The 142,870-nt window shown below is 43.5% G+C and overlaps 2 protein-coding genes and 2 long non-coding RNA genes across 9 annotated transcripts in view; 2 read left to right on the forward strand and 2 right to left on the reverse strand.

Annotated features, from left to right (window-relative positions):
* The first annotated feature begins 9,452 nt into the window (after positions 1-9,452).
* On the forward strand, positions 9,453-95,441 carry APLP2 (amyloid beta precursor like protein 2). 5 transcript variants are annotated; one of them, XM_042957623.1, is made up of 18 exons: positions 9,453-9,655; positions 58,605-58,778; positions 59,648-59,771; positions 71,577-71,689; positions 73,130-73,326; positions 73,724-73,932; positions 75,311-75,478; positions 78,490-78,620; positions 79,991-80,065; positions 81,284-81,442; positions 82,514-82,642; positions 85,244-85,343; positions 86,873-87,025; positions 88,598-88,633; positions 91,690-91,775; positions 92,948-93,022; positions 93,398-93,553; positions 94,843-95,441. In XM_042957623.1, the coding sequence occupies exons 1-18, from the start codon at positions 9,551-9,553 to the stop codon at positions 94,942-94,944; spliced, it is 2,292 nt and encodes a 763-aa protein (XP_042813557.1). In that variant the 5' UTR covers positions 9,453-9,550; the 3' UTR covers positions 94,945-95,441. The 5 variants fall into 5 exon arrangements, with proteins under 5 accessions (XP_042813557.1, XP_042813558.1, XP_042813560.1 ...); XM_042957625.1 differs by lacking the exon at positions 9,453-9,655 and adding an exon at positions 57,161-57,257; XM_042957624.1 differs by lacking the exon at positions 88,598-88,633.
* LOC122230989 lies at positions 16,049-34,450 on the reverse strand. 2 transcript variants are annotated; one of them, XR_006208062.1, is made up of 4 exons: positions 33,830-34,450; positions 27,730-27,823; positions 16,622-16,731; positions 16,049-16,248 (listed from the first exon to the last, which is right to left on the reverse strand). It is a non-coding gene; the product is annotated as an uncharacterized LOC122230989 (long non-coding RNA). The 2 variants fall into 2 exon arrangements; XR_006208063.1 differs by lacking the exon at positions 16,622-16,731.
* An 11,080-nt stretch (positions 95,442-106,521) lies between the features above and the next one.
* LOC122231399 lies at positions 106,522-111,723 on the reverse strand. The gene is made up of 2 exons (XR_006208620.1): positions 111,635-111,723; positions 106,522-106,786 (listed from the first exon to the last, which is right to left on the reverse strand). It is a non-coding gene; the product is annotated as an uncharacterized LOC122231399 (long non-coding RNA).
* A 382-nt stretch (positions 111,724-112,105) lies between these two features.
* Positions 112,106-142,870, forward strand: part of ST14 (ST14 transmembrane serine protease matriptase) — a 41,267-nt gene continuing 10,502 nt past the window's right edge. The window contains exons 1-12 of the mRNA XM_042959361.1: positions 112,106-112,210; positions 134,575-134,734; positions 135,081-135,208; positions 135,415-135,485; positions 136,615-136,772; positions 136,990-137,025; positions 137,253-137,493; positions 139,568-139,707; positions 140,065-140,162; positions 141,165-141,274; positions 141,365-141,495; positions 142,732-142,836. Of these exons, the coding sequence (XP_042815295.1) occupies positions 112,130-112,210; positions 134,575-134,734; positions 135,081-135,208; positions 135,415-135,485; positions 136,615-136,772; positions 136,990-137,025; positions 137,253-137,493; positions 139,568-139,707; positions 140,065-140,162; positions 141,165-141,274; positions 141,365-141,495; positions 142,732-142,836 (1,459 nt within the window). The 5' untranslated portion in view covers positions 112,106-112,129. The remainder of the gene's footprint in view (positions 112,211-134,574; positions 134,735-135,080; positions 135,209-135,414; positions 135,486-136,614; positions 136,773-136,989; positions 137,026-137,252; positions 137,494-139,567; positions 139,708-140,064; positions 140,163-141,164; positions 141,275-141,364; positions 141,496-142,731; positions 142,837-142,870) is intronic.

Genomic DNA, 142,870 nt, shown 5'->3' on the forward strand with positions numbered 1-142,870 from the left:
ACATCTTCCTGGATTATTTCAGTAGTCTCCTGGCCTGGACAATCCCCAATCCATCCTGCTGACAGAGTGATCTTCCTAAAATGCAAGTCTGACCATCATTTAGTTTTTCCCAATAGCTATCAAGATAGAGTTCAAAATCTTTAGCTGAGCACTCTTCTTCATGATCTCTCTTTCCTCTGTTGTACCTGTATGATGTCCTGTCACTTCATGCTGCCCTGTCAATACATAGACCAATGCCTTGGCTTGGCTGACACCTGCCAGCCATAGACACCTTTGTTCAGATGACTCCTATCTTTTCAAACTCAGTTAAAGCATTTTCTACTTTGGGAAGTTTTTCCTTTATCATAACACTTTTTAACACTGGACAAATTGCCTTTATTGAGTAAGCAAATTGACAACAAGAAGCATATCATATTTCACTTTATATCCCAAGTAAAGTACTTGGCACACCATGGGAACTAAACAAATACCTGGTGAATGAATTATTATGTGACTTTGGTATTGATGTCTTATCAGCAAGTATTAGGTTTGGTTTTGTTTTGTTTTATTTTAGTGTTTATTTATTTTTGAGAGAGAGAGAGACAGAGTGTGAGCAGGGGAGGGGTAGAGAGAGACAGAGACACAGAACCTGAAACAGGCTCCAGGCTCTGAGCTGTCAGCATAGGACCTGACACGGGCTCGAACCCACAAGCCACGAGATCCTGACCTGAGCAGAAGTCGGACATTTAACCAGCTGAGCCACACAGGCACCCTGGGAAGTGTTAGACTGTATCAATAAAATACACACTGTCCAGGAAAAGGCCACTATACTCTGTATGGCATGTGAAGTACTGTGTTCAGTTTTGGAGACCACAGTTTTGGAGGCTGGTTGGCCAACTGGAATGTATATAGAGGTATGTAATACACAGTAACAAGGTCTGGAAACGTTCACAGGTATAATGGTTACAGAAATGAGTCTGTTTACACTAAAGAAAAGTCTTTGAGAATGGGGAGGGCAGAATGGGGTATGACAGTCATCTTCAATTATGTGATGAAGATTATCTCAATAAAAAGACAGAATTTCTAACCGTAGAGCTGTGAATTTCTCCATCTTTCCATTATGGATATCTTAGAAAGAACTTGTGCTCAGGGTGGAAAGATCACCCAAATAGCTTCAAACCCTTTGATTGGGGGCTTCTCAAGCTGTGTAATTTCACATCAGCTTTTCTGAAAAGCAAGTACCGTGTGGAAATCACCAACAATAAGAACTTTTAGTGTAAGCAGTTCCCAGCACTGAGGTTTTTATCATCATTTTATATTTTCCACACTGAAGGCAGAAGAAATCATTCAATGAAGCACCGAGCACGAGCCGTAAAAAAATGTGGCATCATTATAGGCAGCTGAGAAAATAACCAGAGCATAGAGGCAGAACATACCAAGTGCAAGAAATGAAGTGGCTTCTTTCAAATCAAAACTTGGGGAACACAACAAATGATGGATGGTAAACAAGGCAGGACCACATGATAACAATGCCTCCAAAAGTGATCTGCAACCAGAGGCAGCTTTTCTGCAGACCTAATACATAGTAAGCTTCAGGGACACCCTTTTGTCCGTCTCCTCCAAGGTCCTGGCAGGAACCCTAACTATCTTACATTGCCTTTACAAGGGTACCCAAGACTATTTAGGTTTTAGGCATTACAAACCTTGCTTGCTCAAGCCTGTAAACTAGTTTACCAGCAAAACAAAATTTAGTATATGCGTAATGTGTTTAAAATTGTTTTTCGGGCATTTTATTTCAGACACACCTACATACCGAGATTGTAATCAGTTAAGTCAATATTGTCTTTGAAAACAAAAAGATTTTTTACATGTATATTCTAGGGCCAGATTCCTTTCCATGTCTAGACCCTGCTTTGCCATTCTTGAATTTGGGTGCTCTGTACAGATTTTTTTTTAATAATTAAAAAATGTTTATTTATTTTGAGAGAGAAAGAGAGCACATGAGCCAGATAGGGGAAGAGTTAGAGAGGGAGACAGAGAATCCCAAGCAGGCTCCACACTGTCAGGGCAGAGCCAGGGGCAGGGTTTGATCCCACAAGCCGTGAGATCATGACCTGAGCCGAGATCAATAGCAAGTCACTTAATCAACTGAGCCACTCAGGCGCCCCACTCTGTATTGATTTTAAGTATTTGATCATTTTGTCTACTTGAGTTGTTTGCAAACCAGATTCTTCTTTTAGAATTCTTCTTTTATAGCAGGAGGTAGGAGAAACCCTTTACAAATTAAGATGTTTAAATCTTAATTACCTAGTTATGTGGTAAAGGTGTAAATCATATAAGGTTAAACTTGTTCTGCTTCAAGCCTAACATCCCTCTGAGAAGTGATTCCACCTGTTCAACATCAGTGGTAGAACACAGAAGCCTTCTAAGGAGAGAAATACGGTTCAGCTAGATAAACTTTCTAACTCTTCTTGAGTCACATTTTTATAGAGTGACTCCTGTGTTTATTGACACAAGTGTAGTTTTAGAGAATATCACAAAATTACATTAAAATACAAGCAAAAATAATGGCCAGCCATTGATGTATTTTTAATATATCTATTAGGAGATTTATTAAACTAATATTTTCTGATATCTTGTAGAGAGTTGGTGTTAGTATGATGTGAGCAGAAGACCTGAAGTGTTTTTTTTGTTTTGTTTTTGTTTTTTTTTTAGTAATCTCTGTGCCCAACATAAAACATGGGACTCAAACTTACAACCCCAAGATGAAGAGTCCCATGGTCTACTGACTGAGCAAACCAGGTGCCCCAGACCCTAAGTCTTTGAATCACCTAAACCAAGGTTTAATTTCCTTCTCTGCTACTTACTGGGTTTTGGCTGTGGGCAAATTATTTTGCTTTTTTTTTTTTAATTGTATTTATTTATTTTGAAAGAGAGAGAGAGAGCTGGTGAGCAGGGAGGGGCAGAGAGAGAGGGAGAGAGAGAGAGAATCCCAAGCAGGGATTCTGTGCTGTCAACATAGAGCTGGATGAAGGGCTCGATCTGAAAAACGCTGAGATCATGACCTGAGCTGAAATCAGGAGTTGAATGCCCATCCGACTAAGCCACCCAGGTTCCCCCAGTTACTTCACCCTTTTGAGCTTCAGTTTCCTCATCTGTAATGTACGCATAATGCTCATCTTACAAATCTCAGTGGTCTCTCTTGAGTTTCAGTTTCTCCCCTTCCCACAGTACCTTCAATCAGTGACAAACAGCCATGACAACACAACTCTTCACCCAGCCCAAAGGGAGTTTCTCTACTAGTTCAGTCTTTCGACAGGTAACATCTTGGCAGAGTTGATTGTACTCGTTAGTTTGCCTTCAGGAGCCACTTAAACCTTTACTTCCTACAAGTGACTTTTATCCTTCCTACAAGTGACTTTTATCCTTAAATGATCAATGACCATGTTCAATGTCTCCCAGTGTAGTGGTCCTTTCTTAGTCCTCATCCTACTTGGCCTTTTCTAGTATGAGACTCTATACTGTGATGATAAACACTAGTTAAATAGAAAAATAATATATCCTTCTGGGTTTCTTTCTGCCTTTCCTTCTCTGTCTCCCTGCCCACTGGGCTATCTCGTGGATGTAACTAATGCATTTCTGGGTGGGTAATTTCCCAATGCTAATTCTAGTTCCAGCTCATCTCTATGCTTACTTTCTAATGCATTTCCAGCATACATTGAATGCTGGAGATTTTGCTGGCATCTATCATCTCCAGCCTCCTCCCATCCCCATAATCTTCTCATGTTTTCCTTTTTTTGCCAATGGCATTGTCATCATCATATTCTCCCAGGCACCATGTTTGGCCACCTGAGGTTCTTTTTATTCCTCCTCTCTTTCTCTTCTGCTGACTTTTGCACCTGTCTCCTTTCCAATCCTGCTGCATTTCTTTTGGCTGTGCCCATACTTACAGTTCACAATAGGCTCCTACTTGGCCTCCTTGCCTCTAAGCTCTAGCTTATTCCTTGCATGGTCATCATACTCAATTTGCCTAAGAGCCAACTCTGCTTATCCATCTACTTATCTACTCTACTTGGTCCAGAGGTTTCCATGAGTTCTCAGTATCTTTTAGGTAAACGCATCCTACCATTGCCATTTATTACAAACTCTGCTCTCCAACTAAGTGAAATACTCACATATTCCTTACATGCCTCAAGCTTTTCCAGTGCCACACCTTCACGCACATTGCTCCTTCTGTGCTTCTTGTTCTCTCCTGACCCTCTATATGCACATCCTGTGTGTATTTCCAAGAAATCTCAGTGATCCTTGTCTCCTCTGTGATCCTTGTCTGATGTCCTTAGTAAGATATAACCAACTTCCTCCTCCTCTTCATTCTATATAAAAGACAGGCTGTTCTCCTCTTAGGTCATTTATGAGTTTCTACCTAGTACTCTACTTACACGTGCATATTCTATCCTCTGTCAGATTTTAAAGCTCATTTAGTTATGTGTTCATTCAGCAAATGTTTTTTGAATGTCTATTAATAGAGGGTCAAGCCCCAAGTTAAATTGTGGAGGTACAGAAATGAGGAAAACATGATTCCTCCCCTCTAAGGATTCATGATGTAATGAAGATGACAGTAAAGAAAACAAATGGTTAATATTTGGTTTACAAGCAGTGTGTCAGAGGTGCATCCAGAATGTTCTGGGGAGCACAAAGGAGGTGCACAAACAGCCTTGGAGAAGAAGGGAAAGAGCAGAAAACTTCCACAAGCAGATGATATTTGAGCCAAGTCTTAAATACTGAGTCAGTCATGGATGGGGTGGGGAGGGAATGTATTCCGGGTGTGGCATACTTAAAGGGTACCAGTTACAGGCCAAGGACAAGGCACATTACTGGTTCATATTTACTTCCAATACTGTAATGTCCCAACCTATGTTAGGGAAGGGAAGGGAAGGACTGTTCCATTATAAAATGTTCACCATTCGGATTTGTAATGATAAAAACAAAGGCAATGTAGTGAGTTGTCAAAAGTTATATAAAGTATCTAAGTTTAAAATTTTAAAATCATGACCATTCTTATTTTTCTGATGTTAAATGTTCTTTTTAAAAAAAGTTTTTTTATTTTGAGAGACTGAGAGAGAGAGAGAGATCATGAGTGGGAGAGGGGGAGAGAGGGAGGGAAAGAGACAGAATCCAAAGCAGGTGCCATGCTCCAGGCTGAGCCCGATTTGGGACTTGAACTTATGACCATGAGATCATAACCTGAGTTGACATCAAGAGTCTGACACTTAATGGATTGAGCCACCCAGGCGCCCCTAAATGTTATTTTCTTAAGGAAACAGTGTTGATAATACACAATTGTATCTGTTTTTTTAATTTTTCAAAAATTTTTATTATTTTTTTAAGATTTTATTTTTTTAAGTCATCTCTATACCCAATGTGCGGCTTGAACTCACAACCCTGAGATCAAAAGTCATCCAACTGAGCAAGCCAGGTGCCCATATCTGTGGGTTTTTTTAAATTTGTTTTTTTTTAATTCCAGTATAATTAACACACAGTGTTATATTAGATTCAGGTGTACAATATAGTGATTTAACAATTCTATACATTACTCAGTGCTCATCATGGTAAGTGTGCTCTTTACCCCCTTTACCTATTTGACCCACCTCCCTACCCATTTCCTCTCTGGTAACCACCAATATGTTCTCTAAACTTAAGAGTCTGTTTGATTGTTTGTTTGTTTGTTTGTTTTGTCTCTTTTTTCTTGGTTTGTTTTGTTTCTTCAATCCCACATATGCGTGAAGTCATAAGGTATTTTTCTTTCTGTGACTTGTCTCACTTAGCATAATATCTTCTAGATCCATCCATGTTGTTGCAACTGGAAAAATTTCATTATTTTTTATGACTGATTAATCCATTGTGTGTGTGTGTACATACACACATATACCATATCTTTATCCATTTATCTATTGATAGACACTTGGGTTGCTTCCATATTTTGCCTATTGTAAATAACGCTGCAATAAACATAGGGGTACATATATCTTTTTGAATTAGTGTTTATAGATAATACACAGTTATATCTTAATTTAATGTTTTATTTGGAAAACTAAAACACTGTAATTTTATTTTTTATTTATTTTAAAGACTTTATTTCTGTGTAACCTATACACCCAATGTGGGGCATGAACCCATAGCCCCGAGATCAAGAGTCACACACTCTACCAACTGAGCCAGCCAGCCACCCCAACACTAGCAATTTTATTTTTGTTTATTTATTTATTTAATTTTAGAGAGAGAGATTGAGAGAGCAAGCAGGGGAGAGGGGTGGAGGGGCAGAGGGAAAGAGAGAGAGAATCTTAACCAGTCTCCATGTTCAGTGTGGAACCCAACTCGCTCCCACAACCTTGTGATCATGACCTGAGCCGAAATCAAAAGTCAGAAAATCAACCATCTGAGCCCCGCAGAAGCCCCAACACTGGTAATTTTAAATGAGCTGCTGTAATTTTTGTTTTCTTTTTTACTAGTCCCAAACACATTCAAGAGTTGAGCTCTCAAAGGTATTAGTGGATTAGAATTTCCTGGAGAGCTTCAAGAAAAAAAAGAAAAGAAAAAGGACTGATTCCCTTATGCCACTTTGCCTTACTAATTCAGAATTTCTGAAGAAGGAGTTTAGGAGTTTGCCTTTTTATAAATCTTCTTAGATGATTTTGAAAGCATCTTGCTTAAGACCATGTATTCTAGCCTGGCTTCCCTCCCCCTGAGCAGGAGTTGGATGAATAAGTGTCAAATGAATGTGGGTCTATACACTTAGGGTGTATATACTTTACTTTTCCCCCCCAAAAATGAAATGCACATATCTTAAGTGTACATGGAAGATCCCTCTTTCAGGAGAAAGCCTGACACTTAGGAAGAGAGACAAGATAGGAGGTGATTTTAGGGCCTTTTACTTTTGTGCACTAAGGGTAATAAAAGGAAAATATAAAACTCTTCAAAGGACTTGGTCACTGACATGGGCAGATGTAGGATGAAAAATTATTGTTTGGGAATTGCAAGATTAGTTATTCTCCTTTCAAGTGTCATTTAATAAAAAGAGGGTAACATTTTAAAGTCAAGAATATTGATGAATGGGGCAATAAACTCTTATTAATGATATTTCAGTGACCTGAAAAGGCAAATAAACTTCTTCCAGGACCTGACTAATTTTGGATTGAAAACCCCCTAAATCATTTTTCTATATTTCCTTGTCCCATCACATGGTATTAGAGCCCAGCCTTGAATATACATTCCCAAGTGCATGAATATCAAGCCACTGCTCTGAACTCAGGTAATTTCACTTGCTTTTCTCTCAACACTCAAATTCACAGAAATTTAAAGATCCCTGAGTTCAAGTCCCTGATTTTGTGGGCAAGGAAACAGGCCCCAAAAGGACTAAACGGCTCACCTTTGTCTCCCCAACAGTTTTGGAACTTACACAGTCACTTGATACTATTTCCATACATACTTTCACAGACACTTGCATTTGGTAACATGTTCAAGCTCCTGTTACTCTGTAGAGTTAAGTCTCTTCCTGCTTTTCACTTCTGTACATTCTCTTTCCACCGAATCACACAAATTGGTGAGTGAGTCAGGTTTATAACATTCACTCATGACTGAGAAGAAAAGGGAGACACTGGGTGGCTTAAACAACAGAATTTTTTTTTTTTTTTTTTTTTTTTTTTTTTTTTTGAGGCTGTTAAGTCCAAGATCATGGTGCCTGCTGATTTGGTTCCCTGAGAAGGGCTCTCTCCTGGCCTCCTACTGTGTCCTCACATGGGTAGCTCTCCCATCTCTTCTTATAAGGGCACTAATCCCATCATGAGGTCCCCACCTTCATGACCACATCTAACCCTATATAACTCCCAAAGTCCCCACCTCCTAATAGCATCACACTGGGGGTTAGGGCTTCAACATGTATGAACGTGGGGAAGGACACAAATCAGTCATAGCAGCTGTTCCAGAACTAAGACCAGAACCCAGCATAATTGGTTTCAGTGTGGCTGCATGAAAATGTGCTGAGGTCTCCACTGTGAGAGGCCCATACCCCAAGTCTTATCAGTGGCAATAACAGAAGTATAGAAATAACCAAGGGAGCAAGTGCCATAATGGGAAACAGCATTCGAAGGGGATGACATTACATCCAGGGGACAGAGGAAGAATGAAAATATTTTCAAAAGGTAGGGATTGGAGAGAAGACATTATAGGCATGGAAAGGGCTCTATTATGGAAAGGAGTGAGTTGTGTTTGGGAAATAGGGCAGAGCTTGTTTAACCACCAAGAACTAGGCACATCACGCAATAAGGCTGGAAAATCCAGAGTTCTTCTCATGACCCTACTGTTTACTCTGTGGACACTGTTTTTTTTACCGTCTGTTTCCTAGGGAAGAGACCTTGTTCTCTATTTATTAGGTTGATTCTGCAGCGACTAGCAAAGACTCTACAAAGGGTGGTGTATAAATCACACGGCTATTGAAAAAAAGCCAGCAGAGCACTCGCTGCGGCGCGACCGTGCCAGTGGTGAAATGGGGCAGGAGAACGTTTTCCCAGTTGAAGTGGAAATGCAGTGGAGCAAGAAAGCAGAGAAGCTGGTTTCTTGGCAGTGATCTTAAACTGAAGAAGGAAGAAAAAAACGATCTTTTCCTAAAACACACACGGGGACCTGGGCTTTAAGGTCAACGTAGTCTTTGCACCACTGGTTTCCAGTGGGAGGCAGGTATCCCTGGCTCGAGCGGCCGCTGGGAAGGAGGATTAAGGATGAGGCCTGAGGAACGGAGGTCAAAAGCGTGGAAACACCGCCCAGCATAGTCACGGGGAAAGGGCAAACCCTGCTCTGGGCAAGCAGCTCGCTGGAGACCGGCACGCCTAGCGCAGGGGTAGGCAGAAGGGGGAAGCTCCCTGGTTTTAGGCCGTCCCCAGCGTCGGGGGGAGGGCCTTCAGTAAACCTGGGCGGGAACAATTCTGGTGTTTAACAAAAATTTTTAAAAATTTTGTTTTTAATAAAACGTTTTTCAGAACCTCAAAGAGGGCGGTAGCCAAAGGAATCTGAAAAATACCCCGCAAGGCTAGGGGAGCGGGGCGTGCCCCGAATCAGGAGGTTGCAGGCGGTCGCACAAGCGCTGCGCGGCCAGATAACCTTTCACGGTGCAGGAGGCCAGAGCAATCCCCCACCCGCAGCGGAGCCGCGACCTCCAACGCACCCCGCGCACACCCCCTAGCTACGCGGCCGCAGGGTCCCAAGCGGGGGCGGGGCCGTCACAGGCAGGAGGCGGGGCCTGCCGGGCTCGCGCCTGGGGCGGGAGGGAGGTGCGGGATCTTTTGTTCCCTGATTGGGTCTGGGCCGAACAGGGGGCGGTGCCTTGGGGCGGCTCTACGGGCCGGCATTGGGCGTCGGAGAAGGAGGGCGTGGTTTTGTGAAGTCAGTTCCGGTTGGTGTAAAACCCCCGGGGCGGCGGCGAACGGGCTTCAGATGCTTCTGGGTCGCGGTGGGGAAAGCTCTCAAGTTCTTGTGTGTGAGCTGCATTAGTCGAGCGCTTAGAGCGACCCGGCGAGGGATGGCGGCCACCGGGACCGCGGTCGCCACGGCCACCGGCAAGCTCCTGGTCCTGCTGCTGCTCGGGCTCACGGCGCCTGCCGCGGCACTGGCTGGCTACATCGAGGTGGGGACCGGGCGAGCGCCCGAGCGCAGTCTCCTTCGGCCGCCGTGGGAGCGCGGCCTGCCAGCGGACCGGCGGGCCGCGGGGTCCGGGCCGGGCTGGGGGCGCGGCGTGGAGAGCGGGGAGTGGGGGTGGTCCGGCGCTGCGGCGGGTCTGGCGGCGCCTCCCCCGCCCGCCCCTGCTTGGCGCAGTGCTTAGCGCTGGAGGTCGAGCTGCCTCCGCCGCCGCAGAGGCCAAATGAAAGGCATCGGGGCTGCGGGGGGCGGCGGGCCGCCTCGACCGCCCCAGCCCCCATACCGCCCGCGGCGCCGCCACATCCCCTGGGGACCCTGCGCGGTTCAGACGCTCAACCCGTTCTCCCCCGGGATTCCGCGAGCCTCTGCGCCCCGAGGCCGCGGCCGGCGGTCCTCCGCTCCGGACCTCGGTGCGGCGCGGCTCCCTCCGGGGGCGGCTCCGCACAGACCCCAGCTCCCGGGCTGCGGCGGGCAGCGCGCTCCCCGCGTCCGATGGTGGGGCATCCCCCCTGGAAGCAGGAGATGCAGCCTTTGTTGGCAGCGTGGGCTTTGCCTGTGGGGATGCAGGCTTCCTGGGCTGGCCCTTGGAAAGTGTCGAGGTGCTGGGGCGAGCGCCGCTTTGGCTGCACCGGGAGAATGCTCCTGCACCAAGCAGCGGGTGTGCCTTCGGCTTCCTGTGTGCCTTCCTCTCAAAAGATCCACTGCTCTGGCATCAGGCCTTTGGGGAGGAATCGTTAAATATAGCTGTTTGTCTAAGTCTAGTAAACAACGGGAAACCCCTCTTTGGTGTTTGCGCTGCTCCCCTTTTCAGTGGGTTCCAGCGAGGAGGAAAGGTACCGATGAAGACGGTGCAGAAACTTGTTTAATCCTACTTTTTTTTGGCGTCAGAATTTAAGTAGCTGTTCTGCATCTGACGACCCCATCAACATCTTTGTGCGGCGAGGTGGTTAAGTAGCCTGGGTTCTCGGGTGATTCGCTGGAGTTCAGGCCGCGGGAATGGGCAGGGTTGCTGGGGTCGGTGAGGGTTCGAACAGCGTGGTCTGGCCCTTGCCGTTCGTGAAAACCTTTCTGTTCCTGAGGGAGACGTGGGACTTTATTTTTACTTGCCTTCTGGATATAGTGTTTGAACTGTCGGATTGGAATGTGCTTCGGGTGTAGTTTATGTCTTTTCCCTCTTCACTGTTTTTAAAATTACAATAGATTTCTGCGTATTTAGCTAATTTCAGAGAGAAGTGAGACTGGATTGGATTACATAGGCATTGACTGCGAAGTTTCTAGCAAAACCCTCAAGTTAGAATGTGGTCTTCTACAGAATGTTTAAACATTTCCAGGGTCAAGTAAATCTAATCAAGAACACCCCTCCCATGGAACGGCTTAAAATATTTGTGTTCATCCTGCTTAACGCTTTATGATTCTTTGGAGGAAGGTGGGGGAAGGAAGTTATGTTTTAAGTAGGAATAGTTAATGTTTCTACATCCGTGCTTTCAGATGAGGATTATTTTAGTTTCCACACAGTGGTAAGATTTGTATCTGTGATCCCGATGTTGGGAGAGGTAGATCAGTGGATGGCAGAGGAAGGGGAAAAAAAGAATTTTGCGTGGAACATAGAACTTTTAGGTCAGGGTGTCAAAAACGGTTTTGCACCCTCTTTTACCTCACTTGCCAGGGGAATGTGTAATTTTAGGCACTCGTAGATTCATCATAAAGGAGTCATTGGTTTTAAGGAACATCTTCTTTTAAGTTTAAGCAGAATATTAACACCTGTATGGATGCCTGCAGAGAAAGAAAAACTAGCAGTGTCAGAATTAGTTGTCGTGGATTAAATTCACTTGTTACCCACAACATTGTTCAATTGAAAAGTCTGGCTAGACACAAGGTATTAATTAGACATTTCCCTAAAATGGTTTTTAAATGCTGTTTTATGCTAATTTCCGTCTTTGAAACTATATTTTTGCCCACACTAAATTATCTTTCAGGTCGTTTTTCCTTTTGTCAAGCAGGCAAAATTTTATTCATATATATATATATATATATATATATATATATATAATTTCATTGCATTTAATTTATTTGCTTTCAGGCAAAGGACTGCCTAAACCTTGATTTAGATGAGAATGGCCTAAATCAGGATGTCTTTGGGAAGGTCTTTATTGAGATTAGCCAAAGGGATTCTAGCCAAATCCCTGATCAAGTTGCTTGGCGCAGAATTATTGATTGGCAAATCATTAGGGTTGCTTGCTGTTGACGGAATTAATCTCTTACACCTGTTTAAAAAGAAAAACCCACCTCGGTACTCAGGTCATTGGTTTTAAATCCAGGATATGTTCTGTTGTGTGCATGCTCCCTCCCATTTGGGATTCTCAGACCGTATTTATGCTGAAACTCTGCACTCTTTAACAATGGACATGGACGCTTCTGAGAGCCAGAACTCTGGTTCATTCTGCTAACATTTAAAAGAGGGGCATTTATTTGATAGGCAGTTTTCAGGAAGCTCAAATACAAGGTATGACAATTGATTTAGAAGATAAAGAAGGCTTTGTGTTGGTATTTCTGAGTGGTGGTTTAGGGAATGTCTGATTGTGACTTGGGGAGATGTTAAGGCTTCTGGCAGGATTATCAGTCATTTTATGATAACTGCTAAAAATCTTTTGGTGAATATGATAAACTAAGGCTTAGCAATCAGGTCCTTCTTTCATAGAGGGTATTGGTTTCATCATCTAAATCTGGGCTCTTTTACAGTGTAGCCACATGTGGCTCCTGAGCATGCAGTGTGGCTAGTATGATTAAGAAATGAGTTTTCCACTTTATTTAATTTTAATTAACTTAAGTGGGCATTTAAAGCTGAAAGTTCAGTGACTGGAAAACTTTTAACTGTATTTTAAACAACTTGGTTATGTGGGTCTACTTTTTCACCTGTATACTGAATGAAATCTGAACGCATCAGGAATTTCCTATGAAAATTTAGCATCTGAATTGAGATGTACTCTAAAATGCACACCAGATTTTGAAGACTTAATGTGAAAAAAATTGTAAAATATCTCACTAATAATTTTTATATTGATTACATTGAAATGATACTTTAATCATTGGCTAATATGTTAAAATTAGTTTCACCTGTTTCTTTTAATTTTAATGTGACCACCTGAAAATACAACCCATAGAGCTTATATTTCTTCTGGAGGGTGCTAATTTAATGTCTTGCTTGCAGTCGGTCCGGCATGATCTTGTTTTTTTATGGCAATTTTAAATGTTACCTTTTGGTTACTTTTTTTCAATTAAAAATGTTATTTAGAGATAATTTAAGCTTACAAAAATAGCGAAAATTGTACAAATGGCTCTCATATCCAGATTCACCAGTTGTTAATGCTTTCCCTATTCAGCATTTGCTTTATCTTTCATTCTATTATTATGCATTTTTTGCTGAATAGTTTGTGAGTTGCATAGTCGTGCCCCTTAACCCCTTCATTGTGTATTTCCTAAGAACCAAGGACATTGTTGTAACATGTAACTCTTAAAACATACCTTAGTACAGTTATCAATTTAAGGAAATTTAACATTGATAAAATACTTTGATCAAGTCTCCTGTTTTCCAGTTTGTCAGTTGATCCAATAATGTTTTTTATAGCATTCGAAAGCATAGTTATTTTTAAAGCTAAAGAGCTTTAAAAGTCTTGGCAGAAACATGTGAAGGGCTATTAATGTTTTCCAAATATAAAAAGCAGATTTTTAACTTCTCTGATGTTGCTTTGACTTTGGAAGACCAAAACTTAAACACTGTTCAAGATTCTTGAATTATGTCGTTCACCCTTAATGAAATCTTGGGCTTATGCACTTTTTTTTTTTTTTTTTTTTTAGAGATTTTATTTTTAAGTAATCTGTACACCGAACGTGTGGGGCTCATATGTATAACCCTGAGATCAAGAGTAGCATGCTCTACTGACTGAGCCAGCCAGGCACCCTATTCTGCATTTTCTTTTTAAAATAACAGAAGAGGGGCGCCTGGGTGGCTTGGTCAGTTAAGCCTCCGACTTCGGCTCAGGTCGTGATCTCGCGGTCCGTGAGCTCGAGCCCCACGCCGGGCTCTGTGCTGACAGCTCAGAGCCTGGATCCTGTTTCAGATTCTGTGTCTCCCTCTCTCTCTGCCCCTCCCCTGTTCATGCTCTGTCTCTCTCTGTCTCAAAAATAAATAAACGTTAAAAAAAAAAATTAAAAAAAAATAAAATAACAGAAGAAAGGTTATATAGGTTGTGCACATTCATTGTAAAAACTAAAAAACTACAGATAAATAAAAAGCTGAAAAAATAATCTCATATTTTCCAGGAAAACGTCACTGTAAACATTTTGGGGATATATATTTTTGCAGATATATCAAGTACATATATCTCATAAAACTGGTATAGTGCATATTGGAGCTGGTACCTAACACTTCCTATTTTGAATTGTCCTAAAACAAACTACTGAAAGAAAATCAAGTTTTCTGTGTGACAAAAGGTAGGGATAAACCTTTGTCCAGTAATCATAGCTTCTATGGAGGGGGCCATTAGGGAGAGAATTTGAAATTGTCTATAATTCAGTTTTCATGAGTTGTGTTTTAGTGAGATAAAATAGATTACCTTGATGCTTAATTAAATTTAGTGTCGTGTACCTTGATCTATAGCCTAAGATGGAAAGTGAACCATGTAGGCCCATTCAAATAGAAATGGATTCCCATCCTTTGTATCAACTACAATTCATTACTTTTGCTAAGAGAATTTTTCTTACATAATCATCTTGAAGGTTTTTTTAAATGAAATTTCTTGAAACATAACTAAAATATGCTTTTAAAATAAGACTTTTCGTTTATTATGTATCCTGCTAGTGTTTATTGAATCACTGTTGTGAGGTTCTGTGTTAGATGCTAAATGCTACATAGTAAAAACAAATACACATAGCGCTTTTTTACTCTACAAAGTACACATGCATGTGATTTGTAGGCCCCATCCTCAGAGGTTCTCATTGAGTGCATCTGGGATTCTCAGTTTTAAATGCTCCCCAGGTGATTCTTGAGTGCAAGCCGAGAAAAACAAAACTCCAGGAAACAAAAAAACCCTAACAGAACTCATTTGGGTACCTTATCTGCTGTCTCCAAACAGTCTGCTGAAGTGTAGGTATTGTTATCCGCACCTAAAAAGGGAGTCGGTAGAGGCCGAAGGTTTAAGGCCATGCAGCAGGGCCATGGTTATCAATCTATCCATCGTCTTCTAAGTCTGTTGCACTTTTCTCTGTGTCATGGTGTTTCATAATATTTCTCGTGTGTCGTTGTAGATTTCTTCTTCTCTTTTCCCCACTACCTAAATATTTGCTTTAAGAGAAACTAATTTAGGGGCGCCTGGGTGGCTCAGTCAGGTAAGCGTTCCTACTTCGGCTCAGGTCATGATCTCACTGCTTGTGAGTTTGAGCCCCTCATCGGGCTCTGGCTGACAGCTCAGAGCCTAGAGCCTGCTTCAGATTCTGTCTCCGGCACTCTCTGCCCCTCCCCCACTCGCTTTCTCTCTGTCTCAAAAATAAACATTAAAAAAAACCCTGATTTCCCAGAAGTTCCAATATATCATGAATCAATATATACTGAAGTATAATAGTGGTTATCTTTGAAGGATGTAATTACAGGGGACTTTGCCTTTTCACATTTTCCATGGATTTTTAAACACTTCTAATGCCTTTTAACATAATGTGCCAGTTCCCTCCCTCTCTCTTTAAATAGTAAGCATGTTTCATCTTTGTGTTCTGCAAAATTTAAGGAAAGGAAATTTAAAAGACCGCCTGTGGAGCGGGGGGAATCTTCTCAAAATCAGGGTATGGGATTATTTGGAAGAGAAAAGACTATCCCCACCAGATTTACCGTCACTAGCCTACTGGATAGACAAACCATAAGAAGAGGGTGACACTATAACCACAATGACTGGAATAAGACCGGTCCAGAGAAAAGTTAATCAGCATTTGAAGTGGGGCACCTGTGAGATTGGTTACTTGAGCAGCTCAGCCCAACCTGTCCACTGGCCCTTTCTCAGCCGAATGCCTCTTGTGGTTGCAGATTGGGTGTTGTAGTTCCAGAGGACGTGCTCTGGTATAAGGTCTAGGGGAGGAAGGGGCTGTCTCTTCTTGTGTATCTCCCCTTGGGGTGAAGAAGTCTTTCTCAAAGCCCACCAGCACAGTATCCGCAAGTCTTACCAGACAGAATTACATCAGATGCTTCTGGCCAAACCAGTTCCCAAACTGGCAGGAATGGTGCTGCCAGTTGGGTTCTGTTGGAAAAGAGGGCTGTGGATGTTGGGTAGATAACCTGATGTCTGCTACAAGGGCATGCTCCATTTGGGAGCTTATATAATAGCTGGGCTGGCTGGAGGGAAAAAGAACGAATTTATTCTTATCTAAATGATCTGTGAATTAAACATTTGCTGGCAAAAGGGAGAAATTGGAGGAACCTCACACAGTGCGTTGATTAGGATCTTGGCACTTCATTTTGAGGGATGTTGCCATCTAGGACGGAACGGCTGGAGTGGTGAAGACCTGGAACGGGGATGAACTGTAAGGGAGCTATTGAGCCTGGAGAAGAAGAAAATGTGGGTTAGTGGTGGTGGTGAAGAACGTTAAGTATTTTAGAATATTTTGTAGTTTGTCTCTGGAAGGCTAAACAGATGAGTTGCAAATACTGAAGCAGAGTTTTTACGTGGAGAAACGGGCTGAGAAGAGTGTAGGATATTCTTTTGTTTTACTCCCTTTAATTAGGACTATTTCCAACATAGTACAGCAAAAATACAAGATACTCCTAGATACACCACCCAGTTTTGTCAAATGTTAACACTTCCCATATTTGCTTTAGCCTTTTTCCCCCCAGTACTAAAACATTATCGATACAGAAAGAAAACATTACAATAGAAAGGCCTCCTTTGAACGTTTTCTAATCCCATTAACCTACCTTTCCAGAAGTAACTTTTATCTTGAGTTGGGAATTTAGCATTCCCCTTCATGTTTTCATGTTGACAGACACCCCTTTCTTTCTGGATTCCACAGAAGTTTGCTCAGCCTCTTAGAGTTGTAATAAATGTTTGTTATCAGTGTGGAAGTATTCATTGTTTGAACATACTATGATTTAAAAGCTGAGATACTTGGAAAGTAAAGCTAACCCCGTACTCAAAGGTGCCAAGCATGCGTGGCACCATTGCAACCCTCCCTCCGTCAAAAGCCCCTGAGTATTTTTGAGCTTTTAAAAATTTATAGCTCAGTGTGTGTTTTCATAAAACACGTACTTGTGTAACCACTGCCAAGGTCAAAAAATAGAACATTCCCACCCCAACCCCCTTTACCTCCCCAGGTATTATTATCCTGACCTTTAGGGTCATTACTTTTTATAGTTTTACCATCCAAGCTTTATCCTAAAGCACTGTAGTTTATCCTGTTTTCTAGATTTATATAAATGGAGCCCTTCCTTCTGTATGTATTCTTAAGTACCTGGGCTCTTTCAGAAGCCATGTTTTGTTTTGTTTTGTTTTGTTTTGAGTAATCTCTGCACCCAATACAAGGGCTCAGATTGACAACCCCGAGATCAAGAGCCACATGCTCTTCTGACTGAGCCAGCCAGGCACCCTTCTTTCACTAACCATGTGGTGTTTTATTTTGTTTTTGTTTTTGCTTCACGCCTAGTGCAGAGCCCAACACAGGGCTTGAACTCACAACCCTGAGGTCAGGATTCAGACACTCAACCGACTGAGCCATCAGGGTGCCCCTTACCAACCATGTTTTTGTCAGTTGTATTGTTGAGTGTAGCTGTATAGTTCTGCTGATGGATGTTTGGGATGTTTCCAGTTTGAGGTTGTTGGGATACTGCTGTTCTCTGTGGCTTATATTTTTATTTGTCTTAATGATGTCTTTGGGAGAAGTTCTTAATTTTGATGTATACTTTATCTGTTTATTATTATTATTATTATTATTATTATTATTATAGGTGCTTTTTGTGTACTATTTGAGAGGTCTTTTTGTACTGTGAGGGCAAAGTTATTCTCCTAGATTAGGAGCTTTTTATTTTGCCTGGCACAGTTAGAGCTACAATTTACCTGGAACTGATTTTTTTGTGTAATAAAAAGTATGGGTCTTTTTATTTTTATCTTTTCCATATGGGTATGTGGCCCATACCATATGGCTATCCAGCTTGCACCATTTATTGTCAAGGTCATCCTTTACCTTCTGTTCTCCCATGGTGCTTTCATTGCTAATTAATATCTCTGTATGGGCGAGTCTGTTTCTCGACTCCCTTAATCACTGATGTCCATGTGTATCCTTGCACCAAGCCTGTGTCTCTCAATACCTATACTTATATCTACCAGAGCATGCCCTTTTACCTTGGTTGTCTTTACTAGTGTTTTGACTATTTCACAATTCTTTTCTTTCCATATACATTTCATCAAAAACAAACACTGGGTAGAATTTTGATTGGGATTGCATGGAGTCTGTGGTTAATTGGGGAAAATTGACTTTTATAAATAATCTTACAATCTAGAAACATGGCATATACCTTTATTTAGGTCTTCTCATTACTCTCAGTCTTTTGTATAGGTTTCTGCATAGAAATGTTGTACCATCTTGTGTTGGATTTATTCATAGGTATTTGATTATTTTTAATGCTGTTGTAATTTTTTTTGTCCTTTTTGTTGTCCTGCATCGTGGAAATGCAGTTGATACTTCCAAATTGACCATGTATCCAGGAGACTTGCTAAACTAGTGTACTAATTCTAATAATTTGTGATTTTGAAAATTTCTGAATATATTCTGTGAATTATGACAGTTTTATTTCTTTCCTTCCTATTCGTACAGCTTTTCTTTAAAAAAATTTTTTTTAATGTTTGTTTATTTTTGAGAGACAGAGCATGAGTGGGGGAGGGGCAGAGAGAGAGACACACACACACACACACACACACACACACACACACACACACAGAATCTGAAGCAGGCTCCAGGCTCTGAGCTGTCATCACAGAGCCCGTCGAGGAGCTTGAACTCACAAGCTGTGAGATCATGACCTGAGCTGAAGTCGGACGCTTAACCGACTGAGCCACCCAGGTGCCCCATAGCTTTTCTTTCTTTTTCTTTATTGCACTGGCTAAGACTCTAGTAAAATGCTTAAGAGAAGTGGTGATAACTGATATCTCTGTCCCAACTCCTGATCTCAAGAGGGAAACTATTTCAACATTTATATAATATTTGTAGGTTTCTTTGTAGATACCATGCCCATTATTAGATTAAGGAAGAGCTCTTTCATTCTAAATTTGCTAAAGATTGCTGTCATGAATGAACATTGAATGTTTTTCACTTTTATTTTTTCAGTAAGATGGCCATATGATTTTTCTCTTTAGTTTTGATAGTATGAAGTATATTAATTGACATTTTAAAATATGTAAGCAACTTTTGCATTCCTGAAATGAGCCAAACGTATTTTCTGGATTTGGTTGGTAAAGTTTTGTTCAGGATTTTTGCCTTTGTGCTCAAAAGTGTGTTGGACCTGTAATTTTTCTCTTTTATAATGTATTTATCAGATTTCAATGTCAAAGTTTTATGGCTTCAAAATGACTTAGAGAGGCTATTTCCTCTTTTTCTATTCTCTGGAGTATTTTACTTAAGATTGACATTTTTTCTTTAAGCATTTGGAAAAAATTTACCAGTGAAGCCATCTGGACTTTTCTTTGTGGTAACATTTCCAATTATGGATCCAATTTATTTACTAATTGTAGGGTTAGTCATACCTTGTGTGAGTTTGGTTATGCTTCTCTAGTAATCTATTAACATTGGACCTTTAAATTGATATTATTTGATTGAAGTTGTTTATAATATATTCTTAATGGTCTTTGTAATATAAATAGAATCTGCAGTGATGTCCCCTTTTTTCATTCCTGAGTTTGGTTATTTTTGTCTTTTTTTTTTTTTTTTTTTTTTTTTTTTTAAGTCAGTCTTGCCTGGTGTTAATAAGTCTTTTTAAATAATCTACTTTGGTAGATTTTTGTTGATCCTCTCTGTTGTATGTTTATTTTGCTTTTCTTTCTTTCTCCCTTCCCTTCCCTTCCCTCCTTCCTAAGATTTTACTTTTAAGTAATCGCTATACCCAATGCGGGGCTTGAACACACAACCCTGAGATCAAGAGTTGCATGCTGTATTGACTGGCCAGCCTCCATTTGATTTATTTCTGCTCATTATTATTTTCTTCTTTTTACTTCCAGGGATTTAATTTATTCTTTTTCTAACAATTTGATGTGACTACTTAAAATTTTTTTCCAGGCTTTCTGCTTTTCTATTAATTTAAAGCTATAAATTTTCCTCTGGAAAGGGCTTTAGCTGCACCTCACAAGGGTTTGTTTTAGTTTTAGTTTTCTATTATACACACACACACACACACACACACACACAACACGTGTGTGTGTGTGTGTATATGTTTAAGTTTATTTAATTTGAGAGAGAGAGGGAGAGAGCACGAGTGAGCAGGGGAGGGGCAGAGAGAAAGGGAGAGAGAGAATTCCAATCAAGCTCCATGCTGTCAACCCAGAGCTTGATCTTATGAACTGTGAGGTGTCCCTATTTAATATATTTTTAAAAGTTGAGGTGTAATTATAAAGAAAGGAGAAAAATGTCATATTGATTTATCCATGTAATTAACATATAGATTGAGCATTCTTATTTGAGATTTAATGCTTTCTGGCATTTCTAATTCACTGTAAAGAAAATTTAATAAGTATAGATCTTCAGTTTTATAAACTATTGGGATAGATGGTGGTGCTGGTTGCACACAAAGTGAATCTATTTAAAAAATGTACATATCAGGGCACCTAGGTGGTTCAGTCAGGTAAGCGTCTACTTCTGCTCAGGTCATAATCTCAGTTTGTGGATTTATGGGTTCCTGGGTTCAAGCCCTGCATTGGGCTCCACACTGACAACACAGAGCTTGCCTGGGATCCTCTCTCTCCCTCTCTTTCTGCCCCTCCCCCAGTTGTTCTCTCTCTCTTTCCCAAAATAAATAAATAAACTTTAAAAAAAAAAAAAAAGTTGAGGTGTAATTGACCTATAATGTATAAGTTTGAGGTGTGCAGTGTGTTGGTTTATGTATTGCAGTATGATTACCACTATCATGTTAGCTAATACCACCATATTATATATAATTCACGTAATGTCTTTTTTGTAGTGAGAACAATTAAGATCTAGTCTGTTAGCAACATTGAAGTTTATAATACGGTATTTTTTTTTTAAGTTTACTTATTTTGAGAGAGAGAGAGTGGGGGAGGGGAAGAGAGCAGAGAGAGAGAATCCAATGTGGGGCTCGATCTCATGAACTGTGAGATCACGACCTAAGCCAAGAGTCACATACTTAACTGACTTGAGCCACCCAGGCACCCCTATAATACAGTATTATTGATGATAATCACTATGTTGTGTGTTGCAACTAGTAGATAAATAAGTTTTAGATGTAAGTTTGTACCCTTAAACAGCATATAAGTTTTGATAATAATATTTTCATTATCATTCAGTAAAAAAATTTGTTTTCCTTTGTAATTCAATTTTTTTCTATTTAGAAGTACATTTGTTAATTTCTAAATATATGGGGATTTTTCTGGTTGTCTTTTGTTATTTATTTCTAGCTTAACTGCACTGTGGTCAGAGAACCAGTCTGTATGATTTCAGTCCTTTGAAACTTGTTGAGATTTGTTTTGTGATTGGTTAATGGTAAAATTTTCATTGTGTGCGTGAAGAGACTATGTATTCTTCATTTGTTACTTCTGGTGTTTTATCGTATGTGCTGATCATGTTGTTTTCATGTTGTCCAGATTTTTATCCGTAATGATTTTTGTAATCTTTTTTTTCCCGTTAGTGAGAAAAGTATGTTAAAAATCTCCAACTGTGATTTTGAATAATTTTTTTTTCTCCTTATAGTTTTGACAATTTTTGCTCTGATTATTTTGTTCTCTATTATTTTGTTCTTAGGTGCATACAGGTTTAGGATTCTTATCCCTTCCTAAAGAGTCTCTCATAGTTATGGTTTGCCTTTTTATCTCCAGTAATGTTTTTTACCTGTACTAATACTTTGTCTAATATTTTTATGTGTTTTAGATGTGTTATGGTTGTTGTTGTTATTATCTGTTAACCTGGTACTTGCCTTTTACTGGAATATTTAGTATATATACATTTAATGGGGCTGCTGAAATGCTTGGGTTCTCATCTACCTTCTTATTTGGTGCTTTTTGTTTGTTCTGCCGGTTCAGTGTTTCTTTTTTTTCCTTCTTTGGAATTTGTTACTGTTTTACTTCTCCCTCTTATTACTTTGGAACATGCAGTCGTTTATTATTGCTTTAGTGATTACTTTAGAAATTTCATCTTTCACATATTAGTGCCTTACATTATTTGGTACTTTTATCCTCTTCCTGGACTATAGAAGGACCTTAGAATACTTCAACTCCATTTAACCCTTTCTTGTCTTTTTTGCCATTGTTGTTATGTATGTTAATTTATTTTATTTTTAATTTTATTTTAATGTTTATTTATATTTGAGAGAGAGAGACAGACAGACAGACCATGAGTGGGGTAAGGGCAGAGAGAGAGGGAGACACAGAATCCAAAGCGGGCTTCAGGCTCCATGCTGTCAGCACAGAGCCCGATGCGGGGCTCGAACTCACAAACTGTGAGATCGTGCCCTGAGCTAAAGTCGGACACTTAACTGACTGAGCTACCCAGGAGCCCCTATGTTAATTTGATTTTAAACCTGAGAAGAAGTTATACAAACCGTGTTCTATATAGCCAAATAAATTTAGGTCAGTAGTTATTGACTCTGGACGCACAGTGGTGCCTGGCTCCAATTCTGCCAAATTACATCAGGATCTCTTGACAGAGGGGGTCATGCGTTAATATTTTCGGGGCAGAAAGAGAGGGGGACCAAGGATCCGAAGTGGGTTCTGCGCTGACAGCGGAGAGCCCGATACGGGGCTGGAACTCACAAACCATGAGATCATGGCCTGAGCCACAAACGCTTAACCAACTGAGCCACGCAGACACCCCTTTCTTTGATATTTATTATGCCTCTTTCGTTTCTGACTTTTCCGGGATAATTTTTTGTCTTCCAAAACATTTTAGAATTTTCTTAAGGATAGGTTGGCTGGTGACATATTCTTTCACTGAATATCTTTTTCACTGTCTTTCTTGAAAGATAGTTTCATTGGGAATAGAATTTTTCTCATCATCTTAAAGCTCTTACTCCATTCCTGATATTTTATGTTACCAGTATCCTGATGTTGAATGTTATCAACAACTTACTGGAATTTGCTGTCAGCATAATTACCCTTCTTTGAAGGTAATATGTCCCTAAGTCTCTGTCTGCCTTTAAGCTTTTCCCTTTGAATCTGGTTTTCAGCAATTTTGCTATTACATACTTAGGTATAGGTTTCTTTTTTTGTTTTGTTTTGTTTTCATTTTTTTTTAAATGTGTTCTCCTTGCAGAGCTTCTTGAATCCGTGATTTGATGCCTTTCATCAGTTTTAGAAAATTCCCAGCCATTTTCTTTCTAAATATTTAAATGTTGCTTCTGCGTAATTCTCTCCTCTCCTGTGGGACTCCAAAAACAAACATCCTAGATGTTGTCACTGTATCCTGTGTCTCTCGCTGTGCCTCATTTGATAAATTTTCTTCTGGCCCATCTTTCTGTCTACTAACAGTTTTTTCAGCTATATCTGATCTGTGAAGTTCATCCATTGAGTTCTTAATTTCAGTTATTGCAGTTTCAGTTTTGTAGTTAAAATTTTTTAGAAATTGTTTCTCGATCATGTTGAAATTCTCAATTTTTGTCGTCTGTGCCTCTGAACGTGGTAAATATCATTTGTTTGTGTCTGATAATTCACCATGGAGGTCTTGCCCAGCCAGGGGCCAGTGTATACCTGCAAGAGCAGACTGTTCTCCTCATCACGTGTAGCTGTCCAGGTTGGGTGGGGACTTGGTAATCTGGTTCGGCCCAGTCTCCCCGTCCAAGAAGTAGCTCATCCCAGCCACAACCTGCTTGCCGGTGAGCAGCACGGGCAGTGTGTAGCCGTGGCACCTGTCGTTGCTGGCCTCGTCCTCCCTGAGGGTGAAGCTCGCTGTTGACGGAGTCCCACCGGGCACCCATTATTGGAGACTTGGTGTGTCTCCTGCTGGTCCTGGGGCTCCGGGCCAGGGCTGGAGAGCCCGGCAGGAGCAGCGTGGTGGACAGGGGCCTGGCCGTCGTGTGCTTGCAGGCAGGTGAAACCCAGGGGGGAGCGATCCAGGAGTCACCCTCCCTGCTTTTTAAAATGTGTAACATTTGCCCCCTCAGTTGCCTTTCCATAATCCTAACCCTGAATATGGAGTACTTAAGTTGATGCACAGACGTTTCCAGTTACCCCAGAAAAAGGCTGTTTACCAGCCAGGGGTTGGGTATTTGCAGCAGTATTGGAATTGTAATTTGAATATTTGGTTGCATTTTGCCCTTATTTTATAAGAATGAGGAAATGGGAAACAAAGTGTTTATTGTATTGATGTGTTGGTACTTGGTGCTTTCTGGAGAGTCTGTGAACTTAGGTGAATACTCAGTGTTCCTACAATTATGTAGGAAAAGAGAAGGAATGTTTTTATTTAGTTTATTATTACTCCTTTTTTATTTTAAGTAGGCTCCAGGCCCAACATGGCACTTGAACTCATGACCCTGAGATTGGGAGTCACATGCTCTACTGACTGAGCCAGAGAGGCCTTCCTATGAGGGAATGTTTTTTAGGTGCTGGAGTTAAGTTTCCAAGGGTATTTTTTCCCCCTGAAACACTGGGAGTAATTGACATTTGTATAAATACTTCCCGTAGCAGAACCCAAAAATAACATGCATGTCTTTGAACTTGCCCATTGGGGTGCCTGGGTGGCTCAGTTGGTTAAGCATCTGGCTTTGGCTCAGGTCATGATCTCCCAGTTCATGGGTTTGAGCCCAGTGTTGGGCTCTGCATTGACAGTTCAGAGCTCGGATGGAGCCTGCTTTGGATTCTCTGTTTCCTCTCTCTCTACCCCTCCCCTGCTTGCGCTCTGTCTCTCAAAAATAAATAAATAAACATTAAAAAAAAAGAGAATATATTAGATACAAAGCAAGGATATCTCTATTCTGTGTTGTATTTAATTCATTCCTTTATAATTGGATATTTATGTTTCTAATTTTTCTCTAAACAATATACAATAGATATTGCTCTTTTTTTTTTTAAACCACTTTAGCTGTATCTCAAATTAACATTTAAAAGAAGCTTTGGATATAACTTGTTCTTAAGTTGAAGACTTTTCATGGTAATTGGTTAATTTGAAGACCTTCATAGTTGTCATTATTAGCCCATATTTATTAAATTGCTATGTGCAGGGCACTGTGACAGTACAGAGAACACCACAGCTAAAGGCAGCATGTAGTTACTAAGATGACAGATGAAAGAAATCTTTATGTTGTTGGAGAAATGATAGTCAACATGTTTCCAGTATTTTAAAATAAAATAGATTATTTTAATAGAGTGTATATATATATATTTAAAAAAAACATATTTCTTGGGTTTACTTCCAGATATTTTACATATGTCAGCCTAAAGATATAAAATTTTCTCTAAATTGTACAAATGAAATCTGATAAATTTTTTTGGGGGGAAATATGTGTAACATAAAAATGGTTAAAATGGTCAATTTGAAGTTTATAGTTCAGCAGCATTAAGTACATTCAGAGTATTCTGAAACCACCAGCACTGTTTCCAGAACTTTTTATCATTCAAACAGAGACTCTGTACCCATTACACATAAACTCCCTGTCTCTGCCCCACCCCAAGCTCCTGGAAACCTCTCTTATGAATTTGTCTGTTATTGTAAATGTTCTAATAAAACATAATGTTTTCAAAGTAAATGTATCAGAATGTCATTCTTATTTGTTTATTTATTTATCTAAAGTTTATTTTGAGAGAGAGCACATGAGCAGGGGAGGGGCAGAGAGAGAGAATCCCAAGCAGGCTCTGCCCGTCAGCACAGAACCGGATGCGGGTTTTGACCTTACATCTATGAGATCCTGACTCAAAATCAAGATTCCAACACTTCCTGACTGAGCCACCCAGGCGCCCCCATATGGTAATTCTTCATGTAACTTTTTGGGAACTGCCAAACTCTTCTGCATAGTGGCTGTACCATTTTACATTCCCACCATTCCCACAAGGGTTCGAATTTCTCCACATCCTCCCCAACAGTTGTTTCTATTATTTTTTGATAAGAGCCATCCTAATGGGTGTGAAACGGTATCTCATTGTAGTTTTCATTTGATTTCCCTAATGATTAGTGACGTAGAGCATCTTTTCATGTTGGCCATGTATATACCTTTTTTGGAGAAATGTCTGTTCACGTCTTTTGCCCATTTTTGAATTGGGTTTTTGTTGTTGAGATGTAGGAGATCTTTATATATTCTAAATATTCATCTCTTACCAAATACGTGACTTGCAGATATTTTCTCCCATTCTTTGGGTTGTCTTCATTGTTTTGAGAGTGCCCTTTGTGCAGAAGTTTTTAATTTTGATAAAGTCCAATTTAGCTATTTTGTGTGTGTATCTTTACTTCTGGTATCATTATCTAAGGAATCATTGCCAAATAAAATGTGAAGATTTGCCCTTCTGTTTTCTTTTAAAAGTTTTATCTTTTTAGCTCTTGTGTTTAAGTCTTTGATCCATTTTGAGTTAATGTTTGTTTGTGGTTTAAGGTAAGTGGCCAACTTCATTCTTTTGCAGGTGACTGTCCAATTGTCCCAGCAATATTTGTTGAAAAACCTGTTCTTTCCCTATTGAATAGTCTTGGCACCCTTGTCAAAAATCATTTGATTATATATGCGAGAGTTTATTTTTGAGGTCTCTATTCTATATATCTGTCTTTATGCCAGTACCACATTGTTTTGATCACCATAGGTAGCTTTGTGGTAAGTTTTGAAGTCAGGAAGTGTAAGTCTTTGAACTTTGTTCTTTTTCAAGAGCATATTTCCATATAAATTTTTAAGATTTCTAAAGAAATTTATGCAGAAAACACTTGGGATTTTGATGGGGATTGCACTGAATTAGTAGATTGCTTTGAGTAATTGTTAATCTTAAATCTTTAGGTCTTCAACATAAATTTTTGTAATAAAATTTTTTTAAATTGACATAATATGATTGATTTTAGTTTATACTATGACTTCTGGGTGTTAGATGTTGATGAAATTTATGCTTTTTAAATTAACTGCCATCCCTACTAACTGATTCCTGGTGCATTACCTGAGAGTAGAGATGGGAAGCCTGCCACCTGCACACAGAATGTGGCCTGTTCTTCTCTTTTATTTGACTCTTCACCATGTTGGGCTTCATTGCAATTTCTCTTTCTCTCTTTTTTTAAATTTATCTATTTATTTTGAGAGAGAGAGCACCCCAAGCTGAGAGCATGGAGCCCGATGCAAAGGCTCAAACCCAGGAACTGTGTGTTTCATTACCTGAGCCAAAATCCAGAGTCAGATGCTTAACTGACTGAGCCACCCAGGCACCCCAGGCTTCATTGTATTTTTAAATTCAAATTAAACATCACCATTTCCAGAATGTTGGGCAGGCTCAGATGGAAGATTGTGCAGGTCTTGATCTCAGGGTTATGAGTTTGAGCCCCGTATTGGATGCAGAGATTGCTTAAAAATAAAATCTTAAATAAAGGGGCACCTGGCTGGCTCAGTCGATTGGGCATTCGACTCTTGATTTCAGCTCAGGTTATGATTCCCTCGTCATGGGATTGAGCCCTGCCTCAAGCTGTACGCTGAGCATGGAAACCTGCTTAAGTTTCTCCCCCACCCCCCTGCCCCCTCCCCCGCTTGCACTTTCTCTCTCTCTCAAAAAAATAAAATAAAAACAAGCATTGCCATTTCCAAATAATGTGGATATTTTATGTGAAAATTCCTTTCCAGTTTAAAAACAACTGGAAGTCCTGGCAGCAATGCTCAGGTAGCACTGGGCCCACTTTAGATGAGAGGGGGACTCTGATTACCATGAGGGAGTTGAATGTGGGTTGCCATTTTTGTCTTATACTCCTGTCTGCTTCTGTTACCTCTCTGTTATCCACAGGCAGAAAGTTTTCAACCCTGTTGAAAAGAGAGAAAGTTGGATTGAGTTATCTCTTGCAATAAATGTTTATTACTCATGGCATATTTCAAGGGAACTAAAAACCATCTTTCATAACAGAGTCTTCTTTGACTGGTTGGCCTCTGCCCTGCTCCCTCCCCCCTTTTTTTAATTGAAAAAAAATTTTTTTAATGTTTATTTATTTTTGAATGAGAGAGACAGAGTGTGAGCAGGAGAGGGGCAGAAGGAGAGGGAGACACAGAATGTGAAGCAAACTCCAGGCTCTGAGCTGTCAGCACAGGGCCCGATGTGGGACTTGAAGTCACAAACTGCCAGATTATAACCTGAACCCCACAAGATCATGACATGAGCCAAAGTCAGACACTTAAGGGACTGAGCCACCCAGGTGCCCCAACTTTTTTTTTTTTTTTTTTAAGTAATCTCTGCACACAACCTGGGGGTCAAAGTCACAACCCTGAAATCAAGAGTCACTCTACTAATGGAGCCAGCTAGGCACCCCTCCTTGTAGCAGCTCTTAAAAAAAAAATGAGGCTTGATTAGATTCCTCAGAATCTACATTAATAAAATATCCTGCTGGGCTGTATTATGAAAGATTAATCTTGCGAACTGATACAAGTCATTGAGACTGAAGATTGGTTAATGTTGTTTTTTAAACAATGGAAATAGTAATCAGGGGAGATTAAAATCAGATTAAAATGTTTTAAGTATTGATTTTAAAAGATTAAATGCAAAACCTGATAAGCTCCCAGCCAAGCTGAGCCATTATGTGTGGTTTTATGTGTGTATGTAGAGTGAGTGAAGAAGTTGAACTTGTCACAGAATAATGGAAGTGAAGGCATATTGTAGATCTGGTGCTAGTTTCCAGTGGATGAATAAATCTTCATTAAACTATCCCTATGGTGATCTGATATTATGATATTATATCTGTCTTCAAGAAGCTATAGGAAATAGAAGAGAACATAAACTTCAAGTCGGGTTGGAGGTAATGATAGTAGCTTGAGTACACATTAAGAAGAAAGTGTTATAAGTCTATTTTTAACACTCTTTTTACTTCATAATTTGTGAAGATACATTTCTTTTGGATATCCTGTTAGTGCCATATTGGTATTTGGGACATTTGGGGTTTTATGGGGCCAGTGGTTTAGAGGAAAGCAAAGAGACAAGTGATCAGGTCAAGAGTGTCCTATGTAAATACAGGTAAGGTTACATTATTTCATACGACCACAGGTAGAATTCATTGTTGGCCAAATAAAATACTATGTTAAGTATTACTGAGATTAACATAGGGCTTCTGTGATGTTCTGTAGGCAACTATTAGTCTTACATACTTCTGGAGGTGTTTGAAACCAGTTTTTTCATAAGGCTGAAGAAGCCACTTTAACATAATATGGACACTCATGTACAGGCCAGCATTAAGTATTAGAAATGAGTTGCAAAAATTTTTCCGTTGAGCTACTTACTAGTTGTTCCCAAGAGATGTGGAGGGTGAAGGAGAGTCATTCTAATACAGGCCAACCTGGATCGCTCAAATTTGGCTGAGGTACTAAGTTACCAGATAGTAAGTACTATGCCTAAGTAGCTATTTGACCTCCCAGTCTTTAAAGGATTTAAGGTGAACTAGCTCTGATGACTTTGTAAGATATTTAGAAGAAAAACAAGAGATTTCTATAGAAAAGCATGTTTGCTACACAAGTTCTCATATGTGCTGAAGATGACCTCTATGCCTAAATGCTGAGGAGCCTTTTTTTGGGGCAGGGGCAGGAAGGATACTGTGTAGGCAGAAATAATTTCTTGCAGTGTTTGGGTTGACATCATTTAGAAGCTAATGTAACTAACTACTACTAAGGACATATAAACACTGTTTGTAGTAGAGTTACTGTTTCATAAACTGGTGTGATTGTTGGTGCTCTCAAACCATACTCAGTTTTCATGGGGTGAATTTTTAAGAGTTGAATTTGTGTCTACATACATATATATGTGTGTGTGTATGTAAAACATGCATACATGTATGGTTGTGGGTTGTAGTGATATATTAAAGAATAAAGGCGTTTAACTGTCTGGGACTTTTTAACAATTTGGGAATATATAACATCAGGTCAGCAAGGTGGTTGTCAGTTTTTCATCCAAAATACAGTAGTTTGGAATTTGCTGATGGTTGCCAGGCTGTCGTCTGCCTTTTACTGATTTGCTTTTATGACGTGTTTGAATTCAAATTAAAATAGGGGGGCACCTGTGTGTCTTAGTTAAGCATCCGACTTCTGGCTCAGGTCATGATCTCGAGGTTTGTGAGTCTGAGCCCCATATCAGGCTCTCTGTTGATAGTGCAGAGCCTGATTCAGATCCTCTGTCTCCTCTCTCTGCCCCTCCCCTGCTCGTGTGTGTTGTCTCTCTTTCTCCTCAAAAATAAATAAACATTAAAAAAAAAGTGCTTTAAAAATGCCATGTGATTATCAAGAGTAAGTGATTCAACTTGGTCTGAGCATTGTCTGTAAATCTTCAAAGGAAGGAGGTTTTTCTTTTTTTTTTTTAATATGAAATTTATTGTCATATTGGTTTCCATACAACACCCAGTGCTCATCCCAACAAATACCCTCCTCAATGCCCATCACCTACTTTCCCCTGCCCCCCACCCCCCATCAACCCTCAATTTATTCTCAGTATTTAAGAGTCTCTTGTGGTTTGCCTCAAAGGAAGGAAGTTTTTAGCCCAAGGAAAGGATGGTTTGATTGCTCCAGGAAAAAAAAAAAAAATGATTAGGTGGATTTTTAGGAAACCAGCATTCAGGGGAAAGCTACAAATACTGGAATGGAAACACCACAGAGTTTTCCAGAAAAGTTAGCTGAATTTGGGAGTAAGAGATCACTATATATCTTTGGAAAAATGCCTGACTCCTTCCTTGATGTGATTGATGCATTCATGTATAATGAATTGGCAATGGACTCATCCAGGCATGTAAATTTGAAGGAGATAATAAGGGTCTTGGAGCCACAAAGGGTATTCACACTTGCTCCAGAGGAGTTTTCCAGGAAAAGATGATGTCATCTCCCTATACTTCATTAGATTTAAATATTTTAAGAAGGCTTAGCCACTATAGCTCGTGAAGGAAACAGTCTAAAAGAACTTTTATGGTGGAGATACTTAGGTTTATAACAACATTTATGTGTATTCTTTTTTCTCCTCATTTTCATATTCAGGAATAGAGTCCTAATTTTTATATTACACCCATAGAAACCAGGGGTACCATCACTGCACCTTTTATTTTGGCTTAGCTTTTAGCTATTGTTTAGGAACCAATCAGATAGAAGTTGGGCTGTCCTCTATGGCAGAGTTTAAGAATCTTTCCTTTTTTTTTTTTTTTTTTTTTTTTAATCTTCATTTATTTTTGAGAGAGAGAAAGAGTGCAAGCAGGAGAGGGGCAGAGAGAGAGGGAGACACAGAATCTGAAGCAGGCCCCAGGCTCTGAGCTGTCAGCACAGAGCCTGACTTGGGGTTTGAACCCATGAACCATGAGTCCATGACCTGAGCTGAAGTTGGACACTCAACCAACTGAGCCACCCGGGCTCCCTTAGAATCTTTCCTTCTTAATTAGGATTATTTTGTCTCTTCTACCAGGCCAAGCCTTCATGCACATGAGGACTTGTAACTCATTCATTTTGTTGTCTTTAGAGCCTACTCTTGTAAGGTCTTAAAATGTTTACTGACTTAAAAATAATTGAATCAACAATTTCTATGTGATTTGAACATCATATCATATATGCTCTATCTGTTCTGGTTATTTTTATTGTTTTTGGATGACCCTTGGATTTTGTTATGTGGTTGTCAGAAGCCTGGAAGAAGAGGGTTTTGTTTTTTTGTTTTGTTTTGTTTATGTCTCAGTGATGGTTCCTTTCATATATGTGGATCTGAGAAGTTTGAGGAATGGAGGGAGACTGTCCACCCCCCCCCGCCCCACCTCCCAGCAGTTGGATAAAATAAGAACTTTGGGTCTTGGCACTTAACCCACTTCCATAACCCATACTGAATCCTCTCCCCCCACCCCTTTTTAAATACTGAATCTCTCTTTTTTTAATGTGTGTTTGTTTTGAGAGAGAGTGTGTGCACCTGTGTGCGCTCAGGGGAGGAGCAGAGAGAGGAAGAGAGAATCCCAAGCAGGCTTCAAGCTGTCTCTGCAGAGCCTCACACAGGGCTTGATCCCATGAACTGTGAGATCATGACCTGAGCCAAAATCAAGTCAAAAGACTTAACTGACTGAGTCCCCAGGCACCTCAGTACTGAATCTCTTGTAAGAAGAAATGTCTCAAGGTCTTTTTTCCTGTCTAATTCCTGTTCATTATTTTACTTCACTTGTCTTTTTTGAACTAGCCTAGCCTCTTCACTGAAGTTTTATGGCTTTTAACCCATTTAACTCTTGGCAACTGGAAGATTTATCAAGGAACAATCTGAGTTCCTACCCCATTCTTCCAATCACTGGAAACTCCTGCTAGCCTTAGTCTAGGAACAATCTGAGTTCCTACCCCATTCTTCCAATCACTGGAAACTCCTGCTAGCCTTAGTCTAGGAACAATCTGAGTTCCTACCCCATTCTTCCAATCACTGGAAACTCCTGCTAGCCTTAGTCTTCATGATGAAAGAAGGGAAAATGCATATATATATATATATATATATATATATATATATATATATATATATATATGGAATATAAAGGTGAATGAAAAAAAAGGCATTCGGGTCATGCCTTCCTAGCACAGTATTGACTGAACATTGAACACAGCACTGTCCCACAGAAATAAATGCAAGCCACATACATGTAATTAAAATAGTTCTAGTTGACATTTTTTAAAAAAGCAAAAAATAGCTTTGGTTGGCTCGGTCCGTAGAGGATGTGAGTCTTGATCTTGGGGGTCATGAGTTCAAGCCCCATGTTGGATGTGGAGCCTGCTTGCAAAAAATAGGTGAAATTAGTTTGAACTTTATATTTTATTTAACCCAATATATTTGAGATATAATCATTTCAATATGTATAACCATGTTATGAAATCAGCATGTAGTAAAGTTGAGATATTTTGCATTTAAAAAATTTACATATTAGGGGCGCCTGGGTGGCTCAGTCGGTTAAGCGTCCGACTTCAGCTCAGGTCATGATCTCACGGTCCGTGGGTTTGAGCCCTGCGTCGGGCTCTGTGCTGACAGCCCAGAGCCTGGAGCCTGTTTCAGATTCTGTGTCTCCCTCTCTCTGTGACCCTCCCCCGTTCATGCTCTCTCTCTGTCTCAAAAATAAATAAACGTTAAAAAAAATTAAAAAAAAAATTTACATATTAAGTCTTTAAAGTTCTGCATATATTTTACATTTATAGCCACATCTCAACTTGGATGGTAATCTTCATTGGAAATATTTGATCTTTATTTAGATTGCATGAAGTTTACAGGTGGCAAAGTAGACTAACGTTCTCAAGCTCCAAACAAAACATTTTCTAATAATTGAATGAAATTAAAAAAAAAAATCATGTTCCTTTGATATTTGCATGCATGTTGACATAACTGGCTCATGTTTTTTAGAATCAGTTTCACCTTGAAACAAAAGTATGTACACTCAAAACTGTCATTTAAGTAAATCCATTAACTCTTGTATGAACTCAGTACTATTCATATCAATTCAAAGGAGCATCGCATAAATTGAAAGCACCCCGAAATTAATAATCAGTGTCAGCAGACATTCTTCAGATTTCTCTTGTAGTTTTTGTAACCAGTGCACATCACACTATGCTTTTAATTAAAATCTTCTGTATATTCATATTATAAAATGAGTAAATTATTTGTATAAAAAGTTTTAATTTCGACATAACAATTTTTTGTGGTTATATAGCAAAGGCACAAACTTTCCTTTCCTTTGAACATTGTATTCATATGCAGGGTGATAGTGATGCGACTGTATTAGGTTTGCTAGGGCTACTGTAACAAAATACCACAGACTGGGTGGCTTAAACAACAGAAATGTATTTTCTCACATTTCTAGAGGCTGGAAGTCCAAGATCAAGGTGCCAGCGGGGTTGGTTTCTGGTGGGTCCTCCCTCCTTGTCTGGTAGGTGGCTGCCTTCTTGGCTGCGTCCTCACCTGGGCTTTCCCCTTTGTGCAGGAGGGAGGGAGGGAGGGAGGGAGAGAGAGGGGGAGAGAGGGAGAGAGAGAGAGATGGATCTCTGATGTCTCTTCCTCTTATAAGAACAGCAGTCCTGTTGGATTAGGGCCCCTCCCTTATGACTTCATGTAACCTTGGTTACCTCCTGAAGGCCCTGTCTCCTAATACAGTCGCATTGGGGGTAGGGCTTCAACATAAGAAGGGGGTTGGCAGTCAGTGATGAGATGCTTCCTTATTCTTTTAAAACCCACACCTTAAATTTTGTGAAATAGCTATTTCAAGATCTCAATCTAAGTTCAGTGTACTTTGATTCTTAGTGTTAATGCCTTTTAAAGGTGAAACCTTACATAGATGCATACATCTAAAGAAGATCTAAGGTGGTAGCATTTTGCTGCAGTTATCACATTCATTTTTCAGTCTTACCATTAATTACGGAAATATGGTTGAAATTTCACTAGTAAACTTCCTCTTCCTTGTTACTAATCAGTATCCTTACAAGCCAGTTGAAAATGTTGCATTTTATACTAAAAAAAAAAATTAATGTTTATTTTTGAGAGTGAGAGCGAGAGAGAGTGAGAGTGGGGAAAGGGCAGAGAGAGAGACACAGAAACTGAAGTAGCCTCCAGGCTCTGAGCTGTCAGTGCAGAGCCCGACGTGGGGCTCAAACTCCAGAACAGTGAGATCATGACCTGAGCTGAAGTCAGACGTGTGACAGACTGAGCCACCCAGGTGCCCCTACAAAACAATTTTTTTAATGTTTATTTTTGAGAGAGAGAGAGTGAGAGAAAGCGCGCACATGTGCTCGGGGCAGGGGAGGGGGAGGAGGAGGGAGGGGCAGAAAGAGAGGGAAACAACAGAATCTGAAGCAGGTTCCCAGCTCTGAGCTGTCAGCACAGAGCCTGACATGGGGCTTGAACCCATGAAATGGTGAGACATGACCTTAGCCGAAGTTGGATGCTTAACTGACTGAGCTACCCGGTCGCCCCACTTTGATATTTTTAACAAATGGATACACAGCCACAACACAGTAAAATCTTCATTTTGGAAGATTTAAAATTAGTTTGGAAAATTGATTTCAGTTCAGGTGTACCTAGGTGGTAGGGCTATAGGTGACCCATTTACCATTTAGAGAGTAAAATAACAAGAGACAATTTTCCGTGAAAATACCAATTTTCAAAATGCTTTCTCCATAGCCATGAGTTAACTTTTAAAAAGCAATTCCTGAAAAACAAAAGAAGCAATCCCTTTATGACTTACTGTTTAGAATGTTGTAGGGGCGCCTGGGTGGCTCAGTCGGTTGAGCGTCCGACTTCAGTTCAGGTCACAATCTCACGGCCCATGAGTTCGAGCCCCGCGTCGGGCTCTGGGCTGATGGCTCGGAGCCTGGAGCCTGTTTCCGATTCTGTGTCTCCCTCTCTCTCTGCCCCTCCCCCGTTCATGCTCTGTCTCTCTCTGTCCCAAAAATAAATAAACGTGTAAAAAAAAAAAAAAAATTTAGAATGTTGTATTTACTTTGAAAACAGAAATTAAGATATTTTTCAAAATTGTCTGCTAGGTGTCTGGTACTGTTACACACTTGCCATCTCAAGTTTAGAACATTTATTAAGGAAAAATATTATTTTTCAATTGATGACTCTCATAAGTACTTCACCACAAGGTGACCAAGAGATGAACTTTTGGGTGGTACAGTACATTTCCATGGTTATCCCTCCTCCAACTTCCAGGTATTGTAAACTTTGTACCTTCTCGAGGTCTTACAGTGTGCAGTATGAGGTTGACACAGGTCGTAGTGTTTCTCTAGGGGGGTGACCTGGCACACCCACCTTGGAGATCCTGAGTCTGTACACATAGGCTGTTTGCTCACTTCTCATTTGTCATGGGGATTCATGTGACCTTGTTTCTAGCATTACCACCACATTGAAATGACTGGTGGTCTCATAACCACCCATTTCTCACGTGAACATTCGAATCTGCTGCTTCATCTCTTGAGATACGGCTTCGTTGACATTCTTTCCTGGTTCTTCCACCTCCGTCACAGACTTTCCTTCTGTGTGTGCCCATTAAATGTTGGTATTTCTTACGGTTCCGTCCTTTTCAAATGCAGTCTCTCTAGATGATCCTACCTATTCTCTGGGCTTAAAATTCTTTCTGCCTGTTGTTAAATAGCAAATTCACAATTCCAGCCCACGTTACCCTCTGGAGGTCCTGACCTGTATTTTTTGTCTGGCAAATACAGTTTTGCCGCGTGGGTGACTTTGGAGTATGTTGAAGATAGTGCATCCCAATTTGATGTTTGTCCATCTCTAGTCCCCTCCTTCCACCCCCTGCAGTTCCTTTGCTTATTAGCGCCATTGCTCCCCTAGTTGCCAGAATTAGAAGGTTGGAATTGTTCACACTTCTTTCGTATCTTTTGTGTAAATCCTATCCACACTTCTCCAGGCTGTCCCTTTCTGCTTAATGCTGCTCCAGTGTTTGTTCATCACCCTTTTTCCTGGATGAATGCAGTGGCTTCCTAACTGGCCTCCTTTCTCCATCTAATCTTCCCAAATCATACCCTTCCACCTTCTAAAGTATGCCTAGCAAGTCCTACTCGAGCTGGAAGAGAGCCCAAGCCCAGTTTTTCTGGAGGAGAGGTTCTGAAGACTTGCCCGCCCCTCCAGCTGTTCCTCTTCTGTGCTCAGCCCTGTGCCTGTCTCTGTTGTGGCTCTTCTCAGGTTACACTGCATTCACGTTTCCTCTTCCTCACCTCTCATTCATAATGTACGTGTTCTACTGTAGTTCTGGCTTTCTCTCTGCCTGGATCTGGTTGCTAAGACTGTTAGCTCCCCGAATACATACCCTGAGTCTTACGAGTTTATCTAGTGTGTTCATTTGCTAGGACTTCTCTAACAAAGTACCATGAACTGAGTGGCTTAAGGAAGAGAAATGTATTGTTGGACTGTTCTGGAGACTAGAAGTCCAAGACCCAGGTTGTCAGTAGGGTAGGGCTATGCTCCCTCTGAAAGTGCTATTAGCAGGATCTGTTCCAGACCTCTCTCCTAGTTTCTGGCAGGTCTTGGCTTTTGGCAGCTTAGGCTCCATGACATTCTCCGTGTGTGTGTGTGTGTGTGTGTGTGTGTGTGTGTGTGTGTGTGTGTGTCTTTCTTTACATTCCCCTTTTTATTTATTTTTTTAATGTTTATTTTTGAGCGAGAGAGGGAGAGCGTGAGCAGAGGAGGGGCAGAGAGAGAGGGAGACATAGAATCTGAATCGGGCTTTAGGCTCTGAGCTGTCTGCATAGAGCACGACATGGGGCTTGAACCCACGAACTGTGAGATCATGACCTGAGCTGAAGTCAGACACTTAACCAGCTGAGCCACCCAAGTGCCCCTGCATTCCCCTTTTTAAAAGTCTATTTATTTAGAGAGAGATTGGGGGGGGGGGCGGGGCAGAGAGAGAGAGAGTGGGAGACAAAGAATCCCAAGCAGGCTCTGTGCTGTCAACACTGAACCTGATGTGGGGCTGGATCCCACAAACCATAAGATCATGACCTGAGCCGGAATCAAGAGTTGGATGCTTAACTGACTGAGCCCCCCTGGCTGGAGCCTGTATATTTCCTTTCTTATAAAGGCATCAGGCATATTGGATTAGGGGCCCACCCTAATCCAGCATGACCTCATCTTAATTACATCTGCAGTGACCTTATTTCCAAGTAACATCACATTTGAAGGTAGTGGGGTTAAGACCGCACGTATTGAGTTTTGGGGGGGGATGTAGTTCAACCAATAGTATGTTGACTGTAACATACTTGTAAAGTGATCAAATGAAATAATGTGAGTAAAGAATTAGACTTTTATTTTCTTAATGGGCATTATGTTTAAGTTTTTTTCTTTTACATTTATCTATTTTTGAGAGACATAGCACAAGTTGGGGAGGGGCAGAGACAGAATGAAACACAGAATCCAAAGCAGGCTCCAGGCTCTGAGCTGTCAGCACAGAGCCCGACACGGGGATCGAACTAACAAACCATGAGATCAAGACCCGAGCTGAAGTTGGACACCCAACCAGCGGAGCTACTCAGGCACCCTATCAATGTGCATTATGTTTAAATAATCAAAAACAAAAGCTTATGATCTTGTTAATACTTTCCTATCTCTTCTTTTCAACTATATTTAGTAGCTTTTGAATTGTTGCATCTCAGAAGATTCAGGTGGATGATTCTAGCTATTCTGACTCTGACTCTGTCCTGATAAGAGAATGCAGCTAATCTTTTGATATATTTAATACATGAATAGGCCAACAGGGACAAAGGACTGGAGAGAAGGAGAGATGTCCACAGAATCTTGAAAATGGAAAGCAAATGGGCCTGAGTAGCTGAGTTATTACCAGGCCAGAGGAAACTGAAACCTAAATGCAAGGGGAGAGGCCAGCTAAAAGCAAACTGATTTGCAGAGCAGGATTTGACTGAGGAATGAGAACTGTACACCCCAGGAAAAGAGTTTTCCTGGTTTAGCTGGGGGCAGCAGGCCCAGCAATAGATGAGGGGCTAAGAGGTGGCAGTTTCCTTAACACAGCCAAGCTGGTGGGCCCCAGACAGGGGACTTGTGGCATTCCTCTCCAGAGAGGTCACTTATTGACTGGTTCTATCCACATGCAGAAAACTAACCATCTCTGTAGTACTCCCTTCTTCTTTTTCTATGATGATGATGATTATCAACTTAAATCCAAGTTAGTTAACATGTATGTACTGTAATAACAATTTTAGGAATAGGCTTTAGTGATTCCTCACTTACATATAATACCTAGTGCTCATCCCAACAAGTGTCCTCCTTAATTCCCCTTCCCCACTTAGCCTTTCCCCCCACCCAACATCCCACCATCAACCCTCAGTTTGTTTTCTGTATTTAAGAGTCTCTTATGGTTTGTCTCCCTCTCTGTTTTTATATTATTTTTGCTTCCCTTGCCTTATGTTTATCTGTTTTATGTCTTAAATTCCACATGTGAGTGAAATCATATATTTGTCTTTCTCTGGCTGACTTATTTCACTTAGCATAATACCCTCTAGTTCCATCCATATTATTGCAAATGGCAAGATTTCATTCTTTTTGATCACCGAGTAATACTCCAGTGTGTGTGTGTGTGTGTGTGTGTGTGTGTGTGTGTGTGTGTGTGTATACATATACATACATACATACATACATACATACACATCTTCTTTACCCATTCATCAGTCAGTGGACATTTGGGCTCTTTCCATACTTTGGCTATTATCGATAGTGCTGCTATAAACCTTGGGGTGCATGTGCCCCTTTGAATCAGCACTCCTGTATCCTTTGAATAAAATACCTAGTAGTGTAATTGCTGGGTTCTAGGTTGGTTCTATTTTTAATTTTTTGAAGAACCTCCATACTGTTGTCCAAGAGGCTGCACCAGCTTGCATTCCCACCAACAATGCAAAAGAGATCCTCTTTGTCCTCATCCTCACCAATATCTGTTGTTGCCTGAGTTGTTAATTTTAGCCATTCTGACAGGTGTGAGGTGGTATCTCATTGTGATTTTGATTTGCATTTCCCTGATGAGGAGTGATGTTGAGCATCTTTTCATGTGTCTGTTAGCCATCTGGACGTCTTCTTTAGAAAAGTGTCTATTCATGTCCTTTGCCCATTTCTTCACTGGATTGTTTCGTGGGCGTTGAGTTTGATAAGTTCTTTACAGCTTTTGGATACTAACACTTTATTAGATATGTCATTTGGAAATATCTTCTCCCATTCTGTTGGTTGCCTTTTAGTTTTGCTTATTGTTTCTTATGCTATGCAGAAGATTTTTATCTTAATGTGGTCCCAATAGTTCATTTTTGCTTTTGTTTCCCATGCCTCTGGAGACGTGTCAAGTAAGAAGATGCTGTGGCTGAGGTCAAAGAGGTTGTTGCCTGTTTTCTTCTATAGGATTTTGATGACTTCCTGTCTTGCTTTTAAGTCTTTCATCCATTTTGAGTTTATCTTTGTGTATGGTGTAAGAAAGTGGTCCAGGTTCATTCTGCATGTCGCTGTCCAGTTTTCCCAACACCATTTGCTGAAGAGACTTTTTTCCATTGGATATTCTTTCCTGCTTTGTCAAAGATAGTCGGCCATATTTTGTGCATCCATTTTTGGGTTCTCTATTCTGTTCCATTTATCAATGTGTCTGTTCTTGTGCCAGTACCATACTGTCTTGATGATTACAGCTTTGTAATGTATAACTTGAAGTCCAGAGTTGTGATGCTTCCAGCTTTGGTTTTCTTTTCAGTATTGCTTTGGCTATTCAGAGTCTTTTCTGGTTCCATACAAATTTTAGGATTGTTTGTTCTAGCTCTGTGAAGAATGCTGGTGTTATTTTGATAGGGATTTCATTGAATATGTAGATTGTTCTAGGTAGTATTGACATTTTAACAGTATTTGTTCTTCCAATCCATGAGCATGGAATGTTTTTCTTTTGTGTGTGTGTGTGTGTGTGTGTGTGTGTGTGTGTGTGTGTGTGTGTGTTTCAATTTTTTTCATAAACTTTCTGTAGATTTTCAGTGTATAGATTTTTCACCCCTTTGGTTAGTTTTATTCCTAGGTATTTTATGGTTTTTGATGCAGTTGTAAATGGGATCGATTCCTTGCTCTATCTTTCTGCTGCTTCGTTATTGGTGTGTAGAAATGCAACCAATTTCTCTACATTGATTTTTGTATCCTGTGACTTTGCTGAATTCATGGATCAGTTCTAGCAGCTTTTTTGGTGGAGTCTTTTGGGTTTTCCACAAAGAATATCATGTCTGCCAAGAGTGAAAGTTTGACTTCCTCTTTGCCAATTTGGATGCCTTTTATTTCTTTTTGCTGTCTCATTGCTAAGGCTAGGACTTCCAACACTATGTTGAATTTAACAGTTGTGAGAGTGGACATCCTTGTGTTCCTGACCTTAGGGAGAAAGCTCTCAGTTTTTCCCCATTGAGGATGATATTTGTGATGGGTCTTTTGTATATGGGATTTATGATCTTGAGGTATGATCCTTCTTTCCCTACTTTCTGGAGGGTTTTTAACAAGAAAGTATGCTGTATTTTGTCAGGTGCTTTTTCAACATCTATTGAGAGGATCCTGTGGTTCTTAAAGCCTTTCTTTTATTAATGTGATATATCACATTGATTTGCAGATATTGAACCAGCCCTGCATCCTAGGAATAAATCCCACTTGATCATGGTGAATAATTCTTTTTTTTTTTTTAATTTTTGTTAACGTTTATTTATTTTTGGGACAGAGACAGAGCATGAACGGGGGAGGGGCAGAGAGAGAGAGAGAGACAGAATCGGAAGCAGGCTCCAGGCTCCGAGCCATCAGCCCAGAGCCCGATGCGGGGCTTGAACTCACAGACCGCGAGATCGTGACCTGAGCCAAAGTCGGACACCTAACCGACTGAGCCACCCAGGCGCCCCGGTGAATAATTCTTTTAATGTGTTGTTGGATCTGGTTTGCTAGTATCTTGTTCAGAATTAAAAAAAAAATTTTTTTTAATGTTTATATTTGAGAGAAAGAGACTGAGCGCAAGCAAGGGAGGGGACAGAGAAAGAGGGAGACAGAATCTGAAACAGCCTCCAGGCTCTTGTGGGGCTCAAACTCACGAGCCATGAGATCATGACCTGAGCCAAAGTTGGACACTTAACCAACTGAGCCACCCAGGCACCCCAAGAGAATTTTTGCCACCATGTTCATCAGGGAAATTGGTCTGTAGTTCTCCTTTTTAGTGGGATCTTTGGTTTTGGAATCCAGGTAATGCTGACCTTGTAGAATGAGTTTGGGTTTTCCTCCATTTCTGTTTTTTGGAACAGCTTCAAAAGAATAGGTGTTAACTCTTCTTTAAATGTTTGGTAGAATTCCCCTGGAAAGCCATCAGGTCCCCTTGGAAAGCCAAATATTTGTTGGAAATTTTTGATTGCTGATTCAATTTCTTTACTGGTTATGGGTCTGTTCAAATTTTCTATTTCTTCCTGTTTCTGTTTTGGTAGTTTGTATGTTTCTAGGAATTTGTCCATTTCTTCCAGGTTGCCCAATTTATTGGCATATAATTGCTCCTAATATTCTCTTATTGTTGTTTGTATTTCTGTGGTGTTGGTTTTGATTTCTCCTCTTTCATTTGTGATTTTATTTATTTGGGACCTTTCATTTTTATTTTTGATCAATCTGGCTAGGGTTTTATTAGTTTTGTTAATTCTTTCAAAGAACCAGCTCGTGGTTTCATTGATCTGTTCTACTGTTTTTTTGATTTTGATATCATTGATTTCTGCTCTAATCTTTATTATTTCCCTTCTTCTGCTGGTTTTGGGCTTTATTTGCTGTTTTTTTTCCAGCTTTTTAAGGTGTAAGGTTAGGTTGTGTATTTGAGACCTTTCTTTCTTTTTTAGGAAGGCCTGGATTGCTATATATTTCCCTCTTATGACCACCTTTGCTGCATCCCAGAGGTTTTGGGATGTTGTGTTTTCTCATTGGTTTTCATGTACTTTTTATTTTTCTCTTTAATTTCTTGGTGAGCCCATTCATTCTTTAGTAGGATGTTTTTAAATCTCCAGGTATTCGTGGTTTTTCCAAATTTTTCCCTGTGGTTGATTTCGAGTTTCATAGTGTTGTGGTCTGAAAATATGTAAGGTACGATCTCAATCCTTTTGTACTTGTTGAGGGTTGATTTGTGAGCCAGTATGTGATCTATTCTGAAGAATGTTCCATGTGCACTCAAGAGGAACGTGTATTCTGCTGCTTTAGGATGAAATGTTCTGAATATATCTGTTAAGTCCATTCTTTCCAGTGTGTCATTCAGTCATTGTTTCCTGTTGATTTTCTGCTGAGATGATCTGTCCATTGTTGTAAGGGGTATTAAAGTCCCCTACTATTATGGTATTATTATCAATGAATTTCTTTATGTTTGTGATTAATTGATTTACATATTTAGGTTCTTCCATATTGGGGGTATAAATGTTACAATTGTTAGATCTCCTTGGTGGGTAGACCCCTTAATTATAATAGAATGCCTTTCTTCATTTCTTATTACAGTCTTTATTTTAAAATCTAGTATGTCTGATAAAGTATGGTTATTCCAGTTTTCTTTTGATGGCCATTAGCATGATAGATCATTCTCCATCCCCTTACTTTCAATCTGCAGGTGTCTTTAGGTCTAAAATGAGTCTTCTAAGCAACATATAGATGGGTCTTGTTTTCTTATCTGTTCTGATACCCTATGCCTTTTTTTAAAGAATATTTTTAATGTTTGTTTATTTTTGAGAGAGAGACAGATTATGACCAGGGGAGGGGCAGAGAGAGAGGGAGACACAGAATTTGAATCAGGCTCCAGGCTCTGAGCTGTCAGCACAGAGCCCGATGTGGGGCTGGAACCCATGGACTGTGAGATCATGATCTGAGCTGAAGTGGGACGCTTAACTGACTGAGTCACCCAGGTGCCCCTGATACCCTGTCTTTTGATTGGAGCGGTTAGTCCATTGACATTTAGAGTGATACTGAAAGATAAGAATTTAGCGCCATTGCATTGCCTTTTGAGTTGGTGTTTCTGGTTATGTTCTCTGGCGCTTTCTTGTCTTTGTTGTTTTGGATGTTTTTTGTCTTTTCATCACTCAAAGGTCTTCCTTAAAATTTCTTGCAGAGCTGCTTAGTGGTCATGAACTCCTTTGGTTTTTGGGAGACTCTTTTTATCTCTCCTATTTTGAATAACAGCTGTGCTGCATAAAGAATTCTTGGCTGCATATTTTTGTGATTCAGCACATTGAATATATCTTGCCACTCCTTTCTGGCCTGCCAAGTTTCTGTGGATAGGTCTGCTGTGAACCTGCTCTGTCTTTTCTTACAGGTTAAGGACTTTTTTCCCTTGCTGCTTTCATAATTCTTTCCTTGCCTGTGTAGTTTGCGAATTAGACTATGCTATGCCTTGGTGATGGTTGGTTTTTGTTGAATCTAATGGGAGTTCTCTGTGCTTCTTGGATTTTGATGTCTGTGTCCTTCCCTAGATTAGTTTTCTCCTATAATTTGCTCCCATAAACCTTCTGCCCCTTTTTCTCTCTCTTCATCTTGTGTGACTTCTATGTTTTGGATATTATTCTTTTTTAATAAGTAACTGAGTTCTCTAAGTCTTCAATCATGATATTTTGCCTTTGTTTCTCTCTTTTTTTTCTGCTTCTTTATTCTCCACATATTTACGTTCCAAATTGCTGATTTGCTGCTCTGCTTAATCCATCCTTGCTGCTGTGGCATCCATTTGACATTGGATCTCGATTATAGCACTTTTAATTCCGTCTTGACTAGATTTTACTTCTTTTATCTCCTCAGAAAGGAATTCTGTGCTTTTTTTTTTTTTTAACCCCATCTGATATTCTTATTATCTTGTTTCTAAATACTAGTTCAGACATCTTGCTTATATCTGTGTTGATTAAGCCCCTGACTGTTGTTTTTCCTTTTCTTTCTTTTGGGGTGAATTCCTTTGTTTTGTCATTTTGGAGGAAAAAAAAATACAGTAAGAAATTAAAAATTAAAAGCAAACCAAAAAATCAAATAAAGGAAGCTATATATTAGGTGTGTTTTGGTCTGCTTGTTGAAAGAAGCTTGATAGAATAGACAAAATAGGGAAAGAAGAGAAAAAAGGTAAGGAAAAATTTAAAAATTGAAAAAGATTTTATATAATAAAATAGAATAAAATGAAATAAAGTGAAATAGAATAAAAAAATTTTTAAGTAAAAATATATAAAAATAAAAATAAAATTTTCTCTTTCTGCCCAACTCTGTGACTCAGGTTATGCAGATTGTTGTGTTAATTCTCAGATCAATTTCCTAGGTGTTCAAAATGGTTTGGGTCTGATCTGACTGCATATCAGATAGAAGACAAGCTCAGGGTTTCTGTGCTCCTCTGCCATCTTAACTCCTTCCCTGTAGTGCCCCCTTCTCAAATACTGAATTAGATGGCTGAGAAACACCAAAGATTTCAGGAATGCCTTGAACATGATCAAGAACAAAAATAGATGAGGGAAAAGAACTTGAAGACATTGCAGGGAACAAATAACTTCAGATAGGTAAGTTCTTGATATTTACTTCAAAGAGGGGAGGGTATGGCATCTATGACATAATAGTTTTCAGTAAAATAAGGCAGAGAACAAGGAAGAGTTCTCGAAGATGAGAAATGTGATACCAGAAATCTAATCATGGTGTACCTGGGTGGCTGTGCAGTTGAGTGTCCAACTTCAGCTCAGGTCACAAGCTCACAGTTCATGGGTTTGAGCCCCACATCAGGCTTTGCGCTGACAGCTGAGCCTTCTTTGGATTTTCTGTCTTCTTCTCTTTCTGCCCCTCCCCTGCTCACACTGTTTCTCTCTCAAAAGTAAACACTAAAAAAAATTGAATAGGAATCTTTCAGAGGAAGAATAAGAAACTGGAAAGGAAACAATAGGGAAAGCAGGGGATTAATATAGAAGGTCAAAGATGCAAGTAATAAGAATTTCAGAAAGTGAATGAGGAGACACGTAGGACTCAGTGTGTCCAGGTTGACCTGGCCCATCAAAACCTCAGTTCAGGGACAGAAACCCACACCAAGGCACATTATGTTTAAATGTCACAATACCAAAAATTGGGAGGAGTCTTAGAACTTTCATATAGAAAGAAGCAGACCTGCACAAAAGATTAGGAATCAAATTTGTCTTATATTTATCAGCAGCAGTGCTGGAAGCTAGAAGACAGTAGCTCCACACCATAAATTCTAAGGAAAAATTGTGTCCAGCTTACATTTTAGGTCTCATCCAAATCAGTGATAACATGTGTACATACCCTTTCTTGGGAAGCTGTCTAAACTAAAGTAGGCAGTAGGTCAAGACAGAGGAAAGTACTGAGTCAGGGAATAGGAGGAAGGTGGAAGGAATTTGTGATCAAAGTCCCAGGAATGGCAGCTGTGTCTGCTGTGTCCAGGTCTAGAGAATAGTCCCTGTAGATGAAGCGGGAGAAATGGCAGGCCTGAGGGAGTCCTGTCTTCAAGAAAGAAGGAATTGAGGGGTGCCTGGGTGGCTCAGTTGAGAGTCCGATTTCCGCTCAGGTCATGATCTCATGACTCATGAGTTCAAGCCCTGTGCTGGGCTCTGTTGTGTATCCTGGAGCCTGCTTTGCATTCTGTGTCTCCCTCTCTCTCTGCCAATCTCCCACCCATGCTCTGTCTCTCTTCTCTGTCTCTCTCTCTCAAAATCAAACACTAAAAGAAAGAAAGAAAAGAAAGAATCGAGGGGAGCCTGGGTGGCTAGGTCCATCAAGTGACTTACTCACATGAGATTAAGTGAGTCATGATCTCATGGTTCGTTGGTTCAAGCCCTGCATCAGGGTCTGCACTGGTCATGCAGAGCATGCTTGGTTTTCTCTCTCCCTCTCACTCTCTGCCCCTCTCCTACTTGTGTGTGTGCAGGTTCACTCTCTCTCTCAAAAACAAATAAACTTTTAAAATTAAAAAAAAAAAAAAAGAAATCGAAACTATTGGATTACCTCGTGCATCAGGCTGTACTGAGGGAGCTTTGCAGACCTTTTTGACAATCTCAGAGAGTGAGGGGTCAGTACATGTGAAACCACACCAGTAAAAGGAAAGATGCAGTCCCTAACTCTAAGGGGGAAAATAGATGCTTAACAAAGAAGTTGTAATCAGAGTACATTTTAACAGTATAATAATGTAAATGGGAGTATTGATTTGACCAACAGGGCAAGGGGAAATGAGTGGATGAACATAGGGTATGGTGGTTTCTGAGTGAAACTTTTTTCCTAGGGAGTTACTAGATCATGTCTGGACTGAAAAGGATACAGAAATAAATAAACTATGCTGTTCAGCAGCGTGGAGGTAAATAGCAGAGAAAAGGCTAGAAGCTTTGCCTCTCAGCAGCCTGGGCTCGTCGGGGCGGAGGCACTGCTGTTCTAGTACAAGCCTGTGTTGTGTGGCTTGTTACACTGTGTACATGGACGCACTCGCACTTGGCAAACATTTTTTTAAAAACGGAAACTTGTTGGGGTGCCTGGCTGGCTTAGTCAGTAGAGCATAGGAATCCTGATCTCAGGGTTATAAATTCAAGCCCCACATTGCACATAGAACTTACTTTGGGGGGGAAAAAATGAAACTTGTTATACTGCGTAAGTTTCTTTTTTTTTTTTTTTCATTTAATTTGTCATTCGTTATAGATCTGCTTCATTGAAACTTTTTTTTTTTTAATTTTTTTTTAACGTTTATTTTTGAGACAGAGACAGAGCATGAACGGGGGAGGGGCAGAGAGAGAGGGAGACACAGAATCGGAAGCAGGCTCCAGGCTCCGAGCCATCAGCCCAGAGCCCAACGCGGGGCTGGAACTCACGGACCGCGAGATCGTGACCTGAGTCAAAGTCAGACGCTTAACCGACTGAGCCACCCAGGCACCCCTGTACAGTGTTTTTAAAAAAATGTTTCATTTCTCTTTTTGAGAGAGACATGTGAGCACGAGTGGGGGAGGGGCAGAGAGAGGTGGGGAGCAGAGGATCTGAAGTGGGCTCTGCGCTGACAGCGGTGAGCCCGATGTGGGGCTCGAACTCATGAACTGTGAAATCATGGCCTGAGCTGAAATCCTGATGTTCAGCTGACTGAGCCACCCAGGTGCCTTGAGACTTGTATAGTGTTAATCATTTAGGAATTGCTGAATGATATCTGCTAATTAATATTAGTTTAAATGTCTTAGAAAAAACCAAAAGTACAGACTTTAGAGTCAGACATTCACTCACTTGGCTGTAAATGACTACTTACTGCCTTCCAGGTCCTGCTTCCAGATCAGTGGTTAGAAAGCCATGTGAGAGGCCTCTCCTTTTGAGAAACTCCTGTTCTAACGGAGAGAGGTGGACCATGCAGGTGAACCAGCAAAGTAGCTTCAGATTGCTTGAGGGGGAAATAAAACCAGTTGGGGATTGTCCTCAGGAAGGACCCACAGAAGATGCACATGTGAGGGGGGTCTTGACCGTTGAGAATGCTCCTGCTCAGGGAAGAACGGGGAGGGAGTACTAGGTGGAGGACTGAGGCTGGAAAGACCCTGGCTTGTGTACAGACACACAGACAGGAAGGGTGGTGCTGAGCCTGAGGCTGGGCGATGGAGTGAGGTGGAGGTTGTATGGGAGAGTTGGAGTCTCCTGGAACAGAGGAGTGATTGGTGTGTTCTGACCTGAGATGATGCAGAATGCTGTGGGGAAAGCGGACCAGGGAGGGCAAGCATGGACACAGCTCCCCAGAGGCCCACCACAGCACAAAGTGACATCATACTTCCATTGTAGGGGTGCGTTCGTGCTCATGTGTGTTCACGTCCACATTTACATCCTTTTTATTCATTCTTTTTAGTTGTGTGTGGCATTTCCTTTCTCCTTTATGCATTTATTTAGTAGTTCTGTGGCTCGAACCCAGGAAGGCTAATTAATGGTTGAGGCAGCAAGCAGCAAACATACCGACTAACAGCTCATACTAGCTTTATTACTTTATTTTTTTCAAATTGCTGATAATTACAATAATGCACATGGGCACGGGTCCCAGACAGGAAGAATCATTGTCTGCAAGCAGATCTGGTGTGAGCTGATAATACAGTCTGTATTTACTTTTAAATTTAAATGCTACATAAATCATAGGAAAGATGTCTTTTTGACTTGCTTTGAACTTGGGGAGGGTGGAGATTTTCCATATTTTTGTTATTTTCAGAGTTGTTTTAATGAACATTAGAAATTAAAGTAATTTGCTAGATCATGATTGGTATCTGATTATTGCTTGCACCTAGCAAACGTAGTAAAATCTTTAGCAGAATAGCATATAGAAACTGCTGTTTGTATTTTGAAATGTGAATTTCCTCTCTCTCTGCCCTGTAAAAGTCATTATGGCATATTGTCTACTTTTCTAGTTATAAACAGGTATGAGTTATTCACCTAAGAATTTCTGCCTTTTCTTGACTTTGAACATCACAATCTCAGAAATAAAGAACCAAGCCTTTGGTTTTCATTGAAAAGTAAAAAAAAAAAAAAAAAAACTAAGACATTTTTAGATAAGGCCATCAATTCTTAATATTACAGAATGAATATTTAAAAAACCAGACTATAAATTTACTATTGGTATCATTTTATGAAAAACATTTTAAAGCAAAAGATAAAAAGATAATCTGAGAATTCAGAGCACTCTTTCCTCAAGAGAGCACAGTTAGCAATTCCATACCTTTATACATTTATGTGCACACACACCAGACCCGTCTTATTTTTCAGACCACTGAAAACCTGCATTAGACCTCATTAGCCTCCCCCAATGAGTGTTAGGGAACCCCTATTTTAAAAACGCTAGTAAAAACCATTCTGTGTATTAGAACATGAATGTTTTCAGCTGCATGGATTTATTTTCTTTTCCTGGGTATACGAAAGGAAAAGAGATGATGGAATCAGTTTCAGATCTCTGCATTAGCTATTCATGTTTGCAGTTGTAACATCTGAAAGTCAGTGTTTCAGCTAAAGCTGGCATGTGGATAGTTTCCCAACTTTACCTTGGTAAAATCATTAAGTTGTGTATATATTTTAGTGAAATAGAACCTATCTGAATAATACAATATTCAGTTTATTACATTCAGTTTATTACATTAAGGACATGAGACATTTGAAAAAATGTTGAAATAGTGCCTAATTTTTAATGATTATGACCTGATGCACTTGAAATAAACAAAATATTATAGAGCCAGAATATTATCTGATCAGCCAGAAGCAAGGAGCATGCTTATTGTTTCTGAGAAAATTGTCAGCTTTGTGCTTGGATACCCCACAGAATACTCCTTACTCCAATCATTTGTATTTTTTCTTTGTTTATTTTTGTATTATTTCTATCATCTGTGAAAGGGTAAGAGTGATTTAGTATGAACATATTATTGTTAATGTTTATTTTTGAGAGAGAGACAGAGAGAAGCAGGCTCCAGGCTCCAAGCTGTCAGCACAGAACCTGACGTGGGTCTCGAACCCACAAACCGCGAGATCATGACCTGACGACTGAAGTCAGCCACTTAACTAACTGAGCCACCCAGTCACCCCATATTATTATTATTTTTTTAATGTTTATTTTTTGAGAGAGACAGAGTGCGAGCTGGGGAGGGGCAGAGAGAGAGAGAAACACAGAATCCAAAGTAGGCTCCAGGCTCTGAGCTGTTAGCACACAGCCTGACGTAGGGCTGAAAGTCACAAACCGCAAGATCATGACCTGAGCTGAAGTTGGACGCTTAACCGACTGAGTCACCCAGGTTCTCCTTGCACATATTAATTATTAATATTTAATCAGCTTTACTTTGGGCATCTGTTACTTGAAATTATTTCATTCTTTAGGTTTAGGAAATACATTCCTATACATTCCCCCTAACCCTGCATCCACTATTTATGTAGCACACTCAATAAATAGCTAAGTAGTACTGGTCAGTGAGTTCAAAGGTTAAGCTCAAGTTCACACCATTTAGATCATCTTACATTAATACTCAAGCCTCCTGGCTTTCTGGCCTCTGCAGTTAGCATGCCTTCAGAGTATGACAGATTGCTGCCTGGCTTCCGAATCCTGCAGATTCCGATTCAGTGAGGAAGCAGTCTTTGTTTTGAAGCCTTGTTCCTTAGGCATCAGGAGTTGGCAGAAAGTAGAGTTCTGCCTGTTGTAGTGTGAACTGTAAACCAAAGTCCAAAGTTAATATTGTGGGTGTCGTTTATTAGAATACCTAAAATTTGGGTAGCACCATATTTATGTTGCACAAAAGTGAAAACTAATGTCAAGAGAGGTTATTCCATAAGGTTGCATAGCTAGTAAGTTGAGGGAATATCCTTCCCTCCAGAAAACACATCTAGAGAAATGACTTACATAGTGCTTTTGATCACTGCAGTAGTGACTGAGTAGTAACTGCAGATTCATCTTGACCTAGCTTCCGTGCCAGCCGGAAGCTGGCCTGGGGCCAGGAAGCCAGCAACTCCCGGTGATTTTCTTTTACATGGTAGGGCTGTATTAAATTGTTCATGTAAGCCTGTGGTGACTGAATTCCCACAAAAGAAAATGTGGAGTATTAACGCAGCCGACTTGAAGTATGTCCAGATATAATAGGTAAAGAAGGAACATGTGGTCTTTTAAGCCCATTTCCTGCCATCCTGGATTTGGGAGGATGACTAGTCCCATGGAGACTTCATGGGTTCTTCCCTGCGCACTCATAATTTAGGCCCTAGTTCTGTGATTGAAGCCAGAGAGAATGAATCTGCCAGTGACAGTGTTGCTAACATGTGAGTGCTGCTCTGTGGCAGGCGCTGTGCTTTGTGCTTCCGTGTGAATCCCCACAACAAGCCCCAGAGGCAGAGGTATGTTAGGAGCTCTGTTTTACAAAAAAAAAAATTTAAAGCCTGATAACAATGACCATCAGCATTTGAGGAACTCTTTTCTATAGAACAAGCCTATCTCAAAGCACTTTACACAGGTTAACTCCTTTAAACCTCAAGACAACACTATGGTAATGTAGTTACTATTATCATCATTTTATAGATGAGGAAACTGAGGTCCAGAGAGGCTAGTTGACTTGCCAAAGGCAGCATAGCTAGTCAGTGATGGGACTGGAACTCTGTCACGATCTGTTGTCTTAGAGTCCTTGCTTCTTGGCCACCATCTCACACTTCCTCTGAGGTCAGGAGTGGAATGAGCAGAGGACTAATGGTTGATCATGGCAGGTCTCCATACCTGCTAAAGTCAGTTTCTTGGAGTTGCTATTACGGGCAATTGAAAAGAAACACAGGAACCAGTAAAGAACCTGTCCACTTGAGAATTTTGGATCCAAAAACACTATTCCGCTTTTTTTTTTCATTTACATAAAATTATTATGTATTTATGTATTTTTCAATAACTTCCTTTATAGAAGACTCTTGGCTCTCATCTCGGAGACAAATAACAGATAGACCTCTCTTAAATCTTGGGACTTGGATCCTTACCAGTGTAATCCAGATGAACAAATTACTGTGTTCCTATAAAAAGCCTTGGAGACAGTCTAAACCATTTTTAATCTTGGAAACGATACTTCATTTTTACTTTAATATTTAGAGCTCTAATAAAGCAGAGATTATTTGTATAAATTACTGCCTGTGGAAATAATACCTAACAGTTGGCATATGACAGTGGAGGAATAATGGCTCTTTGCATTTGGCGTTTTCCCCCTAAACCTAATTCACCAGTTTCTAATCAGAATTAAGTTCAAATGTTTTAAAAAAAAAAAAAAAAAAAGGCCAAGGATTTTCAGTTGGTGTAATACAAACTGTCACTTTTAAGAACAGGTTTTCTCAGTTTGCTGCTAAAACTGGAAAATGCTTAACAAGAATCCTGCTATATTTTTTCCTGCTATTTTATTAAATAGTGGGTTGAAATGTTTGAAGCTTGGCGTTTTTAAAATTGAAACCTTCACTTTTTTACTGCTGATGAAGGTACCTTAATGGCTTCAAACTCCAGTCACCCTTTTGACAGTAACAAAAGTGGACTCTTTTACTTGTTAGGCTCTGGGCAGAATCGTAGTAGTCCTCCCATTGGAGAGAATTTAGTATCTGTACACATAGTGTTTTTCTACATTAGTGTTTTCTACATTTTCTACTTGTGTGTTCAGAATGGTTTGTTTTTCAGGTATTGGGCCTGCTCTGATTATACTTACTAGTAACCCTACCTAAAAATGTGTCTTCTCTTTGTGACCAATTGAAATCATACAATCACAATCAAAATTCAGGCTAGTGGTGAACAGGATTTTAAAAACCCAAACCCCTTAATGATTGATTGATTGGGAGAGAGTGCATGTGTATGTGCGAGCAGGGGAAGGGCAGAGGGAGAAGGAGAGAGACAGAGAGACAGAGAGAGAATCTTAAGCAGTGGGGCAGGGGCTCCATGTCATGACTGTGAGATCATGGCCTGAACCAAAATCAAGAGTCAGATGCTTAACCGACTGAGCCACCCAGGCTCAGTTTATTTTCAACCTACTTTAGTGGGTTTTTAAAAAGTTGTGGGGGTGCCTGGGTGGCTCAGTCGGCTAAGTGTCTGATTTAGGCTCATGTCATGCTCTTGCAGTTCGTGAGTTCGAGCCCTGTGTTGGGCTCGGTGCTGACAGCCTGGAGCCTGCTTCTGATTCTGTGTCTCCTCCTCTCTCTGCCCCTCCCCCACTCACACTCTGCCTCTCTCAAAAATTAAAAAAAAAATTTTTTTTTAATAAAATAAAAAGTTGCAAAAATACTACAGAGTTCCCCTATACTCTTTCTGGACTTCCTTTAATCTTAACATCTGACATAACCGTGGTGCAGTTGTCAAAACTGGGAGATTAACGTTGGTACACAATTATTAACTGACTCAGACCTTATTCAAATATTTGCTCCACTTTTCTCACTAATATTCTTTTCCTGCCCCAGGATTCTGTCTTGGCTCCCATGCTGCATTTACTTGTCATTTCTCCTTAGTCTTTTAAAATGTAAGAGTCCCTCAGCCTTACTTACCTTTCCTTGTGGCTTCTCTTACGTGGCTTACTGCTGGTGAGGGTAGTGTCAGTGTGTCCACTGTGCAGTAATTTGTCTTCCCTTTCATAGTTAATAACTACATTGGAGAGGTACCTTGAAACTATGGATTTTTTATACTTTGTTCAGTTAAGTAAATCTTAGGTGCAGATTTGTGGACATAGATTTGTCATTAAAAATTTTTTTTAATGTATATTTATTTTGAGAGAGAGGCAGAGACAGAGCATGAGCAGGGGAGGGGCAGAGAGAGAGGGAGACACAGAATCCGAAGCAGGCTCTGAGCTGTCAGCCAGAGCCCGACATGGGGCTCGAACCCATGAACCGTGAGATCATGACCTGAGCTGAAGTCGGAGGCTTAATTGATTGAGGCCACCCAGATGCCCCCAGATTTGTCATTTTAATTTATGAATCATGAAATGCCATGCAGACTTGGACAAGAATGAATATGTTATATAGGATCTTGGCATCCATGAAGAGATTGTCGTTTTACTGACTCTCTCTTTACAAATGGAATGTCTTTGATTATGAGTGATGTGCCTTTTGATGTCTGTAACATGCAGGTGGTAACTGGATGCTACGAAGGTGTGCTCTGTTGAGTATTGATGAGCACTAGGGTAGAACTGGGTTACCTTGCCTTCCCGAGGTGGGGCTGGAACGCTTGCCTGGCTGTAACGCAGCACCTTCCTATCCAGGGAAACATGATTCACTCAGTAAGAGGATAAAACTGTCATCTTTAGACGATGCTCCCTCCACAGCAGGCGCTTTCCCAAACCCTGGAGCCAAATTAGATTCTGGGGCAAGAGTTTCAGTGAGGAAGGAAATAATGGGTTTAGATTTCACTTTGGACTGGGTGCTGCATTGGTCCTGAGCCCCTTTGTTGAAGGGAGGTGGGGCTTAGGTGGGCCCAGGAGTTGTATCTTTGAGATGATGATTAAAGGCCCTCAGTGAAGTTAGGCTCAGATTTAGATGTACTTATATTATTGCTTTAAGCCATTTCAGATTTTCAACCAAGTTACTAGAAGCACTTTTTACCAAGTTGAATTTCTGTCCTTGGATAGTTAAACTCTTTTCCCTGAGCCAAATTAATAAAATGGAACTTCTTATTAAGAATGAATTATTAAGTAAAATGGAAGCACTGGGCTAGGGAAACATTTGATGCAATTTGTTTTCAAAGCCTTAAAAGTGCTGCAGTGTGCACCGATCACAAAGACCGGCTTAAGTGCCAGAGCGTGGGGCATTAATTTTCTTTCGTCAAAGATTCCAGGTTCACAGGATATCAGAAGTGCTGACTTGGCAGTGAAATCCCATTTGTAACATGTTAGATTAGGAAACAGATTGCTTTATACATTGATGTAATGGATCCAGGCACAGTGTGTGCTTAAGAAAATGGAAGTGCATTAAATAAGAGCATTTTCAAAGGAAAGAAGTAGAAACATCACAGAAAAAACCCCGATCCTATTATGCCCTAGGTAAGGTTGGGGTATGTTTGATTAGTTGATTCCTAGACATGGTCCACAGAGGCTTTTTATATTTCAGATGATACCTTCTTGAGAGTCTCTTATGACCACAAGGATTAATCTTTCTGAACTCAAAAGTGAATCACTGCAGCATATTAGTTGTCTGGAATGATTCCAGTTACTCTCCTTTTTCTTGGTGGTAACTGATGTGAGGGGCTGCTGCTGCTTAGGCCTCTTCCTGTTGCTTTAACCTCTGGTATTTTAGATTCTCTTTAGGGAAGGCAGTGCTGACCATCTCAGCACAAAGATCAAATGCACTCATCACTGATGTATTGACCTTAGTGGTTGACCCATAAACTGAACATTTATACAGTTGGAACTCTTGTGGTCTTTTAGCCAACAACCATAATGAGTAACATGTGGAACATAATCTTTGGTGCTGATAAATGGCTGCCTGCACAGTTTTGACCAATCCATGTCTGTGGCTTGGGTGAGTTCACGTAACTAATCGACACTTTCTTACCTGAATTCATGTGTGCAATTTAAGAGGTTAATGCCCCGCCCTCTGCCCCCAGTACTTCTATGGCACCCGAAATCCTGTTTGTTTAATAGCTGCTTTTAATGTTAAAATATACAAGGCCAGGGGCTCCTGGCGGGGTCAGTCAGTGGTGCGGGAGACTCTTGATCCTTGGGGTTGTGGGTTCGAGCCCCATGCTGGGTGCAGAGATTACTTAAAAATAAAATCTTAAAAAAAAAAATTACGCAAAGCCAAAGAGAATTTATGAATTCTTGCTCAACATTTTTTAGATTTAGCTGTGGTGGTTCAATTATAGCAGGTTTAGGAAACACTTTCCTTTTGACCTATTGATTTGTCTTTCTTGCTTATATATTTATCATTCTTCCTCAATTTTCTTTCTGTCTGGGCTTTGAAGTAGGAAGAAAAGAACTTAGGGAAACTCTGGTTTGGGGAGATAAAAGTGTCCCTGGGGTTTCTTTGCCTTTGTCTCTGTATTAACCCTTTTATATGTGTACATACCCATTTTCTTCCATATCGTGATCGAAAATTCTAGCCTTAATCCTTAGATATGGCTCTCAAAAGAAGAATGGCCCATAGAAGAGGCATTTTGGTACACATATTGAACTCACTGTGAGAAATAAACACATTGGTCTTATACGTCCTTACACCTTTTAGTGATTGGTTTGAATTAAAATACCATTGGAGTATTGCCTATAAATAAGTGTGTGTTCCTTTCCACAGCTATCCTGAAATATTCTTTCTTCTTCTTAGCCTGTAGTTTCATATGCAGTTATGTGGCAGGTATATATAGATCTGCCTTGTACTTTAATAAATGATTATTTGTCACAGTAGGGCTATAATCAATTCTGTTTAATAAAGTTGCTAATTGTTCTCTTCATTGGATTTGAGGTGTTTTTTTCAACTCTGATTGATGTTGGCAATATTTTCATCCCAAATTAGTGTTCTCCTAGCTATCCAACAAGTGTTTGTGTTTCATTCTCCTGTACTGGTAGAAAGTGGGCTTATTTTAATAAGCTTGTAAGCAAAATATATGGAGGATGGTAAACTTTTCCTGGAGAAAGGCCATGATGTATTTGAAAATCAAATGTAGTCTCCTGATTGGAAGGGCCATTAATGTCTTTGTAGTCCATCAGCACAAATAAATGAGAGTTGCTTAGAAAGCACACATTTTCCATATATTATGAAAGGCAAAGCTACCCTTTCTGTTAATAGGAAAACCATTTTATGTTAATTGCTCTTTTTAAAAAGAGCAACATGATAGACCATACAATCTTAACCCTATCCGCCAAGTTTTAACACTTAAAAAAAATTTTTTTTTTTTTTAAATTTTGGAAGTACTTTTACATTAGGGGAGACCACAAAACTCCATTGTGGATACAACCATCAATATTAGCATATTTCTAGATGCCAGGATCCCTGGGGTTTTCCTGCACCAGGAGACTTAGTAGAAGCCTTAACTGTCATCATGCCTAAAGTTATTTCTCACCTGTAATTTGTGAGCTGTTGTTAATGGCTGTGATGTTTTCACAAAGAGGATACAAGACAAAGGAAGACTGTAGAGTCATTGATTGTTTTATCTAATATAAGATAAAATTGTTCATGAAATCCCTTTTAGTGTTCTGTTTCTGTGAATGACGCCATTCCCTCATTGAGTAATGAAGCCATGCCTAACATCGTCTTCCTCGACTCCCTAGCTAATCTGTCACCAAGGCTTACCAGTCGGGCTGTCTGATACCTTGAATCTGTTTCTCCACTGCACTGCCTTAGCCCAAGGTACCAATCTCCCTCCCTCTCTTTCTCCAAATTTCTTTGCCATCCTGCAGCCGGAAAAAGTATCACAGCTCCATTCTGACGGTATTAACTTTGTGCTTGAAACATCTCAGCATCTCGGGGCACCTGGATGGCTCAGTCGGTTAAGCATCCAACTCTCGGGTTTTGGCTCGGGTCACGATCTCATGGTTTACGATTTAGAGCCTCACATCAAGCTCTGTGCTAACAGCGCAGAGCCCGCTTGGGATTCTCTGTCTCCCTCTCTCTGTGTCTAATCCCTGCTCATGGTCACTCCTGCTCTCTCTCTCTCAAAATAAAGAAAGCAGGGGCACCTGGTTGGCTCAGTTGGTTAAGTGTCCGACTTCAGCTCAGGTCATGATCTCTCGGTTTGTGAGTTTGAGCCCCGCATCGGGCTCTGTGTTGACAGCTCAGAGCCTGGAGCTGCTTCAGATTCTGTGTCTCCCCGTCTCTCGGTCTCTCCCATGCTCATGCTCTGTCTCTGTCTCTCAATTGTAAATAAATGCTAAAAAATTAAAAAAAAAAAAAAGAAAAAGAAAGAAAGCAAAAAAAAAAACAAAACAAAAACTCTCAGCACCTCAGGATAAAGATGGAAGTCCTTTCTTGGTGTGTACACTGTCTAGCCTTGCCTCCTTATGCCTCTCCTCCCTTCTCTCACTGCTGTCTGCCTCCAGTCTATGTTCCCACCACATGATGCTCTGAAGTGCTGCCGTCTTCAGGAGACTTCCCTGACCACCTCCATACCCAAGCCTCAGTTAAATTCCCTTTCTGTATGCTGTTTGGCACTGTGTTCTTTCCCTTGGTGCAACATCTAGGAGTGTGATCACACTTTTGTATGTGTGAGTATGGACTCTTGCACTAAACTGTAAGTCCCATGAGAGCAGGGACCATAAGTTTTTGCTGACTCTTGTGTCCTAGGCATTTAGCACATTGCTTTGCAAGATAGTAGCTGCTCAACAAAATTTTGTTGTGTGAGTGAATTACTGGAACTTTAGCCTTTACTATAGTGGTTTAATTTGTTAAGGGATGAAAAGTGAGACGTGTGCTTCTATTAGAGCAGTCTTCAGCTGGATTATAGGTTCCCAAGTTCCGAAGTACTCAGATGGGGAGTGAGGGTTAGATTTTTTTCCATTGACATTTTGCTTTGATCATGTAAGTCCAACAATGATTGTTTTTTCTGGCCTAACTCCTGGGGAAGGGCTTTGTTTATGAAGATAAAAATAGTAAATAATGAAGTTTTAAAAGATCAGTTCTACTGTCACAAACCATGGGATGACTCTACCTTTGTGTCAGCTGTTTTGGAGTAAACCTGGATGTTTTCCCTTTTGGCAGGCTCTTGCAGCCAACGCCGGAACAGGATTTGCTGTCGCCGAGCCTCAAATTGCAATGTTTTGTGGGAAGTTAAATATGCATGTGAACATTCAGACTGGGAAATGGGAACCTGACCCAACAGGCACCAAGAGCTGCTTTGGAACAAAAGAAGAAGTTCTTCAGTACTGTCAGGAGGTAAGAGTGGTGCCAGAATGTGAAAACTGCTCTTTTCTGGGTCATGCTTGAAACTGCTTACCTTAGAAATAGATACTCTGTCATTCTGCTTTTTGACCTAAGATCACATTGCCAATGATGGAACACCAGGCGTTTTCTTTCTGAATATATACGACACGACTGAGGCTTGTCAGAGGCTCTGCCTGTGTGCGCTGTGAGCTCTTGGTTCCTTGAGGAGGGAACAGTGCAGAAGCTGGGCAGGTCCCGTACAAGTAAAGCCCGGCTCTCTTGCTTCTCACTTGCAGTGTGGGAGGACGTGAAGTCAAATGTGTGTATCTTGTGCTCTCCACTTGCTCATAGAAAGCCACCAGTATTGTAAATGATAATCTCAGGTCTGACTTGAGTCAGAACTTGACCTAGAAGGGGCTATGAGATGCTTTAACTTCTTGCCAGGACTAGCACAGAGGGCCAGCATTGAAGTATTACTCTATAATCTCATCAACAGACCTTTCCATGGACTTGCCCTTTAAATGTTTTTCTTCTCAGCTCTTTACATGCGTCCTACAAATGGGCTTGATACCTCATCGATTTATTTTGGGCTTGAAAGCTTGCTGCTTTGGTATGTCCTTAAATAAAGATGACTTTTTTTTTTTTTTTAAAGAGAATGCATTAGAAGTGATCAGAAATCTACCTGTCAAAAGAAAACTAATAGTTACAGTATCTTTTGACTTGCTGAGTTCTTCAGTTAGAACCAGGGGCAGCAGGAGTGGAGGCTTAGATTTATACAGGATAATGATGACACTGAGTAGCAGACACCCTTACTTGCAAATGAATGTCCATTTATTATGGATAAAGTCAATTTATTGTGTGTGTTTTCTTTTCCCTTGCAGATGTATCCAGAGCTACAGATCACAAATGTGATGGAAGCAAATGAGCCGGTCAGTGTTGACAATTGGTGCCGGAGGGACAAAAAGCAGTGCAAGAGTCACATCGTGATACCTTTCAAGTGTCTTGGTGAGTGTCCTTTAGATGATCGTGGTTGCTTCTTGGGAAGTAGAGGTTGCTCATTTTTAAATTTGATTTTCTCTTGCCTCACAGTGAAATAGCTACACCTGTTAAGAAGCTGAGGGCTACAGGAATGTATTGGGGGACTTCTTTTTTAATATTTATTGCCTTCTAGTGTTGATGGTTGACTTGTCTTTGATGGTTATTACCTCCCTCACCATGGGCACCCTCAGTCTTTTAAGGATGAGCCTTTTGCATGGCACTGAGAGTGCTGCCCTCAGGGCCTCCCAGCTTTGCCTTGCAGTGAGTGCTTGAAACTCCTGCTGTGTAATCATAGCAGTGAGTGGTACTGAACAGCCCAAGGGATGGAATCTTCTGTTCCTCTCACTTCATCCTGTACATATTTTGCAAGGTCCTAAGATCCTGTATTGCTAGGCAGGCCGGACTTGTGGTAGTCTCTGAGAGACGCGACCCCTAGCTGTCTATGCACCCCTGCCTTTCTGAAGGGCCGTGACTGCTACAGGTGTTTCTGACTTAGTGTTGGTGTTGATACATTCTCACATGTATCCAAATCAACCAAAGGAGGAGTTGGCACCTTAGTGACCGTGTTTATGCAGCAATTACTGTTGTCAAGTATCCAGTAGGGAGAAAGGGGGGGCATTGCGGGTGCTGGACACCATTTACTTTACAGTGCAGCGTCATGCAGTGGGGTGAGGCCTGGAAGCCTTGTGCGTGGTGTAGCTGAGAGATGTTCTTCCAATCCATTTGGCCCCGAGATCTCTGGGTATGAGGTTTCATTCGCTGCCTGTCAAACCCTGGAACTAAATGAAGCAAGAGTGTAGTTTTGAATATTTGTAGTCAGTAGGTAGGCAGTACTTGCATTTGTTTCTTCCTTTTGCACCATTACCCCTGAAGACTTTGCAGCCTGGTCTTCCCCTTGCTACGTGTCTTTATGACTTGCTGGCTCCAGTCCTTACCCAGAACTCTGAGTTGAGACCTGGGAGACCTTTATCTCCCTACATCCAGTCAGTTTTCCAAGCCTCATTCTTACCCCTTCAATATGACTTCAGTCTGTGGTTCCCAAACTGTGCACTGAGGCACCCCAGGGCGTTGCAGCAGACTCACACAGTGTGGAGCATTGTGGGATAGTTTTGGTTTTTCAAAGGAGACCTCTTTCAGACATCCCATGAACTGGAGGTATTTACAGTATCAACATCCTGTCAGTCCATTCCTTTCAGTGACCTCCTATCTTTATAGAGCGTTGTCTCAGGGGTTCCTGTGTTAAAGAGCCAGCATCACAGCAGAATAACCTGGGAAGAAGAGACGAGGGTGATGGTGTCCAGTCGATTGTAACATTGGAAGAGTCGTGCAGCGTCCGGCATGCGCTAAGGGGTTAGGACACGAGGACTTACTATGTTGTTGGACCCAGCTACCTAGCTTTGGGTATTCTTTTGGCCTTGAAGTGCTGTGAAAATATTACTGAGACACTCGGGGTGCTGCTACTTGAAGGTCGGGACACATCTAGCTTATAATCCTTTTCTTCCTTCTGATTCCTGCTGCGCTAGTTCAGCCGTTCATCCTTTGCCGCCTGGACTGGGACAACAGCCTCGTATGCTTCTCAGTTCTGTTGTCTGGTCTGCTGCCCTCTGACCTAAAATGAAGATTGAGTTGTCTTTCCCGCACATCAAAGCCCGTAGTAGCTCTTCCTCACGTAAAAACTAAGGTTTCATTAAGCTTCCCTGCTTAGCGTAAAAACTCCATAATGTGGCTCTTGCTTTGGCCTTCCCTCTTGTCTGCTCTGTGAGCCACCCAACAACATTGACATCTTGCAGCTCCTGGCCACCCACCGTCCGGGTCTCATTGTTGGAATGCGTTTCCTCTACTTCCCCTGCTAGGGGAGTTCTTCCTTCAAGACTTATTTCAGAGGCTGCTTCCCTTAAAGAAATCTTTTCCTCATGGTTATGTTTTCTCTCCAGACATGCAGATTTCTGAAATTCTCCCAGTGTTGCCGTTGCATCCATCACCCTGTCCAGTGACGATCTGTTTCTGTATCTTTCTCCAACTTCGCTGTAAGCACAGTGAAACCACGGACCCTGCTTTATTTAGTCTTCTCTGTCCTCCAGTACCGTGACAATGTCTAGAACATAGGATGCACTTTAAAAAAAAAAAAAAGTTTGTTTTTGAGAAAGAAAGGGAGAGGAAGAGAGCATGAGTGGGGGAGGGGTAGAGAGCAAGGGACACAGAGAATCCCAAGCAGGCTTCCTGCTGCCAGCACAGAGCCCAATGTGGGGCTCAAACTCACAAAACCGTGAAATCATGACCTGAGCCAAAATCAAGAATCAGATGCTTAACCGACTGAGCCACCCACGCGCCCTTCCATAGACTCCTTAGAAAGCATTTTGGTGATAGTCTTTTAGAGTTGCTTTTGCCTTTTAAAATTAAAAATAATTTAGGGGCACCTGGGTCGCTCAAGTGGTAAAGTGTCTAACTTCAGCTCAGGCCGTGATCTCACAGCTCAAGCCCTACATCGGGCTGTCTGCTGTCCACACAGAGACCATGCTCCCTGCCTCACCCCCCTTCTCTCAAAAAAATAAACAAAAAAAAGGTAGTTTTAAAATAGTTTTAAGTTTACAAAATGGTTAGAAAAATAGTACAAAGAGTTCCTGTACACTATTTCCTCAGATTTCAGATTTTCCACCTGTACCATTTGACTAATATGGTAAAATTAACCTTATTCACTCCCACAGTACCCCTGACCCTTAACCCCCCCATTACTGAGTTTTTGTGTTTTGAATCATTTAAGTTGGTGTCTTTTTTTTTTTTTTTTTTAACGTTTATTTATTTTTGAGACAGAGAGAGACAGAGCATGAATGGGGGGGGGGGGGGGGCGGCAGAGAGAGAGGGAGACACAGAATTGGAAGCAGGCTCCGGGCTCTGAGCCATCGGCCCAGAGCCCGACGCGGGGCTCGAACCCACGGAGTGTGAGATCGTGACCTGAGCTGAAGTCGGACGCTTAACCGACTGAGCCACCCAGGCGCCCCATAAGTTGGTGTCTTTTTATCCCTTAGTACTTCAATATAGATTTTTTAGAAACAAGGACATTCTTCTATATGATCACATCATCAAAATTGGGAAACTATTATTGATCCAAATCTAATCTGTAGACCCTGTTCAGGTTTCACCTTTTGTTCCAATAATACCGGGATCTGATTCAAGATCACACATTGTATTTAGTCTCTTCTCGTCTTTCGTGACCTTGACTTTTTTAAAGAGTACAAATTACTTTGTGGAAATGCCTTGCAATTTGGGTTTGTCTTATGACCTTTTGATTTACACATTTTTGAGGGGACTACCGTACATGTATTCTTCTTGCAGCATAACATTAGGAGTTGCACGATGTCAGTTCCATTACCCATGATAACATTTATCCCCTGGCTAAGATGGTGTTGGCATTCACTTATTTCCTTAAGCACTTGTCCAGATTTGACAAAAAGATGCTCTAGGCTGATCCTGTGTTTTCCTGACTCTACCCCTGGAATCTGCCATTTCTCCAGGAAGCCCTGGTTTCTTTCAGTGGGGAATGGTGTTTAGAAACCAAGTCTGGGCATTATGTGTACTTACTGGTCTGGGATGTTGTTGCTTCTAGGCCCACTCGGACAGAGCCAAGAAACACACGTTGGGGTGCCTAGGTGGTTCAGTCAGTTAAGCATCCGACTCTTGGTTTTGGCTCAGGTCACAGTTTGAGCTCAAAGTCTTCTTGGTATTCTCTTTCTCCCTCCCCCACGCCCGCCCCGTCCTTCTCCCACTTGCACTGTCTGTGTCTCTCTCAAATAAATAAAACTTAAAAAAATACATGCATGTATATATGAGTACATGCACACATAAACATATATTTCTATAGCTACATGTGTATATTAAAAACATTAGCTCATACTGATGTCTTCAGTTCCATTATCCTCACTATATTTACTTACTCAGTATCTTCTGTAAATGATCAGTCTCCACTTTTTAAATTTATTTAAATTTTTGTAACGTTCATTTATTTTTGACAGAGAGAGAGAGGCAGAGTATGAGTGGGGGAGGGGCAGAGAGAGAGAGGGAGACACAGAATCTGAAGCAGGCTCCAGGCTCTGAGCTGTCAGCACAGAGCCCGATGTGGGGCTCGAACTCACCGCGAGATCATGACCTGAGCTGAACGAAGTCAGACGCTCAACCGACTGAGCCACCCAGGCGCCCCTAAATTTTTTTTATTTTAGAGAGGGAGAAAGAGAGAGTGGGAGAGAGGAACAAATGGGAAGAGGGAGAGAGAAAATCTCAAGCAGGCTTCATGCTGAGTGCAGAGCCCAACACGGGGCCTGATTCCTTGACCCTAAGATCATGACCTGAGCCAAAATCAAGAGTCAGACGCTCAAGCAACTGTGTCACTCAGGTGCCCCGACCTCTGCTTTTGTAATTTAAGTTTAACTTTTTAAGCCTTTAAAGTTTATTTATTTGAGAGGGAGAGAGACAGAGAATCCCAAGCAGGCTGTGCACTGTCAGCATGAAGCCCAACTTGGGGCTTATCACACAAACTGGGAGAGTATAACCTGAGTTGAAACCAAGAGCTGGGTGCTTAACTGACTGAGCCACCCAAGTGCCCGTACTTTTTTTTTTTTTTTTTTTTTTGAACGAGTTTGTTGAGATATAATTCATACTCTGTGTAATTCACCCATTTAAAAGTATACAGTTTAATGATTTATAGTATATTCAGTGAGTTATACAACCACACACAATTCTTTTAACGTACAAACTGTACTAAAAATGGATACAGTTAAAAGTAAGAGTTCTGTGCATTTTATTCACCAGAAGTAACTACAGTAGCTGCCTTTGTATGTGTTAAGATGAATACCACATGTTGGAGTAAAGTGATGTAGTAGTATGGTTAGCCTCAGCCCTAGGACCCCCCCTTTAAGATAATATTGCCTAATGGGGCGCCTGGTCGGCTCCATCAGTGGAGCATGCAACTGTTGACCTCAGAGTTGTGGGCTCAAGCCCCACATTGGGCACAGAGCTTACTTAAGAAAAACAACATAGTACTGCCTAGTAAACCTAAATCGCAGGTAGATAGACCAGAAGGTGTAGAAATGGAAACTGGGAACAGGATTTGTCTATAGTGGTTGGGTTGCCTGTGTTAATTGGCTTGGATATTCTATCGTCCTTACCTGTGTCCTCAGGCACCAGTTTTGTCTGTCATTGTTTTTGCTCGGTTGAGGGAAGAGGGATGTGTCCTGATTACCATGCTTGGAAAGCAGCTTGAGAATGAATTCAGGTTGCTAAGTAGTGGTTGCATCACCTGGTGTCGCACTGCCCACCCGCGTCTGTGTTCATGTCACTCAGCTCTGCCCTCTTCTGATACTTAACCACCCATTAGTGTGACTTTGAACCTGCTGTGTCAGTTCAGTCTTCTCTCTCTTCAAAATGACCTTATATCATAGGTTACTACTAATCGACTCCTGTTTATCTCTAACATTTTAGGTGGGTGGGTAGGTAGGTAGGTACATAGATAGGATGTTCCAAGTAGGACAGAGTTGGTGATGTGTGAAGAAGTGAAACTGCTGGTATTTTGGGGGAAGGTGTTAGTCATCTCTGACATTTATCTGTAGGCTGGCTTCTACACCAAAAGAAGAGGGCTTTGTAAGCCCGTGACTGTTTTTGTTTTGGGTTATTTTTGGATGGAGATCTGGACAGAGCGTTACTGTGATGTGAGCACTGCCAAAGACAGTTCTCATTCTCAGAGGCTTTGGGGGCCATCTTCAGCAATGGTGCACCATGGTCTCTCACTTGCCCATTGCAGGTGTCTGCTTGCAAGGCAGCTTCTACCTTTGAATTCACGTTTGCCCTGTTCCCAGCATGGACCCTTGTGTGTTTTCGCTTGCGAGAATTATCTTGGGTCTTTAATATCAGAGCCCTATTGACCTCAGGGACATCTAGGGATGGCTGCTATACCTCACGGGAAATTGCAGTGGGTGGTCAGGTTGATTCTCTGGGCTCCCTCTCATGACAGAAGGCTATCTTCTCCCACCTGGTTACCACTTCCATGAGCCCCATAACTGAAACGGTGTTCCAGCTGTTCGCAGCTGTAGAGTACTTTCGCAGTAGGTTTTTAAAAACTGTGTGAGTGTTGGTGCTGCTGAGGGCTTCCCCAAGTAGGGAATAACAACCTTTGTTATTTTTGAAAGGAATTTCAGTAACTCTGGAAGAGCTCTAAAACCTGATGGCTATCATGGCCTTGATGGATGGACGTGATATGGAAAAGAAACAATCCTAGGGAATGGATGGGGGTTGAAGATAGATCATAAATGCAGCTTAAGTGAAATCCTGTAGGTTTAGGGTTTGTTAAATTGCCATATTCATTCCTCAGCTTTTTAAATAGCGAAAACTCTATAACCTTCTGTGCCCCGTGACTTGCGAAATTGTGGCCATTATCTATTACAACCTAACTGACTAAATTGAAGATTGTTAACAAACTTCAGTAAAATTCTAAACTGAGACCAAACCATTTTCAGTGTTTGTCTATAAAACAGTAATATTGATCTGCCTAAGTCAGTTTTTTTTTTTTCTTAGAAGCTTCTGATAAATGTAGCAAAGGCAAAAAAAAAGTAATAGTGAAAATGCCAGAAAACAAGTGTTGGGATTGAAATGTGTTCCTCTTTAGTTTACATGCTTAATAAGTTTATTTTCCAATAAAAGAACGTGGGGGAAGCAAAAATAATTTCCAGTTTCTACACCATGATTAACATTTTGGTGTATAGAGACAAGACTTTTTTCTTTGGACACATACAGAAATATGTGTATTTTTAAATGCATTTTTTTCTTCCTAAAAGAGGTCATACTACATATGCTGCCTTGTTTTTTGAATTTTTTTTTTTAATATTTAGATTTAAACATCTATTATGTGCTGTTCTTATGGAGATATATCAACATATCTGTATGGTTCTTTGCCTATATTTGTATAGACTTACCCTTAAGGAGTTAACCAGGGTGAAGGAGGAATGTTAGGGATATGGAGTATGTTTCTTTCTTTCTTTCTTTTTAAAATTATTTAACCACTATGGAAGTTTTTCCATGTTAAATATAAACGTAAACCATATTTCCTTTGACCTGATGGTATTCCGTTGTATGTAACTACCATCATTTAATTCCTGATTGATGGGCATCTAAGTTAGTTTCAGTGTTTGATATTAGCAACACAGCAATGAATATCTTTGTTTTACTTGCTTAATTATTTCCTTAGAGTGTGTTGTTGGAATTGCAGTTGTTAAAGAGTATTCTTTTGTTTTGTTTTATTTTTACGTTTTAGTTCCTGGTCCAATTTCAGTGGTGTTAATTCTCTTCTGGTTTTCAGAGGTCAGACAGATCGAGTCAGTCATGGGATAGCTAAGGGTTGGTAGCATTTAATTTTACTGTGTAGCATGGAGTTAATTATTGAATTACTGACATTTTAAAAGTTTTGATTTTAAACGTCTTTCTGAAATACAGCGTTTGAAGGATACTGAAAAGGTAAAATATGATGGTGACTCAGTACTCATCATCCTGATTTAAGTTCTTCAACAGCTTGCCAGGTCTGCTTCATCCGCACCTTATTTTGTCATAGAGGGAGTAAATGTTTCAAAGCCCCATCCTTTCTTCCCTTTTCCTCCCTCTTGCCCTCCCTCACTCCCTCCCTTGTTCTCAAGGTGGCCACTACCCACTTGTTGGCATGTATTATTCTCACGCATGCTTTTGTTTTTGGGGGAAAGAACCCAAGTTTCAGTAGCTACTTTTCTTTCTCATTAATTTTTAAATTTTAATTCCAGTGTAGGTAACATGCAATGTTATATTGGTTTCAGGTGTACAGTGTAGTGACTCAGCACTTCTGTACCTGACTCAGTGCTCATCATGATAAGTGTGCTGTTAATCCCCATCCCCTGTTTCACCCACCCACTCATCCCCGGCTTCCCTCTGTCTCACACATGTTTTTATACTTTTGCTGTATACAGATGTTTCTATAAACCATTTGTTTTTGTGTTTTTAAGCTTACATAAATGGTATCATTCTGTACCTGACATCACTTTTACAACTTGCTTTTACTTTACATCATTTTGGGGTGTATCTAATGTGTGATCCAAGTAGATTTCATTCATTTTAACTCAATATATAGTATTCCACTGTATGTTTATTTCTGTTAGTATTTTTTCCACTGTTTTTTATTGATTTTTAAAATATTTATTTATTTTTAGGGGAGTGCCAGCGGGGGAGGGGTAGAGAGAGAGGGACAGAGGATCCAAAGTGGGCTTTGTGCTGACAGGCTGACAGCAGTGAGCCTGATGTGGGACTCAGGCCTACGAACCATGAGGTCATGACAAAGATTGATGCTCAACCCACTGAGCCACCCAGGTGCCCCCCACTGTATTTTTTAAAAACCCGGTTTGTTTATTACCTCTGTAGACTAGATATATAGTAATAAAATTGCTGGGTTTAAAAAAAAATACTTATTTTGAGAGAGAGAAAGAGCACGAGCTGAGGATAAGGGGCAGGGGGAAAGAGAGAAGAGAGAGCGAGAGAGAGTCCCAGGCAGACTGCACGCTCTCAGCACAGAGCCGGACATGGGGCTTGAACCCATGAACTGTGAATCATGCCCTGAGCCAAATCAAGAGTTTGGCCCTTAATTGACTGAGCCACCTAGGTGCCTCTAAAATTGCTGTTTTAAATGTTTTTCTGATGTTGCAATTGTAAACATAAAATTGATGTTTTAACAAATTGTAGATTTCTGTATGATAACTGTGGTTGTATATATAGTTTGCTTTATATAAAACTAGTTACTCAGCTCAAGACTCACCAACATTACCATCAGTAATTAGAAATAGCACACTTGCATACTGCTTAGTGCTTACTGTGTACCAGAATCAGCTCTAAGCTTTTCAGGTGTTGTATTATATTATGTCATTTATCATCACACAGGATAAGGAAATCGAGGCACGGAAAGGTTAATAAGTAAGTTAACCTTCTTTATGCCTAAAACCATTCTGCTGATAATGATGGTGCTGAAATAGAACCCTGGCATTTAACCCTATACACACTGTTCATTAATACACTCTTTTGTTGCTTTTTGTCATAAACTAAGTATAAAATTGCCTAGTCAATACAGCATAATCACATTAATACAATATGAGTTGGTGGTTGGGTGTCAGGGTTTAAGTAATTTCTACTTGGTTGAATATCAGGATTGTTTCTTCTAGTAGAGGCACATCCTCATTTATCATGAGGATTTTGGATTTTTTAAGCATTGTGTCTAGTTGATGGAAAAAGTGTACATGTTCTAGCTCCCTAGAGCCTTTAGGGCCTCAAGGCAACACTATGTCTAACTTACTTTGTGTTCCTGCATGAGGAAATTGGCTTCCAAATTCCCTGTACTAGTGGTGTGAAACGTCACTACCCTGTGTAAAGTTCTGAAGTGGGGAGGCTGTTTTTACTGCCCCAGCGTAATGTCACAGCACATCTTCCCCCTTAAAGTAGATTAAGGACTCCTTCCACTTGTCACATGGGTCACGGAAGGATTGACTTGTACAGTGCCCATAGACTGAGGCCCGAGGCTGAGGGGTCCTGGAGAACCAGGCCATGATGATGAGCTTGGGGGGGGTCTACACAGACTTTGCATTAAGGTCAAAGCCCTACGACCTTTCTCAGGCCAGATTACTTTCATATTCTATGCTTCCTTCTTTAAAAAAAGAAAAAAGAAAAGAGAATCTCAGAGGTTAGCCTGCCTGCTTCCTTTCCCTTGCCTCCACTTACTACATCTCTTCCTGAACTAAGCACACACCTCTCTCCCTGTCTTTGTGTTCCTCCACTTAGACCCTGTATGGAGCATATTGGTGATGCATCAGAATCTCCTGGAATGCTTGTTCAATGAAAATTACTGAATCCTACCTTAGACCTACTGAATCAGAATCTCTGGGTGATGCTCCCGTGATATATGAATTTTTTTTTTTTTTTAATTTTAGCTCTATGCCCCACGTGGGGCTTGAACTCACGACCTTGAAATCAAGAGTCATCACATGCTCTACTGACTAAGCCAGCCAGGCGCCCCAGAGATACATGAATTTTTAACTTTTTATTATGGAATGTACAAACATGCCCAAAAGAGAAAAATAATACTGTTAACCCTTATGTACCCATTGGCCAGCTATGCAGCAATCATTAGTTCATGAGCCCCTTTTACGTTGTCTGTGGACAATCCCACCCACCTACTCTTGATTATTTGGAAACACATCACAGATAATATTTTTTTTTCCTGTAAATATTTCAGTGTGTATTTCTAAAAGATCATCTGTTTTTTAAACAACTATGTATATTTTCCTCACAGCTTTTTATTTTTGAAAAGTTTTAGACCTATAGAAAAAAAATGTAACCGTGAATACTTCTGTACTTTTTACCTGGGTTCTCTGCTTTTGTCTTCTCTCACTCTGTGTGTGTGTGTGTGCATCTTACGTATCTTTTATTGTTGTTATTACACCCTTTGAAAGTAAGTTGGGACATTGTGAAAATTTACTTCTAAATATTCAGCTTGTTTCTCCTAAGAGCAAGGACATTCTCTAACATAACTACGATACAGTAATCACACTTTGGGCAATTTCTCTCTAACCATCCAAATAGTGTCCTTTATAGCTTTCCTTTAAAAAGGATTGAACTATTACATTTGGTCTGCAACAGTTCCCCAATCAACTTTTTTTTTTAAATCTTTCACAACAATGGTATTTTTTTAGTTTAGGCCATTTGTTTAAATATATCCCTGAATTTGAATTTGTCTTACTGTTTTATCATGATTAGATTCAAATAACATATTTTTGGCAGAAAGACTGTGTAGTGATATTTTCTTTTTTTTTTTAATGTTTGTTTATTTTTGAGAGAGAGAGAGAGAGAGCGAGAGAGAGAGAGAAAGTGAGCAAGGGAAGGGCAGAGAAGGGGGGGAGACCGAGAATCCCAAGCAGGGTATGCACTGTCAGTGCAGACCTGATGTGGGGCTCAAACACAAGAACTGTGAGACAACGACCTGAGCCAAAGTCAAGAGTTGGACACTCCACCGACTGAGCCACCCAGGTGCCCCAGTGAGATTTTCTTCTTAGGACATCACATATATCAGCTTGTCACTGTTGGTGATGTTAAGCTGGTCACCCGCTTAAAGTAGCGTCTGCCAGAGTTTTGGATCGCAAAGGCACCCATTCCCTTCTATCGATGAGTCTTCCCTGAATCAGTGGTGCTTTGTCTTAGAGCTACATGTTTTTAGGTACACAAAAGGACCAAAGTAAGATTCGTCTGTACTTCAAAGGAGCACCTGGTCTTAGTTTCTTGGGGATATTGTTGTTAGAAATAATGTGGGCAGAAATAGGGATGTAGGAGGCTAGGAATATTAATTAATGTGAACTCAAAGGTCGTGGGGAGTATCTGTGTGCTTTTGAGATCATGGAATTGGGGGGTGGGGGGGAATTCCCATTCCTGTTCCACCCCTCCTGTATTCTGATAGCCCTGCAATTGGACTGTAAGGGATTGGAGTCCAGGAAGAGTGAGGAAAGTCCCAGGCATCATGACCTGAACAGGATGTTGAGCTCTTGTAGCTGCTTTACCTGGAGCTGTAACATCCAGCTGACCTTTGAAGATGAGAGAGGCACATCAACTTACATAAATTAGAGACTGCTCCTGTGCACACCTGACTGTGTAGCTGCCCTGATCTGCAGCGAGGGTCCTTTCTACCTCAAATCATGATCAGATTTGCTTATAACAATGCTTTCTCTTTTCCAGTGGGTGAATTCGTAAGTGATGTTCTACTCGTTCCAGAAAAGTGCCAGTTTTTCCACAAAGAGCGGATGGAGGTGTGCGAGAATCACCAGCATTGGCACACTGTAGTTAAAGAGGTAAAAGAATGGATCATGTGTTGTTTTCCTTGTTAAGAGAGAAAGAAAGTAACATTTTCTTCCAAACCTCATGATTTTAAATTGCTTTTATTTTCCCTCTTCAAAGTTTGCAATTACTTGTACCTTCTAAGTTAAAAATATTTGGGGGGCACCTGGGTGGCTCAGATGGTTAAGCCTTTGACTTTTGGTTTTGGCTCAGATCATGATCTCATGGTTCATGAGTTCAAGCCCCGCTTCAGGCTCTGCGTGGACAGTGTGGAGCCAGCTTGGGATTCTCTCTCCCCCCTCTCTCTGCCCCCCGACTCACACATGCTGTCTCTCTCTCTCTCTCTCAAACTTAAAAAAAATTTTTTTAGGGGTGCCTGGGTGGCTCAGTCGGTTAAGCGTCTGACTGCGGCTCAGGTCATGATCTCGTGGTTCATGAGTTCAAGCCCCTGCTGACAGCTCAGAGCCTGGACCCTGCTTTGGATTCTGTGTCTCCCTCTGTCTCTGCACCTCCCCCACTCACACTCTGTCTCTGTCTCTCAAAAATAAATAAGCATTAAAATTAAAAAAAATTTTTTTTAAATAAAAATATTTGGGAGGATATTTTTATTGAGAAATACAGTGTTGACAATCCAGCTCCTAAAGTTAAGGATGTTGAAAAGATTGTTAAGCAAGGATGCTGTCCGTGGGATTTCCAAGGAGGCCATCCCAAGCCTTAGGGCCTTAGGGTAAAAATAGCCAATTCTAGAAAATCTATGTCTTGACATGTATCCTCATAGGATTGGATGCCATTTCATTTTTCCAGTGAGGAAAAGTACCCTTTCTTATGCTTGTCTTCTGTGGTTAAGTTGGATCTCTAGTCAGTTTCTTTGGTCAGATTCTGACACAGTGCCCTCACAGTGAGGAATGTAAATTATCACTGACCGCCTTTAGCCGGCATTATAAATACTAGAAGAGCTCCCTTTTCCTTAATTTTTTTCTAACTGTGGGCTTTTGTTGTTTCTGGCCCAGATGATGATTCTCCATTGCAAGTTAAACAAAATTGGTAAATCTTCTTAAAATAATAGCATCACAACTTGTTGACAGAAAATTTGTGTGTCTGTGAGAGAATGCTTTACATAGTGATTTGATAGGGGTTTCTTTTGTTTTTTTTATTATTATTTTTTATAATATTTTTATTTTTGAGACAGAGACAGAACATGAACAGGGGAGGGTCAGAGACAGAGGGAGACACAGAATCCGAAGCAGGCTCCAGGCTCCGAGCTGTCAGCACAGAGCCTGACGTGAGGCTTGAGCCCACAGACAGCAAGATCATGACCTGAGCTGAAGCTGGACACTCAACCAACTGAGCCACCCAGGCGCCGATAGAGGTTTCTTTTGGATGAAGCTAGTGATGGGGGACTATTTGACCAAATTTATTAATGTTCTGATGTTGGATCTGTGGGTTTCTTTTAGGCCTGTCTGACTGAGGGGATGACCTTATATCGCTATGGCATGCTGCTGCCGTGTGGGGTAGACCAGTTTCATGGCACTGAATATGTGTGCTGCCCTCAGACAAAGACTATTGAATCGACTGTGTCAAAAGAAGAGGAGGAGGATGAGGAGGAAGAAGAGGAAGAGGATGAAGAGGAAGACTATGATATTTACAAAAGGTAAATTCTTCTTCTACACCTGTTCGATTGTTTTGCTGGTGGCGGTGGGCTGCCGGTCCCTCCCTTCTGGATAAAGTGGTCATTCCCTTGTTCGTGTTGGCATTGAGCCAGCTGGCCTTTCATTGTCGCCCTAGCTGATTGAAGGACTGCCGGTGGCTCTCAGCTTCCTATTCTGTGGCCACGGTATTTTCTACAGGCTAGTGCAGTGCCTGCCCACTTACTCCTCCCCTCCTCCTCCCCAGCTGTAGCTGGGCTGAGGGCTGTAGTGGCACAGCTAAACGTGAGTTGAGCTTATTTCCTGTCTCTGTTTTTGTGTTTCAGCATAGGGAAAAGAATCATTGTTGTGCTTTGCACACAGGAATTGGTCTTAACCTTCCTTTTCTATTGTGACCTTTAGTGAATTTCCTACCGAAGCAGATTTGGAGGACTTCACAGAAGCAGCTGTGGATGAGGATGACGGGGATGAGGAAGAAGGGGAGGAGGTGGTGGAAGACCGTGATTACTACTACGACACCTTTAAAGGCGATGACTACAACGAAGAGAACCCTACCGAACCCAGCAGCGACGGGACGGTTTCAGAAAAGGAGATTACTCACGACGTTAAAGGTAACCTGATGTATTAAAATTCATCTGGTAATTATTTGCTTACAATTTTGGACTGCATTCATCACAGGTAAGTCACACAGGGAGAGGCGGCACTCCTGGACGCTGGCGTGAAATCCGCTCTCCAGCCCACTGGTGGTGCCATCTTAGCGCTCGGTGGCCAGGCTGCTGACACGGTCAGGGAGGGACCCAGGATTGAATCAGAAACTGTTGTTGGCATTATAAGGACTGAACTAGAGAACAGGGACCCAGAGGATAAGGGAGAAGATACATGGTTTACACTTGGGCAGGATTCTTCCACATGGAGCCTGCAACATTCTCTCCCCAAGGGGAGCCCCCTCCTCAGTACTTCTAAAGCCCTGACCTTCTACAATGAAATTAACTTCCTTGGTTCTTTTCTTGAGTGTGTGTTCCCATCCGTATGCTGCCCTGTTGGTCCACCAGAAAGATGCCTGTGACTGGGAGGGTGGCCTTTAATGACCTACTGGTGAGGGATCAGGCCTAGCAGTTTTTTCATCCTGTCACTGAAAAAAAAAAAAAAAAGACCATCTAGAGCCATTTACATGCAGCCTCCTGGAGAGTGTCTATCTGATGCCATTTAAGATCTGAAGAATTATTTGGGACTCCCTGTAGGGGAAACACTTAACAGTCTAGATGTTTGTTTGTTTTTTTTTTTTAACATTTATTTATTTTTGAGAGAGAGTGAGAGAGAGAGAAACAAAGCATGAGTGGGGGAGGGACAGAGAGAGAGGGAGACACACAATCCAAAGCAGGCTCCAGGCTCTGAGCTGTCAACACAGAGCCCAACGCGGGGCTCGAACTCAACGGACCACGAGATCATGACCTAAGCTGAAGTTGGATGCTTAAACAACTGACCCACCCAAGCACCCCGACAGTCTAGAAGTTTCTGAGTCATCTTGAAGAAAGTGAAAATGTACATGTATGCAATCCAGGCACTTAAGTAGCATTTCCTATGGTTATCACCAGTAAAACAGCCTCTTCACCCACATTGGTCTCCTTTGATCCTTGATACGACAATCAACAAATCAGGCAAATATCTCAGAAGTGGGAGGCTCACAGAGCTGTGAGACACAGAATTCCTCTCCATCAGTCTAGACTCAAGACAGTGTGAAAAACACTGTTTTCAGTTCCTAAGTGTCTTTACTACAATCAGGACAGAAAAACGACTATGTCCTCAGGAAGCCCGGGCTTGAGTCGGTGAGATGGTCCACCAGGGCACTTGGGGTCCGCCCAGTCTTGGCCTCCACTGACATTCAGCGGGTCGTTGAGCATGTGGCCTGGCCTGTCCTCCTCCCACCCGTAGCAGTGTGATCAAAGCTGCTGCCTCTGTCCCGCTGACGCTCTGACCGTTTTCACACAGCTGTCTGCTCCCAGGAGGCGATGACGGGGCCCTGCCGGGCCGTGATGCCTCGTTGGTACTTCGACCTCTCCAAGGGAAAGTGCGTGCGCTTTATATATGGCGGCTGCGGAGGCAACAGGAACAATTTTGAGTCTGAGGATTATTGTATGGCTGTGTGTAAAGCGATGAGTAAGTCCTGGCACGCTGGCTTCGTGCAGCGGCTCTGTCCTGTCCGGCGTTCTGTCTCTCCCGGCCGTCCCTGTGACCGCGTCTGTGTCGTGCTCCCTTGCCGACTCAGGTGTTGGCTGTCAGTCGTTTTCCTCTCATCTCTGTGCTTTGTAGACCTAGGCTCTGCTTTCCTGTTGGCAGTCGTGAGCCCAGTTTTGTACGTCCGTGCTCACCGTGGGTCTGGTGGTGGTGGTGGCGGCGTGTCCTCTCCCTGGCACAGCAGAGAGCCCAGGGGCCTGTTCTTTCTTTTCCTTCCTTGTGTCTGTGGGCCCCTGGAGGGCTTCTGTGTTGCTTGGGACAGCAGCCTTACCCTTGGCTGTGTCTAGTTGAAAGGCACAGGGGTGAGCAGATCAGTCTTGAGTTCTGCACATTCTTGTTTCCGTTCTTTCCTCCCATTCTCGTCCTTGAGCTACCCTGTCGCCCACCCCCATGGTGCATGTTGGCTGAGGGGGACACTGCTCTTCACACTAGGGACACCAGGAATACTCTTGGGAGTCCGGAGTCCTGAAATCTCTTGCTGTCTGCGTTCTGTGGGGAGAGTTCTGCAGCTGAGTGGTGGTAACTGTTTTTCCGATAGTTTGGCAATGTTGGATCATGCAGAGCTTTAGGAAGTGAAAGAATTTTAGTTCGTGTGTCCTTTGGTCACGGAGGAAATTCAGTGGTTCAGCTGAGTTGGGTTTACTTAGACATGGGTAGGAGAAGCTTTGCTTTTCTCCGTGGTTACCCCCCTTCCTTTCTAAGGCCCTCTTTCTCTTATCTTGCAGTGCTAGCCCATGGGTTTGGAAGATCCTCAGGCTGGACACTCATTTCTTGGTTCTGATTCTGGAACTCGTTAGAATAATGAATTGCTGGTCGTTCCTGGTATTTGCTCTTACGATTTTTGGCTGTCGCTTCTGGTGGATTTTCATTCAAATACCAACCTGTTCCTTTTTCCTCCCCCGCCCAAAAGATTTTTAAATCTTAATATTATATGGTGTGCTTTAGCACCTCCACTCCAGCTGCTGCTCTGTGGAGAGACTGTTTTTATTAGAAATCATTGGAAATGTGGAAACAGAATGAGTCCTGAGGGAACTTTGATGGCAGAAACTTTTATTCAGGAAAGATGTGGAGACAGAAATTATTGTGGTATTTCCTATTTTATAAAATTACTTAAAATAAGGGGCAACAAGACATTATTTGGGGGTGAAGCCTGAGGAATCAGGGGTCATTAAAGATCTCACTGAATATGGGAGGTAGTTGTTCCTGTAAAGGGTCAGATAGATAGTGCCGTAAGGTGCTGTGGGGTGGCACTTCCCCAGAGCGTTAGTGGTTTTCCAGTCTGCAAAATTGTAGTTTCCTGATGCGTGTAGTTGGGAGGACTTGCCACAGAGAAATTGTGTTCATGTACTTGTGGGGTTCCCAGCTTGAGTGTTCTGAGAGCCCAGAAGTATCACTGTGCCACCGGCCAAGTTTGTGCTCCCCTCTGAAGGGGTCTGAGGTGGGCGGATGTGCTGGTTTTGTGAGCCAGTTTTCATAGGGACAGAAGGGTGGGTGCCCTTGCATCTTCAGAGCCAGACCTCTTGGGCTGCAATGCCTTTACCTTTTTCTTCCCGGGAGTGGAGGCAGCTTGGGTTTTGTATAATCTTTACCTAGCCCAGTGATACGAACCAAAGACTGTCTCCAACACACAAGCCTTTAAGCCGCAGATGTGCGTTGCTGATGGCAACGTGCTCATTGGCACTGATGGACTTCAGTGCTTTGAAATTCTCTCAGCTGAACTTTTGAGTATCGGGGAATGTGGTTTGTGAAGCTGTATATTCTAATTTAGTTAATCTGAAAATTGGCTGTGGTGATCCTCTTTAGCTTATGTAGGAGCCAAATATTCTTGACAAGATTTTAGTTATAGCTTTTAGGTTTAGAGCTAAGTAAAAATGCCTTGACGGGAGAACTTTGGAGTGGCTGGCTGATTTGTAGTCACATTTGTCAGGTCTACAGTTGTCTTAGTTGTTTTAGTGTCGTATTACAGTTATGCAGTTCTGGAAATTAGGTGAACTTCTTTGTCTCTGAACTGAGATTTGTTGGGTTTGGTATTTGCTGTCCACTGAGCTCTAATATTATGATACAGAAAATTGTACAAGTAAGTTTTCTATCCATCCTCCCTGGCTTGGGAAATTGGGAGTGAACTGGGCTAATAAGAGTTTTTCATAGGGATTTCTTTAGGGATTGAGCAGGGAAACTTGTCCTCTCAAACCTTTCCTTTGTGGGGTTAAGCTCCCTGTGCAGATATCCACTTGCCTGGGGTCAGTAAGACCTTCCACTTGAGGAGCAGTGAGGAAAGGGTATTCTAATGGGTTTCCCCTCTAGTGGGTGAAGGCCTGGGAAGGCCAGCAAGCCCAGCGTGTCTTCACACTCTGTGGTGAATCCTTGTCAAATACAGCAACTTAATGTTGTCCCTCATCCTTGATATGAAAGGCTAAGACTTGTTCAGTCATATTGAAAACTAAAAAAATTATAGCTAGAGCAGTGTGGACTTTGCCTACCCAGTCTATATGCAAAGAGCATGCAGCACTGAAGTTTCTTTCAAAATGGAGCTTTTGTGGAAGTTGCCTTTGCAGGCCTGATGTCTGCCCTTGTCTCCGGCCAGAAGCGATCAGTGACAGCAATAAGTAATTCGTTTTTAGGTTTTAAGATTTCAGGAACTGAGGGAAGATGTAGAAGTGATTTCCTTTTCTCCCCCTGAAGCCTTAAGTAGATGCCAAGGACACCAAGGGGGCACGGACTGGCCTGGTGGCTGAATGTCACAGAAGGAAAGGGGAGCAGTGCGCTCTAACCAAGTGGAGTCTTGGCAGACAGGAGCACCTTGTACCGTAAGCGTGGTGCGAGATAAACTAGTCTGTTCTGCAGGTCCTGGGTTTGATTTCTTTCCTAGGGCACAGTGCACTTTCAATGTTGGGCCTGGCCCCCAAAGGGAACCCCCTCTTGTTTTGTTCCAGTTCCCCCAACTCCTCTGCCAACCAATGATGTTGATGTGTATTTCGAGACCTCTGCAGACGATAACGAACATGCCCGCTTCCAGAAGGCTAAGGAGCAGCTGGAAATACGGCACCGCAACCGAATGGACAGGGTAAACCGTGGCACTCCCCTTCTGTTACAGGTGTTCGGCACTGGGTAGTAGGGTTTTCATAGTGGAAGAAAAGGGTCACCGCCGTCCTAGATTGTCACTCTGTGTTAGGACAGGTGAAGTGTGAGAGTATAAGCAGGTCTCCCTTCTGGGTGTGACTAGCCCCTCCCCTCTGCCCCACCTCCATCTCCATGATAATATAATTAGCCTCTGAGTGCTTTATTGGGTTCAGACTACGGAGTACTTCCTGTAACCATTATGTTCTTGTTATTTTTCTTTGCTATTAACTGGCTTTAAAAATTTTTTTCTTCTATGGAGGGAAAATTTATATCATTGTTGTAAACAGAAAGCTAGTATCATTTGCCATTTAGAACTAGGTAAATGTAAAAATATATTAGATGAAAGCAAACCTGCATAGTATATTCTAGCTTAGATACTGTTGTCTGCTGAAGGCTCTGAGTCTTGAGATGCTTTCTTTTTTCTTTCTTTTTTTTTTAAGATTTTATTTTTAAGTAACCTCTACACCCGGTGTGGGGCTTGAATTTACAACCTCGAGATCAAGAGTCACACGCTCCACTGACAGAGCCAGCCAGGCGCCCCTCGGGATGCTTTCTTAAAAAAGTTACAAGTGTTAGAGCAACATGAGCACCACAGTGCAGCTTTCTCCTAGTTACTGAGAAAGACTGAAAGAAAATTGAAAAGAATTTCTTAGGTCTGAATACCACCTAAAATCTCATACATTACCATGTGCCAGGCTTGTACTTTTGGAAATGTTTGTTGACTCTATTTTATCCAAACAGTTCTGAGAAGTAGGTATTAAATGCACCCCCCACCCCCTTTTTTATGTGTGTGAGGAGACTAAGGCACAGAGACTTTAAAAAAAAATTTTTTTTAACGTTTATTTATTTTTGAGAGAGAGAGAGAGAGACAGAGTATGAGAGGAGCAGAGAGAGAAAGGGAGACACAGAATCTGAAACAGGGTCCAGGCTCTGAGCTGGCAGCACAGAGCCTGACGTGGGGCTAGAACTTGGGACCAGCAAGATCATGACCTGGGCCAAAGTCAGAAGCCCAGCTGACTGAGCCACCCAGGCGCCCCAAGGCACAGAGACTTTTAAATAACTTGCCCGGGGTTATAGAATGGGGAGGTTATGGAATTGAGGCTCCGTTTGCTGATGGTTGGAGTCCAGGACCTTCTGAGACAGTAATTCTGTGAAGGAGCTAAAACTGCTGTGAGCTTGTGAGGGGTCACATGAGGCGATTTCCTTTTGCACAGTTTCCTACATTAGATTTCAGGGCCTGGCGGTATTGTTAGAAAATGGGGGGATTGTTTTAGAGATGACTCTCTGGTGATACTGGCTTTGACCTTTTTCTAGGTAAAGAAAGAATGGGAAGAGGCTGAGCTTCAGGCCAAGAACCTCCCGAAAGCAGAGAGGCAGACTCTCATTCAGGTAAGATGTGTTTTCCAGGGACATAATCTCTGAAGTCCAGTCAGAGCCACATTCCCAGGAAATTACCGTTTGACACCTTTCGCTTAGTTGAGAGCTTATCTTACAGCAAGTTTTAACTGCCTTCCCCCTCCCCACCCCCACCCCCACCCCCAACTAGCATTCTCTAGAATTGATCACCAATGGTAGAAGGAAAGCAGGGGACCAACCAGTGTACCTAATTCATGCCAGGAAGCAAACCTTAGTTGGCTGTGTTTGTTAATTCTGCTCTCCTGGCAAAAATCCTCAATTCATCTTCATTCTTAGGCTGTGACTTGTTTTTCAGCAGCATTGAATTTTATTTATTTATTTATTTATTTATTTATTTATTTATTTATTGGCTTCTTGAAAAGTCAAAGTCAGACAATAAAACAGTGATGCCAGTTCATCTCGGGCTTTGCAAGAATGTAACATTAGAATCAGCAGCAGCACCCACCCCACCCCCCACCCCCCCAATAGAACAGAGTGTTGTTAGGAACAGGGATTGCAATTTATAAGACTGGTTTGGGTTTCATAAAGCTGATTGCATTTAAGTCAGTTTGTGTTTATGATGAACTGAAATCTTCTCAGGAGGTTAACACTCTGTTGGAACACCTTTTCTTTCTTAGCAATCATCTAGAAAATCTAAGAGTTAATTTCTATGCAGCCAGTGCATCCTGTGCAGGGAAATTTAAAATTTAGTTCCACAGCCTTAAACTTTACCTTTCAGCCTGGCCAGGTTTTCCACAGACAACTTGCCCTTCAGGACATCAGTGTGAATGACTCAGCATAACCTACCACATTACTGGGATATATTTCAAAATATAGTTCCTGTTGGTCTGTGTCTCAGGATTCGGATCTGGGGTGCCTTTGCCACAATGTGGAAAGGGCAGCATTCCTTCTTGCACAGGGCACGTTGAGAAAGCCCGCATAGGGGCTTGCCACACTAGTGATTTCAGGAGCAAAAGTGCTAAGAAGTCCACTGCCCCTCAGATTTAACATGCTCTCATTAGATTAGGAAGTAATTTTCCTGACAACAATCAGAGTATATTTACGTCTGTCTTACCCTTGCTTAACTCTTCTGGACCTGTTACCGGCTTACACAGGCTCTAGGTGAGGAGGCATAGTCCTGGGGTATCGCTGTTTGCTTAGACTTCCTCCAGGTACCATGAATTTCACGTTGTTCCTGCCTTCTTGGTTTAGCACTTCCAAGCTATGGTTAAAGCCCTAGAGAAGGAAGCAGCCAGCGAGAAGCAGCAGCTGGTGGAAACCCACCTGGCTCGGGTGGAAGCTATGCTGAATGACCGCCGCCGCATGGCTCTGGAGAATTACCTGGCTGCCTTGCAGTCTGACCCACCACGGGTGAGTGGTGTGCAGAGCCCAGAGAACGGTATCCTCGAGGTCACCTCCTCTAAAGCAGCATATGTGTAGAACATGTGTGATGACCTGACACGGGTCAGCAAAAAAATTACATTTTTATGACGAGTTCTGGCAAGGGAAGAGAGGTAAGGAGAGAAGAAGGGAAAAAAGGTGTCATGTTCTAGTATGTTCTTACGTCACCTTAGCATTACACTTTATGCTTGCATATGCCACCAGTGATATGGAAGTGTCTTACCCTGGAAAAGCATAATCTGAGGATATGGGTTGGTAGTTACTCAATTATTGAATTTTTATAGTAGCTTTTTTTAATGCTTATTTTTGAGAGAGAGAGAGAAAGACAGATTGTGAGTGGGGGAGGGGCAGAGAGAGAGGGAGACACAGAATCCGAAGCAGGCTCCAGGCTCCGAGCTGTCAGCACAGAGCCCGACGTGGGGCTCAAACCCGAACCACGAGATCATGACCTGAGCCAAAGTCGGACGCTTAACCGACTGAACCACCCAGGCGCCCCTTATAGTAGCTTTACTTTCAAAGAATAAAAACTTGCCTTTTGAACACGCTGTTGTAATAAGATTATGAAGAAAAGGGTAAAGGGACTTATATCGAAGCCCCTGGTGCTGGTGGTCTCGTGCTTCTTTGTCCCTTCGCTCTAACCTACCTTGCTTTTGGGGGATGGAAATACTGGGAAGAATGGTATTGGTATCCTTCTTAGGTGAGCAAGCAGAGCCTTTTCTGGGTGACACAGGGACTGCCTACCTTGCAATTTAAGGTGTCGGACACTGAGCTTAGGAAAGAGGACAGATTGAGAGGGCTAGAGATTCTGGAAAATACTGTTCCTTAAGGAGCCAACATAACTTTGGAACTTAGTTTTTGGTACATTGTGTAGAAAGGTAGTTTCTTCTTACTTGAGAAGCTTAAAAGCTTTAAAAAGCACAGCTTTCCTTCTTGGTGCCCGGCTGGCTTTTACATTCTTAGGTGAGTTTTTTAAGCCTTGCTTTCCTGCCTGTTTTCAGTTCTGTAGTGCCTGGATATTCAAACTGCTGTTCTCTCTTGCAGCCTCATCGCGTCCTCCAGGCCTTGCGGCGTTACGTCCGTGCTGAGAACAAAGACCGTCTGCATACCATCCGTCACTACCAGCATGTGTTGGCTGTTGACCCAGAGAAGGCAGCCCAGATGAAATCCCAGGTACACTAGACACAGTCGAAATTGCCGCAGGAGAGTGTCTCTAGCGGGGAGAAGCCGCTTCGACCGTTGGTTGGGCAACACTGATAGCTGTGCTTGGAAAGTGATAAATGGCTTCCAAAGACATTATTAGATTACAAGAGGTGGTTTTTGCAAAAATACAGTTTCTAAGATCTCTTTTCCATACTTTGTTCTATTAAGTCCTTTCTCCGTAAAGAGTTTCTGAAAGTTTAGTGGAAAAACTAGACTATCTATCATGTAGTATTTTACAGAAAAACAGCCATTTTTATATAGTGAGACTAGAAGGAAAGGAGAGACCTTGATCAGTGTATTAAATTAACAACTAGGGAATGAGTTGTGTGCCAGCAAGATCATAGTGCCACACCAGATGGCCCAGGAAGTGGAACTCTCTCCCTTGCAGACCTCGGGGGGAAACCCCAGCTGTCCTGTGTGATATTCGCTCTGTGCTCTAAGCCCTTAGTTCCAGTGAAGCTTGGCTGCTGAATTACATGAACTTCTGCATGTTCCCTGTGGTGTTATCTACACTCTGGGAAGTGGTGAATATGTTCAGCCTATTGTAATGTGCGCATTTGGTCTGGGATGTGAGTGTGGTGGTGTTCTTACCCCTCATGTGAGCTCAACAGCTCACCGTGAGGACACTGATGTCCAGTACCCTGCCCTGTGGTTCTTGTTCTCCTGTGGGCATAGGAACCGTCCTCAGTCAAATGGCTCCTTAATTCATCTGAAATATGACAATGTCCACACACGCCAAGACTGTGGGTGGTGCATTTTCAGTTTCCATTTGCATTTTTTCTCTCAGGCACTTATTACTCTGGTGCTTTCCCATCAATTTACTTGATTGAAAGAATGGCAAATATAAAATTAAATTACTTTCATCCCTGCTTTTAAAGGTCAGAGAGACCTCAATCTACAATAAAAGCATCTTTCCATTTAATTTTTTTTCGTTTGGCCATGTTATATGGCTTCAAGCCCACATAATTAATCCATTGGCTTAGAGCACCCTCTTTAGGACGAGCATGGTAAGTGCCAGTGTAACCAGACAGGCATACCCGCCCTGACATGCCTCACTGTGGCCTTGGGGTGGACGTTAGCCCACATCACCTTTCATTTCCACCCCAAAACCTTCACAAGTAAATGACCAGTTTTGATGGCTTTTTTTTTCCTTTTTAAAAAGTATGAACAATCCGGAATTGTTGCATTCAGAAAAGGTAGTGAACCGTGGAACAGGGATGGTAGATAAGTCTTGATCACTCCTTAAAGTCAGGTTTATTTATACCTCAATGTAAAGTTTTGAAGGAATAACTAATCTAGTTAAATATGAATGAACTAGTTCTGTTATTCACCATGATAATCATTTCAAGCAATTACTTCACTAAGCAAAATCCGTGAATGGCCCCCTCTCCATGCCAGTCTGCTTTTAGCCAGTGATTTCATTCCTTTTTTTACCCCATCTAATCTGACTGGTGGTAAAAATGGACTCTTTCCCTCTTTCACTCAGCAAAACCTTACCGAGTATCTCGCATTGTACAAATTAGGGTTCTTTTGGGGCACCTGGGTGGCTCAGTCGGTTGAGCATCTGTCTCTCAATAATAAATAAACATTAAAAAAAATTTTTTTATAAAGAAATTTTAACGTTTATTCATTTTAGAGAGAGAGGGGGGGACACAGAATCCGAAGCAGGCTCCAGGCTCTGAGCCGTCAGCACAGACTAATGCGGGGCTTGAACTCACGAGCCTCGAGATCATGACCTGAGCTGAAGTCAGACGCTCAACCGGCTGAGCCACCCAGGCACCCCTAAAATGAATAAACGTTAAAAAAAACAAAAGATTAGGTTTCTTTTAAGCTCAATTAGTACAGTTAGTTAAGTGCCTCATATAAAAATCAAATGAATAACTGCCTAGTGAAAGGTTTTAAATTTTGTTTTTAACTCAGAACACTCTCTGGATAAATTCTCAGATTGCCAAGGGGTATTACACACAGTCTGCACATACTCCTATACAGCAGTCCCCCGTGATTGGAGGCTTCGCTCTCTGCGGTCCGCCGTGGCCCAGAAGTGAATGATCCTCCTGATGTATCATCAGGAGGTTAGTAGTAGCCTACCTTTATGTCACAGTGCTACGTCACTCATCTTGCTTCACGTGGGCATTTTATCATCTCACATTATCACAAGAAGAAGGGTGAATACAGTATAAGAAGGTATTTTGAGAAACAGAGACCCCATTAAATAACCTTTATTATAATTGTTCCACTTTATTATGTCATTGTTAATCTCTTACCTATGCCTAATTTATAAGTTGAGCTTTGTCATACAGGGAAACTCAGTACGGTCTGCAGTTTCAGGCGTCCATTGGAGGTCTTGGAATGTACCACCCACAGATAAGGGGGGACTGTTAGATTTCAGTGGTCAGTAAATAAGGATGGGGATTAATGGATTTCCTCTGCCTGGCTGCTTTGCTGGACTCTGCAGAGAATATCCTTTTTCCGCTGATCTTTGCGGAAGTGTGTGCATGTGTCCTGTCTGCAAGCTTTGTCCTGGCCTGGCTCTGTTGGTAACGAGGTCTCTCCACCATACTATACTTCCAGGTGATGACACATCTCCATGTGATTGAAGAAAGAAGGAACCAAAGCCTCTCACTGCTCTACAAAGTACCTTATGTAGCCCAAGAAATCCAAGAGGAAATCGGTGGGTGCTGCGTTTGTACTGAGGTCTGTGAGGGACTTTGGCCAAGACTCAAGGGTGGCAGCAGTACAAGGGCCAGGAAGCTAGGCATTAGCACTCCAGGATTTAGGTCTGGAATTCACTGGGGCTTACGTGGCAAGTAAGGTCAAGGAGTAACCTGGGGACAGATGTACTGGCGGTGAGCCACAGAGCCTTGAGTTTCTTAACCTTTACTCTGTTACCGGAAGAAAAATTGAGGGTGTGAAATTGCAAGGGACCGGGGAGTTTCCTGTTGCCCTTTCCCCCTTAATTGCTGATGCATTTCAAGGCACCTATTTTACACACATTCTCACTTCCTCTCTCTCTTCTGGTCTTCTTTCTTTTTTTTTTTTTTTTGTTTGGCAAATATTTATTGTGTCTACTGTGTGTCACAGAGGGAAAATGGTGTAGACCGTATATCCTGGAGTCATGTTATAGTATGAGACAGACAGGAAAACAAGAAAAGGAGTGCCATGTGGGGGCATCAAATAGGGTGGAATGGTGGAGAGTGGCTGGGTGGTCAAGGGGTTTGTCTTCGGCGCAGTCACCTGGGACCCACATGACAAGAAGGAGCCATCCACGCAAAGACTACAAGGGGAAAAACATTGTTAGCAGAGGAAATGACTACTGCAGAGACCTGAAGATTAAGTCAAGTGTGGACACATTTGAGTAGATCAGTGTGACTAGAACATAGTGAGGGAGAAATGGGGCCAAAGAAGTTGGCAGAGACCAATTTGTTCAGAGATTTTAGCAAAATCAAGGAGTCTGGGTTTTATTCTAGGATAAATGGAAAGCTGTTAGAGAGCTTTAAACTAGGGAGTGACCAGATCTGAATTATGCTTTAAAAAAGAACATGAACTAAAGAAAAAATTACTTGGCTGCTATGTGCTATTAAAATTAGAAACCTGCCAGGAAGCAATTGTAAAAATCCAGGCGACAAATGCTGATCGTGGGCACTAAGATGGTAATGGAGGAAATAAACAGATGTGGGGGCTTTCGGGCACGTTGCAGACGAAGGGCGAACAGTGTGCTGCTGGGTTGGATGCCAGAGGTGAGGGACAGGAAGACATCGAGGGTAATGCCCAGCCTTCCATTGTCAGCAGCTGAGTGGATGGTGATGCCGCACTTGACTGAGGAAAAGCGTTCTCTTTATACATGATAAAATAGAAGTTGGACATTAAGTGGGGGTGTAAAGGGGGCTGTTCAGTGAGCTGGAGGTCGGGCAGTAGATATGAGGTACAGATTTTCAGATCGTGGCCTATGGATGGCATTTAAAACTGTGCCGTCGGATGAAACCACTGAACCAGAGTGAGTTGGTAAAGAAGAGGAGTTCTGGGGCGCTGGGGTTCCGCGGTGCTACAGGGTCGGGGGTGCAGGCAGGAGGGAGTTGTCCACTGCGAGCTGGCGAGATGCTCCCCTCAGTAGATCCCAAGTTCTGTAATGCCATGAGTTAGCCTTGTTCACACTGGTGGTCCCTCTGAATGCCGGTTCCCTGCCATGCCTCTCTTTGTCAGATGAGCTGCTTCAAGAACAGCGTGCAGACATGGACCAGTTCACGGCCTCTATCTCAGAAACCCCCGTGGACGTCCGGGTGAGCTCCGAGGAGAGTGATGAGATCCCACCATTCCACCCCTTCCATCCCTTCCCGTCCTTACCTGAGAACGAAGGTGTGTATGATTGACAGCGCAGCTTCTCAGCGGCGCTGGGGGCGGGGATGGGCCGGTGGCCTGTGGTTGGAAAGTTGAAGGTAGAATTTTGAACCTGGGTTGTGTTAGGGGGGCTATTTTCTTGGTGACAGTTGGGCAGGGAGATGGAGACTGGATTCATTTAGCACCTACTGTGTGCAGGCACCATGCTGGGTGCCTTCAGATCCTTGGCTTCAGTATCACCATGAGGTTAGTAACATTTCTCCCACTTTAGAGAGATGGTTTGCTGAAATCCTCTTTTTTTTTTTTTCTGGTCCTGTCAGCTGCCTTCAGAGTGTATGACACCTTGCATGTGGAAGTCACTCTGCTGCTTAAAGAGCACTTTCACGTTATATTAGGTCATTAGCTTTTCATAACAAGCTGGGGAGCAGGCAGTGGAGAGACGACAGAGGTGACTTTTCAAGGTGATACCTCTAGTGTTGGGGGTGATAAGAAGCCATGTCCCTCTGACTCTGTCTGGCACACTTTCTTCTATTCCTTTGCTGGGTCTTGATGTTTAAAAGGATCTTTAAAAGCTGTGGGTCTGCACCAGAAATAAACAAGCTGCTCAGCTCGGTGCCCTGAGACTAGGCTGTGGAATCAGTTTCTATTTATTTGTCTGCTGCTATTGCTGCTGATGGTGGTGGTGATAAAAATAGTGGCCACAGCTATAGAGCCCTTATCATATGCCAGCTTTAGCTAAGCGCTGTGCACGGATGCTCTCATTTAATCCTCAAAATAGCCCTCTTAGGTAGGTACTGTGAGTGTCCTCATTTGGGGATTCCAAGATTTAAAGAGGTTAAGTGTCTCTCCAGGCTCACGTAGCCTGTGGGTGGAGAGTAAGGATTTGAACCCAAGCTGATGTGGTCCTGCAGTCCTGGGTACTGTCGCCTACCTCAGACCAGATGTAGCAGTGCTGGGACAGAGGCCTGAAGAAGGTACTGAATGGGGAGGATGGGGTACATCCAACTCAGCCTTCAGACTTAAACAGAATGCCTTCTGAACAAGTTACCCCAAAGGTACCAACTCGTACGGTTGACCCTGCGATAGTAAAACGGAATGTGAGAAAGGAGCCAGAGAAGTAAAGAGATCTCACTTTGTTCCTAAAACCTGCACTTACAAATCCCATACCTGCATGGGCTTGTAGGGTGGCCGTGCTTACGTATCCCATTTGGGGGTGAGGGCATCTCGGACAGATCCACACTAGGACCTTGTCTCCTTGTTAGAAAACCACAATCGATACTGACTGTATTTTTGTTATTTTCTAAGAAAAATAACTTTGTGGGCTAAGCTAAATAATTTGGGAATCTCCCCAAATTTCCCCCCAAGACAGACCTACTTCTTTCTCTCCTACCTTCCAGTCATATGTTGTAGCTCTTAACTGCTGGTTTGTTTATGGGATGTGTCAGGTGTGTTTTTAAGGAAGAATACTTTTTATTTACGTTATAGAGAAATTCTAAGATAGCAATTTTGAAAGAAGCCATTTTCTTTCTTAATCTCCTTTTTTGTGCTATTTTTTTTTTTTTTTTTTTTTATTGTTTTCCTTTCTGCTAGACACTCAGCCGGAGTTGTACCATCCAATGAAAAAAGGTTGGTCTGTCAAAGATGTTCCCTTTAAGACCTCCATTCCTTTGCACTTCCCCCATGTGTCGGGAGGCTCATTTTCTGTTTCATACCATCACCTGAGATTTTTCCACCTCATTTCTCCAGATGTGGCTGTGAGGGGAGCCAGAGTGGCCTTGGGTCCAGCACTTAGAATCTGGTGTCAGTGGTACTGGTTACAAGGTGCCCATCCTAAACTTTCCTTCTGGATATCCAGAGAATACAGAGTAATCAAAACATATTTTTATGAGACATTTCTTCTGGGTAGATTTTTTTTTTTTTTAAAGTTCATTTATATTGAGAGAGCAAGAGAGCGTGAGTGGGGGAGGGGCAGAGAGCGAGAATCTGAATGAAGCAGGCTTTGCGCCCATCTCACAAACCAAGGGATCGTGACCTGAGCTGAAACCACGAGTCAGACACTTAACTGACTGAACCACCCAGGCGCCCCTCATCCGGATAGATTTTTAAATGTATATTCAACTTAAACAGGTTGGGTGGAATTGCTAGTATATTTGAAAATATGCTTAATTTAGGGGCAGGTGGAGAGTCGGTTCCTTTTACCTCTTCCCCCCTGCCCATCCCCCTCACTGCTCCACTACATCTTGCCCTTTCCTTTCAGCTGTACCCAGCCCTGTGTCTGTGCCCACCTGTCTGTCGCCACTAGTCTCCGTCTTGACTTTAGCATTACTCAAAACACTTAGAAGCTGATGGATGGAACGGGTTGTGACAAGTGGACTCTTGCTGTGTGGTAGTGAGTGTCCAAGCTTCAGAACAGGCTGGGACTGTGTAAGCGCCACGCCGAGTGCCTCGCGTACGTGGCCTCACTTCATGCACTGAGCACACCTACTGGCCGGGGCTTTAGCTCTCTCTGACAGATTAGGTGGTTGGAGAAGCCTCAGACTGCATGATTCGCTCAGAGTCCTGACTGTAAGAAATGGAGGAATCCGAACTCAAACCCAGCTGCTTTGTCTTCAGAGCCTATGCAGTTTCTGTCACATAAAAGGCCGCTGCATTTCCCCAGCTTGTTGGGTGGTCCACAGTCCCAGGGTCATTGTGAATAAGTGCATATGCTTCATGTTCTCAGTGTGTGTTTTATGAGCCTGCTGACTTCGACCAGCTGTGGATGCACCACATGGTGTTCTCTAAGAATTTGATGTTGTGGTTTGTGCCACGGCTTTTTCTCAGAAGAGTGCAATTTCAATCCTGTAAAGATCAGTTCTGTGTTAAATGCTTGGTTTTATTCTACCTGGATATGCCTCTTCTTGGAGGTGACTCTGAACCATGCATCCTAGGTATTTACAGATAAAGATGAATTTCCTGGAAGCTTACCTGGCTTTCGCCCACATACTTCAGTTGTTGTTAGTTGGAATAATTTAAACATTAACTTTTGTTTTCTTAACATCACTTGATTATGCCTTTTATAAAACCAAGGTGGTTTGGGTCAGTGTTTAAGAGAACACGTGAGTTTCACCACCAAAGGAATATCGGAACAGTCTAGACTGGTCATAGGACTTTAAATTAGTTGGTTCAGTGCCGTGTTATTTCTCATGTAGGATTCTGCCCTCTGACCTTTAAAATCCGGAGGAAGAGAGAGAAAGTGATGGAAGGGTTAGAATTTACTAGGCTTGTTCATCCACAGCCTTGCTGAGACAGCACCTTTCTAGATTCTTCCTTCTCAGTCGAAGTGCACTATTGCTGTTTCAGTGGCATTTTGAGACGATAAAAGCCAGGCCTGATTTAACTTACCCTAGAATCAAGTTGGGAAATTGCTCTTTAAGGTGAAAACTTTAGGAAAAACCAGTGTTATTTTGGGCTGCCTTCTGATGGGTAAACGCATTAGCTAGCCCGCACATTCCACACCTGCAGCAGCTGTTACTGGTGGTTCCGTGTCAACAACGAGCCTGGTTGTGAGCCGGAAGGCCTTGCTGTGGCCGGGCCTAGTGTCAGCCCGGGGACAGCAGTGCTTGGCATTTACTCATGTTTGAGTCCTACTCACATGCAGGTGATCACCTTAGAATGAGGAGTGTGCCATCCAGTTGATCTGTTTATAAGAGGTTCAAATTGCGGACGTTTATATTGAACTGTGTATCTTATTAATGAAAAACTCATAGAGTAGGTAGAAATCACATGCTTTCTGAAGCTAAAATAAGGAGGATCACTCCTCACTTTTCCTCTGCCTGGGTTCGTGCTGGGTTCAGTCGAGCCGCATCTTTGGATGCTGTCATTTGGCGTGCCACACACAAGTGATGTCGGCTCAGGTGATGTCTGACCTTGACAAGAGGAGTGTGGCTAGTCTTGCTCCCTTTACAGAAAGGAACCTTCCACCCTCGTGTTTGAATTCTCCCTGTCTGTGGAATGCTTCCTTCCTGCTCATTCTTGAATGACCACTGAAGATGTAACATCTGTGATCCAGGCCCTCAGAGGGTTGCAGGCTAGAGGGAGACACAGAAGAAAATGAGGATAAACAGTGATTTCGAGTGCTGTAAGCTGGAAATGTCTCCCAAGAGGAGCTGCAGCTTGAAGGACAACTAGGAAGGGTTGGAGGTCAGGGAGGGTATTTCAGGCAGAAAGAATTGCCTGTGGGATAAAATAAGATGCTTGAGACAAATGTGCACATTCATTGCTGGTGTGATGGTTCTTCCATCCAAAGGGAGCGAGCGCAGAGTGTTGAAGGAGCAGGTTGTGGGCTTATAGGCACTCGGTAGTATCACATACGGGTATTACATGTTTTTCTGTGCTAGAATGCCTCTGAACTCCACTTCTGTTTATCTTACAATAAACATTCTCTTCTGAAGGCTGTCATTCCGTTTTTCCAGGTTGGATATTAAGTAAGCACTCTCTCCTCCTCCATTAAACTCATCGGTCCTCTGAAAATGCCTGTACCATTCATCCTTATAGAACACAGTGCATCCTCAAAAATGGGAACAAAGTAGCCTATCATGTCGCAGCGGGGGAGGTGATCAGTGAGGGCCCCTGCTTCTGTGAGGTTGGCGTGAGATCACCCCATCCTGGGAAACGCTCAGCTGTGATCTCTCTCCACACAGGATCTGGAGTGGGAGAGCAGGAAGGAGGACTGATCGGTGCTGAGGAGAAAGTGATTAACAGTAAGAATAAAGTGGACGAAAATATGGTGAGCCATTTCTCCCCTCCGCCCTGCCCTGTTTTAATTTTGAGACTAATTAGAATGAGTGGCATTGTTTTAGAGGCTTTCCAAATGAACCTCCCTGTGTTCACTTTCCATATGGTACAAGATGGGTGGACTCCAACTGGTCCCACAAATCTGCTGTATTCTTTAGCATCTGGGTATGAGAAGGAATAAAGAATTACTTTTCAGCCGTAGCTCTCCTCTTGCGATACAGTGGGGGAAATATATTTGTAACTAAAGATACGAATAAAATATGAGAGGCCATTTTCAAGTGAGTATAGAGATTTAATAACTTGTAAATGGAATAGAGTCGGGTTTGGTTCTTATATTGCCTTTGGTTTATACACACTATTAGTTATTCTATCATTTTCTATCACTGATATTTCTGGATTATTGTCAACTGAGTTTTTTTTTTTTGTTTCATTTTGTTTTTTTAATTTTGAGAGAGAGAGCACAAGCATGCACTTGAGCAGGGAGGGGCAGAGAGAGGGAGACACAGAAACTGAAGCAGGCTGTAGCCTCTGAGCTGTCAGCACAGAGTGCGACGCGGGGCTCGAACTCACGAACTGTGAGATCATGACCTGAATCAAAATCGGACACTTATCTGACTGAGACACCCAGGTGCCCCAATATTTATTTTTAATTGTTTTTAATATTTGTTTATTTTTGAGAGAGAGATAGATTGTGGGCAGGGGAGGGGCAGACAGGGAGGGGGACAGAGAACCTGAAGCAGGCTCCAGGCTCTGAGCTGTCAGCAGAGAGCCCGACAGGAGGCTTGACCCCACAAATCGCGAGATCATGACCTGAGCTGAAGTCAGCCGCCTAACTGAATGAGCCACCCAGGTGCCCCCTGAGTTTGATATTTAAACGTGAATTGTTGGTAATTTATCCTGTAATGTCACTCCATAGTGGTTACCTAAAGGAAAAGGCAAGTGGAAGCACTTAGGGAACTAGCTGCAATACAGTAACTTGTGTCCACACTTGCTTCTTTAGGGGTTTGGTGAGTGGATTTAGAAGGACGTGACAGAACTGCTTGGTTAGTGGGTATCCTCAGTATCCACCTCCCTCCACCAAATAATAAGTGGAGTAGAAAAGAAGCTCCATTTATGCTTAATGTCCCCTTCCACCCAGTTGCTGACATTTTTGTACCATTTCAGGTCATCGACGAGACCCTGGATGTTAAGGAAATGATTTTCAATGCCGAGAGGGTTGGCGGCCTGGAGACAGAGCCGGTACGTACGTGTTCAGCTCCGGAACCTAAATGCCAGGTTTCCCATGGGTCTCGGGTGCTTCTCTCTTGTCTTCTCATTTCAAGTGGAAAACGGAGAGACGCTCGGTGTCTCAAACTCTCAAAGACCCCCATCCCCAATTTCCATACTTTTGGGTAAGAAAGCTAAAATTAGGATCTCGATGGAGATTGGAAAAAGTGGGAGTTCTCCTCATAGGGATAGTCCCTTGGAAAGCAGCATCTCAGAGTTCCCTCAGTGTCGGAGTCACTACTCTACAGGGGCCTGGCCCTCCTTGAGCTGCTGGTCTCCCACTCGCCATCTTTCACATTGTGCGAAGAGTCGCTGAGACCTTGTCGCACATCTACTTTGTTATCGTAGGAATCCGTGGGGCCACTGCGGGAGGACTTCAGTCTGAGCAGCAGCGCCCTCATCGGGCTGTTGGTCATTGCAGTGGCCATCGCCACGGTCATAGTCATCAGCCTGGTGATGCTGAGGAAGAGACAGTATGGCACCATCAGCCATGGGATTGTGGAGGTGAGTAGCAGGGGCTCTCTTGTGACTTGGCCTTGAGGTGGTGATGGTTTGCTCTGTGCAGTCAGGGAGGCTTATGGAATTCAGACATCTTAACTTCGTGGGTGCTGCACTTCAATTAAATTACTCACTGGATTATTAGATCATGTTTTGGAAGTCAGTCCCAACCGAATTATGTTGGTCCTATCACAAAGGGCTGTTGCCAGCTCCGACGGTGAATGTGAGGAAACCATAAGAGCATTTTATGCTGCAGAGGGTGAAAACTTCCTGAGTGTTTTCTTCTTTCAGGTATGTTAGATATTTGAGAATGAGGACTGTTGATACTCTTTTTTATTTTTGTTCTTGTTACTGACTTGTTTTTTTAAGGAGCAAACCAGGTATATGACCAATCAGGCAACCCTGGCAATCATGAATCTTAAAAATATGAAATAGAAGTAATATTTTTTTTAACGGCGGAGAAAAGCAACAGGAAATTTAGAGCCAGAGCAGGCTGTTTTCTGTTCCGTCTTCTGCTGGTTCATAATTAGAACTGCTTACCACTCATTTTGTGGTGGGGGATGGGAATGGCCGGGGTGTCTTGGTTCCAGAAAACAAATACAGTAAAGAATATGGTACGGGGCACCTGGGTGGCTCAGGCGGCTGAGTGTCCAACTTCGGCTCAGGTCATGATCTCACGGTTTGTGAGTTTGAGCCCCGCGTCGGGCTCTGTGCTGACAGCTCAGAGCCTGGAGCCTGTTTCGGATTCTGTGTCTCCCTCTCTCTCTGCCCCTCCCCTGCTCACTCACTCTCTCCCTCTCTCTCAAAAATAAATAAAAAAAAAAAAATTAAAAAAAAAAAAATGATACCCTCTGGAAAATTGGTTCAGATGTATGTCCACCTCCTGCTGGACACCGACTTCATTGTGGAATTTCAGAGCTGGAAAAGACCCCAGGGATCTTGGGGTCCCAGTCCTTATTTTCTAGGGAACGCTCCCCTGTGCTGTCCTAAACAGTAAGTAGCAGTACCGAGACATGGTCGTCACCGTGGTGCTAGTAAATTCAATTCACTCTGTTCTCTAACTCGGACCAAGCTTTCAGGACTTGCACTTTCAGAAGCCTCTCTGACCCTCTTCTTTTCTTTCTCCTTCTCCTGTGTCCTCCCCACCAGCTCTTGTGTGGTGTCCCCAGTGGAAATGGGACACCCGGTTGACCTCGCTTCCCAGGGGAGTGCACAGCAAACACCTTAGGTCTTCTGACGTCCTGTGCAATTCTCTTGTGGTACAGTGCAGTGATATTCCGTCTCTGTTCCTCCAGGTTGACCCAATGCTCACCCCAGAAGAGCGTCACCTGAACAAGATGCAGAACCATGGTTATGAAAACCCGACCTACAAATACCTGGAGCAGATGCAGATTTAAGTGGGAGAAAGCAAGTGGCAGCGCCTGCTGGAGGAGGTGCTGCAGGTGGGCTAGAAGGGGTCCAGCATTTTGGATCAACTACTGGACCAGCAGTGCTTCCAGAGGATTCATCTGATGTGCAGACCTTCTGGATTGTTAGGACTCTAAAGTACTACTGTAGAATCACAATCTCCATTCTTTTAAATGGGTGAAAAATGTTAATATAACAATATATGATATATAAACCTTAAATGAAAAAATGATCTATTGCAGATATTTGACTGATGTAGTTTTCTTTTTTTAAATTAATCAGAAATCCCACTTCCATTGTATTGTCTTACATACGCGCTCTGTAAATGGGAAATGTTGGTTTTTGGTGATAGACTGTATATGCAGGCCGTTCCAGCTGTATTGTATGCGTCACTCCTTTAGGCTCATTCACTGTCCTGGTTTTTATTAGGAAAAAAAAAAAACCAAAAAACCTAAGGCAGTATTCCCTTGTTAAATGAGCTAGCTTTCAGAAAGTTGCCCAGAAACTAAATGTTAAGGGGAACCGTGATTGACCGTTCAAACACTTCATGATACTCTTGCAAAATTATTTTAAAGGACCAGTTCTTTGGAAGTCAGGTGTTCCCAGTGCTGGGTACCTTGGTGTCCCAAGGAGGTTAAAAGCATTTGAGCCCCGGCATCTTTTAGTGAGAGCCTCACGTATACAGGTTAGGGCATCCACTACTGCTTTCCTTCTGAATCCAGTTCTTCCACAGAAATTAGCCTGTAGTTTGTATATGACGTTCTTCCACTGTCTGCCGTTACTGACCGTAGCTTTTTACTGCTCACTTCCCTTCCAAGTAACGTCCATATGTGCTGTCTTTTCCCCTTTGGACATTTTCCCCCGGAAGGCACTGGCCCTCAACCCTCTCCACTGTACCTTGACTTCTCTGCCCACCCTCGCCTGGCACCAGCCTCTCTGCTGTTCAAAGACCACAGTGGTAGGTGGCCATGCCGCCTGGGAGGGAAGGTGGGGGGCTTGCTTTGACGTGCAAGGAGGATGTTCCATGTTTTATGCGAAACGCTCTGTAGACACCGTGGAAAATTTTGGAGATTGTTTCCTTCACCTGAGTCTTTGTGATGCTTGTATAGTGGATGATGCTCACAGCTTTTTCTTTTTCTTCTGTTTTTGTTTCTTTCCTTTTTTTTCTCCTCCCCTCTCCCCCTCTTTTTTTTTTTTAATTCTGAAGGTTCTGGTAACCTGTGGTGTATTTTTTTCTATTTTCCTGTGACTTTTTTTTTTTTTTTTTTTTTGTCTGTCTTCTTCTTCCTCCCCTTCACCTTATCCATGTGTCTTCCCACTATGCACAGATAAAGTTCACCCACAAACTCCTTAATCTGATCTGTGGAGAATGTACAGTTTAAACACATCAATAAATACTTTAACTTCCACCAAGACTCCTTGTGTCATTGGCCCGCTGTTAATCCGTGGTGACGGTTTTAACCCTTCTGCCCTGCAGACTCTGGGTGTCGTCCTTCTCTAGGGGACTGCCGAGCCACACCGCAGGGGCAGGGGTTTGTTCGCTCCAGCGAGTTAGGCTCTTAGGCTTTAATTCCACTTTTCATTTAAAAACTAAGGGAACTTAGCAGAAACCCATGGGGGAGGGGAAGGAAAAAAAAAAAAAGGTTGGAGTGGGAGAGAGCCAAAGCATAAGAGACTCTTAAAAACTGAGAACAAATTGAGGGTTGTTGGGGGGTGGGAGGGAGGGGAGGGTGGGTGATGGGTATTGAGGAGGGCACCTTTTGGGATGAGCACTGAGTGTTGTATGGAAACCAATTTGACAATAAATTTCATATATTGAAAAAAATAAAAAAATAAAAACTAAGGGAGCCCTGCTGGCTCAGTCAGTGGAGCATGTGGCTCTTGATCTTGGGGTTTTAACTTTGAGCCCTACATTGGGTGTAGAGATTACTTAAAAAAAATAAAATCTTTTAAAAAAACTAAGGGAAAATGCCTTCAATCTGAAGGCAGGTATCTTTGATTTCCTCCACCATATTTTGTTTTCTAAAATGCTAATTTGGTTAAACCTTGGACTTCTTGATTACTTCCTGTTTGTTTATTTATATTTTTTAAGAGAACAGGATGGGGGAGGGGCAGAGGGAGAGAGAGTCGTAAGCAGGCTCCACACAGCATGGTGGCCAATGCAGGGCTTTATCCCAAGACCCTGGGATTGTGACCTGAGCCAAAATCAAGAGTCTGATGTTCAACCAGCTGAGCCACCCAGGTGCCCCGATTGTTTCCTCTTTAAAAAAAAAAAAAAAATTCTATTTATGTAGTTTTAGTCTATAATCTGGGTGATTGTTTTATCTTGTAGCCTTTTCTTGTGAATTTGTAAGTTTAAAATTTTGTAGGAGCTGCTTTACTATTTCTTTTGACATCCCTTTTCATGATGACAAATCTGAGTTTTTATATATCAGAATTTTAAGTTTTCTTTAAATTACATCTTTCCTTTTGAGCTATTCATTTCCTATAAATGTGTAGCAATCATTTATTTGATCAATGGTCAGTTAAAAGAAAGGGTGGGGCACCTGTGTGGCTCAGTCAGTTGAGCGTCTGACTCTTGATTTTGGTTCAGATCATGATCCTGGTGTCGTGGGATCGAGCCCTGTGTTGTGCTCTGCACTGTGTGTGAAGCCTGCTTGAGATTCTCTCTCTGTCCCTTTGCTTCTCTCCCCCCGGTTGCGTGTGTACACACTCTCTTTGTAGTAGTAAAAAAAGTAACTAGAGGGAAAGTTAGTTGAGAGTTTTGTCCAGCAAAATTTAATTTGAGCTATTGATATTTATTAATACAAGTCTTTTCTTTTTGGAACTGGAAACAATGAGTGGGGCCTGTGTCTGGACTTTCAGAGTATTTCCAGCCCTGATTTCTGTTTAACGATGTACCACTAGGAGGTGCTATTTTCTCATTGAAGGAGGTTTGTTTACCTGCCGTCTGCTTACGGCTCTTTGTCCCTGGGGGTGGTTTTCACTGGTGATTTAAGTGTTTTTTAATGTCCAGCTCCATGTAGAAGAGTAAATTCAGGGGCTAATCTTAGCATTCTTACCCCAGCTGAGTGTAATGCCAGTTTACATACGTGGTGCAGTTAAGGTCACATTGCATATGCGTCTGTAAATGTACATGTGTACACATACAATGCATGTATCTTGCTTACGGTTCTAGAATATAATGAATGTGCATGTTACGAACCTGTGGCCAGGAAGCACCATGGAACAAACCAGTTGAACAGGCTGGTTCTTTATAACCATCAGCACTTCCCCATCTGCCTCTTCCTCCTGCGTTGGCCACTTACATGGCTATCAGGAAAGCCATGGGGGGAAAAAAAACAAAAAAACTTAATTTTTAAAGGCAGTTTCTGCCAGAGTGGTCTCAAAAGTGTTGTCACTTGACCTTCTGCAATATCGGCTGGGAAGTGTAGTTTGAGCATTCCTTATCTGGTTCCAAATCTAACAGCCCAGCTTCATTTATTTTAGTGCTTGCCATCTGCTAGCTGCTTTACATGCAGTGTCTCATTTAATTGTCTTAACCTTTACAGCATGGGTGTTCTTATCTTAGAGAAAGCGGAGGCCTTTCGATTGGTAAGGGATGGAGCAGAGATCCAGGCTCAGAGCTGTTCCAGTAATTGCCTTGTTCGCTGTACCTCTGTCCTGGAGGACAGTAGGTCCTGGGGGTCATCCCACAGCTGGTGCCTGTCAACTAGGACCCATCCATCTGGTTGGCTATTAGGACTTTTATCCATTACCAACATTCCAGTCGATGGGCCCAAGAGGAGTTTGGGGCTGGTGAAATTGCAGTGTTTTCACTTACACATCCGTTACCCATACGTGGTCAGTACGGAAGCAGCTGGGATTAGACTCGAATGTACTGGCAACTAGGCTCACAGGCCTCCCTCACCCTGGATTGATCTAGATACGCAGATATGATACCTATAAAGAGTATGTTTTTTCATTTTGAAAGGAAACGCCCACAGCGATGAGTGTGTGTCCAGCAAGGACTTCCCAGCAGGCCTCACCCTAGACCAGCTCCACTCTGCTCCCTGGTGGCACCGTCCCCTCTTTGGGGACTGAGAGAAACTTACTCATCTCCTGGTTTCTGCCTTGGTGACTCAGCTTTGCCTCCTGGGGAATGTGGCCCTGCCCACCTTGTCATCAGCAGCAGGGGCCAGCAGTTCCAAGCTGACTTTGGTGCGAGGCCCTCCTATCTCCCTGTCTGCTCTCAGTTACAAATCAGAGCCCAGCAGCTGAGGTCTGAGCCAGCCCAGGTGTCCTGGCAATCTCCTCTGGTTTCACTTGCTGTCACACTGATACTCTTACCCTAGGAGACACGAGTCCCTCAGATTTGCAGGAATCCCAAGGGTTTGCTCTAAAGGAACGTACAGTCTTACCTTATTAGAAGTGATGGGCATGCAGAAAATGAAGAGAAGGAAGTAGAAGGGCCCTCATGGCTTCTCTCATTTCACAGTTGAAACATGCCCACAAGGTCACATGCCAATCAGTGCAGAGCCAAAGTCTGTGGTATGTGCAACAGGTTCTTTTTTTTTCTGGGACAAACGGTAAAGTGGTTCTTCTAAAATAAGACTATCTTGCCTTTGTTACCTACTGTGAAATGGGGTACTTCCGTCTGGGGGTACTTCTGTCTTAACACTCCTTAACTGCAGGCTGTTAGTATGAAACCGCTGTAGAGAAGCCTAGGTGTCCAGAGGATGGGACAAGAGACAGAATTCAGATACTTATTTCTGTATTCTTGAAATGGATGGGGCATTACTTGGGAGTCTTCAATAGTTCCATGGCCAAGTTAGCCTAACTAGCTCTGATCAAACTTCAGATACTGAAGTCAGTGGCTCTGACTAGAGTAGCAACCTCCATCAATAAAACATTTTTAGGGGTGCCTGGGTGGTTCTGTCGGTTGGGCATCATGATCTTGCGGTCTGTGGGTTTGAGCCCCACGTTAGGCTCTGTGCTGACAGCTCAGAGCCTGGAGCCGGCTTTGGATTCTGTATCTCCCTCTCTCTCTGCCCCTCCCCCTCTCATGCTCTGTGTCTCAAAAATAAATAAACATTAAAAAAAAAGGAAACATCTTTAATATGTGCCCTATATGTATAATTATTTGAAAGTTATATATATATATATATATATATACACACACACACACATATATATGTATATAATAAAGAGAGACTTGGAAAGTATAAAAAAGATGAAATTACTTTTTTGAATGTTATCTAATAGAGCCTTTTTGGGTCCAGTAAAATATTACTAGCTTTAGTGCAAGCAAAGTGATTGCTTTCATTCTGTCGCAACCAATTCCAGAGCTGATTCAGGTTTCCTTAGTTTTTATTGGACGTCGTTTTCTGTCTCAGGATATCACCTTGTATTTAGTTGTGTCTTTTTTTTTTTTTTTTAATTTATGTATTTTTGAGAGACAGAGGCAGAGCATGAGCAGGGGAGGGGGAGAGAGGGAGACACAGAATCTGAAGCAGGCTCCAGGCTCTGAGCTGTTTGTTAGCACAGAGCCTGACGCGGGGCTCGAACCCACGAACTGCGAGACCATGACCTGAGCTGAAGGGGGATGTTCAACCGACTGAGCCACCCAGGCACCGCTTGGTTGTGTCTTTGTAAGCTCCTCCTGACCATGACTGTTTCTCTGACTTCCCTTGTTTTTGATGATTTTGGCAGTTCTGGGGACTGCTGGTCAGGTATTTTGTAGGATGCCCCTCTATTGGGATGTGTCTGATGTTTGTCTCCTAAGACCCTGAGGTTTTGTGTTACTCGGGAGGAAGAATACAATGTCATGCTCATCACACCATATCAAGTCACTATGACTTAATCCCTGTTGCTGGCATTGCTCACCTGGCTGAGGTGGGGTCTGGCAGTGTCTGTCCTGGGAAGATACTCTCACCAAGTCCTCCTCCCTCCTCCACACTGAAGGAGTGGAGTGTTATGCTATGCTCTTCCATATTTTATTATTTTTAAATTGTGTTTGAAGGTTTAGAGCAATTAAAAGTCTGGCCCAAGATCTATTTGTTTCATTACTTAATGGCTAGCAAAGCCGAGGTTTTGATCGTAGTGATGGTTTGATGGGTATATTTAAACTTGTACACTGTTAGTATGTGTAGTTGACTGTGTATCAGTTACACCTCAAAGTTGTTAAACAAACAAAAGGCTGGGAGGGGGGCGCCTGGGTGGCTCAGTCCGTTAAGCGTCCGACTTCGGCTCAGGTCATGATCTCTCGGTCTGTGGGTTCGAGCCCCGCGTCAGGCTCTGTGCTGACAGCTCAGAGCCTGGAGCCTGCTTCCGATTCTGTGCCGCCCTCTCTCTCTGACCCTCCCCCGTTCATGCTCTGTCTCTCTCTGTCTCTCAAAAATAAATAAATGTAAAAAAAATAAAAATTAAAAAAAGAGCTGGGAGGGACACCTTGCACAAACAGGCTGGATGAGAGAAGTGGGTTATTGGCTCTGCCTGTTCTAGCACAATCCTATCAGTCAATTCTGTTTCTGAGTTTAAGTACACAAACAGGGCTTTTAGGGGAGACATCACTTTCAACAGCAAAATAACCTAGTAATGGACACCATTCCACACATTTGTTTTCCAATTTCTCCATTGCATAAGCTTCTTCGGAGAAAGCAAATCAGGGGGTGCCTGGGTGTCTCAGTTTGGCGTCCAGCTTTGGCTCAGGTCATGATCTCATAGTTTGTGGGTTCAAGCCCCACATCAGGCTCTGTGCTGAGAGCTTGGAGCCTGGAGCCTGCTTAAGATCTTGTGTCTCCCACTCTCTGCCTATCCTGTGCTTGCGCTTTGTCTCTCTGTCTCAAAAATAAACATTTAAAAAATTGAAAGAGAGAGAGAGGGAGGGAGGGAGGGAGGAAAGGAGGAAGAAAAAGCAAATCAGGGGCTCCTGACTGGCTCAGTCGGAAGAGCTTGTAAGGGCTTGGTCTCGGGGTCGTGGGTTCAAGCTCCACGTTGGGCCAAGGGCTTACTTAAAAAAAAGAAAAAGCAAATTATAACAGGTGTTTTTAGCTTAAAAAAAACTTAACAAACAGTGCAACATCTTTTAAGTTCAACAACTTTTTAAATACTTTGTCGCAATATGAATCTGCATGAAACAAAATGTTTTCTTGGTCACTTCCAATCTTATTTTAAAATATTGCAAAGATTCTACCATATTTTAAGTGTTCCTGATTTTTATCAAAATAACCACACTGAAGACATTTCATAACATATTGTACATTTAAGTTTTCCACGTGGGCTAGCACCAGAACTTTATCTGGAAATATTTCCTTATTCTACCAAAGCAGCCAATCCGATGACATTACGTTTTCTGAAATTTTTCACAATACGTTCTTTTCCATAAAATAAGATAAAATGTAAGAGGCAGCTATAATGTTACAAGTGGGAATTTGAAGCCAACTTGGCTGGCTCTTCCTAATTTGGCTACCTACTAGGTAGGGGCTCAAACTCATGACCCCAAGATCAAGAGTCACATGCTCTTTTGACTGAGCCAGCCAGGTGCCCCAGGTATTATTATTTTAAACTGTTGAAAACATATCTTTTCCAGTACACAGGGCTTGCTAAAGGAACAGTACTTTGGTCTTGATGATTTATAAGGGTTTTTTTTTTTTTTTTTTTTTTAAATAGGCTGTATGCCCAATGTGGGGCCCAATGCAGGGCTCAAAACTCCTGACCCTGAGATCAAGAGTTGGACACTTAATCAACTGAACCACCCAGGCACCCCAATGATTTAGAATTTTTTAACCAACTTCTTGATCAGATGATAATTATTGTAACCTGATATTGTGGCCATTGAAGGCTTGTATTAGGAGTAGAAATGTCATTATGGGGGCGCCTAGATGGCTCAGTGGTTAAACATCCACTTTGGCTCAAGTCATGATCTCACGGATCAGGAGTTTGAGCCCCTCATTGGGGCTGTCAGCGCAGAGCCTGCTTTGGATCCTCTGTCTCCCTCTCTCCCTGCCCCTCCCCTGCTTACACACACACACACACACACACACACACACTCTCTCTCCCTCTCTCTCTCTCAAAAATAAACATTTAAAAAAAGGGGGGGTTTCCTGGGTGGCTCAGCTGGTTGAGCAGCCAACTTTGGCTCAGGTCATGATCTTGTGGTTCGTGGGTTTGAGTTCCTCATCAGGCTCTGTGCTGACAGCTCAGAGCCTGGAGCCTGCTTTGGGTTCTGTGTCTTCCTCTCTCTCTGCCCCTCTCCTGCTTGTGCTATGTCTCTTTCTCAAAAAATGAATAAACATTAAAAAATTTAAAAAAAAATACAAAGCTTTGAAGCAAACCTGAGTTTGAATTCCAACTCTATACTCAAATAAATAAATAAGTAAATAAATGTCATTGTGGACATTTTCTTGTTCTGTGCTTGAAGTACTGGTATTATCTACTTAATTGCAGTGAAGATAATATTTTGCAACAATCTTGTAAAACCACACAGACGTATATTACGTTATTTGATTAAAACTTAAGTTCTTTTAACTAGGCACATGAGCACTGAACTTAGAATGTAAGCAAATGAGTTAGGGTACTTTGACTTTTTTTTTTTTAAGTTTATTTACTTATTTGGAAAGAGAGAGAGATTGAGAGAGGAAGAGGGGCAGAGAGGGAGACAGAAAATCCCACTAATAGTGCAGAGCCCCATGTGGGACTCAGGCTCACAAACCACGAGATCATGGCTTGATCTGAAGTCAGATGCTTAACTGACTGAGGCAACCAGGCGCTCCAGGGTACTCTGATTATTTAGAAAGCCCACGTAGGCCCCATGTAGCACTGTGGGACTGGGAGTAGGCTGAGGCATACACATATCAGATGGAAAAAGGGGTGAACTTGGATGTGTGGGTGATAGGGTTAGGGGAGGGGAAGTCTCACAAAAGGAAGTGCTCAGTGCTGCTGTCTAGACAGAGTATCAAATAAGTAGTAGCTTGGGGTAAATAAAATGCCTTTTGGGGATGCCTGGTGGCTCAGTCAGCTCAGGTCATGATCTCGTGGTTCAAGAGTTTGAGCCTGGCGTTGAGCTCTGGGCTGACAGCTCAGAGCCTGGAGCCTGCTTCAGATTCTGTGTCTCTGTCTCTCTCTCTGCCCCTTCCCTGCTCATGCTCTCTCTCTCTCTCTCTCTCTCTAAAAAATAAACGTTAAGAAAATTAAATTCTTTCTAGAAAGGCTCTGAGAGCACCTCCGGACTACCAGCTCAGCACCTGCAGTTGCCTAGTTCACAGACACGAGGGTACCTTTTGAGCAGCGCTCCTATATCTGGAAGATTTCCATATTAAGGGTCCTGCCTACGCAAGGCAGGAAACAGAACTCGACTTCTCAACTGGCTTGTAGGTAGGGCACAGACCTAACTCAGGATTGCCAATGAGATGAACTCACAGGAGACTCATTCAGGAGGGAATAAAGAAAGGACACAGGTCAGTCTCTGGCTGGAGTAACAGTAGAGGCAGGCAGCTTTGAGGAACAGGGTCAGTCTCACAGGGATGAGCTGGACAGGAGCAGCAGGGACTTCCTGAGCAGCCCTGTACTGTGGCTGGCCGTGTTCCTGGCTGTGTTTCCTCCCCTCTTGCCTCTCTGGCCCTCCCAAAGATTCTATGAACTTCCTAAGAATCTTTTAATAATTTCTTTTTAACTTTTTCCCCCTTCAAATTAACTAGAGAATTCTGTTATTTGTAAACTGGCATGTTGATAAAAACTCCATTAAAATCAAAGTCACTGAACTCTAATGAGAAAACTGTACCTGTGACCTTCATTTAACAAAGGAGATATGACAAAAAAAAAAAAAAAAAAGTGACATGAGAGTAAGGACTCTCAGTGTGGGGAAAAAATACAGATACAAGATAAAGTTCTGTCAATTCCCTGTGGTCCTTAATTTGAATTGGAAACATCAATATAAATTTCTTGGGTATTTTATTTCTTTAAAAAATTCCTAGCTTTGTCCACCAAATGTCCCAGAAGCAATGATCAACTAAGTAGTAATAAATATCCCTGGTACCCAGGAGATTATCTTGAAATACCATTTCTCACTAAAAAAGACACAGGATGTCCTCAAGAAATGGCTGGTTGCATGTCTGGGCAGGGAATAAATGTATAAGAAGAACCTGGAACATCTTACCAGAAAGCAAATCAATGATCAAAGATGATTAGAACTGGATCAAAAGTAAGAGCCAATTAGAAGAGGCTCCCACCTGTCAAAGAGGGGACAATTTCAGCATCACTAAGCATAAAAATGACAAGGAACCAAAACATAGCAAATATGTTTAAAAATCCAAGAATTCATAATAATACAAAAACAAGCAAACACGCTCCATTTGGTTCTTTTGGAAGATGTTAGAGATTTAACTATTTTGAAACTGGTAAAAAAGGGAAAGACTCAGGCCTTTACCCTTCTTTTCCGATACAAACATTACCAGTGGTTGACGATATAGATGGGAAATTTTGCTTTATAGAGATATTTCAGCCAGTAAATAAACAAGGAATGATAAACTGAAAAGTTACTGTTCACATTTCCTGAATTTAGAACCTAAGCATGAAGCTGGAAATAGAAGAGATGGCCAGACAGTGCCTCATATTGAAGAAGACACCACCACATGTGAAGTTACCTTCCCTCCCCTCCACAAAAAATCACACTTAAAGAAAAAGAAGACAATGTTTAGCGTTGCCTGACTGGCTCATTCAATAGAGCATTCGACTCTTGACTCTTGATTTTGAGGTCGTGAGTTCAAGCCCCAAGTTGGGTGTGGAGCCTACTTAACGAAAGAAAAAAAAAAAATCAAACCCTTATCTGATTAAGCCTCTAGCTACTACAATTCCCAGGATATACAAAGGGCAAGGGAACTCACTAACTAGACAACAGTTTGAGACGACAATCAGCAAAATCCCGGATGTGGGAAGTCTGCAGAACAAATGATAGGATTTCTTCAGTAAACAAATTGTAAAGGGAGAAAACAACAAGTGGGAAGCACTAGATTAAGGGACCTAAAAGACACATTTAAAACAAAAGAGAGGGGTGCCTGGTGGCTTAGTAGGTTACGTGACTCTTGATTTCGGCTCAGGTCATGATCTCGAGGTTTGTGGGATTGAGCCCTGAGTTGAGCTCTATGCTGACGGTGCAGAGCCTGCTTGGGATTCTCTGTCTCCCTCTCCTTCTGCCCCCCCCCCACTCCTGCACATGCGCACTCTCTCTCCCTCTCTCACTCAAAATAAATAAATAAACTTAAAAAAATAAATAAATAAAAGAGACAAGGAACAGGCCAAAGCTAAACTGAAGTGTGTAGTGCTTCAGGCCTGGATGATAAAGCCATAGAAAGAAAAATCAGAAAATAGTCACCTCAGATGTTAACATTGTGGCCGCTCCTAGTGGGGGGTTGGGGCACAGGGGTTATTTATGGGACAGGCGCACAGAGGGCCCGGGGGCGGGCTGGTGTTGACAGGTTCCGGTTCCTCTCACGGGTGGCGATGACTAGGGTGTTGCTGTAGAATAATCCAGTAAACTGTGTACTTGTTTGATGCTGTTTAAGTGCTAACAGAAAACCGGAAACATTTACTTACATTTTCACTTATTCATTTAGGTTTTAAATATTTTAACAAACACTTTTTGTGAGGTGGAGAAATCAACAGACACTGCTCCTTGCCTTCAGGAGTTTGTGTTCTGAGAGGGCAGTGATGTAGCGCCCGGGATCTTGCACTGTAATCACAGCAGATCGGATCAGAGAGGAGCCGAGGGGAAGAAGGCAGGGCTTCAGGAGGTGGTTGGGGTGCGGTCCAGGGAGGAGATGAGAGATGATGGTGGCTTGGAAGAAGGACACAGCACTGGAAAAGAGGAATAGATAGATTTCAAATATACTTTGGAGGTGGAACTGTCCAAGACCTTGAGAACAGGGCGCAAACCCAGCTGGAGCGGACTATACCAGACGGGATTTGTTTGTTCCTTGTTGTTTGTGAGTAGGATAAGGGAAAAGAAGTCAGTGAAGTCTTTTGAACTGTTTTGACCAAGTGGATGATGAAGCCACTTGCTAAGATGGCTGGATCCATAGTAACCTAAGTGAGATGGGACTCATGGTATTCAAGCCTGGTGGAGGTGCCTGGCTCAGTCAGTAGAGCATGTGACTCCTGATCTCAGGGTCATGAGTTCAAGCCCCATGCTGGGCCTACAGCTCACCTACAAAAATAAAATAAAACCTGCTGTCCCGCTAGGAAAGAAGGGTTCCTAGAGCATCACTGCTGGTCTTATGGAGCTAAGAAATGCCTTGCACACAGAAGGCACTCAGTGCTATTCTCTGAATGCAATACACCTGAAGTGCATTTAATGTAATTCCAGATCAAGAGGAAGAAACGTGGGCCAAGACCCTTCTCTACAATTGATCACTGTGTCACGTCAACTTCCTGAGTGCTGAATGTGACAGAGGAGCAAATTAACTATACATCATTACATTAAACCCATTTGGTTTCCTTCTCATAAAATTAGGATATATAAACTAAATACTTTTATTCCTGCACTATAAATGGAGAAACACAAGAGCAGAAGCCTGAGCAGGGGATGATATACTGATATTCTCATCAGCTTCATGGGCTGTCCTCACTCGTTTCTTGCAGCTTTTTTTTCTTTTTTTTAAAGTTTATTTATTTGTTTTGAGAGGGAGAGAGTGAGCGAGCAGGGGAGGGGAGAGACAGAGAGAGGGAAAGAGAGAATCCCAAGCAGACTTCATGCTGTCTGTGCAGAGCCTGACGTGGGGCTCACTCTCATGAACCATGAGATCAAGAGTCAGATGCTTAACCAGCTGAGCCACCCAGGCGCCCCTCTTGCAACAACATTAAACAGCTCTTATGTGGATCAGCACAATCAAATGCCCTGTAACGTAAGCTCTGATTGAGGAGCATACCAATTTCTGGGAGCACTGAGGTTAATATGCCTGGAGAAAGTTCCACTGGGTGATATTTTAGCTTAATTTGGATTTCTGCAGGACAAGGGGAAAAGGTGGGGCAGGGTGAAGTAATCAGGCAGGGAGAAGGCTGAATCACCTTGGGGCTACCAAACAACTCATATTTATACCTTGCATTTTTACCTTGACAGGGAAGTGGTAGAGCAGCAGCAGCACAAAAGCAAAAGTGGGGCTAGTGCCAGCACCATAAACCCCTTTGTTCCAGAAGGTGTGGATACATTCACAGATGTATCCATCTGTATCCGTAAGTCGTTCACTCTGCTCCACCCCTTCATTCCAATCCTCCCCCACACCCCACACCTCTTGTCAGACTTCTCCTGGCAGAAGTGAGACTAGCCTGCTGGCCTGGCACAATCTGCTTCAGCTGGGTCTGCCACCCACCCCCCTGTTCTCGCCATCTTGGACAGTGACAGAGCTCTGGGATTTTAAACTGGGGCTGGGTCTACCCAAAGTGGCCCCCCTCTCTCCCGTGTTATCATCAGCTGAAGCCTGTTTTTTGGCCTGTAGTCAGGTCCATACTTGTACAAGCTCTGCATGGCTCTGGCCCCAAGGGCATTGGGCTAATTGGGGAGGTCTTTGAAGGGGGTCCCAGTGACACAGCCCTGCCTTCCCCAGCAGACAGAGTCCTGGGGTCAGGGTGAGAAAGGCTTATCCTCAGATGGCTGACAGCTTTGGAGTGGGGGTGTTTGGAGCAAGCAGGGGACGATGGAGGCTGCATGAGTCGGTCTTTGCCGCAAAGAAATGACATGGGCCTCATGCTGAAATGTGGGTTTGAGTCTGGGTTTACCCCTTAAGAGTGTGAGAACCTGGCTACATCCTTTAGGCTGCATGCCCATGGCTTTCTTCACTTACAATTTAGGAATAAAAGTACTTATCTCACATAATACAATTTTACGAGGATTAAACCAAATTGGTTTAATGTAAATGGGCCTGACACAGTGATCGTAGAGAATGGTCTCCGTCTGAATCTTTTCCTCTTAATCTGGAATCACAGTAAATGCCCTGCATACGTATTGCGTCCAATAGCACTAAGTGCCTTCTGTGTGCAAGGCATTTATTAGCTCTGTGGGATAAGAGATGATGCTCTAGGAACCTAGAAGACGATAGGAGACACTCCTTTTTCAGCAGAACAGCATGTTTTAGTGCCACGAGCCCTATCTCGTTGTTGTTACCTTGGATCTGGCTTACTTTCAATCACCCACACTAACTGAAGGGTATCATGTCATTGGTAATGGTAGTGCCTACAATGTACTGTCGGTGACTTTGTCCTACTGTGCAGAAAATTATTTTTGATAGCTTCTCTTTAGCTTTGGAATGCTTTCTATAGGCAACGGCAGACTTATTTTCCTTTATTAAATTGACACGAATTATTTTGCTAGTGTTCTATGCTCTGAGGACTCAAAGTTGAGTGAGACACTGGCAGAAATGCAAAAAAAAAAAAAAAAAAAACAGGTGACAAATCCCATGATAAAGGTACAAGCAGATGTACTTCTGGTTTAGAGGGAAAGAAGATCTCATGGAGGAGGTAATATATCAGGATGGGCTAGGTTTGCCGCAATGTTGAATGACCGTGAACTCTCAGTGGCTTCACGTCCTGGAAGCTGACTTCTCACTCATGCTTCATAGCCAGTGCTCATGGCATCTGCAAGAGTCTCCGCCCACTGCAGCCCCTTAGGATCACAGGGAGATGGAGGTTTTGTCTGTACAAGTACCTCACTGGGGAAGAGAGCTTGGGAGTGCGTATTACTTCCTTAGGCCCCTACCTGGAAGTGGTGTTTATTGTTTAACATTTCCTCGTTCACAGCGAGCCATATGACCACACCTAACTTCAAAGTGGAAGGAGTGCAATCCTCGCCTGTGCCCAGAAGGCAGAACGCTAAAAGCCCTCAGTGAATAACGACAACACACTCATGACTACCGTGGGAGACTTTGTCCCAATGTGCAGAGACGAGTGTGAAGGAGAAGGGCTTGTCAGTGCACAAGGGCCTTTAGGAAAGCTGCACATGTCGGAAAGTCTGGTTTCAGGGACAGGGTCCAAACAGGAATGCTGGGAAGCAAGCTTGCAAAGGAAGACAGGTCACACTGTGAAAGCCATGCTAAGGAGGCTGGATTTGATCCAGGAGACACTGAACGTTCTACAGAAGCTGTGGCTTCGGAAGAGTAACTTGAGGGGCTCCTGGGTGGCTCAGTCAGTTAAGCGTCCAACTCTAGATTTTGGCTCAGGTCATGATCTCACGGTTCATGGGTTCAAGTGCTGCACTGGGCTCTGTGCTGGCAATGTGGAGCTTGCTTGGGACTCTCTCTCTCTCTCTCTCTCTCTCTCTCTCTCTGCCTCTCCCCAGCTCTCTCTCTCTTAAAATAAATAAATTAAACTTAAAAAAGGAAGAGTAACTTACAGGAGGGATCAGAGGATGGCAAACTGGAGACAGGAGATCCATTTGCTCTTATGTAAATCCAGGAAAAGGGTGATAAAGGTTTGCTTCCAAGGGGTCTTCTAAAGGGGTAGGAAAGAAAAGAGCTATACATATAAGCAACTTGAGAGAAAGACTTCACCGGATTTGGAACTAATTAGATACAAGGTATAAGAGGGTGGACAGTGAAAGATAAGTCCAAGATTTTGAGCCTAGGAGACCACTGTTACAGCTAGAGAAAGAGTGGAAGATGGTCAAGTCTGGAAAGGAAGTTTGGGGTTTGTTGTTTGCACAGTGGGAATTTTTATTTTACTTTTGTTTCCCAGCACCTATAACAGTAGTTAGCATATAATATGTGCTCGATAATATTTGTTGATTATGTAATACCAGTAGAGCACAAATGGAGAAGTTCTCAAGCAATTATTACTGTTTAAAGTCTTTTTTTTTAAGTTTATGTATTTATTATTCCAGAGAGAGAGAGAGAGAGAGAGAGAGAGAGAGAGAACAAGCAGGGGAGGGGCAAAGAGAGGGGGCGGGGGAGACACAGAATCCAAAGCAGGCTCCAGGTTCTGGGCTATCAGCACAGAGGCGGATGTAGGGCTCTGAACTCACTGTGAGATCATGACCTGAGCTGAAGTCAGATGCTTAACGGACTGAGCCGCCCAGGCGCCCACTCCCCCACCCCCCGCCCAGCAATTATTAATGCAGAATTGGGACTCTTTCTGATGTCAGTAAGAGGAAGGCAGATTTACCTATTTGAAGCCATAAGATGAGATGAGTCGTCAAGAAAGTGTAGAGAAAAAAGGGGGGAGGCTGAAGAGATTACTTTGGGAACCTTGACATTTAGAGGTCAGAAAGTAGAACCAGGGAAGGTGAACATTTGAGGATGGAATCAATCAGTACTGGCTGCTGCAAACAGGTGCAGGATGCTGGGGACAGGTAAGATGGCGTTTGGTGGAGCAGCTGGAGTCTTTGGTCACCCACCCAGGGAAAGGTGGACACGAACGACAGCAAGGGCCTCCTAGCAGTGGGGGACAGGTAGCAACAAGCCACGGGGCAGGAGAGCAGTGGCTGGAGGGGAGGCTGGGTCAAGGGGCGGTTCCGGTGTTTGTCTGGTTTGGAAGGGTTATAATTGAGACCTGGTCATTTAGCAAGGTGGAGAGGGATTGAAGACGCAAGAGGGAGGGAAAGAAACCATGGGTGGCATCCAGGAGGCGGATGGAAGGGTCATCCCCCAGCGCAAAGGGCCACCTCTAGGAGAGGGAGAGAGCGGGGTGAACTCATTTTTGTTGCTGTTAGGTACTCACCGAGGGCCCAGTAAGCGCGGGGCACAGTTAATGCTCATGGCCACCACCGCGCAGGTCTCCGGGTCTTACTTGTCCCTCATCTCCCCGCCCGTGGCCTTGTGTTTCCCTTCGCCCCGAGAGGAGGAGGCAGGCCCCGAGGGGAGGAGGCAGAGCGGGGCTCCGCGCGGGGCGGGAACCGACGAGGGGGCGGCGGGGCCTGGGAAAGGTGCGCCGGCGAGGCGGACGGACGGCGGGGCGGGCCCCGGGGAGGCCACACCCTGAAACTACCTGCCTGGGACAGGAAGAGTGAGGGCGAGAGCGACCGCCGGCTGCCAGCACGCGGGGTTGCTACCGGAACTCGGCACGCCCCGCGCCCCCCGTGTCCCCCGCGCTCCTAGCGCCCCGGTGCGCCCCTGTGCGCCCCGCGCCCTTCGCGCCCCTAGCGCCCCGACGGCGATGGGAGCCAGCCGCCCGCGGGGACCACGCCTCTGAGACCCGCGACCGACCGCTGGTACCATGAAGAGCAATCGGGCACGCAAGGGCGGAGGGGGTTCCAAGGACCTCGGCGCAGGACTCAAGTACAGCTCGCGGCCTCAGGTTGGCGAGGGGCGCGGCGGGCTTTGCGGGCATCGTCGGGGCCCGGGAAGCCACCAGTGTGGCCGGGAGCGGGGCGACGGGAGCGGGCGCCGAGGGCCCGGGCGCTTTGTCTTGGCAAAGGGAACCGCTCCATTGCCCATTTGTGGCCCGGGCGCTGGCCGGCCCGACAGGTGGAATTTCCTGTTTGGCGGGTGCCTGGCGGACCTTTGGTACCAGCCCTGCCGCGCGCCAGCCCAGGTGGAGGCGGCCCAGGTGGAGGCGGCAACCCTCGGGTCCTTGGAGACTCCGAGTCTCTCCTCCAGCCTTCCTGCCCACTCGGTCCTTTCCCTGACCCGAGAAAAGGGCTCCATCTCGGTCCCTCCATTAACTCCGCACTCTTAGTGCACATCTGGAAAGGACCAGGGGCGGAGGCCCGGAGTGTGGTGATTTGGGCTGAGCAAGGATGGTTTCCAGGGGGCCTTGGGGTCATAGCCATCCTTGGTCGCTGCGGGAGTTCGTTGTTTTCCTTCCTGGTCAGAGGGCATTTTGCGACCTTTGCAGAGGGCTACTGGGAGACCAGAGCTCTGAGTGCCATAGAGCCTGGTGCTAAGGACCCCAGGGTTGGACTTGTCTGGCCTTCTCTAAGAGGGTATGAAGCCCTTTGGGAAGGTGATTTTGTGAGAAGGGATGTAAGAACATGTGTCTTGAGCCTTTTGGAAGATGCCCAAGCAGGAAGCTCTTGTTTGGCAGACAAAATCACCGGGGACCTTAAACCTTGATGTAAGAGTTGGGGATGGGTTGGTGCTTTATTGATGGACACACCTAGTGGCAGTGCCCAGGCAGGACTAGCAACCGTACCTCTGCCTCTGTCCAGCTGGGACCCTGGGTTTCCCTGAAATGCCAGAGAAGCCCAGGTCATGGCTGGCGCTGGGTGGGTGCTGGGGGTGGGGGCGTATTGTGAGGGAGCTTTCTCCCTCATGCAGGTGAGGGGTGGCTCTGCATGGCCCGCACTCTTTCTACTCTCCTGGTCCTGTAACATCTGCTGCCTCAGGTTGCGCCATTGCTTCACATAGGCCAGATTTTGTAGCTCTCTGAAATCAGTTCCTTTTCTCCAAGCAGCATCTTGACTTAAGACCAGATTCTGGGGCTGCTGTGGCTAGCTGGACCACAGATAGCAGCTGGGCTTGGGCACTCTTGTTTTCTCCATTTTTCACTTCCTATGTGGAAGGAAACATGGATAGGGCAGCCAGCCTGGAGGCCTGGGCCTGTGTTCCTGCGGAGGCTCCCTGCTCAAGGCAGGTTCCCCAGATGTATGCCTTCTGTTTTCCTTTCTGTAACTGCCATGTTTACGAATCCTTGATAATTACGAATTGTTGATAATTGCCCATTGGGGCTCTAGACTCCTGCCTCCTCAGCAGAGGGCCTGCTGTTTGGTATTTGTTATTTCAGGGCAGGCTTGTTCCCACCCACCCCCCCAACTTCCCTTTGTGGGATTCTGCAGTCTTCCTCTGTGCTGCCTCTCTGCCCACACCCCCTCCCCTACCGGGGGCTGGGCCTGGGCTCATCCCCACACTCCTGTCAGCTGGCTTTCTCTTGTCCCATGCAAGCCCTTGCTCATTTTCTCATCTTCTGTGAAGCTCATGCATTCTCTATTCCATTGGGTTCTTCCTTCCACCTCTGATTCTGTGACTTTTCTTCATGCGGGTCACCCTTTCTGTCTTTTCTCCTGCTGAGCTCCATTGAACCACCTCTGTACCTAGTCCCGGGCTGGGCACTAGGAGGGATGGAAGGTTCTCAAAGACAAAATAAGATATGATTGTTTCCTTAAGGAAATTACAGTCTTGAAAGCCATGCTAAGAGAGCTGTGCAAAAGTTAGATGTGGTGCAGTGTGCCCTGAAGAAAGTAGCTTGCTGTGCCCAAAGCTCATTTCTGTTTCTCCAGGAAGTCATTGAATATTCCTTCCCATTCCATGCCTTAGCAGAAAGCTCACTCTCTGGATCACCCTGCAGTGTTTGCAGTCAGGGTCTGCAGACTCTGCCTTGACCTGTTCCCTGACCAGGAGGTGCAGCTTCTGCCCCAGGATTTGCCTGGCTGGGTCATGCTGAGCCCCACCTGGGGACTATTGTTTCCGAGTTCCATGTTCTGGCATTCCCATTCCTGCACGGATGGAATAGGGTCGGTCTTAAAATTCTTGTATGTGACTGCATCCTTCCCAAGGCTGATGACTCTGGCCCCTGCTTACCCAACCCTGTTCCCAGTAAGTAGGAAGTGGCCACCTCAGTGTTCCCTACTGTCTCTGGGGCCCTGATGTGCACATGGTGTTTGGGGATCGTGTGAGCCCTCCCTCCATGAGAGCAGATGTACAGATGCCAATTATTATGGCCACCAGTGAGAACTGGGAAGCCCGCCTCACTGAGTTTCTGGGCCCTTGTTGTGAGTGTCTGGGCCCTTGAGTGTCTGGGCCCTATTTGATGGAGCTATAAAAGTACTTTGAGCTCCATTGGTTCCTTCTCAAGTCAAGATTGCCCTGGGTAGGAGTCAATATCCCCCAGGCATATGGAGACCAGGACTGGGAAATCAGGTGTGGGGGCTATTCAGAGTCATCTCTGGTAACTGGTCAAACATTCACTCATCTATGTAACAAATATTTATTACATACCTACCTACTGAGCATGTGCCAGGTACTGGACAATGACATTTGAGAAAGATCCTAGTCCTATAGCCCCTGCCTTCAAGGAATACCCAGTATAGTGTGGAATATGGGGCGGGGGGTTAACTTCTGTGTGTATGATAAGTACTGGATTCCAGAGAAACCCAGGGTGGGCACCTAGGAAACAGCTAATCCAGGCTTGAAGGGTCAGGGTAGGGGAATTGGGACCTGAGGCCATCTGTGAGTTCCAGAGTGTCCACCACGGAGCTAAGACCTGGTGCCTCCGCTTTTCTGGTGGGTGATCTCAGATGTTACCTAATCTGAGCCTCAGTTTCTGTGGCTATAAAATGGGGATGACATATGTGTTACAGGTTTGTTGCAAGAATTAACAGGGATACTTTACATGAAAGCCCTTTGTAAGTTGCAGCCTGGTGTATAGATCACACAGTTTTGATTTCTTTCTTTTTTTAATTTAGTATTTTATTTTATTTTATTTTTTAAATTTACATCCAAGTTAGCACATAGTGCAACAATGATTTCAGGAGTAGATTCCTTAATACCCCTTACCCACTTAGCCCATCCCCCCTCCCACAACCCCTCCAGTAACCCTCTGTTTGTTCTCCATATTTAAGAGTCTCTTCTGTTTTGTCCCCCTCCCTGTTTTTATATTATTTTTGCTTCCCTTCCCTTGTGTTCATCTGTTCTGTGTCTTAAAGTGCTCATATGAGTGAAGTCATATGATATTTGTCTTTCTCTGACTAATTTCACTTAGCATAATACCCTCCAGTTCCATCCACGTAGTTGCAAATGGCAATATTTCATTCTTTTTGATTGCCGAGTAATACTCCATTGTGTGTGTGTGTGTATACATTATATATATATATATATACCAAATCTTCTTTATCCATTCATCCGTCGATGGACATTTGGGCTCTTTCCATACTTGGGCTATTGTTGATAGTGCTGGTATAAACATGGGGGTGCATGTGTCCCTTCGAAACAGCACACCTGTGTCCCTTGGATAAATGCCTAGTAGTGCAATTGCTGGGTTGTAGGGTAGTTCTATTTTTAGTTTTTTGAGGAACCTCCATACTGTTTTCCAGAGTGGCTGCACCAGCTTGCATTCCCACCAACAATGCAAAAGAGATCTCTTTCTCCGCATCCTTGCCAACATCTATTGTTGCCTGAGTTGTTAATGTTAGCCATTCTGACAGGTGTGAGGTGGTATCTCATTGTGGTTTTCATTTGTATTTCCCTGATGATGAGTGATGTGGAGCATTTTCTCATGTGTTGGTTGGCCATCTGGATGTCTTCTTTGCAGAAGTGTCTATTCATGTCTTTTGCCCATTTCTTCACTGGATTATTTGTTTTTTGGGTGTTGAGTTTGATAAGTTCTTTGTAGATTTTGGATACTAACCCTTTATTTGATATGTGTTTGCAAATATCTTCTCCCTGGATTTCTGAGTTGGAAACAGCCTGGAGACAACAAGAAGGTGATGTAGTATTGGTAGGAGGAGTGTGCAGAGGCTGAGAACTAAGGTTGTCAGCAGGGCACTGGCCTCCCAGAAGTGCTGGCCTGTCCCGCTGAACACAGGGAATCTCTTTGGGAGGAGCTGGGAAATGAGACCACCCTTTATGCAGCTTCTATGAGAAAGATCCTTTTACGGAAAAGAAATGTGTGCCTACGACCTATGACTGACTCCTCATCCCTGTCTTCCTCCCTCCCATACAGAACGAAACTTTAAAAAACTTACTTCTTCTAGGTTCTCTTAAGCAGGTACTGGGGCTGTCTGGGATGCCCATATGCCATGACAGTGTGTGCAGCAGGTGAGGGCACAGCAGGGGAGGTGGGCAGTTCTTTAGGTGGGGACTCACCTCCCAGGCAGCCTGCCTATCCCAGGGTGCTTCCCGGCACCTCAGTCCTGGGAAGACCTGGACCTTCATGGCCTCACTTAGGGGATGGGAAAACTGAGGCAGAGAAGACAATCCTAGCTCGGTAGCTGCCTGTGTCTGAAGCCTAAGTTGTGTAAACCTGTGAGGACCCTCCGCGGGTGGATCTGCCCAGAGCCGGCTTGTTGGTGGTGACGATGCCATGTCAACACAGCCTCCCTGACCTGGGCCTGTCACGCTGCACCCTGGGGGGTGTGGCTGCCTGCCCTGTGGCTGGTGGCCGGTGGCCACTGTGATGCTGGAGTTCCCCTGGTGTCACTTCCTTCTTGGGCTTCTGGTTCTGACCAGATGGTTGGCTCATGTCTCTCCTAAGAGAGAAAGTCTGTTCTTAGAAGAAGACAGTGTGACAGAGCCACTGGGCCCAGGGCCCAAAGATGTTGCTTCTGACATTGTGCATATGCTACTGGAGTGTTGAGATCATTGCTAGCATTTGTTGATCATATACCGTGTATTATACCTCTCAGTGTTATTATTACCCTTTTATAGGTGAGGAAAATGAAGCACAGAGAGGCTAAGCAACTTGCCTAAGGTCACAGAGTGAAACAGTAGTGGGACTGGAATTTGAAGCCAGGTAGTCTGGCTCTGCTCTATTCTGCTTGGGCCTCCAGAGTGTAGGACGGCTGTCAGTCCAGTGTGCTTAGGGTGGGATGGATTACTAAGGGTGAGAAGGAGTTTGGTTTGGATAAGAAACTGGGTTTTGCTTCTTAGGATGTTTCTGAGGTGCTGGGGACTTACCAAAATTATAACGGCTGATTAGTAGACAGGAATGGGAACTTCTGGGCTTCTCCGAGAACTCTCACTCTGGCTGGCAGTGGTGAGAAGGTACTTGGGGTTTGTTCAGAAACGTATTTGGGGTTTGTTCAGAGTTCATGGATAGTAATTGCCTCTTTTTCTTTGTAAGAAGTTTTCTAGACACAGGTGTCTACTAAAATTGCTGTCTTGGAATCTCATATTTTCTGAGTTTGCTTATTCTGTCCAGGCTTGGCAACAAAATCTTTAGAATTCTTGTGATAGGTGGCAAACTGGTCAAAATCTTGAATCCCTGGTGTCTCTGAGATAGTGAGGATCGTGAAAAGGTAAAGAATATGATCACGACTGTTTCTACCCTCACTAAATATGTGTATTTCAATTCAGTATCTTTCTCTATCCACACAGCAACTCTGTGAATAAAACCGCCCAGTTTAAAGCTGAGAATACTGAGGCTCAAAAGGTATGCATAATGACCCAAAGGCAATTAGAGATAGAACAAGGGTTCAAACCTAGATCTATGTGACTTCAAAGCCTACATCTTAACTGCCAAGCCATTATACAGTTGTATTACAAAGATGATGGTCATTGATGCATATCCCCAGCAAAGTACTGGAACACGTCATTAACCAGAGTGGTGAGCACCAGGCGCCAACACAGATCCACGGAAACCTCTCACACCAAACTCGTCTGGTTTCCCCTTTTGATGAGGTTACTCATCTGGTAGACCAGGAGACTGGCTGGAGATGTGATTTCAACAAGGCTTTGAACAAAATGTAGCTTTATTTATTATACACATGATTAAAAATCATAAAGGCAATTTTAAAATAAAAAAAGGAAAGATTCACCTACCTAAGCCCACAAATAGGGTTGTTTACATTCTTCACGCTTCTTTCCACGCCTTACCTTATGCATATGTTTTATCTAGTTCCTTGTGCACACACAGTTTGTGTCCTGGGGAATTGCTGTATCAGCCTTTTATCTGCTTGGCGTGGTGGAGGCCTGGGGGCTGGTGAGCAGTGGGGTCCCAGTAGGTTGGTTGACTGTGCCTAAGAGGGTCCATGCATGGATCCATGTCACTGTGCAGGGGCCTGGGGTCTCTTCCTAACTCCCTCCTCGGTTCTGTGCCATTTCTTGTTTACTAACAACTCTGTTGAGGTCTTGGAGCATTTGCTTATCAGTTTTGTAAATGACACTCTTCTGGGAGGGGAAGGCCGATACCTCGAATGACTTAATTCTGAGTCAGAAGGAGCTGGACAGCCAACGTGATGGGGTAGCAGGAACAGAATTATGTTGATCTGTGTTAGGAGTTAAGTGCTGTGCTTAGTGACCACCCTAACAGTGGAAACAAAAACCACCTCCCTCCCGCAGTTGAGATGTGAGGAGAGTGAGAAGGAAGAAGCAGGGCACCAAAATAAATCCAATATTTTGAGTCAGTGGCAAGCTCAGTAAAACCCAGGCATGTTCTGTGGTTCCCTAAAATGTACAGTAAATTGCTCCTTCATATTTTTGTTTGGTGATACCTTTTAAAATTATTATTTAAAAAGCTAATATATACATATTTCAAGGATTAAAAAATGAGGGAAAGTACCCTAGAGAGGCATTTTAATAATTTGGTATTGCCTATGCATCTTTCTAAAAAAAAAAAAAAGTTGCTTTTTTTCTAAATACAAAAGTTGCTTTTTTTTCTAAGTTGCTTTTCTAAATACAAGGAAGGTTTTTGTTTTTTGTTTTTTGTTTTTTTTTAAATCAAGCAATAGCAAAATATGCAAAGTAGAAAGTGAAATTCCTCTGAAATTCTTTCCTCTGGGTTTTATAACCCCTCTGAATAGTTTGGCTTATATTCTCTTACAGTCTTTAATGCATAGACTAATATTTATGTGGATGTTAATATATGTGACATGTATTTTCCCCAGAATAGAATCATAATGTAATTCCAATTCTGTAGCTAAAGCCATGGTTGTAATCAGTTAATGCATCAAAATTTATTAACCCATGCTGGGATTGTGGAACAAGACAGCCCCATTTCTCCATCCTTAAGGAGCAGTTGGTTGACCTTGAGACAAGGCTGGGACCGGGGGTGCACAGGGTGCTGGCGAACCCTTGGGACTGAGTTTAGTCACCTGACTAAAACCCACGGGGAGAACCCCTCCTTGGGAATCTCTCAGGGAGACACCTGAGTTGAGTTTAGAGGGATGGAAAGTACATATGAACTTTTTGACTTTTTTTTTTCATTTAACATTGCATATTAGAGTTTTTTCATGATACTTCCTACTCTTTGAAAACCCGTTTTTGATTGCTGCATAAGCTTTCATCAAGTGGATGTATCATCATGTGTTTATTATTATTTGTATGTGCAAATTGAATGCATTAATGGAAATAGAGCTGTCAGGATAAGGTATGTCATTGACGAATAGCCCCTGTGGAGACCACACTGGTCTGCATTTGGAGTATGCTGTTGAATTCTGGGCACCGTGTCTTAATGGGGATATTGCTGTGAGGTTGAATGAGATAGCCAGAGGTTTAGAAAACACATTGTTTGAATAATTGAGTGGAACACGTTTCCCCAGATTAGGAGCAGACTCCAAGAGCACCATTGCTGATTGCCGATTTGGATTATTTCTAGTATTTTCGAGTATTTGGGGAGCTGCCCCCAGCTGGAGAAATTAGGCCGGCTCTATTGCAATGCTAACGTGTAGGGGTTATTGTGATGCTGAGGTTGGCACTAAAGGAAAGTGCTATTCTGCCCCGGAAAGGATGGCCCTGCGAAGATGGGAGGCAGGATGACATCTACAATTTGGCCCAGCTCTAGGAATGCGATTCCAAGGACACCGTCTCCCAAGTTTTCACCTCTTTCCTGCTCTGCTTATGCCACTGGGATTCTGGTTCCTGAATGTGGACTTGGGCCTCCAGGTGCCTTACCGTCAGGCTGTGCTTTCCCATTTGCTTATCCAGGCCTTTCATCCACACTGACCCTTAGGTTTATGGCTCTGTTACCATGCCTGAGCAGAGGCTTTGGGATCTAGTCAGCTCCAGGAAGCAGGTGGACTTGGGCTTTTCCACTCACTCCTGCTGGTCCTCACAAGGTGGATGGAGAAGCAGTCAAACAGACTGTTGTGCCTGCGTGCCGTGGAATACTACTCAGCAGTAATAAGCACACGCTCTCGGTGCATGCAGTGACTCAAATGATTCTCCAGGGAATCTTAATGAGTGAAAGAAGCCAGCAGTCTTAAAAGATTATGTCCTGGATGATTCATTTATATAACATTTTTGAAAGGACAATTTTAGAATGGGGATAGATCATTTGGGGAGGGGGCAGGGAGGAGGTGGGCACGGTTACAAAAGAGCAGAGGGAGGGATCTTTGTGTGGGAAACAGAACCGGCCATTATGTTGACTGTGCAGGTGGATATAGGTCCCTACGCTGGTGATCAGTTATGTGGAACGTAATACGCACATGAATGAGTACAAGTGAAATGAGAAACCTAGGTCAGTTGTGGTATTATACCGGAGTTTCACAAGATGTTACCGTTGGGGGACACCGAGCAAAGCGTACGTACAAGGGATCTCTCCACGTTACTTCTTACAACTGCACGTGAACATAGTTATCTCCATAAAAAAATGCGGTCAATGAAAAAGCACCAGCCTGTGAAATCAGCCTGTGAAATCGGCTTGTTCCTCTTGTTTAGTTTCGGGTGTAATCTCTGGTTGTGCTGCTGCTGGCAGATGTGTCTGCTCCCTGAATCCCGTGACAGTGGTGGGGGCCAGAAAAGGATCTCAGGAGAATAAGGATGGGGCCCAGGCAGATTCAGGAGGATCAAAGAGCCAGGGGAGGGGTGGGGGCTGCTGTTGGTGTTCTCTCCCACGGTGTGATCTGGAAACAGAGATGGAATTCTCAGGTTGGAATCACAAAGGTATTGAGTCCTGGGGGGGGAACATGTACTTGAAAACTAGGAGAGGAAGAGCCTGGGAGAGTCCAAACTTAGGTGGGGCTGCCTGTAGCGGGTGGCCAGGCCAGGGCTGACACCAGAGTGCTTGGTGAGGGAGGGGTGAGGAGGTGCGGGGGTGCTGTCAGCAAAATCCTGGGATGTGGACTGAGAGCATTCTCTCCCCTTCCAGGGGTGGATGGAGGTACCTTGGGATACAAATCTGGAAACTTTCCTGGGCCCTGGCACCTGGGAGATTAGCCCAGCTTGCCCTGGGTAAGCTACCCAAGTGTGGCTATGGAAAGAGAAGTCCCTCAATCAGCCAACCCACCAATCAAGTGCTACCTCTGGGCAGCATCATGGGGCTGGGGAGAGAAACGGTATGAAGAAGAAACTGGGCTACCCTGACTCCCTAAGACTGCCTGTTCTGCTTAGCGTGGCATGGGGTATCATTGATGCCAAGTGGGTGGTGCAGGTCATAAGGAGGTGCTGTGGATTGAGGTGGTCTATGAAAGTTTCCTGGAGGGGCATAGCCTTGAGCTGCATTTTCAAGGGCAGGTGAGTTTGGTAGGTGGTAAAGGAGAGCTGAGCCATTCTGAGTGGGCAGGATACGAGCAGCTTCCTGGCTCCTTACAGATTTGGAGGCTTCCTGGCTGGGGGCAAGGTCAGAGTGGGGGGAGTCAGCACCCCTAGACCAGCATTGTAGGGGTAGGAATCCATATGCAATGTTGGTCAAGCCTTCTTGCCTCTCGGGCCCTAGAAACACGTTGTGTCACAGGTAGAGTTTTGTAGAGTGTTCTTTAAGGCAGTTACTCTCTGAACTTCGGTGTGCACATCTGTACCCCTGTGGGAGAAGGGGTGATCGCTGATCCCCTGAGAAGCAGCAGAGGGTCCTGAGAACACTGGCTTTGGAGTCTGGAATTGTGCCTGCCACTTTATAGCTGTCTAGGTTTTTGGGTGACCCTCCTTTATGCATTTCCTCATCTGGAAATGAAACTTAGTTGTAGGCATTAGAGATAACCTATATTAAAAATGCACAAAGATGCACAGAAATCATGAATATGTTTGTGGTGGCCTCCCTTGTCCCTCCCTGAGCTGTGAGGCACGGAGGCGATGGGGGTGAGAGCCCTGGGAACTGTCAGGGCATCCCCAGAGCCTCTGCGGGCTTTGGCCCCTTTCTGACAGCCGCCCAGGGAGACCCTGTGGTTTGGAAACCTGTCACAGTCCTTGAGGGCAGTGTTTCAAGGAGTAGTCTGGACACCCCCTGGGTCCTGAGGCTACTTCAACCAGTCCATTTATTGTTTTATTATTTTGAGGCTCTGCAAAAAATTGCATTTGAAATGGATTTTAACATTTAAAAAAATGTTTCGGAAACGACCAGAAACATGGAATACAGATGAGGCCTAGAATGTAAGTAGATGGCAGACTCCATGGGTTTGGTAGGTGAGTTGCCTCTGGGCTGTGAGCAGGTGCAGAGGTCCCTGGTTTCTTCTGTCCCCCTGGTCAGGAGCAGGAGGCCTTCCTAGTGCACTAGGAAGGGCCCAGGCGTTGCAGGGAGTCGGGAAGGGGACACAGCATGAAACCTGCAGTAGCCAGATACTGGCTGTTACAGACCTACTGAGTTTCTGTGCTGACAGAGCGCCCACGGTGGCTGAGTCAGCCCCCTGGGGACTTTCCTTTCTGCTCTGACCAGGTGTGCCGAGTTGCGATTTGCTTCCTCCAGTACAAATTGTTGGCTGTGGGTCAGCTTTCTGCTCCCCTAGATGGCTTGGAGGTCACAGATCCACAGGTAGCTCTGGACCCACTTTAGGGCCCCGAAGCCTCACCCATTTCCCAGCAGCTGCTTCTGGTGGGGCAGCTGAAGACAGGGACAGAGTCAAAGGGTAAGGGTGAGAGGGTTGGGCACCAAAAAGGAAGAAGGGTTTAGGGAGTCCACCGCCAGCTGACTAGGCCTCGGCTGGGAGTGTGTGTCCCCCAGGAGCTCTGGTGGCAGTCTCGGGGACTTTGGGGTGATGCTTATACCCTAATCGTGGGAGGGTCCCAGGGCAAGAAGCAAAGTGCAGCCCCATATGGCAGGTTCCTTGCATCCACTTGGTTGCTTAAAATAGGGCGGGTGGAACTCAAACCTAGATGGTTCCTCTCACAGCAATGGGAAGTGGGTGAGCCAGGCAGGTGGCCTCTGGGAAATGGTAGGTGGTGGTTCTCCAACCGTCAGGTTCCTAAGAATAACCTGGGGTCTTGTTAAACTTCCAGATCTCAGGACCCTGCCCCTGATGTACACTATCAGAATCTCCAGGGGGAGAGGCTTGGGAAACTAGATGCTGAGCAAGCCCTGTGTTTGTTTTATTTTATTCTTTTATAATTTTTTGTGACCTGACAAGTCTGGGAAATATTGGGGTGGTATGATCATGGGAACTGTAGCTCCTTGTGGGTTTCTTGAGACTCCCGCTTCTGCGAGATCAATTGCCCCAGGTTGGTGAGTGGGTGGAGGATTCCAATGTGGGCTTTCTTTCCCTTCTCGTTGTCCCTTTAGTCATCTTGTGATGAACAAATCAGGTATCCTCTCTGTGCGGGCCACTGTGAAGTCCTTGCCCCCGGAGCCTGTACATGGGCTGGCTGCTCTCTGTCCATAGATGCTGAGTTTGGAGAGAGCCCATCTAAGTAGAGACTCTTCTCCAGTGTCACCTCTGGTATCTCAATTCTGTGCACATCTGTGCTCAGCATCACCCAGGAAGACAAGTACAGTTCTAGTGTTTGGAAGTCATTCCTTGCTCTGTTGTCTGAAGTGGCTTTGAGCCATGCTGTATTCCTGGGGACCCTGGCCAGGATCTAACTCCAACTGGTATCAGGGGGTGGCCTTGAGAGTTATGCTGGCTTTGTCTTTGTCCTTGCAAAGGAGGGCATGTATGAGGGCTACAGCATCCCTCCTCACCTTGGAAAACCATTGCAGATGGGCAGACTGTCCTTTCTTGCTTGAATCATCTGAGGGGTGTGTTTTGGTTCTCATGTCTGTGGTGGCAGTGATGACATCATGGAATTGGGACCCGTCTCAGCTGATGGTGGGTATACTGAGCCACCAAAGCTATAAGTGAAGGGCACCCTGCCACAAGTCAACGACAAAGCTGACAGTGGCACATGAAGCCAACCACCATTGTCCTTATCTCGGGTTTAAGCAAAACACCTGTGTCTCCAGCCACTGATGTCACCTCTGCCCCTTGATCTTGATCTTCAACAGCAGAAGCAGATTGCCAGTTGTTGTGTGATGTCATCCCAGGACTCTGAGTGACTTCTTCAGTGTTCAGTTTCATCCCCTGCCTTCTCATCAGGTCACACCCCACCGTGGCCAAATGAGGAACAATTAAAAAAAAAAATGTCTGGCATGAAGATTAACTTTTTCCTCATCTGCTCTGATTGAAATCTTGTGTAGATGTTTGGATAGTCAGTATTATTTTTGCTGTTTATAAATGCAAACATTTACCAGTTGCTTTTCTCTAGCGAAGACCACATTCTAAGCTACCAATGACAAATTCTGGCTTTGGATTTGGTGGTCCTTGGAGCCCATGGAAGGGTGGCCCTGGAGAGTTGGAGCTGGTGACAGAGGACCCAGGAGAAGTTGCCTTCCAAATGGAAGGATTTTTTTGGTTGACTTGGACACCAAGTTTTGTTTGCTTAGCATTTCACTTCCAGTTCTGGTGAGTTTTTTACTTGATGGTAGTCAGGTGACTGCAAGAATCTTTCTTATATCATCAAATACCTTCTAGAAGTCATTGTTTTTGGACAGTCAGTGGCCTTGGGGAGGATATGTATCATTTGGATTTGTGTGCTTAAAACAACAGAAAGTAGATATTCTCCAGGGCTTATACATCTCCCCTCCTGGATTTCTGGACTGTACTCTCTATCTCCCTCCAGGAAGTGGATGGGAATGGTGATAATCTGATCTTGTCCCTGCAGCCTATCACCTGGGTTCTCCCCCTTCAGCCCTCCAGGGTTTTCATTGTGTGTGTCTGTGTGCTCCAAGCCCTTTATGTGCATCTGTCCTTGGGGAAACCATTCCTTGCTCCCTTGTCTGAGCTGGCCTTGAGCCATGCTGTGTTTCTGGGGACTCTGGTTGCGGTTTAACTTGAGCTGGCTGGTGGGAATTGGCTTCAAGAGTTATGTGGCCTCTATCTCTGTTCATGATAACCAAGCACCTGGCTTCACAGCCCTGAGTTTTTATGTGCACCTGCTCATGTGTTTACTTTTATGAAAGAGAGAAAGGAGAGGCAGAAGCAGGCCCTGGCATATTTTGTCTTCCATTGGCTTTATGGTCCTGCAGAGAGATGGTTATGTGTAGAGAGATGGTTATGTAAGCAGTTAGGACCTGGTTGGGGAGGGGGGGAGCTCCCTGCCACCTCCTCCTGTGGAGGCTGATGGACCATGTGCTTGCCTGAAACCCCAGGTAGGCTTGGAAGGGTGTGGCTCTCGTCTCAGCTTTGCTGCTTTACTGACTTCACTGCCTTTGTGACTTTGGACAGGTCACTCCCTCTGTCAGCCTCAGTTTCCTTATCAGTAAAGTGACTGGGTTAGGCAAGTATGATATGCCTAAAAATGGAGTTGAGGGTAGGGTTATAAAAGGAAGCAGTCTAGTTACTGATTAGACAACATTTCTGGGCTGAAGGGAGCCCCAGAATTCACATGCAGGGATAACCCAAACCCTGCCATTGAGCCAGTCCTCATGCTGACGGCCTTGCTCCATAGTAAGCCTGGGGGTGGCCCCTGGAGTCCGCTGTCCATGCTGTCAGCTACTTTCCCCTTCCCAAGGAACTTGCTTTCTATTTCCCTTAATACCTGCTTCCTGAGTTCCTGGAGCTGATCACATTGGGACGCAGAAAACCAGGATCTAATCTGGGTCTGCCACCAAGTAGCTATGTGACCTTGCAGTCATCATCTCTCCTTGCCTTATCTATAGAGCGGGAGTGATGGCACAAGCCATGAATGATTCCAAAATAGTTGTGAAATTACTCTGGGATTTAAAAATAAACTTTTTTTTTTTTTTTTTGAGAGAGAGAGAGAGAGCGAGCAGGGGAGAAGAGTGAAGGGAGAGAGACAGAGAGATAGAGAGACAGAGCATCCCAAGCAGGTTCCATGCTTAGCAAGGAGCCTGACTCGGGGCTCAGTCCTATAACCCTGGGATCATGACCTGAGCCAAAATCGAGAGTTGGGCGCTCAACCAACTGAGCCACTCTGTGCCCTGAAAATAAATGAAATAAGCTATTATCTTGTTACATTTCATCTAACACATGTAAACATACACACACTCTATTCTGAGAATCTAGCCAAAACTTTACTGGTTTTTTTTAAACATGATTATTAAACAGCCAAGGACCATTGGACATTTAATCTACATCTTGAAAGAGAAAGGCAAAGACAAAGTTCTGAATGTAAAAAAATCTAGTTTCCTAAGAAAAAGCAAGAAGGTAGTGAATTCATAAAATAAGAAAAGGCAGCTGTAAAAAGCAACCATCATGAGGCTCCTGAGCGGCTCAGTTGGCTGAATGTCTGACTCTTGATTTTGGCTCTGGTCATGATCCCAGGATCGTGGGATTGAGCCCTGCATGGGGTTCTTTGCTGGGTGTGGTGCCTGCTGGGGATTCTTTCTCTCCCTCTCTCTCTCTCTTTCTCTTTCTCTCTCTGCCCCCTCCCCTGCTTGCACTCTCTCTCTAAAAAAAAAAAAAAAAAAGTAACCATCAAAGAATAAAACATCACTCTTGGAAATGAAATACTGTATATGATTTTTGAAATAAAAGGTTCACTGCCTTTATAATAAGGCTTGAGATCCAGTGACATTGGCCCTCCAGTTTTGTTCTTTTTATTCAGAATCTTTTGCATTTCCACATGAATTTCAGAAACAATTAATCAGTTTCTCCAAAAAGCCTACTGAGATTTTGATCAAGATCATGCTGAATCTCTAGACAAATCTGAGGAGAATAGACAGGTATATTGAGTCTTCCAATCCATGAACATAGGATATTACTTGATTTATTTAAGTCTTTAAAAATTTTTCTCAGCAGTGTTTTGTATTTTTTACCGTACAGGTCTTGTATATCTCTTGTCAGATTTGCCCCCTAAGTATTTCATATTGTTGATGTTATTGTAAATGCTATTTAAAATTTTTTTTAAATTTCCAATTGGTCATTGATAATACATAGAAATATAATTGATTTTTGTGTATTAATCTTGTATCCTGCAACCTGGCTAAACTCACTTAGTATTTCAATAGTTTTTTTGACTTACAAAGCTACAGTAATGAAGACAGTATGATATTTGCATAAAGATGGACAAAGAGACCAATGAAACAGAGTGGAGTCTGGAAAAAGACCCACAGATATATGGATAAATGATTGAAAAAAAATTTTTTTAAGTAAACTCCATCCCCAGCATGGGGCCTGAACTCACGACGCTGAGATTAAGAGTTGTATGTTCCACCAAATGAGCCAGCCAGGCACCTCTTGGACAACTGATTTTGATAAAGGTGAAAAGGCAATTCAGTAGAAAAAGGATGGTCTGTGCAACAAATATGGTCCCAATAGCGGAACAATCGGATATCCATATAAAAAAAAGAAACAAAGAAAGGAAAAGAAAAAGAGAACTTTCATCTATACCTTGCATCATATAAAAGAATTTTTAAAAGTATTTATTTATTTATTTTTACATTTTTTTTTTAACATTTATTCATTTTTGAGAGACAGAGTGCGAGTGGGGGAGAGGCAGAGACAGAGAGGGAGACACAGAATCTGAAGCAGGCTCCAGGCTCCGAGCTGTCAGCACAGAGCCCGATGCGGGGCTCGAACTCACGAATTGTGAGATCATGACTTGAGCCGAAGTCGGTTGCCCAACCACTGAGCCACCCAGGTGCCCCAGTGTTTATTCATTTTTGAGAGAGAGAGAGAGAGAGAGAGAGAGAGAGAGAGAGAGAAAGGAGCAGAGAAACAGGGAGACAGAATCCTAAACAGTCTCTGCAGTGTCAACCTGAACAGGGCATGAACTCACAAACCATGAAGTTATGACATGAGATGAAATCAAGAGTTGGATGCTTAACTGACTGAGCCACCCAGTTGCCACCATATAAATAAAAAAAAAAATAACTCAAAATGGATCATAGGGCCAAATAAAACCTAAAACTGTAAAACTATTGGAAGAAAACATAGGAGAAAATCTTTGTTGTTTTGGATCAGGCAAAGATTTCTTCAATACAACACCAAAATCACAGTCCATAAAAGAAATGCTTGACAAATTGAACTTCACCAAAATGAAAAACTTCTGTTCTTCAAAAGACCCTGTTAAGAGAGTGAAAATACAAGCCACAAATTAGGAGAAAATCTTTGCAAATTCTGTATTTGTTAAAAGACTTGTATCTAGAATATATAGAAAGAACTCTCAAAACTCAGTAATATGAAGATAAGCAAACCAATTTAAAAAACTAGGGAAAAAATTTGAAAAGACACTTCACCAAAGAAGATAAACAAATGGCAGTTAAGCACATGAAAAGATGTTAGACATCATTAGTCATTAGGGAAAAGCAACTTAAGACCATATGAGACCCCACTATACAGCTGTTAGAATGGCTAAAATAAAAAAGATTGACCATACCAAATGTTGGATAGGATGTGGACAATGGAAGTCCTCATACACTGTTGATGGGAATGTAAAATGATACAGTCCCTTTGGGAAACAGTTTGGCAGCTTCTCAAAAAGTTAAAAATACACCTGTCATACAAACTTTCTGTTCCACTCATAGGTATCTATCCAAGGGAAGTGAAAGCATATGCCAATGTAAGGATTTGTACAGGAATGTTTATAGCGGCTTTATTTGTAACAGTCTCAAATTGGAAATAACCCAAATGTTCATCAACAGGTGAGTAAGTAAGCAAATTGTTGTGTATCCATATAATGGAATACTACTCAAGAATAGAAAGGAATGCACTATTAACATTAAAAACTTGGAGTGCCTGGGTGGCTCAGTTGGTTATGTGTCCAACTTTTCCAGGTCATAATCTCACCGTTTGTGAGTTTGAGCCCCATGTCGGGCTCTGTGATTACAGCTCAGAGCCTGGATCCTGCTTCGGATTCTGTGTCTCCCTCTCTCTCTGCCCCTCCCCTGTTCACTCTGTTTCTCTTTCTCTCTCAAAAATAAATAAAACATTTTAAAAATTTAAAAAAATACATTAAAAACTTAATATCATGGATGAGTCTCAAAATATTGTGCTGAGTAAAAGAAGCCAGACAATAAAGAGTACATGTTGTATAATTCTATTTATAAAAAGTTCTAGAAAAAGCATACTAGTCTTTACTGATAGGAAGCAGGTAAGTCGTTGCTTTGGGACTAGAAAGGCAATCAGGGAGGAATGGGAGGGAGGCAATAGCCCGAGGAAACTTTTGAAGGTGACAGATATGTTCATTATCTTGATTGTGGTGATGGTTTAATGGGTGTATATATATGCCAAAAATTGTATACTTTAAATATGTAGTTTATTTCATGTCAATTTTATGTCAGTGAAATTATTTTAAAAATTCCATTAAAGGTTCACAAGAATAAGTTTAAAAAATCCCAGAATAGAACCAAATGACAAAGAAATGTAAAATATGAGAGAGGGGAAAAAATGCCAGGTAAAGATGTAAAGGATCTACTTTATCTTGAATTTTATCATGATATATTTAGTTGTGTTTTTTCATTTCTCTTTCTTACCATTCAGTGAACCCTTTGCATTTAAAGATATGTGCCTCTCTTTAGCTCTTGGAAATATTCTTACAGTCTTTGATAATGTCCTCTACCAGGTGTAAGAATTTGGCTCAGGCTATGAGATAGAGGAGAACTAGGGAGGGGCATTGTTAGAAATCCCTAGATCCCACCTCAGTCCCAAACAAAGATACCCCTACCCCACCAGTCCTCCATAAGGGATGGGAAATTGATTTCTCTAGACTTGAGGACACTACGTGCAGAGGAAGGCTGTAGTGAGGAATGAAAAATAGCCAAAGATCTATTCTTTCACATGTTCCAGAATGCTAGTGTCTGGGTTTAAATCAGTGTATCCGGGAAATTAGAAAATGATTCTCTGGAGCAATTAAACCATCCCATAGAAAAGAAACATAGCCTGACAGTTGGGAGTGCCCAGTAAAAAAAATCTGGATAGCCACTTAATTGTAGCCTACAGTGAACCCATTTGTGGTAAATGATGCTTCCAAACCACCTTTAGGACCTCATTCTTAAATATAAATGATAACCAATCATCTTGAAGCATTTGAGGAAAGCCTTCAACATGAAAGAGAAAGCCAAAAAACAGAGAAAAGGTACTCAATAGCAGTATAAAGATGGGAAGATTTTGTATCCAAAATTCAGAGATCAAGAAAGAACTCTTGGAAATTAGCTAACAGCATAAATGAAAATTTCAGTTAGAGAAGTTGAAAAACAATGAGATGGGGGTATCTGGGTGGCTCAGTTGGTAGAGTATGTGACTCTCGATCTCAGGGTTATGAGTTTGAGCCGATGTTGGGCATAGAGATTACTTCAAGCAAACAAATAAACAGATGGATAATAGCAGGAAAACAATAAGTAGAGAATCAATGTAATAGGAATTGCAGAAAGATAGACCAGAGAAAATGAAGGAGGCACACTACTAAGTGTGCAATAGCATTATGTCTAAATAACAATGTAAAGGGTCACCTGGGTGGCTCAGTCAGTTAAGCATCCAACTCTTGATCTTGGCTCAGATCATGACCTCATGGTTTCGTGGGTTGGAGCCCCACATAGGGCTCTGTGTTGACAAGTGTGGAGCCTATCTGAGATTCTCTCTCTCCTCTCTCTTTGTTCTTCCCCAACTTGTGCTGTGCCTTTCTCTCTCTCAAAAAATAAACATTAAAAATTTAAAAAAAGAAACCAATGTAAATACCTTAATTTAAAACTACTTTATTAGTGGAGCGATTAAGCATCTGACTCAGTTAAGCATTTGACTCTTGATTTCAGCTCAATTCATGGTCCCACAATTCGTGGGTTCGAGCCTCATGTGAAGCTCTGTGCTGACAGTGTGGACCCTGATTGGAATTCTCTCTCTCCCTCTCTGCTCGTGCATTCAGTGTCTTTCTCTATCTCAAAATAAATAAATAAACTTAAAAAAAAAACTTTATTACTAAAAATTGTCAAACATCATCTGAGATTTCAGTCATAATCACTGATCACAGATCACCATAACAGATACAATAATAATGAAAAAGTTTGAAATATTTTGAGAATTAGCAATTGTGATACAGAGACATGAAGTTAGCAAATGCTTTTGGAAAAATGGTGCAGATAAGACTTGCTCAACACAGGGTTGCCACAAACCTTCAGTTTATAAAAAATGCTTTGTCTTTGAAGTGCAATAAAACAAAGGACAACAAGGTATGCCTGTACAAGAAAGTTTCCCAGACTGAAAGATAGGAATTTCCAAATTCAAAGAGCAGGTGGAAAGCTCAGCATAATGAAATCTAAAGACCCAATTCAAAGCAATCCTCAAAGTTTTCAGAGAAAGGTAACAAATTATGACTAAGAAATAATGGATTTGTACTGTTATCTTATTTCTCAAAAGCAAAATTAAAAGCTAAAAAACAATGAGCTTTCAAAATTTTAAGTGAAAATTATTTGAAACATATAGTTCTATACCCAGCTAAACTATCAACATATGCGAGTACAGAGTGAAGATACTTCCAGAAAAATGCAGTCTTAAAAAATTTCTCTCTTGGGAAGCTACTGAACTATGTGTTCTACTAAAATGAAGTAAGCCAAGAAAGATGAAGATATGGAATCCAGGAAATAGGGGTTTTAACACAAGAGGGAGAGGAAGGAAATTCCCAGGGTGATGTTGAAGGAAGTTCCAGACATTAGCTATGGGAAAGGACAGAGGGCTCTAGAAAGGAAGCTTCCAGGAAAAAAATGAAGTGAGAGGGTATTTGACAGACTTTATATGTAGAAGGTTGGAAGAGTATTATGTAGCTTTTAGATTGTATAGAAAGACTTCAGTATATGTTAAAAAGACACCCAGGTAAATGAAATTTGGCAGCAAGAGAAACAAATTATTGTACTGGGAGGGAAACAATAATGAACAATGTTTTCAAAGACTAATACAGTTGACCTCTGAACACCTCGGGTTTGAATTGTGTGGTTCCACTTATATGTGTGTTTTTTAAAAAATAAATGCAGTATAGTACTGTAAATGTATTTTATCTTGTGATTTTCTTAACATTTTCTTCTAGCTTACTTTTTGTAAGAATACAGTATATAATGCATATAACATGCAGAATATGTGCTGAACATATTCTGGTCAGCAGTAGGCTGTGAACACTTCTGGTCAGCAGAACACTTCTGGTCCACAGAAGTCCACAGAACACTTCTGGTCAGCAGTAGGCTGTGAGTAGTTTAGTTTTGGGGAGTCAGAAATTACATGTGGACTTTTGACTATGTGTGGGGTGGGTACCCCTCATCTCCCATGTTGTTCAAGTGTCATGAAAATATAGTAATTTAGATATAGAATGTGGATATAATTAAAAAAAAAACAAAAAAAAAAACTTTAGCCCTATAGCTATTGGGAGGATGGGTGAGAAAAAGAGAAGGAAGTATATTAAAATTCACATTATCATAATAGGAAGTCAAATGATTATATTTTAAATAGATGAATCAAGAGATAGTGGTATTTGCATATTATTTAGAAGTATGTAGATAAATCCCAGAATAAGCAGCTTGTGAAAGCATTTTAAGCAGTTGTCTCTGAAGTGTGTTTCTTTCCTTCTTAAAAATTTATTTTATTGAGATATAAGAACATTGTGTAAGTTTAAGGTATAGAACATGTTGATTTGATTCATTTATATATTGCAATATAATTACCAAGGCAGGGCTAGCTATGAAGTGTGTTTCTGTATGCAGTATTAAAGTCACAAAAGTAACCAGTTAAGGATCTAAAATAGAAATTTCAGTATCCAAACATGTCAGGAGTCGGGAGACTCTTTTATAATGGTGAAATTAACAGGTGATGTTCAAATGTAACAAATCAAGAAATGTTAGTTCAAGCACATCAAGAGTGTGAGGTAAACACCAGCAGAACCACATCTGGAAACTGTTGAAATGGCCACATCTGTGGAATTTGGGGGCTATTGCGTTTATTACAAACCCTTTTTGGAGTGGGTCTGAGGTAGTTAAACCTGAAAGGGCAGAGCTCCTCTCCGGGATTTAGGGCAGACAGAGTGTATGTTATAGGGCAGAAGAGTTTGCCTCTCTGTCATCAGGCGCCCATAGACACCCCGCCTGTCATCGACGGACACCCCGCCTGTCGTATTATTCATGTCCCCTCTCTTCCTGGATAGCCCCGACTGGGAGGAACCTGGGTAAGCTGCCATCCTGTTTGTTGGGTGTTTTGTTTGCTTTTCCGGCTCTGGGATGAGCTTGGGTGTGGATTCCCGTAGAACCTTGGCCTCATGTCACCTTGAGATTCTGGTGTGGGACACCAAGGCGAGAAACAGTGGCTTGTTCCACAGTGGCACGGCAGGGCTGCCCCGGTTTACTGCCTTTTTACTTGGGGCTGGTTAAACATTGGCAGAGCAAGGGCACCGGGTAGGTTGGGTGTACGGTTTCCGTGCTGCCCATAGGCTCCTGCCCACCCCCTCCTGCCTCCCCGCGATCAGTGGGGACTGAATCTGGCAGGGTCTCCCTGCACCAAGGCCCCAGGGCTGCGTTAGCCGGAGGAGGGGCTGCCTCTAGAAGCTCACACAGAGACCCCGTGGCGGCCAATCACGGCCCTGGGCTGGGCCTGCTCTCCCCACATGCGGGCATGTACCTGCGTCAGAGATGATTCATTTAAGTGGAGAGTCTCCATGACTGGGTTTAGACAGCCTGTTTCATTTTTATTTAAACTATCAATTCTTAAGCAGTACACATGTGGCGCTGCCTTGACACTGGGATGCGTGGATGGGAAGGCCACTTCTCATTTCTCCTCGCTTTTTGCTCCAAGCTGGACCTTACAAAGTGTAAACATTCTTCCTGGAGCAGGGCTGGGAGGCTGTTAAGGTGAGAGAGAGAGTTTCTGAGCTGTGTTTCATTTCTCTGTTCAGAGCATGAAGGGCATTGAGGAAGGCGTGGAGTTCTTGCCAGTCAACAACACCAAGAAGGTTGAGAAGCGGGGCCCGAAGCGCTGGGTGGTGCTGGTGGCCGTGCTGGTTGGCATCTTCTTGCTTTCTCTCATGACTTGTTTCATGGTGTGGCACTTCCAGTGTGAGTAGAGCCAGGGGTTGGCTCTGGGGAGAGTGATGGGGAGAGGGAGGATGGTGGCTGTATGTCCTCTCTCAGTGGACAGACATAGGGGCCACCGGTTGTGGGCATGAGGGAGAGACCGGAGGGTGCAGCTGGGGGTAGGTAAGGAAGGGTCCAGGGCCCTGGCTCCCCTGGCTCTTCCAAGCCATAAGGGAGGGGTGTTGGCCCACAAGTTCATGCATCCACTGGCCTCTCCTGGCATTCACTCCTCCAGGGTTGCTGAGGGCAGCTTGAGGACAGTGGGGGGACCAGGGTAGCATGACGGTGTCACTTCCTCTGACCACCCTCCTTCTCTGGTCTCCCATAGACCAGAATGCGCGGGTTCAGAAGGTCTTCAATGGCTACCTGAGGATCACAAACGAGAACTTTCTGGATGCCTATGAGAACTCCAACTCCACGGAGTTCGCAAACCTGGCCAGCAAGGTGAAGGAAGCGGTGAGTCCAGTCCATGGGCAGGGAGCCCTGTCCCTGGGGTCTGCCCTGGCACTCCCAGCCTCACCCTGGCTGAAAGAACACTGCTCCCTTCACTCCCGGATCCCTGGGCTGGCCTGTGGGTCCCAGGAGGGAGGGAGAGGCACGGTCTTGGGCAGTGGGCTATTGCTGTTCTCTGGCATGCCGTGAGCATTCCCTCTCGCCCTCAGCTGAAGCTGTTGTACAGTGGGGTGCCGACCCTGGGCCCCTACTACAAGAAGTCGTCTGTGACTGCCTTCAGGTGGGTGCCGGGGAGAAGGCTGGGTGGGATCAGGGCTGTGTGGTAGGTGGGCAGAGAGCTCGCAGCCTGCAGGGTGATGCAGCTTCAAGGTCTGGCATGGGGAGCAAGGTGCCATCCTTGTTCTTCCCTAGGTGTGTGTACTTTAGCCCACAAGTTCTGCTGTCTCCAGGGCAGGGGTAGCCATCTGTAGGAGTGTCCCCAGGTGCCACGGGTGAAGACAGGTGTGGTGTGTCCTCCATGTAAACCACTCAGTAATGGTGATGATCGTTTGTTATGTTTCCAAATTTGGGTTTGGAAGGCTTCGGTGAGTCTTCATATTTTCCTTGCTTAGGCAGCCTTCAACATACTTTTTTAAAAATAGACTTTATCTCAAAAGTACTTTTGATTTAGTTAGTTTAATCTTTACGTATTTATTTAATAGCTTATTTATTTATTTAAGTAATCTTTATGCCCAATGTGGGGCTCAAACGCATGACCCTGAGATCAAGAGTCATGTGCGCTTAAAAAAAATTTTTTTTTAATGTTAATTTTTTTGAGATAGAGAGAGTGAGTGGGCCAGCGGGAGTGGGGAGGGGCAGAAAGACAGTTGAGGAAGAGAATCCCAAGCAGGCTGTGTGCCATTAGCACAGAGTCCAATGCCGATTCAGAGCTTGATTCCACGAACTATAAGATCACGACCTGAGCCGAAATGGAAGACTTGAACTTTAACCAACTGAGCCACCCAGGTGCCCCAGTTTAATCTTTATGAGTGCTGGCTGGCAGGTGGCATTCTCATCCTCTTTCAGAGATGAGGACACAGACTCGAGAGTTTGATATTCAATGCGCCCAAGCTAGTGGTAGCATTGACAGCTCACAATCCAGGCTGCTTTCCCACTCCCAAACCTGAGCTGGCCCCAGAACACGTCTGGTTGGCGAGAGACTGTGAGAGTAGAGGGTACAGAGGCAAGATCTCTTGCTTAAAGGATCGAAAGGTGGGCAAGCATAAAAGAATCTGAGGTGGGCCCTGCCTGGAGGAAGGTCTCTTGGGGAGCCTGAGCCATCACATCTATATCCAGCATCTGGGAGAGTGTGGGGACAGGTGGGGTGCCTGGCGCCCACCTGCGCCTCAGGCTCACCCCTCTCCCCACAGCGAGGGCAGTGTCATTGCCTACTTCTGGTCCGAGTTCAGCATCCCCAAGTACCTGGTGGAGGAGGCCGAGAGCGCCATGGCAAAGGAGCGTGTGATCACAATGCCACCCCGTGCCCGCGCCCTCAACTCCTTCGTGCTGACCTCGGTGGTGGCCTTCCGTGAGTACAGGGACGCTGGGCGTGGGCATTTGCTGGGCCAGGCTTCCCTGGAGCAGGGCCAGGCCCTGGACCGTTGCAGGAGGGCAGCACTCCCGAGCCAGTGCATAGAAGGGAAGACGGTCTGCTGGCCGGGTACCTCCCTTTAGGGGAATAAGGAAGCAGGATGAATGAAATTGACCACAGCGGTAAATACTGTGTTTTCCCTCTTGTTCTTCAGCCACTGACCCCAGAACAGTGCAGACCACCCAGGACAGTAAGTATGCCATCCTCCCAGAGAAGATGGATGTGGCCAGACGCCCTTTCAGTCAAGGGGGTCCCCCGAAGTCATACACATCCCCCACCTGTCCCAGGCTGTGAGAAGCCCCCTCTTCTGTCTCTTCTGGGTCCAGGGCAGCCTGGCACATCTCCCTGGGTGCACCCCCCAGGGAGGCTCTGGGTTGCTCGCCCCTACCAGCTCTGCCCTCTCTGTCTCCCACACAGACAGCTGCAGCTTTGCCCTGCACGCCCGCAGCGGGGAGGTGACCCGCTTCACCACGCCTGGCTTCCCTGACAGCCCATACCCGGCTCGGGCCCGCTGCCAGTGGACCCTGCGGGGGGACGCCGACTCCGTGCTGAGCCTCACTTTCCGAAGCTTTGATGTCGCGCCCTGTGACGACCGTGGCAGTGACCTGGTCATGGTGTATGACACCCTGAGCCCCGTGGAACCCCGTGCCGTGGTGCAGTGAGTGTCCCGGGGAAGCAGAGGCGGGCTGCGGTGCGGGAGCTCGGCAGCTGCCTCCAGAGGGAAGTGTAACGTGGGTTGGAGATACAGCCTATGACTTTCAGGCAGTCGAGAGCAGGTGTGTGTGATCCTCAGTGTGAGCTCCCAGAGCGTCTCAGGGGTGATTTCAGCCCTGGCAAGGGTGAGGAAGGCTCACTGGTCCCTAGATGCCAGTGAGCACGGCGCACTTCCTTTCCTTGCCAGAGACTGCTGTTGTAAAATGCTCACTTTATCATGACTCGCTTATATTGAGGCCAGTGGACCAGGAGGTGGCTGCCATTGAAAAGATAGTTTGTTACTTATAGTTCCCAGAGGAGGGGGCATGCAAAGCCACATGGGGAAGCCCCAGGGTCAGTCAGGAGGCAGAGGGGGCCAGAGGAGAACACAGGCAGGAGCCTTTGTTGTGGTTTCTGCCGGAAAGGCCAGGCAGGGCAGTGTATGCAGGTTTAGGAGTGACTGGTTTGAGTAATTCCAGTGGGTTCTGGGGCACAAATCTATCTCTAGTTGTCAGGTATCTGGTCGTGGGGTGATTAGGACGGGTGGATGGTGGCCTGGAGAGAAGAGCCCCATGGAGGAGGTCGTTGGGATGTGGGCTCTGGATTGATTGGTTTGTATGTGAAAGGCTTCCCTGAGGTGAGTTGACTATGTCTAGGAATTGGCGAGTCCTGGGAAGGGCAGTCTCTCCAGAGGCTGCGAGCCCCCAGCTGCCCAAAGCATCAGGCTTACAGGAAATAAAAAGGCATCATACACCTGCTGAGGAACTCGGGGGTGCCGAGATGATTGCCCTCCGCCCCGCGCTGTGGGGCTTGAGCGTGCTTCTCAGAGCGCCGTGGGTGGGCATGAGCTGCCCTCTCCCGAGCTCTCCCTGACTCAGTGGGCCAGAGCCTTCTCTTGCTGCCTGTGGAAATGAGCCGGGCAGACGTTTTGTGATAAATAATGGGCTAGAATTCAGGCTCCAAAACAAGATAGAACCATCTGCTGCCTTAGCTCAGCAGCTAGGACTCCAGCCTGAACACCCTTTTTGTGCAAGGTTTCTTCCCCTCTCTGTAATTCATGAATTGTACAACGAAATAAACACATGGCTCCGAAAGGAGAAAGTGGGAAATAGACATGCACAGAGAGCACAGACCTCCATCATGATCTGGAAGTAGTCACTGTTAAATTTGTGAGGTGTGTTCTTCCACGCTTTCTGCTATGTGTGTGTATGTTTGTGTATAGATTTAAAAATAGGATTTTACGGCACGTTTGGTTTTGCTGTCTGGTTTGAAAACTGAAGTATATCATGATGATCCTTCCAAATCAGTAAGCTTGCTTCTGTGATTTTAATGGTTGCATAACATGGCATTGTGTAATGTACAATGAGCACAAAGAGGCAACGTGACACAGTCATTAGCTGTGTGGGCTCCGGAGCCTGGATGCCCAGCCACTTATTAACTGTGGAACCTTGGGCAAGTTATTTCAGTGCCTCAGTATCCTTATCTGTGAAATGGGGATAATAGTATTTACTTAGTGGAGTTGTTATGAAGACTCCTGAGTTCTTAACATGTTCTTAAGTGTTGTCGGTGCTGTTACTGTTACTAGTATTGTTATTATTTAGCCCATAGTTTAATGAATCTTCTGTGGTCAAGCATTTGAGGCTTCTGAGTTTTTGCTGGTTTTTTTTTTTTTTTAATGTTTATTTTTGAGAGAGAAAGAGAGGGAGGGAGAGAGAGAATGAGCCAGGGAGGGGAAGAGAGATGGGGGGACAGAGGATCCAAAACAGGTTCAGTGCTGTCAGCAGTGAGCTTGATGCGGGGCTCGAACTCACAAACCTTGAGATCATGACCTGAGCCAAAGTCAGATGCTTAACTGACTGGGCCACCCAGGCTTCCCTGTTTTCTGCTGTTTTAAACAAAGATAAATAAATCCTATCTCAGGTCATTTGTGTGGGGAGGGGCTTTTAAATGACCCTTGGCCTTTTATGGATGGGACCGGGGTTAGGGACGCCTGGTTTCTGTCTGCTCTCTGTAACACATGCAACTTCTGACCCCTACAGGCTGTGTGGCACCTACCCTCCCTCCTACAACCTGACCTTCCTCTCCTCCCAGAATGTCTTGCTCGTCACGCTGATAACCAACACTGAGCGGCGACACCCTGGCTTTGAGGCCACGTTCTTCCAGCTGCCTAAGCTGAGCAGTAAGGAAGGGCCTGGTGGGGCAGAGGAGGGACAGGTCTGAGGGGCTGGCCTGAGCCCACGAGGCGCAGGCCAATCCCTTGGGCTGGTGAACTGGCTCAGGTCGGTGTCAGAGGTTTGAAGCTTAAGCCACAGGGCCTTTTGTCTCTTGTGTGGGTCAGGAGCCCTCCCTAAAGTGGTCAGTCTCCTAGTGCTCAGACTTTCTGGCCGCTGGCTGTGGAGTGTGCGGGGGCCCTGGCAGGCAGCTTGAGAGAGTCGCCGGCTGGCTCTGCCAGGGCCCCTCGGCCTACCTACCTGCCTGCCTGCCTGGCCAGGCAGGTCCTCGGTCCTCAGGCTCTTCCTCCTGCCTTTCCTCTCAGGCTGTGGAGGCTACTTACGTGGAACCCAAGGGACATTTAGCAGCCCCTACTATCCTGGCCACTACCCGCCCAACATGAACTGCACGTGGGACATTGAGGTAGGAGCTGTAGGGTGCCTGTGAGGGCAGAAAGGGGGAGAGAGGGAGAAGAAGAGGGAGAGGGAACAGGGGAACGGGAGAGGGAGGGGAAGGGAGGGAGGAAGAAGAGGGATGCTCCAGAATGGCAAGTGAGGAAGGTCAAGGAGAGGGAGATGGGCTCCCTTAGCAGCCCCCAAGTTGCCGAATATCTAAAGCCTTGCAGAGTAGAGCAGGGTGGAGTAGCCCTAACCTTGTAACCTCCAGCAGACCCATATTCAAATGGTCTCAAATTCTAGCTCTTTTTTAACAATGTTTATTTATTTATTTTTGAGAGAGGGCGCGTGTGCATGTGCATGTTCACACATGCACACACACGTGTAGGGGAGGGGCAGAGAGAGAGGGAGAGAGAGAGAATCCCAAGCAGGCTCCGCACCACCAGCACAGAGCCCGATGCGGGACTCAAACTCACGAACCGTGAGACCGTGACCTGAGCCAAAACCCAGAGTCGGACCCTCATTCGACTGAGCCACCAGGGCGCCCCTCACATTTTAGCTCTCGATCAGTGGCCCCCTGAGGGACCTTGGGCCAGTCACTCTACATCAGAGCCTCAGCTTGCTCCTAGGAAAGAGGAGAAGGAGTGGTGTCTGCCTCTCAGAGGTAATGTTGCCGATTGTGTGTGCAGCTCGGAGAAAGCACTTGCTAAATGACAAGTCTTGCCTCCGGGGCTGCCCGCAGGCCATCCGAGTCAGGGACCCATCTCTCCTTTCTTTCTTCGATGGTGCCAGGAGGACCACCAGCTTTCTTTAGGAATAAGAGTGTCTCTTGCCTCTGAGTCTAGAGGGTCTTCCAGCCGTCCAACCCGAGTCCCTCTTGCTGTGTGTTCCATATCGCCCACACAGGTCAGGGAGATAAAAACACAGCAGCCACTGTCCCCCAGCCCCCGTGGCCAGCAGCACGTGGCATCCTTGGGTTTAGGAGGGGGGTTAGGAAGCAGCAGAGGCCCAGCAGCATCGCTCTCCTTAGGTGCCCAACAGCCAAAACGTGAAAGTGCTTTTCAAGCTCTTCTACCTGTTGGAGCCCAACGTGCCCCCGGGCAGCTGCCTCAAGGACTACGTGGAGGTCAACGGGGAGAAGTGAGTACCCTGGGGCACCCAGTGCTGGAGGGGAAGGGGGCGCCCCGAACACTTCTGGATCCTCTTCCTACCGGTGACCGCCCCCTCCAGGTACTGCGGGGAGAGGACCCAGTTTGTGGTGACGAGCAAAAGCAGCAAGATCACTGTTCGCTTCCATTCCGACCAGTCCTACACTGACACGGGTTTCTTGGCCGAGTACCTCTCCTATGATTCCAGTGACCGTGAGTACACGTCTCCAGAAGGGGGGGCCTGGCTAGAGGGACTGGCCCACGATGAGCTCTCTGCTCTGTATCTTCCCAGCATTGTGCTCTCCTAATTCTGAGGTACCAGAGAACGTAAGGTGCATGTCCGGTAGCTTTTTGAGACAAAATTGCAAGGCTGCCGGAAATGCACGTATTGAAAAAGGTGGGCAGTGAACCCTGGCACACACCGTGCCCGAGGCCTCCCGAGTTCCTTTGAGCCGTCTGTCCCTCCGGTTCAGCATTACCACGACTTGGCGCATCTGTGCTTGCCTTTGTGGCCTTATAACACCTTCGGGAATAGAGAGAGAGGAAGACCCGGGAGAAAATACTGGGGCACGACTCATCACGCCCCCTGCTCCTAGCTCGGACAGTTCCGTGTTCTACACCTAAGAGATCTGGCAGTTTCTGCTGCCTCGAGTCTCACTGTCTGCTGTGCGCATAGCAGTTCTAACCTAGTCACAGTGATTTTTTGTTTCAGCCCCTACATCACACAGTAACCTTCCGGCAGACATTTTAATTATATGCAAGAACCCAAATTTCAGTTAAAATGCAACCGCACGGCTCACCACCCAAAATGCGATTGGATGAACAAACCCCTCCAATAAGTGATTGGGCTGCCTGTGCAGCACAGAGAACAGTCTCCTCTCAGCTCTGTCTGCTTCCTGATGACATCAGTTGTTGGACATCCCGGTCTCCGAAACACTGGAATATGGGACATGTCTTAGAATTAAGGAAGTCCAGGGATGCAACTGGACACTTGGATGGGGTGTACACATCATCCATCTGCCGGGCTACTGTTGCTCCGTGTTGGGCATGGGGAGCCTGGCCCCTGGGCAGGAGTGGGCGGCCAAGGACATGGGGCAGTAGAACTGAGAGCACACCCAGCCAGTCTCTCTCCACTTTGTCTGGAGCTTCCTGGGGCTTGATCATCGGCAGTCAAGGCCCCACTCCCACCCCCCGCCGCCCTGCTAGGGGTCTGTGGCTAGCCTCCCGTGCCGGCTGTAGGAAATGCGCTTGCCGCAGCATGGTGGGGCCGGGGGACCACAGCCCTGGGGTGCCGGCTGCAGCCTGCTCCTCTCTCCGTGGAGGGCTGGATGGGGAAGAGTTTTCTCTTTGGTCCTCGGTGTGGCTGTGAGGCTGGCCCTGAGGGAGGGCAGCCGGCGTGGGAGGCGAGGCTGGTGGCCGTGGACTTGAGGCCTGCCCTCTCCCCTGCAGCGTGCCCGGGGATGTTCATGTGTAACACGGGCAGGTGTATCCGGAACGAGCTGCGCTGTGACGGCTGGGCTGACTGCACGGACTACAGCGATGAGCTCAACTGCCGTGAGTCCTCTGCCCTCGCGCGCCCGGCTGCTGG

This window comes from Panthera tigris, chromosome D1, assembly GCF_018350195.1.
Source record: "Panthera tigris isolate Pti1 chromosome D1, P.tigris_Pti1_mat1.1, whole genome shotgun sequence".
NCBI lineage: Eukaryota > Metazoa > Chordata > Mammalia > Carnivora > Felidae > Panthera > Panthera tigris.

What these genes read in the sequence shown, in the direction of transcription:
- APLP2 (XM_042957623.1), top strand. Translation starts at nt 9,551, where the DNA reads ATGGCGGCCACCGGGACCGCGGTCGCCACGGCCACCGGCAAGCTCCTG. An exon ending in TTCTTCAGTACTGTCAGGAG is followed by an intron (nt 58,779 to 59,647) that starts GTAAGAGTGGTG and finishes TTTCCCTTGCAG; the next exon opens with ATGTATCCAGAGCTACAGAT. An exon ending in AGAAATCCAAGAGGAAATCG is followed by an intron (nt 85,344 to 86,872) that starts GTGGGTGCTGCG and finishes TCTCTTTGTCAG; the next exon opens with ATGAGCTGCTTCAAGAACAG.